Source organism: Gouania willdenowi, chromosome 1 (genome assembly GCF_900634775.1).
Source record: "Gouania willdenowi chromosome 1, fGouWil2.1, whole genome shotgun sequence".
NCBI lineage: Eukaryota > Metazoa > Chordata > Actinopteri > Blenniiformes > Gobiesocidae > Gouania > Gouania willdenowi.
This window is the reverse complement of record NC_041044.1, coordinates 28,332,737-28,476,915: the sequence shown is the minus strand read 5'-3', so window position 1 is coordinate 28,476,915 and position 144,179 is coordinate 28,332,737. Positions and strand designations below refer to the sequence as shown.

General features: G+C 38.6%; 3 protein-coding genes and 1 pseudogene across 5 annotated transcripts in view; 2 read left to right on the top strand and 2 right to left on the bottom strand.

Annotated features, from left to right (window-relative positions):
• The window catches only part of wfs1a (Wolfram syndrome 1a (wolframin)), a 9,078-nt gene extending 323 nt beyond the window's left edge, over nucleotides 1-8,755 (bottom strand). Inside the window, exons 1-13 of one of the 2 annotated variants that reach the window (XM_028460322.1) lie at nucleotides 8,617-8,755; nucleotides 8,321-8,523; nucleotides 8,035-8,236; nucleotides 6,694-6,773; nucleotides 5,358-5,502; nucleotides 3,751-3,924; nucleotides 3,460-3,624; nucleotides 3,231-3,376; nucleotides 2,988-3,125; nucleotides 2,526-2,771; nucleotides 2,149-2,427; nucleotides 957-1,120; nucleotides 1-861 (exon numbers count right to left, since the gene is read on the bottom strand). The exon at nucleotides 1-861 is cut by the window's left edge and continues 323 nt beyond it. In XM_028460322.1, coding sequence (XP_028316123.1) covers nucleotides 1-861; nucleotides 957-1,120; nucleotides 2,149-2,427; nucleotides 2,526-2,771; nucleotides 2,988-3,125; nucleotides 3,231-3,376; nucleotides 3,460-3,624; nucleotides 3,751-3,924; nucleotides 5,358-5,502; nucleotides 6,694-6,773; nucleotides 8,035-8,236; nucleotides 8,321-8,518 — 2,798 coding nt within the window. In that variant the 5' untranslated portion in view covers nucleotides 8,519-8,523; nucleotides 8,617-8,755. The remainder of the gene's footprint in view (nucleotides 862-956; nucleotides 1,121-2,148; nucleotides 2,428-2,525; nucleotides 2,772-2,987; nucleotides 3,126-3,230; nucleotides 3,377-3,459; nucleotides 3,625-3,750; nucleotides 3,925-5,357; nucleotides 5,503-6,693; nucleotides 6,774-8,034; nucleotides 8,237-8,320; nucleotides 8,524-8,616) is intronic. The other variant, XM_028460380.1, reaches the window with a different exon arrangement.
• Nucleotides 8,756-11,143: 2,388 nt separating this feature from the next.
• crmp1 (collapsin response mediator protein 1) lies at nucleotides 11,144-28,909 on the top strand. Its single transcript, XM_028449619.1, has 14 exons — nucleotides 11,144-11,875; nucleotides 13,822-13,910; nucleotides 14,863-15,047; nucleotides 15,157-15,321; nucleotides 17,263-17,324; nucleotides 17,436-17,516; nucleotides 18,808-18,876; nucleotides 18,959-19,079; nucleotides 19,154-19,310; nucleotides 24,386-24,527; nucleotides 24,610-24,780; nucleotides 26,381-26,560; nucleotides 27,606-27,771; nucleotides 27,862-28,909. The coding sequence occupies exons 1-14, from the start codon at nucleotides 11,525-11,527 to the stop codon at nucleotides 27,951-27,953; spliced, it is 2,031 nt and encodes a 676-aa protein (XP_028305420.1). The 5' UTR covers nucleotides 11,144-11,524; the 3' UTR covers nucleotides 27,954-28,909.
• LOC114472390 (uncharacterized) lies at nucleotides 15,871-15,988 on the top strand (annotated as a pseudogene).
• A 23,342-nt stretch (nucleotides 28,910-52,251) lies between the features above and the next one.
• On the bottom strand, nucleotides 52,252-104,545 carry pcdh7a (protocadherin 7a). Of its 2 annotated transcripts, XM_028445658.1 has the most exons (7): nucleotides 104,441-104,545; nucleotides 104,150-104,308; nucleotides 102,236-104,019; nucleotides 99,300-100,476; nucleotides 93,482-94,264; nucleotides 56,761-56,962; nucleotides 52,252-54,935 (listed from the first exon to the last, which is right to left on the bottom strand). In XM_028445658.1, exons 3-7 carry the CDS (start codon nucleotides 103,642-103,644, stop codon nucleotides 54,397-54,399), a joined length of 4,110 nt encoding a protein of 1,369 aa, XP_028301459.1. In that variant the 5' UTR covers nucleotides 103,645-104,019; nucleotides 104,150-104,308; nucleotides 104,441-104,545; the 3' UTR covers nucleotides 52,252-54,396. The 2 variants fall into 2 exon arrangements, with proteins under 2 accessions (XP_028301459.1, XP_028301450.1); XM_028445649.1 differs by having other exon boundaries at nucleotides 104,150-104,483.
• Between the last annotated feature and the right edge of the window lie 39,634 nt (nucleotides 104,546-144,179).

The window sequence follows — 144,179 nt, the reverse complement described above, 5'->3', positions numbered from 1 at the left end:
AATCCAACTGTCACCTCAAATCGATAGCTGTCAAAGCGTTTAACATGGCAGGTATGTTTGGCCAAAGCCTTGATCTGACACATTTCTTCTTCTTCTTCTTGCATTCGAAGCAGCATGTGCAGTGGAACAGAAGTTGATGCAGGACTGGCTGATGTTAGGTTTGCAACTGTGATGTTCTTTGGCTCACATTTAGGATAAGTCTCACCATACAAGCAACGCAACCAATCTCCCATGAAGACTGGTAACATGTTAATGACAGACTGTGCCCCGTTCTCCGTCTCGGCCACACGGACATGCTTGAATCGTCCAGTCCAGGTAACTCTGTGTCCATTCAGGTGGCTACAGAAGATCTGTGTCTGGGCCATGCCTTTAGTTTCCCAGGCAGGGGGTCCACATGCTTGGCTGTACTGTTTCCAAGTCAGGGTGGAGTTGTACACCTTCTGTCCTTCTGCGTGGTACACGTAGATGGAAAACAACAAGATCACCATGGAGATGCAGAGTAATATGAGCTTGACAGGGCCACGTTGTGTCAAAGAGCGAAAGACATCCAGAATGGACATGCTGAAGCGCGTCCAAAGACGCAGGGTTACCGGGATTGCACACACAACCAGGGTAACTATTACCTTTGTCAGTTCCAACTCAAGGAACCACTTGAAAACTTGGATGAATAGCATGATGGCAAGGCCAAAAGCCAAAACAGGCAGCGCAAATAAGAAAAGGAAGTAGGCCACGCAAGTGCGAATGAGACCCACAGCGGAGGAATTCTGCAGCAGGACCACTGAGAACTCACACCACATGAAGCACACCAGGTAAGGTACCAGGAAACAGTAAATCCCTCGAAAACCACGCATCCTTGCCATACTGAAGAAAGAAAGGAAGAGACACAAGAAACTTGAGATTGCTTGAATCACTTCCCATATAAATGAAAAACATGTAAAGTACCATTCCAAACTCACCTGAAAAACAGGTAGAAAAGGTAAACATACAGCAAGCATGGGAGACTAAGCTTCAGCACCACAGACTTGCTGAGTGGCAGGGTGGCAAAGGTGTGTCCCAGAAGCCGAAGCACCGTCCTGTTCTTTGGGAGAAACTGGGTCAGGCAGCACAAAGATGACGCTACCTGTAAATCAAACAAAATAAACTATTAATAACAAGACAACATTTAAATGATTTACTTGATTTACTGATGCAGGCTGATATGGGTAAATCCTCAATTGTAGTACTTCACATGACACTGTGACAGACAGTGTTCAAATACTCACAGAATATATGTTTTTTCAACTGTTTAACTATTTTGTTATTCAATAAAGAAATTATATTGTGGTGTTCCTCAAGGTACTGTTTTTGGCACATTGCTGTTTTCTGTGGTTCTGTTTCTCTATCAAAGAAATAAGAGAAACACAACACTATCTTGAGGTGAAATGTGGCACTGTCACAAAATAATAGTTTCACTTTTCGTGCGTGCCACCGCGATTCAATATGTTTCGATTGGAAGATATTTAGTGCAATTGCATCTTATTACAACCTTTCATTAGGGGTTTGTGTTATGGTTAAGGGTAAGAGGTTTAGAGTAAGGGTTGTGGTTAAGGTGATAACTACAGCATGAACAAAAAAACACAAATAAATATTGTTGCCTGCAGCACATACAATAATTGGAAATCGTGTTGCCACGCACCAAGAATTAGTCAAAGTCCGTTTTGTGTCATTGTTATGCACTTTGTGAGACTAGGCTGAACAACAGTGTTTCTCAGCTTAAGTTTCTAACATGTAATTAAAGGCTAACCTCCACACTATATGCAAATTTTATGACTTGGAAAATAATAAAAGCCTCTTTTTTGGTTAAACCTTGGAACAGTTATTTGAATACAGGGGTTTAAGATGTTGAGGCCCATTCTTTGCATTTGTTTTTGTCTATTTTGGAGTATAATTCTGTCCTCATTTGGCTAAAGTAAAGGTTTGTGTCTTATTTTAATTAATAAGTTATGCCTGTTTCAGCACTTTTATTGGCTTTCAAACTTTATACTAAGTAAGTGATGGATGTTTTATTGGAAAGACCTAACAATACAAAAGACAATACATTTTTAAGCATTTGAAATCTATTTGAAATTAATATTCTTAACATTTTATCACTGCCTGCCCTTTACTGACCTCTATGACCATTGCTCGCCGTGCATATGTTGCTGCTGTTGGGCTAAGACTCTGGTAACTGACAGCAGTGAAAAAGACAGCCACGGTGGAAAGTTCTGAACACGGGATCCAAGTCTTGTCAGCAACAGGAAATGAAAAAATTACAAAGAAAACGGACAGGATAAAATAAAGGTACGGTTCCAGGTTGTTCCAGCCAAAGTTTGTTTCCGCTTGCTCAACGTCGAGGCCAGTTTCAAAACGTGTGAGCAGAGAAGTCAGAGCTCGAAAGTTTTCCCAAGTCTGGAAAAGAAAGATTTTACTTAAGTTTTGTTGTCATCATTAAAATAACAACAACCATAATAATTACATTTTAAATAAAAAGGGGACAAAATACTTGCCTTGCTGCTCTGGAAAACTCGAAGTGTGCAAATGATCATGGAGATAAAGGAGAGGTAAAACACAAGCAGAGGAATAACAAAAGCAAACAAGTCAACAGTTAAGTTGCTGATGATGAAGAAAAAAATGAGAGCGTTGACGTGCTGCGTGGGGATGATCGTGCTCAGCCATTGGACACCAGCCCGCGATGCCCAGTCCACAAGATGCTCCTTCATCTCAACAATTCCATGTAATGGATACTGTAGCATCTATAGTCGGTGGGAAAAAAAACAATTATGGACTTTGGAAAACTTACCTGATAAAAGTCAAACATGATAAAAAAAAAAAAGGGGAAAACCCAAGAGTTATCTTAAATTTGGAAGATCTGTCAATTTGGATTGATGTGGAGAATAAAATAATCCTAAATGATTAATTGTATGAAGACTAAAGAACAGAAAATGCTATGCTTATCATTTATGAACTACCATAAGGCGGGATTTCATGTCCATAGCTCTTTTGATGGCAGTCGTCTGCTTGGTGTCCAACATCATTCCACTTCGGCAAAAACTCCAAGAACTTCTTTGGGACTTCTTACACACTGACGGGACAAGCTCCGCCTTATGCTGTACCACGCAGTCACATATGGGGAAAAAGAAAATTGTCTTTGAAATGGGAATTTATGTGAATTTGAAATATTTTGATTGCTCATTGCCATTGTTTCTTTTTACCTCCTCACTACTGTCATGGGCTGGAGTGTTGGTACTCCTACACTTGGCTGAGTCTTGGTTGGTGATTTGGTTGCCTGATGGAATAATTCCTTGTGCATATTGCTTTGTCATCTCAACAAAGTCATCAAGGTCAACCGAGTGCCTGGCTGAGAAAAGTAAATTTGTCCAATGACAAAGATAGAAGCACACTTTTTTTTATCTATTTTTGTGGCTCTCTGTGGACACCTACATTCATTGTTGACCATGCTCTCCAGCACTTTCTGTGTCTGCCCTGAGGTTGGGCCAGGAATCCTGCTTACAGTGCCACCTCCTGGTAAGGAATGACCACAACACCAGTGAATTACATGCTTCCCCTGAATGCCAACATGTAATGTGAGACTGTAAACTGTGACAGCTGCAAATATTGAAATCACAAAGGGGAGGAGGGTATGTTTCAAACAGAAATGGGAGCTACTGCATGTTAGTGAATTCTGGTCATCTTGCTCCATTATTCTGTGATGTGTGTGTGTGGTCCTTTTACCTGACACTGCATTGACCTGACTAATATTTTCCAGCATCTCAGACACAGCCACCTTCTTCTTCCTGTCCGGGTTGAGCTTCCAGTACATCATCATCGCTGCTTTTCTCACAGCCAGCTCAAACGTACTCTCTGTTGACAACTTTTGAACATCTGTCTTGTTCTCAGGAGTGATTCCTATCAAAGATTACAAAATATGATTTTTTTCTTTTTTTTTGGAAAAGAGATGTGCAAATGAATTTATGTGATATAAATTTTCAGAGGTGTAAAGAGTAAGTAAGTAAGTAATTTATTTATAAAGCGCTTTTTGCAGATAAAATCACAAAGTGCTATACAGAGCTGTGGGGAAATGAATACAAGTGCAACATCATAAAACATGGGTGCATATACATCATAGGAGCAGAATCATAAAAGGATAAAAAAATTTTTTTAAATCCAGTTAACTAAAAGCTAAAGTGTCCACACAGTTGAGCTTACTGAGAGACTGGTGCAGGTTATTCCAGAGTGTGGGGGCCACAGCCTGGAACGCCAGGTCTCCTCGGGTTTTAAATTTAGTACTAGAGTACTGATATATCCTATTCAAGTAAAAGTACTGTTACGTGATTGAAATTGTACTCAAGTACAAGTACAAGCAAGTCATACATAAAATACTCCAATACACGTAAAAAATATAGCTCAATTAAGTAGCACTCAAAGTAAAAGTTACAAGTTACTTTCACCCCCACGTTTATTTTTGGAAATAAATCTTGCCACGGTTCCCTTGCATACAGTAAACATCTCATGTATGAACTTAAAAAGGAAGAGATGAAATCTTGAACAGTTGGAACTTCTTTTTTTTCACAAAGGAATCTGTGTAAAATAAAACGTTTGTCAAAATGTACGATCTTTTTATAAATTAAATAACACAGATGAACTCAATTCAAAATAAAAAAAAATGATCAAGTTTTAAGTATAGCTACATTTATTGACTCTAAGACTGAGAAAATAACCTCCATTCAAAGGTGTTTTGATGCGATGTGTTATGTTTAATCTGATTGGTCGGCTATGATGTGATGCATTTGATGTCTGGTCATTTTATTTTGATAGTCTCACAATGTCTGTTGATAATTTTAAAACAGAAAATAATAATTTACTCAGTTAACGTTTGGGTGTAAAAATGCTCATGGCGGAACATACCAAGGTCACATTGGGTCGCATTGATATAGGTCTATGGGTCATCGTTATTCTTTTGGAGATGGAAATTTCTGAGGTTAGAGCCAAAATCATATTTCCCTGTTTACTGTTGTGACGTGCGGCCTTGTTTTCGTGCACAGTTCCACATTCACTTTGATTGACAGTCTCCACTAGAGGAAGTCGAAGCCTATTGGCTAGGCGATCGCGGTGCGATTTTCTATTTGTAAACTTATATACATTGACGTATATGATTAGCCACCGGCAGTAGACCATAGTAAAAGACTAGTTAGGTATTTTTTCGCATTTCAAAAGAATGATACATAAACATAGATTTCTCAGAAACACCGTAAATCAGCTCATAAAAGTAACTTATTTACAATAAAGTGAGTACTTGTAATCTGTTACTTTCTCCTCTGTCAATGTGAATGACTAATGACCTTTTTTATGGATCCAGCAGTGTTGCAGTGCTCTTGCTGCACCTTTTCTTCCCTGCTTGGCTGCTTTAATAAACCATCCAACAGCCAGGTGATTATTTAACTCTGCATCTTTCTCTTCAGCAAGAAGAAAATAGTGCTGACCCAGCTGAAAGTGGAGAGGCAGAGGTGCATGTAAATTCAGCTCCTTTATTTCATTTTGCCTGCAAGGTAAAACTAAAATATCTAGAAATACAAATCACCATCATATAATATACTCTGAATATAGCAATCAGTTTAAGCTATCTCTGCAGTGCAGCACACATAAATGCAAATAACTTACTGGTGCTGACAGGACTACAAAACCCATATTTCCCAGTCCTCGAGTGTGTTGTCAGGTTATTAGGTCTAAATAAAATGAGCAGCAGAGCCTCCAGGGACATATCAGGTGACTGTTTTCTAATCTTAACTGTCATTTCATAACTTTATTCTCTCTTGTATCATTACTAATGCCTTCAATATGTGGGGTGTGTTTGAAATGTTAATGCATCAGTCCTGTAAATACTGTCAACAATCAAGTTTGATTATGTAGAGCGAACATCACAAGAGCCTTTAAGTATGTGAACTATAAAGGAAATAAGACACCTATTACATGTGAATAAAAACATGTAAAGGGTCGGTGTAGTAAGTTTATTTCCGTTGGGGAAATGCATTTCTTGTGTTTGTGTAAGTCTTCAGCGCAGCATAAAACTCATCTATTGCAAGGTGCAAACTACCAATATTTTAACCTTTATTTTCATTTTTGTGCTACCTTTATTTCTTCAATTTTCTTGTTATATAGTGTTTTTTTAATAGCGTTTTTGACCAATCTGTAGTGTAAAGTGTCATTGTCATCACGTGAGTGTTATTATCATTAATACGGCCTCTGACCACTGTACTGGTCACACTTTACATGATCACTCACACAGACAATCTAAGTTTGTACAAAGAGGATGAGAGTATGTACAAATATTTCACATATATCATGGAAAACACAGAAAAATGTTTTTTTTTTTTTTTAGAAATTTTGAATTTAAATACATCATCATCATTAGCTCTATAAGTGCATATATCTGAGAATTAGGCACAAATATGATGTTTTCATTTATGTACTAACCTTATTATAGATATTGCAATGTAATATACTCTAAAGTACTACTAACAACTCCCAAGTGTGACTAGATGTTGATGCATCAAGCTGAAATCCAAGGCTCATCTTGCAGGAAACCAAAAATAGAAGCACATGCTCCCAACCAGCAAGTGACCCAGCAGAGCTAAAAAACAGAGCCAAGTGCCAGCCTGGTCATCTGCTTTCACTCACCTGGGTCTGAGCTCTGGCATCGCCAGCTTTGGCTTTCTCTTCCAGCTGTGCCACGGATAAATCTTCATCTGGTTCTTCATCTGGCAAGGAAAGATGCATTTATTGTGCATATCGGTTTCAATCAGTGCTAATGCCTTTGGTACACAAGAGGAGCAATGTGATCCAGTGCTGATTCTCATTATATTCACACTGGGTAAAATATTAATCCCACCAGACAAATACTCCATAATCACTCATACATTGTTACACAGATACCTAATGCACCAAATCTGTAAATATGGGACAATGTCTTTTGTAATTCCTTTTTATACCGTGCTAAAATATATATAACAAAATAATATAATACAATAAAAAAGTTTGTTGGAGAAATTTAGAGAATTTTAGTTTACTTTTGAGATATTCACGAGAAGATGTCAAAGGTGAAGTACAGTTAATGTGATAGCATGTAGCCTACATTTCACACATGTGCCCATCGTCCTGGCTTTTCAGATATCCAGTGACAAGACCCCAGAGCTTCAGAAATACTGTCTACAGCATTAAGTTCCTGTGTCACACGGGTATTTGTGTGTTTGCATTTGGTTTCATAGCATTTACCACCTCCCCTATGTCCTTTAAAGAGTAACTAAACCCCAAAACCACTTTTTTCTGCTGTATAAGTATGTATTTAGGTATTAAAGTGCTGCTTATTCATTCTAGTCCCACTCTTCACATTTTAGTAAAAGTATTTTAATTTAATTTAATATTTATGGTTACTCTGTAAACCATGACCAAATCTGTGAACAACCCCGATGTTTGACATCAGTTCATCTAAGGGTTTTAAAACTCAAAAGTAGTCCATGACTTCAAGAAATGTCTCTTTATGTTTCTCAGAATGCTAACAAGCCATGTAATATACTGTATACAACATTAAAAAGCAAAAATGAACACCTAAAACATTGTGGTAAATGTGTGCAATGAAAAAAAAAAAAAATGAATAAATTACATTTAGGGACAAATGTGTGTTTTGTGATAAAAAGTAAAATAGTTTCTGAGACATTTCCTGAACATTAAAACTTGTGATAAAGTTTGCCCTGTTTGTGGACTCAGCTGGTGGACTGAGACTGCATGACTCAAGTGAGACATGTTTAAAGAGATTTACTAAAATTTTCATGCATTTCTATGGCAAAATTAACTGAATATAGATGCAAAGCAATACTCAGCACTTATTATAACTGAAGTTATATCCAATTATTGTCTCTTCTACAGTCTCTGTAACAGATTTTATTTGTTTTCATTAGCTTGTAGCAGTGAACCTGTGCGTCCTGCAGGTCAAAAAACAAAGAAGAAGCAAGGTCTTCGTACCGTCTTCCTCCTCCTTGGAATCCTCCTCCACTGCTCTTCTAAGTCTCTCTTGAATTATCACACGCTTTGCCATTGAGGCAAATGTGCATTTCTTTGGAGAGGAGGTAGATGATGCAGCAGGTGTGGATGCAGTAGCAGATGAAGAAGTGGGAGGACCCATCAAACTGTCACTGGAAAAACTGTTTTTTGAGGCAGATGAGAGCTAGAGAGGAGGTAAAATTGTGGGGTTATGTTTGGAAGAGCTGAGTTTTATGAGATTTGTGGAAGGAGTTTTGGGTTTCAGTACCACAGCAGGAGATGATGAAGGAGAGGAGTTCATCTGGTCTGAGATCTGTGAGGTGGTTGGTTTATTGAGTTTGATGTGCTCGGATGGTGCAGCACAGGGATCTTTTGTAATTGGCGAAGCGTCAATCTCTTTGGAGAAATGACAAGAAGATCCATCATCGTCATTGACAGCAGTTGACATATCCTTATCCTCCTCCATCTTTCCTGAAGTGAAAAGTGGAGGAGAGGTAAGATGAGATAAATTCCCCCTTCCTGTTACACATAAATTCCCATTTAATTCAAACTTAATTTACTCACCCGATGTGCAGATATCCTCTTGATAAAAATCCTGATCAATTTAGAAGCTGTGTGTGTTTTTCATGCTGGAGTTTCGTAAGTGCCTGTCAGCTCTGAGAAATCAGAGCTGACACTTGCTGCTGTCAAACTCTGCATGTCTATAAACAAGACTGGAACTTTATGGCCCACCCCTTAAAACAGAGCTTTCAGGGATTGGAAGCACATGCTGCCCGTCAAACTAAGAACTCTACATGCTTGGATAGAACTACTTCCTTAAATTGGTAGTCTAGCAGTGATACATTTATGGATTTTTAACAGTTTGTTCCTGTAAACTGGTTATAAACCTTTACTCTTGACCGTTGACAGCAGGATTGTTTGTTTGAGTCTTGTAACAGTTACAGAGGAGCTTCACTCTTTAAGGAGATTACTGGATTTCAGGTCAGAAGATGTTCATTGAGTCCGTCTCATTCTCATCTGTTACCAACTGGCAACAATACAGATATTTTGGGTTTAATGATGAACTTCAAACCAGACACTCAAATCTATATGTCACCTGTTTACTTCAGAAACTTTTCCCCTGCTGACAGAAACTGGTCGTTAACAAAAATAATAATGATAATGATAAAATAACAGAAACATATTTTTGGTTGCGGTGGTTTTTCAGGGAAAGATCTCACATGAATCTGAATGCTCATCATCATAATTATTGTCCATGTACTGTTAGTCATACCAATAATAACCAACCTGTATCATTCAGGTTTGATCACGTCGTTGATGTGTTCCAGTTTAAACCAGTCTCGCAAAATTTGTGACAATGACGTGAAATGGACTTTAAATATTTTGTGCGTGGTAACACAATTTTGTTCCGTTTTGATGATTTGGTTTTAATTTTAAACTGGCATGAATTCCTGAGTTAAAAAGGCTATACCCAAAATAAGTATGCCTTTAGTTAAACAAAAAAACAAAAAACAAAAAACGTTTATTTTTCCATTGCATTGTACCATTATTGTGAGCCCATTATCTAGCGCAGGGATGTCAAACAAATTTTAGCTTAGGGGCCAAATAAGGACCAATTTGATTTGCTGGGTCGCAGATTTCAGTTGGAGGAAAAAAGAACAATCTTTTGTGCCCTAGTTGAGTTCACTTAAAAAATTCTTGATTTTGTTAGCAATTCTTTTGAAATTTAGAGGAATTTTGTGGAATTGTGTGAGATATTGCAAGATTTAAGAAAAAATTGAGAGTCTTGTTGCCATTAGTGAGCTTTTATTTACAGTGTTTTTTAAAAGCAACACATGTTCTCAAAATGGCATTCCAAAACATGAACATCTTGGGGCCTATGCTACGAATCTAGATAATTATATCCTGGATTAATCTCTGTTAGCGAACTTCACCTAACCAAACATTTCCTGTCAGAGAGAAGCTGTCCTACAAAGCACGATCACAACACGCTGAGTTAAGTGTGTTGATTTCAGTCTGGTTAACCGGCGCGCTCTAGTGACGGAGGTGGATATTACAGCGTCAGACCAATCACACACAGAGGAACTGTAGAATGTCACAATTGAGGAATAATTCTTTAAAAATATGAAGAACTAAAATCCATAATTCAGACCAAAAACTACACTGTTGCTGCAGTAAAAGCATAAAGTAATTAATGCAGGAATTGATGAGTGTTAATACTTAAATGAGTGAGATTATAAACAAAATAAACAGACACTGATCAGTTTCACTTTCTTTTACTTTGTTTGTGTCTCTGATGCTGCGTTCAGATCAGCCTACATCATAAATTGGAATATTTTGACATTATCTTACAGGACTGTAGCTCTTTGTATTACTCCAGAATACATGAATTAATGAATGAATTAATGAATTTTCTCTAATCCTAGCCAGAACTAAACCTGTTCTTGACCAGGCTAGTCGTTCAGCCTAAGTTACCATGGAGATTTAGCTTCGTAAAATGTTTGCAAGCTTCGTAGGACAGCATGCATCAATTAAATCCCGGAAGTTAGCGCAATAAGAGGCAATCTCACTTTGTAGCGTACCCCATTGGTGTGGGGCAGGCACATGTTTGTAGCAGCACAGCCTCCGTGTTCCAAATCCCCCTCGGTTGGTTTGGCCCAGAAATGTCTCTGGTGACATCACTAACTCTGACAAAGCAGAAAATGATGGTCCTGCACACTAAACAAACACGTGTGAGTATACATGAAGAAACATCAAAAGAATAGTTAATAAACAGATGTTTAATAAATTGTATGCTGCTTTAAATTACTATGCTTTGATGTAAACTATAGCTAAATGCTGACACAAACAAACTCGGGATGGTTAGTGTTTGCAATGTTATAAAAGCAGAAGTAAGTTATTGCTAAAATGATAAATGACAATAATAAGTGACATTGTTGTAATTTACACAACAATTAATGTTTTCTCTGTCATTTTTACTTTCTTCTGCGGGCCGAATTGGATGCTGTAAATGGCCGGATTTGGCTCCCCGGGCCTTGAGTTTGACACACGTGGTCTGTCGTATTGTGAACAATTGCTAAGAAGACTGTGAAATATTGTAGTGAGTCACATGACGTGTCCCCAGATGTAGGTTAAAAGATGGCACATGCTGGTTAATCCTCTGATGGTGTGACCCCCTCACGCACAGCCCCCACAGCATCAGACAAAGAGAGAATCCCACACGGATGGAGTCCACGGCACACTCTGAATGTGAGCAGACCCATGCATTCTTCCTTCCACATTCCACAGCCCCATCTTGTGTGTGTCTGTGACGGTGAGGCTGTCTGAAGCTCTGCGTAGACACTGTGCGCTGGCCTGGAGAGAGACGTATACGCATGTGACCCGGTTACGCGTAAAAAAATCAGGAAAAAAAAAGAGCTAAACTGTCTCCATCCTAGCTTCAGATCGGGATTCTACCGTTACGGTGCACATCATGTCTGACTGCAGGAGAGAATGGAACCGGGAGGACGAGCTGCCGGTCTACCTGGCGGGACCGATCACCACCGGAGCCAAACAGAGGAAATCCTTCGGCATGTTTAGCTCCGTGGAGGGCGCATTTGACAGTAAGACCATTGACTTCGAAAACTACGCAGTGGGAAGGAAAGGGAGCCGCACCCCTAGAAGTGGGAGCAAGGAAAGGATTTTGGATACCGGAGACCCGTTGAGAAAGACACCCGGTGATGGCCGTGATGGGTCCCCGGGTGATTCTCCAGTGAAAGGAGGCGACATGAGAACTGGTGCTGGGGTCCGGTTTGCACCAGGGACGGAGAGCCAGGATGAAGAGGTGAGAAGAAAATATAAATGTATAACCAAATATTATTATAACAGTGCAGCAGGACAACACATAGCGTAGCTATAACAGATGCATAAATAATGAAATGTTCTATTTGTAGAAACACAAAAATGCCTTCAGCGCCTTTTTTTTTTTTTTTTTTAACAGGTTCTATTTATGTTATAACTATAAAGCCCCATTCATGAATCCATTGTTTAGTGTTGGATGTGCCACTCCAATATTAAAATAGGCCCCTAAAAACAAAGGCTCACTCTGGAGGCGCCACTGCTTCAATGGAAGTGGAGATGGTTTGAGTCTGTGGTGCTGAAGAGGACAGCGGCACACAGCACATGGAATGCTATTGTTTAACCCGCTCATGGTGCATTATTTGGATCTAATCTTCGTGCTGTATTCGTGCTGCTGTGTATGTGCCACTGGGCGCGCACGCAGCGGTAAGTCACCTTCCTGTAGCCGTGCGCGTTCCAAACAGCGCCAAGCAGCGTCGTACGTAGCTACCCCCCTCCTCCATCGTCCCCCCCCCCCCCCCCACATGTAGAATAAAACCCACCAGCCTCCTCCACCTGCAGGGCTTGGTCATCAGTGCTGTCCAGTGCTGAAACCTGTGCTCAGATTATAACCTCATATATGAAAGACCCTCACATGTAACATTTGATAGTATAACAGCAGTTTGATCTTTCCACCGGTTTATTGTTGAGTAATAATCTTTCTCACACCGACTGTCAGCGACAGACGGTCACAAAAACTCATGCACAGCAATGTTAGTGTTTTATTTTTTCATTTTCTTTTAGCCAACATTAACCTTTTATCTTTGTTTTGTTAACAACATTTATTCACACACTCACACAGAGATTAGAGCACTGTGCACTGGCCCACATGTTCCATGTATCCTTCGTGGATAAGGTTGCTGTGTGCGCTGATGGCTCAGGACTGTCATGTATCATCACATGGAATAAACTCATATTTACCATGGCGACCAAACATCTAAGTGTTATTGCAAGGCCGGCTAAATCAGCTCTTCTCAACTTTAATAAAAATAAATGAATATTTAAATATATATTTTTGAAAAATGTATATATATATTTTTGAAAAATTTATATATATATTTTTGAAAAATTTATATATATATTCTTGACAATTTCACCATTTTATTATCTGGATGGAAACATTCTTTCGTCGACATATTGTTATAAGACTAGGAAAGCGATCTTATTAAAAATAAATGATCTCCTACAGTAGGTACACGTACGAATCATTAATCTAGAAGGACACAATGAGTTTGTTTAAATACCTGAACTAATGCTAATTGGAATAAACTTGTTAAATATCTGTTATAATTTATCCACCAATAAAATGACACAATTTAAGTTATTTATTTAACATTTATTCAACATAGACACACAGAGACATTGATGCATTTAATCATGCACAGGTCCAAGATGCAACAAGTTCCTATAGCAAAATGATAACTTGCAACACCATGGGAGCTTTTTAAAGGTTGAAGTTTTAAAAAACAAAATAGTAAAAGACAAAGACAGTAATAAGTTAAAACATGTAGGACATATGAAAATACAAATAAAGTAAGAAAATGGTAAAGCAGTAATGTCAGCGCTTGGTTTCTGTTTGTTACTCCTTAAACTATGACTTAATATCGTTATTAAATTCACTAAAATCATGGCTATTCCATGTTTTTACTCCTGCACCAGAAAAGGCTGATTGTCCAAAAAAGGTTTTGCAGATTGGAATGCAACAGTTATTTACTAAAGCATGTGTCAGTCATAACACAAATCTAACAAATAGTAATGTCTTAATCCTCTGTCCGAGATTACACCCACATAGCACCGGCGTGGTAACACTTTTTCCATCAACCTCTCAGTTTCATCCTGAGGTCATGAATTATGTAATTGATTGTGTAATATATCCAAATGCCCCCCCCACAGAGTGAAAAGCTGCTGATCAAAGGAGGTCGAGTGGTCAATGATGATCAGTCACTGTATGCTGATGTCTACATTGAGGACGGGCTCATCAAGTGAGTGTGTCACACATTTAGCAGCAATACATAGGGTGTCCCGATCCGATATTGATATTGGATATTGGTCCGATATCAGCCAGAAAACAAATATTGGATTTTATAGGACTGCATCTAAAACCTCCAATATAAGCGCTCTGATAAGTTGTTGTTTTTTTTTGTCACCGCCCTCAGTGTTCCCACCATATACTGACAGTAAAAATAACTAAAGTGAACTTGAATTGTTGACTATTGTTCTCTGTTTGAGTATCATCACTTGATCAAGCCTTTTCTAACATTCCACCCTACAAAATAATTATTAAAAGTATGTATGATTCGTGCTGATATCACATCGGATTGATATCGGTATCGGCCAATACGCAAAGCTGCAATATCGGTATCGTATCTGAAGTGAAAAAGTTGTAACGGGACATCCCTAGCAATACATAATGCCAAGAATATGTGAGATTTAGCGTTTAGATCTTGGATCATTAAGAGCATTACACAAGCACTCATCAATATCTGAATTAATTAGAGGAAGGTCTTTATTTAGGGGGTTTTCTATTTATTTTTTTATTTATATTATATTCATTTACAGGTTGAAAGAATAAACATTTTACAAAGTGCTCAGGCAAAAAGTAAAGAGACAGCCAAATAACAACATAGATAATAATATCCTCTTGTTTGAATAAGTGGATGAAGTTAATACTGTAAATCTTATCTAGTCCTGCCCCTCCATTGTTGCTTCTATTCATTTAAAAAAAAAAAAACTAAACTTAATCAGTATGAGTATGTGTAGGAAAATCAAAAGTTTTTAAAAAAGAAGTTAAAATAAACCTGGAGGGAAGGCCTTTCATAGAGGCACAGCAACAGTTGGACGCGATACTGAAACAGATGGCTACAGTCATCCAAAGCATCTTCCATCATTTTTCTTTTCCTCTTTACATGTGTCCATCCCTCTGTTACTTGGCAGACAGGTGGGGGAGAACCTGGTTGTTCCTGGGGCTGTTAAAGTCATTGAGGCCAATGGTCGCATGGTCATACCAGGAGGAATAGATGTGAACACCTGTCTGATGAAGCCCTACCTGGGCACACAGCCCATTGATGATTTCCTCCATGGTACCAAAGCTGCACTTGCTGGGGGGACTACTATGATCAGTGAGTGCTGATAACCTTAATAAATAAAATCAGACATAATGCATCATAACCTGATTGCATCTCTGGTCAAAGCAATACTAACCTGATCTCCAATACTTCTACTCTTCAGTTGACCATGTGACCCCCCAGCCCGGTGACAGTCTTCTCGAGGCCTTTGAACACTGGCAGGAGGCTGCAGATAAAAATGCTTGCTGTGATTACTCCCTGCACGTGGACATCCCTCAGTGGGACGAAGCTGTCAAAGACGAGCTGGAGGTTCTGGTTCAAGAAAAAGGTGTGGAACCATTTCTTTTGTCTTTAAGATTTTAGAAAGAAAGTGTCTATTTGTATGGTTCCTGCGGACAACACCCGGTGGTATTGTTACAGTTACCGGAGTACACGTACGTATCGCCTTAGAGTTAGGTTTAGGGTTAATGTTTGGTTATAACCTCATATTGTAACAATTCTTAGGGTTAGGGTTAGGTTTAGTCTTAGTCACGTGACCTAAACTGGCCAAATAGGGGCCCTGCGTACGGATAGAATGTCGGTATATTGATACGGTACGGATAGCCACTGCCTTTTAGAAATGTGGTCATTGCTGCAATTTATGGGCTTTTCAAAAGCAATAGAGACAGAATGATCAGCTTGGCCGAACGCTGAATCCTCTCAGTGTGAGAGAAGAGAGAAAATCGTGTCTCTTTTTCAATGTTGTGGAGCAGTGGTTCTCAATTCTTTTTGGTTCAAGTACCCTCTTTCTTGGTCCAAACTGACACCGTAGCCACACACGTATGAGTGTGTCACACATGTCACTCAGTCACATTAAGGAAGGTTGTGGTCATTATGGTCATGTGGCCATACCAGCCTGTCATTGGCCGATCCCGTTAGATCTCGGAAGCTAAGCAGGTCTGGGCCTGGTTAGTAGTTGGATGGGAGACCATTGAGAATTCCAGGTGTCACAGTGGGGTGGCAGTCACCCAGTGGGATCTGTCATTGCGCCCTTGGGCAAGGCACTTCACCTACATTGCCTAGTATGAATGTAGTGTGTGAGTGAGTGTTGTTGGTGGTCAGAGGGTCCGATGGCGCACCTTGGGAGCCTCGCTTCCGTCAGTCTGCCCCAGGGCAGCTGTGGCTACAATAGTAGTTTACCACCACTAAGTGTGGAGTGAAAGAATAATGCCTTAATTCTGTAAAGCGACTTTGAGTGTCTATGATAAAGCGCTATATAAAACTGATGCATTATTATTATTATTATTATACGGGGTGGATTAAATAATGAATAAAGGATTGTTTTATCCCGTTCTTCTCCGTGTTATTATCACATTATAAAAAAGTTTAAAAATAGCAGGAATTAGTGCTGGTCTCGAACGGTCTTGACGGAAAATCCCGAGTCCGGGCAGCCCGAGTCCAAGACAAGACCGAGTCAAAATGCTTCCAAGTCCGAGACGAGACCAAGACCTTTAAGACCGGTCTTGACCACCACAACACTTGTATTTAGTGCAGTGGTTACCAACCTTTTTTGGATCGTGACCCCATTTTGATATCAAGCATTTCTGGTGACCCCAAAGACATTTTTTTTCTAGAATTAGTTTTTGATCATGTTTGAGCTCAGATATATGTAAATATATATATATATATTTTTATTTTTTATTTTCTTTCTGCATTTTAGTTGAACTAGATTTATATTTCACAAAGGGAAGGTATAGAAATACAGTTATTTAAGATTGTGTGTTGTTTTAATTTAAAAAAGAATAACAATTAAGAAAAAATATCAAAAATCTATTTTAATTTTCAGAAATTTCTGGCCACCCCATTTAAACTCTACATGAGGTCCCGACCCTAAGGTTGAAAAACACTGATTTAGTGGATTCTGAATAGATTTATTTCTATAGTTTTCATCATTTCCAGTCATCTCATGCCTGGGGTCCAAAACTGACCTTTTATTTGTGAATTTTCCTCTCTCTCTCTCTCTCTCTCTCTCTCTCTCGCTCAAGTACCCCCTGTAGTGTCTTTGCGTACCCCCATTTCAGAAACATTGTAATGGAGTATCAAGTAGGAAAACCTGTTCTTTTTGGAAAGACACTATATAAATAACTTTGGTTGCTTGAGGCTCAGAGTTTGGATCATAGATTTATTTTCATGCTTTCATGAGGTCGGTGTTTTTGTGGCATATCAAATTTGTGAGATGCTGCTGATTTCTTACTATTCCTCATTTTTACACCGTTTCCTGTTTCATCAGGTATCAACTCTTTTCAAGTCTACATGGCTTATAAAGATGTGTACCAGATGACAGACACTCAGGTTTGTTTGTTTTTACCAACATTGCACAGAATCATTCATTTTTCTTTTTTTTTTCCCATATCTCTAAATATGTGCATCTTTTTCCCTTCTGTTATTTTATGATCCTATCAGCTTTATGAGGCGTTCTCCTTCCTGAAGCAGCTGGGTGCAGTGGTATTGGTTCATGCTGAAAATGGAGACCTGATCGCACAGGTAAAAGCTCCAATCTTCTGCCTCATAACCTCCACGCAAGAAGTTCTTGTTACATAATGCTGAAGCTCTGAGAAAAAGAGACTGCGACAAAGTACGAGGGGGTTAAATGCTTCTGCTGCTGCTGCTGCTGCAGTGACTGAATATGACAGGCGTTCAGGCCACCATTACTATAGACTGTTATCGTACTAATGATGATGATGTAATGGTGATTACGATGGTAAGGGTGACGGTGCTGATAATGCCCGCACAGGGATGATCTAAGATTAATAGCACAATTACTGCACTGTGTGCAGAGATAAAATTGGATAATTAATAATAATAATGGGATATCTAATACATATAAATGTGGATATAACATATCCTCAAAAGAAAAATGTCATGAAACCACTTAGAAGAATAGATGACAGAAAAACAGAATCAATCACAATGAATTCCTAACAACATGCAATAATAACAATGTTATACAAGTGACACATCATAGGCAGCTGATATCTATTGCAGTGTTTATTTTTAGTTGAAAATTATAATCACACTGAATATTACCAGCAGCTTACAAAATGACAACAAAAACATACAAATTAAGGGAAAAATACTTGCCATTACCAGCAACATACAAAACTACAACAAAGGCACACTCAATGAGAGAAAAATTAGATTAGATTAGACTAAGAACACTTTATTAATCCCTTGGGAAGGCTCCGTCAGGGAAATTATATTTCGAGCAGCATTACAGAAAAGAATAGCAGCACACAGAGTTGAAATTATATGTAAATACAAAAATAGAGAATATACAGTACTAGAAGAAATTAGAATGTACACAAAAATAACAGAGAACCATACAAAATGACATAAGAAACAACCAAACGACACCAAAAACGCACACAAAAATGACAACAAAAACACACAAAATAAGAGAAGAATATACTGAATCATAAAAAGAACAGACAAACAACAACAAAATACACAAAATGACATCAAAAACACTCACAATGACACAAAAACCACACAATATGATGATAGAAATGATCTTGATTAGAACATGAACTGAAAATATAAGGGTCAGTCTTGCTCCCACATCAGGGAGCAAGACTGATCAAAACTGTAGAAATGAATCTATTCAGGAGCCACTAAATACTGTTTAGTTCCACTTATTTACAAAATGAGATTCTTTAAAACGTGCATTTATTCCATCATTATGCTCTAGTTGTTTTTTCACAGAATTTTCAACTGGAGCCAAAAAAGTTTAAGAACCACTGATCTATTGTATGAATACTAGTCTCACTTGTTGTAGGAACAAAGTAAAATCCTGGGAATGGGCATCACCGGCCCTGAAGGCCATCCTCTGAGTCGTCCTGAAGAGGTAATTTTGCAAAAATACAATCATAAAAGTTTTAGATTCATCCAGTTTTCAATATGTTTGAACTCTCCTTGTTTTCGTGCAGTTGGAGGCTGAGGCAGTGTTCAGAGCCATTACTCTGGGGAACCGTGTGAACTGTCCCGTCTACATCACTAAGGTGATGAGTAAGAGTGCTGCTGACACCATCACACAGGCTCGGAGAAAAGGTCCACATTTACACTCATGATTGAACAATATCTCTCCGTTCATCACTTTACGATCTGACTGTCATCACCTCCAGGTGCTGTGGTTTTTGGGGAGCCAATCACAGCTGGCCTGGCCACTGACGGGTCCCACTATTGGAGCAAAAGCTGGGCTAAGGCGGCTGCTTGTGTGACATCACCACCTTTAAGTCCTGACCCGACAACCCCTGAACACCTCCAGACAATGCTGGCTTGGTAAGTTTATCTACAGCACGTGTCAAACTCATGGGCCGGGGGCCAAATCCGGCCCTTTGAAGCATCTAATTCAACCCTCAGGAGAACTTAAAAATGACAGAGAAAACATTAATCATTGTATGAATGAAAATTAACAATATTTGCAGGTGCTCACAGTTTTCTCGGTGCTTATATCGAATGATTGCAGTCATTTTTAATTTTAAACTGTTGAAAAAACTTCTTACCAAATCTTTAAAATTCCCTCAAATTATGAAATAATATTTCCCTTAATTTATTAGAAATTGGTGACAAAATTTATGAAATTTTAAGTGAAGATCGTTTTGGGACTGATATCTATCAATTTCTGCTTGGATATTGTCGGTTTGTTACATATTTTGTATTTTATGTAGAAGTAGAAGTAAACTAGGCATAATAATGTTGAAATTACTAGTTTTCGTGCATAGAATCTGTGGCCCACTTGAAATCAAACTGCTCTGTATTTTTCTCCTGAACAAAAATTAGTTTGACACCCTTGATCTACAGCAAATTACAACAATACATATCAAATTATTACAATAAATGTAATGCAGTCATCCCATGGTAAATTATTTTACACATTTCTACGGGTTCAACGTTATATTTTTGATATTATCCAATACCGATATACACACAGATCCCCTCCCCACCTACCTCATTTTATGTCCAATGTTACAGCATGTATATCTCCATGGAAATACAAGGTTCAGGCTACTTTTGATGTGATGCCCAAAAGGATGTATTCCACAAATAAATATCTTCTGTGCAAAAAAAAAGAAAACTTATTCAAATTCAGTTATTAAAAAGTGCCATATTTGTTTTTGTAATGTAGTCTCACATATTGGTCTTTCAATGTTGGTAGAAAAACCCAATACCATTATCAACAAATATCATATTTTATGGCCGATAGTGGCTGATAATATCGCCAATCTCAAATTTTTACATAAGTAAGCACAAGTGACAATGTAGGGGAAAGAATTTGAGTACAAAGAGACACATGCGTGGAAATTCTCATCCTTGATTAACTGGGGTCAGTTGAAGTCAAGGACAGATCAGAACAGGATAAAAAGAATGCCAAGCTGGTCGGCTTGGTAACCACAGTTCGGATCTGTCTGCTCCAAAGCCAGGATATCTGCAGGAAATAGGAAAGAGAGAAAGGTAGAGGAGTGACAGATAGAAGGAAGCACAGACAGCAAAAGAGACTTCTTAAATTCACAGTTAAATGAAAAAGCTGTAAGTATAGAACGTATAGTAAGCATAGAAAATTCCATTAACATCTTTAAAATATAAATACAACTTCACCTTTGAGCAATTTGTACATAAGATTTCCAATTCTATGCCATTTTTTTTAATCAAAATCATGGTTTAGATTTTACAGTAGACCAACATTAGTAGATACTGGTCCAGTTAAATTGTGCAGAAGAGCAAACCCAATTAACACACGAAGTCGCACATGTACATTGGCTACTGATTCAGAGGTTGGGGGTTGGAATCCATGGCCGTACCTGTCCATGTGATTGATGTGTCCTTGGGTAAAATACTGAATACTAACTGGCTGGCTTCCAATGATAGATTAACCATCAAATAAACTAAAGGCACAGTTTAAAAGACACTTTTAAAGTACATTTACCACAGTCGTCATAGAGTCGTCAAATATTCTGAGTCTGATCAAGGTAACATGTATTCTCATAAGAAGATCACAGAGATTGATCCGTGACACAAAACTTTATTCCTGGCACGGAATTTACACGTTGAAGGCCAGTCGTATTAAAGTTCTTCTAAATTATACCAGAGAATGCTAATTTTGTACATAATATTGTGAAATGTGATCACCTTTGTGACTCTAGAGAAGAGTTCTGCATTTTTATTTACCCATAAATTTCCATTAATAACAAATTTGATGCCCAATGTCAGAGCAGAGTAAAACAGATGGAGAGAAGGTGAGTATTGAACAGGATAAAACTCAAACGTACCTGATTATGAAAAGTGTGAGTTTGTCTCATGTATTAATTTAATCCAGGGAAAAAGAAGCAAAAGGATAAATTGTAATCTATCGATGTGAAAGAAGTGCCTGAAGTAAAAGCCACCATCCCTCTAAACTTAGTCACACTCACATGCACACGAGAACACACAATGCACAGAACTCACAACCACACATTTTTTTTACTGCCCTGGATTCCATAAATAGCACAGGAACTAGAATTCATCATCATCTGTTGCCTTGACTACAAAGTGTCTCTACCTCTTTTCCTCCTCTTCCTCCCAACCAGCTCCAATTCTTTCTGCAACTTTAGCTTCTCAGGGCGGATCACGTTGTCATGCCGGCTCTGTGATACTATTGTTGTATTTGAGTGTTCATTGTGTATTTTTAGGAAATGCCTCAGATATGAGAACAAAGGAAAAATAAGACCCAATATTTTCACTTCATCCTAAAACCTATGATTTAATAAATACTCTATAACTATAATTCACTGTAACAGAGTAACAACTGTATTTATTGGACAAGTAAAATGTTTCTTGCTACTCTGCACTGGCTTCCAGTTAAGTTTTGCATAGAATTTAAAATATTAGTTCTCACGTTCCGAGCATTACATGGTCAGGCCCCTAAATATATCTCGGACTTGTTGTACCCCTACTCATCAGGGCGATGCCTTCGGTCTTCAGGTCAGGGTCTCCTAAAGACCCCAAAAACTAAATTTAAACCCAGAGGAGACCTGGCGTTCCAGGCTGTAGCTCCCAGACTCTGGAATAACCTGCACCAGTCTCTCAGGGAGCTCAACTGTGTGGACACTTTTAAAAAACTGCTGAAGACTTCACTTTACAGAAAAGCTTTTAGTTAACTGGATTTTAATTTTTATTTGTCCTTTAATGTTGCTGTTCTTATGATATTTATGCACTCTTGTTTTATTATTCTATTGTGTTGCACTTGTACTTTTACCACAACTCTGTACAGCACTTTGTGATTTTATCTGCAAAAAGCGCTTTATAAATAAACTACTTACTTACTTACTTACTATTGAAGGCTAGCTGATGCTAGCAATGATACTGCCAAGCACCAGTACCAAGGGTTTGTGAAACATGATCAATAAGTCTTTGTAGGCATTAAATTATCTTCTACAGGTGTTTTAGCCTATAGGTCACATTATAACATAAATTGAGAAATGCTACCATTTACAAACCAATTAACTTCCAGCCAGTATAACTTTTTAGAAGTTGCTGAGAATTTATGCATTTTTTCTGGTCCTTTGACACCCCACGATCCAAAAACCCGTTAATTACCTTTTCCAAGAAGGTAATGTTCTCATTTGCCTTTGTCCGTCTGTCTCTGTCTGTTTGTTAATATCTCAAGAGGTTCTAAATGGATTAAAATTACATTTTGTGAGCTGATAGACAATGCCAAAAGGAAGAATTAGTTTGATTTTGAAGATGATCCAGAAGGTATTTGTTATGCACCCGTCTAGGAGGTAAGTACATAACCATATTATGCCGGAAGGGATTTGTCCCCAGTCCCCAAATAAATGATTTAAACAACAGACATAAGGTATATTTACAATTTATAGTGTTCAACAATATTTTACAAAACAATAAAGAACAAAAAAACAGGATCACAACTAAGGAGACCAGTCTAACGCTCACGTTTCTAGAGATCCAGAAAAATCACTAACAGAAAAAACAAAGGCAGAGAAACTGAATAAAGTCATTACTCTAACCAAAGATCTCAGTCTTTGGAGGCTGGGAACAACGAGGTGTGCTGCTGTCAGAGATTCCCCCCGAAGTCAGCTGCATGCTGCCTTTTATAGGTGGAGGACCAATCAGTGCAGCTTGTCTCCTCCAATCAGACAGCGACACCTGGAACACGAAGATCCACTCACAGCACTCACTCTGGAAAAATAAAAAGAGACAGACAAAGATCCACACGACGACAGAGCACTCACTCTCCTCCAAAACAAAATACAAGATACAAACAGCTCTCATTACGGCCACAGTCGTAACAGTATTGTACATACAGTATGCAAGGGAAGTTTTTGAGCAAGGGTATTTCAAAAAGTTATGAACTGATTTAAATGAGATTTGGTGAGCTGATCTGAGTGGAGGTTTGTGCTATCTGAGAGCTCTTGTTGGTTTCTGTAATTGGTTGATGTGTATAGAAGATGGATGGAGTCACCAGGTGTGAAGGGGACTGACACAGTTGATAAGATAGAAGGCGTTGAATCTTGTATTTTCAAATTTGTTCTCCATGAGCATGTGTGAATTTTTCTTGCTTGCCTGCAAATTTTATCAATTAACATGTATGGTAGTCATTTGGAGTTTTGGCCCTTATGCTGCGTTCACACCGGATGCGTCACAAAATGTTTGTGCATCCAGATTACATACAAAGTCAATGGATACAGATGCAAAATCGTTCCTGTGCGGCGGTGCGGTCCGATCCACGCTTCAAGAGCGTTGGCTGTGCAAGCGCACTCTCGTTTTTTCGTCATTTACATTATACATTTGCTGGAGTTAAAAATATTGAACTGCAGCGACTGTTTGGCATGATGAAAGCCATTCAGAGTCTTTGTTGACGATGATCTTGCAAAACTTGCAGACGAGTCCGGTGCCGCAGAAGACGTATTCACTGTGAACGCAGCATCATACACCTGACAGTAAAAAAAAAAAAAGTTGCTTTTAATATGCAATTTTAATACGCAGGCAGCATAGCTCCGTGATCACACATCCATCCAATCCTGGTGTTTGTGAAAAAAGAAAAAAAAAAAAATTTGAGTAGTTTGACTTGTATTTATTTATATATTTTTGTTCTAAAATTCTCTTCCTGTGTTTTTTTTTATTACTTCTGTGCTTCCTTTTATTTTTTGTATCTTATATTTTGGACAATAAAGCTGGATTGCACCTTGACAACTTTATTTGGCAGGTTTTAACTTGCATGCTCCATGGGGACATCTAGTGGATACACTTTGTTTTTACCAGGCTGGCTTTTTCAAACAGTTTTGAACATAAATTTCAATAGTGAACATTGTTCATTATTGGAAGTAATCTGTTTTTAATTGGTCTTCTTTATGCAGTGGAGATCTGCAGGTCGTGGGCAGTGGACATTGTGCATACAGTACTTCCCAGAAGGCGATTGGTAAAGATGACTTTACCTTGATCCCAGAGGGAACCAATGGAGTTGAGGAGAGAATGGGATTTGTCTGGGATAAAGCAGTGGTGAGCAATGAAAACATTTGTCTTTTGCAGAGGATTTGTAATGTTTGCATTCAACTCTTGGATGTTTGTTTTTGCCTCTCAGGCCATGGGGAAGATGGATGAAAATCAATTTGTAGCTGTCACATCTACCAACGCTGCAAAAATCTTCAATCTTTATCCACGTAAAGGACGGATAGCTGTGGGCTCTGATGCTGACATTGTCATTTGGGACCCTGACAGTGTCAAAACCATCTCTGCCAAAATTCAGCACTCGGTGAGACAAAAAAAAAGAGTTTAAAAATATATATATCAGGGTGGTTGCACAACTACGAAAAAAAGCTTGTTGATGCATGGAGCGATACGGCATGAAGGGAGAACTTAGGTTCAAAGTGAGAAAAAGTGTACAAAAGGAAAGGTCACTGAAGGTGAATCTGATGCCATCCTTTTTACTTCACATTGATTTTTGTTTGAATCTGGCTTTACTGATGTAGTATAATAAAAATGCTCTGATGCCGTAGATTCAAAGAGTGCACACATTATACAAATAACCCCTGTTTCTTAGGTTCATAACTTTAAAAAAAGAGGTATAAAATAGGTCAAATAAAGAGAAAGTTTACCCAGCAAACCACAAAATGCCTTTACTCTCGTGTATCCAGTTTTTTTTTACATGTGAACAAAGAAGTATGACAATCACAATACAAAAAAAAAGTTAACTAAAAAAGATCACTGCACAGTGGATTATTTCACTGCAGTAGTTTTCCTACTGTTAACCCCTAAAGCAGTGAACTTATTTTTACCTTTAAAAAATTAGTTTGTAGTCATGTTTATTAAAGTGTGATACAAATACACAGTAGGAGGGATTAGTGCACAAAGTGACAGGACATTTTTGTACTGCATTTTATTTGAACGAGATTTATAATTAGGAAAGTTTAAGTATAGAATACAGTTCTTTGATATTTGTTGTGTGCGATGTGTTAAATTGAAAAATAATATTAAAATGCAAAAATAAAATTTTAATCAGTAATATTTTTTTTTTTACCAGACTGCCAGACATTTTAATTCCAGGCGACCCCACACGGGGTCCACACCTGAAAAACACTACTACTCTAATGCCAAACAAAACCTCTGTTAATTCTCAAATGGGTTCCCCATGAGTCCTAAAACACACATTTGTAATTGAATGCAAATATATATTCAAAAGAAAAAAATCTGTACAAAAGGCTTTGATGTAAATAGTACAGTATTTTATTTTCTATCATGCTCAATAATTTGAGAATATACTCTATTTCACAAAAGTCTCATAATACAAATCTGTTTCAGAAGTAAAAAGAAGCTTCTTATCATGGCTGCATGATCCTGCAATCAGTAAGAGTCGAGACAAATTGAGTGTCTGACATTATAATTGAATACATTTGCATTAATGCATTTGAAAAGTATGGATTTTAACTGGGCAGAATTATTAAAGAAGTTGAATATTTTCCACAAGCAACGGGATACATTAAAGTACAATTGATAGACTCCATCTAATGTATTCCATCTGTTTTTGCCACCCCCAAGGACCTAATCCAGACTGGTGCCTGCTTTAGGTTATAATCCCTCTTTCCCCCATCCATTCTGCAGTACAATTGTTCTACCCATCCCCCGACTTTCACTTTATCTCTGTCTCTGTGTGCCTCAAGCATTGCATTTATTCATCCCCCATGCTCTCAAATGCAGCATTTCGTGGCATTTATCATGCTTTGTGATGAAGTGCTAACGTAGCAGAGGAGGGCCTAGACAATGAAGGGTATCAGTGCGCTAAAGGGAAGGCAGCGCTGGAAGAAGTTTTCACTGCTTGATTTTTTCTTTGACTTGTATTTTTTGTCACTCCTCAGGCTTCAGATTACAACATTTTTGAGGGTCTGGAGTGTCGAGGCGGCCCCGCCTTGGTATTGAGTCAGGGGCGAATAGTTTATGAAGACGGCCAGCTCCAGGCTCAACCGGGCAATGGGCGATTTATTCCACGCAAGCCTTTCCCGGACTTTGCTTATCAGCGTCTGAAATTCAGAGACCAGGTAATAGCAGCTCTGCTAATTTACAGGATGTTTTACACCAGGGGTCACCAACACGGTGCCAGTGGGCCCCAGGGAGCCCGCATGGACCATGTGAGGTGCCCTCAGGTGCTCTAGCCACCAATGAGCTCTATCTAAAATCTGATTTACCGTTCAGGATTCAAACTCACAAAGATAAACACATATGACAGATGTAATAAGTAGATTTAAATACTGCTAACAGTTTTTGGAGTAAATTAACCATTTTTAAATGTTTATCTTCACTGAAAAATTAGGACAAATATTTTTAATTGTTGCATAGATTTGGTGCATAATCAGTGGTATGTTATATATACAGTAATATGATATATTTTCAAAACTGCAAGGTAGATTTTCGTAAATGATCAGAATCAGAATCAGAATCTGACACAATTGTTACATTTTACATTCATCCATCCATCCATCCACTTTCAGACCCGCTTGTTCCTGTTTTCAGGGTCGCGGGGGTCTCTGGCTCACACTGGGCGTAAGGCGGGGGTACACCCGGGACAGGGCGCCAGTCCATCGCAGGGCTTTTAACATCATTAGTTAAAAGTTGTTTGTTAGTGGCTAGTTAAATAAGAACATCTATGAAATGTAATGAAAATGAAACAAAATTGCATAAATTGGGAGAAATAAAGTGTTTCATGTTGAAACCTTAACATTTCTTACCATAGTTAAGTTACTGCTAGCCTTCCTTATTATCTTACCCTCTAATTAAAGTGAAAACGTGAAATGTTAGTATTTAATAAGTGCTTTTCTAACTGGTAGCCCTTTGGACTATACAGTACCTATGAAGTATCTCAATTTCAGAAAGGTTGGTACCCCCTATTTTACTATGGTATGGCATAGTAAACACACAATCAACTGTGGAGCACATTAAAAAGACTGTAGTTTGATGGTTTGTATGGCAAATAAATGTGCTCCGTTATCAAAATAAAAGTTGAGATTCCTTATTGCGATGTTTTTTGACGTTTTCAATGTTACATATACTGAGCATTTGTATTGCATTTGTGCATTCTCTCTCCAGGTGAAAAGTAACTTAGGTGTTACTCGGGGAGCGTACGATGGCCCTGTCTATGATGGTGTCGCTGCTCCTATATACATTACTCCATCTCCATCTGCCAAAACTTCACCCACCTCCACCCAACCACCGCCAATCCGCAACCTGCACCAGTCCAACTTCAGCCTTTCAGGTAGTACCACACACTGTACACCAGCGCCTACTTGGCATCCATATACAGTAATATCCCATTACTCATTAGTTGAATTTATGTTTACCTTAGGTGCACAAATTGATGACTACATCCCTCGTCGCTCCGGACATCGCATCGTAGCACCCCCTGGTGGTCGGTCCAACATTACAAACCTTGGCTGAATAGTTGAAGCAAGTGTGTGTGTATGTGTGTCTGAGAGTGTGGGCCGACCGTCAGAGATGAAAAGGCAGTTACACACAAAAGTGACACACTCTTTGATGACTCATCTATTATTATTTCTGCACAGCCACTCATAATAAGCACATTAAGACAGAAAAAACAATGCAAATTACAATCACTCACACCCACACACCCACACGCACACACGCACACGCGCACACACACACACACACACACACACACACACGCACACACACACACACACACTTGATTTTTTTTTATATTTGGTTTTATGTCAGGTTCACACTGTTTCAATAATGGTGGATTCTACAGCCAGACTAGTTGAGAGTCATAATTCCAGCAAGTTATTATTATTATTTTTTAATAATATGTATAAATGAAACCTTAACATATTAGTTGAGAGCCACTTCCCTCAAAACTTGACCCATGTGTTCCATCATAGTGACACTTCCTTCTTCCTCTTAATCACTTCACACAACTCATTGTGCTGGTCTGTTCTGACATGGTGCTCTTTTCTCCCAGACTCTTAAATATTATTGCAATAGTTGACTTTGTTATGGCTGCAACAGCAATTTTGCATGGACAAGTTTTAGATGTTGCACTCTTTGTGGTTTGTTGTCACAATGAAGACACAGTTTTGTCTAACAGTAACGCTCATGTGGAGGAATGCACATTCAACACAGTCGTTAAATGTATACGAAAAAAAAAAAATCACTGTGAATGAAGGCCGTTGTTATCATTATTAAACACTTCTGGTGAACTTTAAAGTTGCTTAACTACATAACACATATTTAATAAACTGTTCCTGTATTTCATGCAAAAGTTGTTCTCAAGATTTACTCACAAACAAATGTAAAAGGCAGAAATTGCCGCTCAAAAGTTTGTTTTTGTGTCCACCATCAACAATGGAGTTGTTAAGAAATGGTCATGCGACTTGAACTTGGAAAATTTTTTGCGCGTTGCATTGTGGGATGCAAAGACAGCGTTGAAGCGGTAAAATTCCTTCAATAGCTGTTTTTTTTAACTTAATTCTTACTGTGATTTCTTGTGTTTCTTTGTTAGAAAATAGAGTAATTAGCTTGATGTCATTTTTGTCCTGCTTTGTTTATCGTACTGTCTGTGATAAGTGGTCACTCTGATTTCGGGTGTTTCGGTGCAAGCAACAATATCAAAATCGGCTATTGCTTTGTCAACAACTTTGAATCTGTGAAAACACAAGGAATGTCACTTTAGGAGTGTTTTTGGGGCCACGCTGGCATCAGTAGTGGATGAGAACAACTTTAGCATGACATGCTAGTCCAATTTAAAAAATGTGATCAATGTGGTTAAGCAGATTTAACTAGAGCAATGCTTATTCTCGTCTCACAACAGATACGGTATGCAAATGTGTCAGTACTTTCCTTTGCAGTGTAGAAGTAGATGAGCATATGAAGATAATCAATAAATGCTAAAATACTTTAATGTACGTGAGCCTGAGGCACATATCAGCTTCACGATAAAGACTTCACAGCGTGCTTTATAGCGTCTGCCAATCACTTTAGCCAGTAATAGAGCTTTGTTGAATAGAATAGATAGGCTTAAAACTAACTTCAGCTCACATCAAGAAAGTATGTTTTAATTCTGAGTCATTCATTTGTGTTTTCTTCATTTAAGTACATTCCCTGTTTATTTCCTGTGTGTTTTTTCACAATGTCTCCAAAGAAACACCTATTTAATAATTAATAAAGATGTGATGGTTAAACAAATGCTCTGAGTTAAATGACTTCAAACTACAGTGACTGCTAAAATGCATGTAGTGCTGCAGTGTGTTAATCTGGAGTTTTTAGTTTTTTTTTAACAGAACCTGGGACCTACACAGGCAGAGTTTTTGTTTGTTTGTGAGTGACAACATGCCTGAAGCATTGAAATGTACATTCCATCGCAGCATTTTTAGTGTTTACTAAAACCTAGGGATGTAGAAGAATACTAACCCTGTTTGAGGCCAAGGTCTATGGAAAACTATTTGAACACAAATATGAATATCTACTTGTCTACCTGTACTCAATTATCGTTCACAAGTGTGCAAGTAGGAATGTAACAAAAATGGCAATATAAAAAAAAACAGCAACATAGGATTCAAAGGTGCACAAAATACATTAAAGTAAAAAGTTACAAAAACGCGAAGGGGCTTGATGAAATTTGACCCTCTTGCTTACATTCTACAGTGTTTACAAGATGGAGGACAATGCAGAGATAGTGGATGCACCGAAAAAACAACCCAGGTGATACAGTGAGGAACCAAACGTCGCATGCTTGTCTGGAAACGGGCCAAAGTGCCCACAGAGAGGCCGTATTTCAACACATCTAGGCACTGAAGCATCTTCTAAGCAGAGATTGAGACGGATTATGGTGAAAACAGTAAAAAGTTCACTCGGGTGTGATTTATGTTTCCGTCTCGTTGACGCACAGCGCTCTGTGTCGACACACGAATCCCTACACAGCACTTTAGTGCAACTGTACTTTGACCGCTAAAGAAAAAGACACCAAGGAGAAGGCTGAGAGAGTAGAGGTAACCATAGACATCTGGACCTCACCTGCTACTCAAAGCTAAGCAGTTACAGCCATCACCATTGAGACGATTATTGGGAATTAAAAAGCTACGTGCTCCAAAGATGAAAGATATTTGAATCACACACAGGCCAAAACACTGCTGCAATATTGAAAAAGGCAGCTAATGAATAGAAAGTCCAAAGTATAAAAACCTTAAGACAAAAGCTTTAAAAACTACTTGTATGTTTGAGAAATGAGAAATAACTATTTAAAAAAAAGTTAGATTGGTGAATTCTTTATTTCAAAGCAAAACACTCCAACACACTCTCTTCTCCAACTTCTAGTCACATTTTTTTCCATCAACGAAGATTTGTTACACATTTGTTACTCTTCATTGGGATTTTTTTTTTCTTCATTTTTTATATATCATATCATGAGTATTTTGTATTGTGAGCTCTTCATCGTGTTTCGTATCGTAACGTAAGTTGACTATTGCGTTGCACCCCTATGTGCGAGTGTCACTAGTATGACCTATATGTTAAAAATGGGAAGGGACTTAAAGCAAATTCAGGATTGACATTGGCTTTGCAACCAATAAGGATGCTGGATTTGGATATAATCCCTCCTGCTTAATTTGCTTTTGGTGTACTAGTATTACTAGTGAATCTTTTGGCTTTACTAGTACTGCTGGTTGACTTAAATTAGTCTACAAGTGAGATTTTCAGTGTTCTAGCATGAATAGTAACGATTTTGCTTTAATAATACTCGCACATTAGTGCACCAATAACATTTACAAGTAGAACAACATTTTTGGTTTACTGGTACTATTTGGTAAAGTATACTTGCGCCCAAGTAAACCAAATTTGAATACTTGTACTCTAAATCTGAGCAGTAGTCGTAGACCTTGCTGTTGTTGATATCAGTAATTTTAAATTTATGCTTAAACAGCTTTCCATAAAGGTCACCTTAAATCCAAAAACACCAGCATTAACATTTGCAACATGATGTATTCTATACAAATGACTGAAAAAACCAGTCTTTGTAGAATGTGAGCATGTGTGAGGTTGGAATTTTATGTGTTAGCCTGGTGTGAAAAAGATGACCTTGTAAGCAATGTGGCAGAGAGAGAGGGATGTTACACGTCATTCAGCTGCACAGGTTAAAATACCTGGACAAGGATGTTAGCATTGAACAGATTCTTTCACATTTCAAATAAATTATTCACTGCTTATAAAAAAAAGTGCAAAGTACTGTATTTGAGTATTAATCATTTCTCAGTTTCTCAATTTGACCTTTGTTAGTTCCTTCATTCAGACCAGGGTCTTATTTTCAATCTTTCTTTCAATTCATGCAAAAGTAATTTCACCACCAAAAAAAAAAAAAAAAAAAAAATATCAAGTAACATTCACAGATATTGCTTTATTTATTAAGTTTGCATGGAGGTTTTGAGTGAGAAATTGGAGTGTTTATCACTTCATCTTAAATAGCTATTAAGAAAAACCTTTAATTATTTCAAAAACATTAGGGTTTTGGATGTGTTTTTGTAGTAGGGAAAGAAAAGAGTGGTTTCTGAGAGATAGTAAACAGTAAAGTAAAAGCTTATTTAAAAAAAAAAAAAAAATCTGAAAGTATAATGTGCTATTCATGTCGTGTAATAATTGACTTGGTTTAGGTCAAAAATCACTTCAACAGTTAAGTTTAACGTCTTTTTAAGTATCAATTTTCACTTTACTGCTCTTGACCTTGTCAAGGCAGACATGAAAATGAAATATAGTCAGGTAAGGATGACTAAGTAAGTTGAGTTTTTGTGTAAATTATATCCTCGATTTAACCAGAGCAAAAATATAATTAAGACTAAGATCTCTTATTCAAGAGAGAGCAGAGCTAATGTATTAATAAACACATTTAATAAAATTTTTCTTTTTTCTTCATTAGATTCTTTTTGAAAAAAGAAAAAACAACACACAAAAAACACAAAATGGAGCCAATGGCTAAGCGGTCGCATGACTGTGTCATTTGCAAAAGGTCAGTTATATTTCTCCACATCCCTTTAAGGCTTTAATGCCTCAGAAGTCCCAAAAATGTCAGTGAAGTCAGTATCAGCAGTTTGACTCAACGCTGATAGGGTCGTTGCTTTGTATGACAGTAGAGGCAGTAGAGAGTGCTGTTGAGCCACCTCAGAAAGCACTGATATTCACCTTCTATAAAAGCCTTTCATTCCAATGTTAACAACGTTATTGTTCCAAGCAAACTCATCATAGCATTCGACCGGGACTGTGATTGTTTGCATCTAATATCCACTTTGATTTTGTGTTCCTAAGCTACAATAATGTTTAATAGTTGTTTTCTTTTTATCATTTTCACACTCCTTGAACCTACATGTTGTTGAATGATCACCTATGATGATCTGTTACCATAGATGCTGGTAACATAGTTACTGAGTAACACATTATTCTAATATGACCACTTTTTTCACTAATCAATCAATCAATCAATCAATCTTTATTTATATAGCGCAAATTACAACAAAGGTCATCTCAATAGCACTATCAAAATATAGAATTCATGATAGTAAAAAAAAGCCCAACAAAAGCCCACATGAACAAGCATTGGCAACAGTGGGAAGAAAAAACTTCCTTTTAACAGGCAGAAGTCTCCAGCAGAACCAAGTTCAGAGGTGGCAGCATCTGCTTTGACTGGTTGGGGTTAGTGCACAGAAGAACCAAGAGAACAGGATAGAGAGATAGATAGAACATCAGAGTGTCCTAGACTAGTTGAGCCGTGAACCACAGATCAGGTACTGCCATCTCCAGCTTCATGACACCTGAAACAGAGCAGACAGAGAAGGGTGAGGAGAAGGCACTGACTGCAGAAAAACATGATACAGTATTATCAGGTCAGCCTGCCTTGGCCTTGGGCCTCACTCCCAGTGGCCTAGTCAATACTTATTGTAAAGGCGACAAATCTCATCCTGTTTATTGGTAAACTAACAGTGACTCCAAGGTCTACAAATGCGACTGTTTTCAGACGAGCCCATATCTACTCTAGCAGTTAGGTTATGTTATGATTCAGTCCTGTTGATGCGGACTGTAAATCATAACCAGCTACATCAGAATTCAAATCTTTTCCCGTTTATTAGTAAGCTAACAGCGACTCCAAGGTCTGTAAATGCAACCGTTTACAGACGAGCCCAAGCAATCGCTAGCGGTTAAGTTAATGCTATTATACGGTATCCGCTTCAGCAAATAAGTAGGTTTTGAGTTTAGCCTTAAAGGTGGAGAGAGTAGCATCCTCCTGTACTAAGACTGCGAGCTGATTCCAAAGGTCAGGGGCCTGGCAGCTGAAAGCTCTGCCTTCTGTTCTACTTCTAGACATGTTAGGAACTTCCAGGAGACCAGCAAACTGAGAGCGAAGTGATCTGGCCGGACGATAGGGCACTAATAGGTCTCTAAGATATACAGGAGCTTGATCATGTAGAGCTTGGTATGTTAACAGGAGGATTTGAAACTCTATTCTAGATTTTACAGGAAGCCAATGAAGGGAAGCCAATACTGGAGAAATATGCTCTCTCCTGTTTCTTCCAGTTAGTATTCTGGCTGTAGCATTCTGAATTAACTGGAGACGTTTTAGTAAACAACCTGACAGTAAAGAGTTACAATAATCTAGTTTAGATGTAACAAATGCAGGGATTCATTTTTCAGCATCACCCTGGGCCAAGATATTCCTGATTTTGGAGATAATTTTAGATATATTACGGAGGTGGAAGAAGGCTCTCCTTGAGATTTGCTTAATATGAGAATTGAAGGCTGCACTGAGATCTAAGAGCCCCAGAACTGAGACCAACCCTTGTGTGGCCTTACAAACAGAGTTAGACCTCAACTAAAGAGTCTGAACGCTTGTTACTCCACTCCCATTTTAGATACTATGAACATGGTGACAAGTCTAGTAAGTTACTAGCTCACCAGTGGCATCATCAAGCAGCCTCACGTTTAATACCCTGCATTAAGAATGGTTCTGGAGCATTGCAGAAGGACCTGGCCATTATTAATTCTGTCTTTTCATCTTTTTATGAGTCCTTGTACAGCTCTGAAGTTCCACCAGATCAAGCTGATATTAACATGTTGTTAGATGAACTTCAATTCCCCTCCATAAATCCACAACTGGTTGACCAATTAGACTCTACTACTACTACTCAAGAACTAAATTCAGCTCTACAAAACATGCAAAATAATAAAGCCTAAGGATCCGATGAGTTTCCTGTTTAATTTTTTAAAGCATTTCATGCCAAGCTCATCCCATTACATCACTCTATGTATGTCGAATCTCTGTCACTCGGATCTCTCTCTCCTACACTGAGACAAGTCTCTATTAGTGTTCTTTTAAAGAAGGACAAAGATCCTGATCTTTGTACCTCCTATAAACCAATCTCTTTTGATGAACGTAGACAAATAGATTCTTGCAAAGGCCTTGGCTTGCCGGCTTGAAAAGGTTCTTCCAACAATCATTTCTAAAGAACAAACTGGCTTTGTAAAGAGGCGTCAGCTCTATTATAACGTTCGCACTTAAAATGTTAAATGTAGTCTATTCAAAAGAAACGACTGTTACTCCAGAAGTAGTGATATCAATTGACGCCAAAAAGGCATTTAATCGAGTTGAATGAAGTTATTTACTTGCAGTCTTAGCTAAATTCAGATTTGGTAAAAGTTTCTTATCGTGGATACGCCTTCTTTATACACTCCCTTGTGCCAGTATCACCACCAATAACATTCGGTCTGGCTATTCGTAGGCCGGGCTACCGGACTGAAAATGCCTCTCACTTACATGTTCTTGTTGTTGTGTACACTAGTAAAAAACGCAACTCCTCTATTATTTGTGAAAGGATCGGGCTGAAATTTGGTAGGTATCGGTTTATCTGTTTATTTGGATCTCCATTAGCTTTGACTAGAGCTACTCATAACAATTGACTTATTAGTGCAGTATACAATTACATATAACACAACAAAGCAAACAAACAATAACTAAAAAAATTATAAAACAAAAAATAAATAAATAAATAACATTCATACAGTCGGACGTAGTTGCAATTAACAATCAGATGATTGGTTCTTTAGCAATATTTATATTTACAATATATCAGTATACATTTACAGGTATTTATCAATATACATGTAAATACATTTACAGGTATTTATCAATATACACATACATTTACAGATAAAAAAACTAATCAAACTTACCCTAATTAATTGTATTCAGAAGCTTTCATCTTTAGGCACCTATAACTGTTTTGGTAATAAATGTTGTTTAAGTAGTTTTTTTTAAATCAAAATCTGTTATTTTCTTGAATAATTTGTTTTGGAAGATCATTCCATGTCACTATGGCCCTGTACCTCACAGTACTTTTTATCTTATTAGTCTGCTTTAGGTAGAGTGAATCTAACTTCTGTAGCATGCCTTGTTTTATACGTGTGTTCATCAGAACTAAAAGACAATCGTTTGAATAAAACTCTTGGCTGTTTCAGAAATGTTCCTAATAAAAACAAGTAACGAGGCAGTGAGTCTTTTTTTTTTTTACCTTTAACCATGAAAGACAGTTTTGCATTTGATTTATACTGGTTTGATATGAACAACACAGACATCGTGCTGCCTTATTCTGCGCAATTTGCAGTTTGTGTATGTGTGATGTGGCAGCGCATGACCATACCTCTGGGCAATAGTTCAAATGTATATAAAACCAAACTATTGATGACACTTCCCCTTACATTTAAAGGTAGGAAACCTGAGCATCTCCTGATTATTGCAAGACTTCAACCCATTTTATTTATTACTTTTTTCAATGTGTTTAGCCCAAGTTAATTTACTATCAAAAATTATTCCCAGAAGTTTGGTTTCATGTACTTGCTCTACAGCCACATCATCTATCTGTAATTTCAGTTTGGGTTCCTTCAGTAAAATATTATTTGTTCCAAATACAATGCTATTTGTTTCAGTAATATTAAGAGTTAATTTTTTTATGGTTATCCATTTCACTACTGCTTGAAGCTCTTGATTTAAAATACTACTAAGTTTAGATATTGTGGGTTTTGCTATGTAAATTGTTGAATCATCAGCATACATTGACATTTTAGCATACTTTAAGGTCAATGGTAGGTCATTAGTAAATATTGAAAATAGCAATGGACCAAGACTACTTCCCTGTGGGACTCCAGAGTCCATCGCTTTCATTCAACTTCCATTAAATAAGTCTGTTTGTTTTCTGTTTATTAAATAGCTTTTTAGCATTGGGTTGCAGTCCAACTAAAACCATAACAATCTATTTTATTTGACACCAAGGTGTGATCAGTAATGTCAAATGCTGCACTGAAATCTAATAATACTGCTCCTACAAGTTGTTCGTTGTCAATTTCTTGTAGCCACTCAACGGACATTTGAGTGAGAGCTGTGACAGTGGAGTGCTCTTCCCTGTAGGCATGTTGATAATCAGTGCTCAAATCATTAGTTGAAAAATAGTGCTGTATCTGTTTAAAAACTATTTTCTCCATGATTTTACTCCGAGCAGGTAGCAGGCTAATTGGTCTGCAATTAGGACCACAAAATGATGCAGCAGGATTCTTGGGTAACGGAATAATTTTTGCAGTTTTCCATGCCTGAGGACACATTCCCTTATACTTAAATTAAAAATATGACAAAATAGGGTAGCAATTAAGTTTGCCACCATTCTAAGTAGTTTCATGTCTATATTATTGACTCCAGCCTGCTAATCCTTACATCCCAATAATAGTTTTTCTACCTGACTGACTGTAACTGTAGTAAATCTGAACTCACAATTTTTGCCTGCCATAATTTAATCTTTTATAGGGGAATGTGAATGTGAATTATTGACTTGGCTCATCTCATCCCCAAGTTTATTTACCTTGTTTACAAAATAATTATTAAAGTGATTGGCAATATCTGAAGGCTTAGTTAAAAAACTTCCTCTGATTCTAGAAATGCTGGAGTGACTTTAGATTTTCTGCCCCTATATATTATTTAAACTATTCCATATTTTCTCTTATAAATAAATAAGTAGGTAAATAAGTTTCCATAATGCATTTTCTTTTCTTTATGTTTAACTTGGTTACATAATTCTTTATCTTATGATAAATTTGCCAATCTGATGCTTACGATTAATTTGCCAATCTGATTCATAATTGGAGCTAATGCCATTTATTTTGCATTATCTCTCTGTTCCATGCATTCCTTTAATTCATTATCAATCCCAGGTAATCTAATATTTCAAATTGGACATGAGGTCCCTCCTTATTTTTACTGGTATGTGATCTTTAATGTATATAGTGACCCCACCCCCATATTAATTTCTATCATGTCTGTATATACTTGTATATCCATGTACGCTTACTGCTGAATCATCAAATGTAGAGTCAAGATGAGTTTCTGAAATTACTAGAATATGTATATTGCCCTGTGACAGAATTCTAGTAATATCAATTCATTTATTTATCAAACTACATAAATTAAAATCATTCATCACAGTTATAAACAGAACCATCTGATAAGTACTGCCTTTACAATTGTTCAAATTATCAAATCTCGGTCCAAACAAAACTCGAAACAAAACTTGAAACAGTTTATTTTTAAATTTATGGGAACATAGTCATGCGAGATATTGTTTCAGAGGTAATTCAACATAGATTATGATTATGCTGAGCACAATTCGATTAGGGGCCCAAGGGGCCCCACCCGCTTTTTTCTGCAATTTTCATTAAAGTTGTTTTCTCATTTATTTGTGAGCAATTTTGCATTCGTGTTGTGACCTGTTTGCATTTGTGTTCGTTTCTGTAAATGCATTCACCTGACACTTCCCAGCCACCGTACAAAACACCTAAAGTTAGACAAAAAGTACTACAGAATTGTAAGTTCTACGGTGGCCTCTCACTGCCAAATTTTTAATTTTATTACTGGGCAGTGAACAAAACTAAGATTACATTCTGGTCCAAGCCAACCAGCACAACTTGGTGTCAACTAGAATCACAGTCGGTCCCCCAGTCTCTCTTTCTTCCTTATTAACTGGTCCGATTACTGCTAACCACTCTGGCCTTACCTGTAACCCTGTGGTTACCGCTACCTTAAGATATGGTTTCAATTTAGAAAGCAGTTTAAATTCACTGCTGCCACAGTTATAACCCAACTGTTAAAAAAAAACTTGGTTTAAACCCACATTTACCAATCCCACTTTCTCCTCATGGTGAAATAGGGGACTGAAATGTTTTAAGGATTTCTATAAATAATGGAGCTTTTGCAACTTTCATAGAATTCAATCTTCCACCTTCCCATCTTTTCAGATATTTCCAGATGAGGAACTTCAGTCATATGATGGTCATCTGACCACCAACACAAGAGAAGCTTGGAAGCGTAAACTAGGACTTGTTTTTCATCAAGATTGGTGGTAATCCGTGTTGAAAGTCGTTCACAAAACCTCTATCTGTATCCCTTTGACCTTGATACAGTTTGAAGTTGTATTTAGATGTCATTACTCAAAGACAAGGTTGGCACGAAAAGCAGGGCCACCTCGCCACCCATCGACCGATAAGCAGGCAAACTCAAGCACCCCCAGCCAGGCCCCGCCACCCACACCAAGCATCATTGTGAATTTCTAACAAAAATATTCTTATCTGAGCTGAGCATGACCTCTAAATAACACGTTTTTTAAACATCGAACTCGTCTACAGTGTTGACTCTATACAGTCTACTAGTCTACACAGCCCAGATTGAAGAAATCAAGAAGTTATTTTTCAACAATATTAGCATGGCTATATTTTCTGGCAGCAAATGAAACCTTTGTGCATGGAAGATGTCTCCTGCAGTTAAAAAGACGCGCTCACTTGGGACAGATGTATCAGAGAGTGTTGTAGTACTTGAGACCGGTCTTGGTCTCGAGACCAGATTTTAAAAGTCTTGCTCTTGTCTCGGGCTTGAAAGCATCTTTACTCTGTCTTGTAACATTCGATTTATGGTCAAACAGCTTTCCATATGCACACCTGACTAACAAATGCACTGTGGGTAAAAAGGACTGACCTACATGAAGATCAAATTGAATTTGTAGACCCAACATGCACACCCTGTAGATCGTTTCAAATATACGCCTGTCTTATTGGGCTGTTTTTATGTGATCTATTCTCATTACATTTTGTAGCAGTTTGATTCAATATGAGATTGAAAACTTTGGTTGCAAGGTTTTCATCACACAATCTATAATTATTTATTGCAGCAGCTCTAGTATTTTTTCCAGCTGCGATCTCAGAGGACTGTTTGCTTTTATTGCAGTGCTCGACAATAACGGGTAATTCACTTCACTTAATTTTCTCGTTTCATCTGACAGAGATTGGCACTGCTTGTTTCAAAGTGTGTTTTCAAACAATGGCTCTTTTTGAGTTTGTTTTAAATTGCTGCTTTCCTAATTCACAAACATTAAGGTATTGTTTAACATCTCTTAAAAATTGCATCAACAAGATGGAAAAGGAATTTATTTGACAGTTTATTTTTGCCGCAGCTTTGATGAAGAACAATCAGTGTGTTTGAGTTTAGAGATAAATATTGTGTGTTTGTACACTCATAATGTATCTAATGTAATGCATTGGAGCTATCTTCTGTCAATCATTGAATTGTTGATCATCATTTTTTTTTTTTAATTTTTGGCAGTAAGAAAGATTAAAAATAAATGTTGAAAACTGATTATACTAGAAACAAAGAACAATTTGAATTTCATTTCCTTGTGATCTTTTTTTCAGGTAACTGATTTAAGATATTTTACATTTTAGAATTCACTCTGTGTGAAAAGAACATTCACCACATCCAGTGAGGATAAACTGAATCCAGACAACATCACTTGTGCAGAAACCAACAGAGACCTGCACGCTGTCGTTGCCATCTGCTGCAACCCAGAGATGTAACTCTGAGCGTATGAGCCTGAAATTATGCATGCTTTGTAAATAAAATATTGTGAAAAACATCAGGAAATCACAAAAACTGAGAACAGTGGAAAACAATAGCTTTGTGAATTTAAGGCGCTTGCCTGAACAGGTGCCATAACAATGCAGTCTCTCATTCCTCAAAAGAGTACAGACTGCTTTTTGGAAGCAACAAAGAATTGACTGCATCGAGGCAAATTACCAAGCCAGCTGTGCTGTTTCTCTAGCGCTGATAGTGCCATTGGTCCCCGCTGTGTATATCACAATCTCATCTAACCTCTGTGCAACAAACAAAAGTATATACCGTGGATGCAGGGAGCCACACTGGGAGTAAGATCCAATGAAAAACAGCGACAAGAAAGTAATATAGTTGTGCTGAAAATTGGCGTGAATGTTTAAGGCCCTTTTTTTTTTTTTTTTTTTTTTTACAATGCAGGAAAAAGCGTACAGCAAGAAATGGATCAGAGGTGTCAATTGCTAGTGGTTAGACAACTCCTCAAATGAACAAATCATGCTTTGTTTTAATTCAAACTTCTTTGCTTATAAAATACTTTAGTTTTTAAAGATGCTGTTTGTGACGATCCCTAATTTATTAAACTGTACCTGCATTTCATGCAGAAGTTGTTCTCATCCACCACTGATGACAAAACCATGTCAAAGTGTGTTTGGGGACCAAAACAATGGCGGATGTTGATTTTGTGGCTTTCTACCGAAACACCAGAATACGGCCAAAATATGTCTCACGGAGTGATGTCATCATGGGAAACACCAAAAACTGACCAGAACAAAAATGATGTTAAGCAAATTAACGTCTTCTCATGTCTGACAAAGAAAATCTTGGTAAGAAAGAAGTAAAGACACTTATTAGATATCAAAAATGTTCTTTTACGGGATTCCCAATACTACAATGCGATGTATGAAACTTTTACTAAGTCCAGGGCACACGACCATTTGTTAATAAACCTAAGGTTTCTGATGGACTCAAAGACAATCTTATGAGCTGAAATTTCAACCTTTATCATTTGAATTTACCCCGCTTTGGGGAGCAAAACTCACCACCAAATCTAGGCTGCATGCTAAATAAAACAATTTATTTATTTATTTATTTTTTTGATATATGATGTTGACTGTAAAGATGCTTTAAGAACAACAAACCCAATTTGTTGTAACAAAAAAAAAAAAAAAAGTCTCAATAACCTTAAAGACTTTCAATGACAATTTACATCTAAATCTCTTAATGGAACATCACACAAACTTGAGCTGTGATTGGCAGTGTAGCGCCACATGTTTAGTTTTGCTTGCATGTTGCATGTTTTACCTGAACACTTGTGAGGTCTCCTTGGGCACTATGATATCATTTCCATCTGTTTGTGTGGGTGGGCTCTGTGATAAACTGGTCATTGTTCTGGGGTTAGGGTTCTAGGCTCCAAGCCTGCACAGCACAAGTAAGCATTGCCTGATTGCTAATGTCTCTTGAGCGATCATCTGTAGTTATCCTTTTTAATGAAATCCATTAACATACAGTAGAAAATGATCACTCATTAAAGCTACGCCATTACAGTACATTAATCCTTACCCGCAAATTATCATTACAGCAACACCAGGAAGCTGTCAGTTATCTATCGACACATTCCCAAAGCCCTTCTTGTAGTTAATTGCTCAACAGCTGAGTTGCTGCGTTCAATTGGAAAGGCCACAGGAGAGCACAGCAACTGGGTTATTTGTCTCTGGTCATTGAGAAACCAGGAGCTGTCAAGTAGTAGCCAACCAGAAGATGTGTTTGCACTAATTACACACTGTCACCTGCAGCTTCTTTGAAACGCTCACTGACTTCGTATTTTGTTATCACCTGTCAGAGAAATGACTGACTGCAGCACTAATGAACAGTGTGGGGAAAATGAAAAATTACAAATCCTGCTCAATAATTTGGACAAAACAAAACCAAGAGCCCCGGCATAAAAATGCAATTTAAATTAACAGGGAAATACATGTAATAAAAATAGATAAAAAACAAATAAATCATTTGTGACTATTTGTCACTGTCTGCACACTAAAAGGCTTGTGCCATCAAGGAATAAAAAACAAAAATGTTGAAAATGTAGAAAAATAAGTCTTGGAAATATATACTACCACAAGAAACAATTATATATTTTCTTTAAAATGTGCCAAGAACTGAAAGCTTTTAACTAATAAGCAACTACAGAACATTTGCATATGTGACAAGTAACAAAGTACAGATACTTCGTTACTGTACTCCTTACATTTTAAAAATGAGCTTGTTACTTTAAAGACATTCGAAAGTGATGCCATCACGTAAAAAGATGCAACATTTTGGTAGTTTAAGCTTTTTTCTGTTAGGCAGGTCCCTCATTTTTAAGTTCTGTTTCATTCCCTCCTGACTGCACAGTAGGCAGCAATAATTGTGAATTTGTCCCCTCGCACTTCGCGCAAGTCGAGTAATAATGTCAATAAAGTCACCTGACTTGTAGGCTACGGGTACACCTACACTCGGCCTCTTTAAACTTCGTGCTTAGCAAGTGTGCGTGACAGCTGCAGGTAGTCAGCTCCGGTAAATAACTTTGTTATTTTCAATTGCAGGTCCAATGAGAGGTGAGTACAACTTTATGTTGTTTGTGTTGGCATCCTGCCTTTGACTTTTGTCGGGAGCACAAGTTACTGCCCTCCTAAGGCTCTGGTTGTCATTTTAGCTCTCCTCTAGCGTCCATGTTGTGAGCTGGTTCGCTCGCCAGCTACACATGCTGTCTAGTGCGGAGTGCTAAGTCCTCCACTGGATGTCGGTTGCTTGCTGTGCAAATGTCCACAGCATTAGCCTGTTTTTTTTCTGACATAGCCAGAGTAAAAATAAAGATAAATAAAAATAAAGTTAAAAATAAAAATAAGAGACATGCTGGTTGCAGGCTGAGGGCTGCACAGTCTGTGCCCAGTTTTTCTATATTAAACTGTTTGCTTAGCCTGACTGATTTGTAGACTGCTGCTTGCAAATATAATATTAAATTAAAACATTTTTTTAAAGGCTACTGACGCGTTCACAGTTCTCGCGAGTATTACTGATTGCCTCATCCAATTCTACCTGGTGAGGATATTGGGTTGGACAGGCAAGACTGGTTAGTCATGGCGTGCTCATCCTGCAATGTAATGACCATGATTTATGCCCAACATGTCTGAGGGTCGATCATCTTAAGGAGGTACTAACTGATCCATGCATGAATTGCCATGTTATGCCACTCTCTGTGAGAGAGGACAGGCTGCGTGAAATGGAGAATCTGCTGTATGGGGGAGACCTCCCACCTTATGGAGTACCTGTCAGTAAACAGGTGAAGTGCAAACTTGCATCTCGTGGTGAGCGCGCCAATTTCACGTGCCAATCCATCCAGATGGTACGGATGATCTGGGAACAGTATGGGGAAGCCCGGGTCGATCTGTTTGCCTCGGGTTAGCCTAACCCTAACCCTGCCCAAGGTGCTGCCACCCAGTCATGTTAATCAAGCCATTGAATTGGCAGCGTACTGTTCGCCCCCGTTTGCATCCGGGGTGGAAGAAAGGGGCAATTGCCTGTGTCCAGTTTGTGCATTGCAGCTGTACATTCAGGCAACGCAAGATTTTAGACGCTCAGAGCAGCTGTTTGTCCGTTACAGCGGTAGGAATAAGGGATATGCACTGTCTACACAGCGCTTATCCAATTGGGTTGTGGAAAAAATCAAGAAGACTTATGAAGGAGCCGGTAGACCTGTCCCCTTTGAAGTTACTTTGTCACAGATTTGAGCTGCTGCATCTTGGATGAGTCCATGCATCTTCTTGAGGTTCTATCGCCTTAATGTGGCCTCTGGATCCTCACTGGCGTCAACTATCCTGCCACTGGCTGCTACGGCAGACTAAGAGGTGGGTACTACTGGCAGTCAGGAGGGAATGAAACAAAACGTAAATTACAGACGTAACTATATGGTTCTGTGAATTCCTGGATGACTGCCAGTAACACCGGTTACTCGGAATCCTCCAGGGCGAGAAGACTCTCATAGGCCAAGTGTAGACTATCACTTGATATAAATAACCTCAGAAGAGGCGTACCGTTAGCCTACACGTCCCATGACTTTGTTGACATTATTACTTGACCTGCGTGGAGAGCAAGGGGACATATTCACTATTATTGCTGCCGACTGGCAGTCATCCAGGAATTCACAGAACCATAGTTACCTCTGTAACTTACATTTCTAAAAATGTTAAACTCAAAGCTGCTTTGGGTTTGATTGAGCTTCTACATGTTTTTTCTTAAAACATTTTATTTAAATTGTATTTATTATGAGTGCTAAATTGGTGTTCAAAGATAACAGATATAACTTGTTTACATGTATGCTAGTATTCCACAAGTTCTAATAAAAAAAAAAAGATATGGAAATCGCTGGTTTAAAAACCCTGTCTTATTATTGAAGGGACATTTGTTTTACATTTATTTTAATTATTTATACTTTTACTTGAGCACTGAAGACTAGTACTTTTGCTACGTCTGAATATTTGTGTCTGATAATTAATTCCACCACAATTAGATTAGAATACCTTGAATGCAATGCAATGCTGCGTCAAGAAGAGAAAGTTGTGGGTCCGGGCCTGAGGTGGTTTGCATAATCGCCCTGTGTGTGCATTAAAATGAGAAAATGCATGTGAGCACAGGCCTATAGACTGGCAACATGTCTCAGGTGTATTCTGCCCTCTGCCCCAAGTCACCTGAGATAGACACGTTCATTTCTCATCTGGAACGTAGATGGAGGATATTAAGCAACAATCTTGATCAGTTAATTCTTAAGTCCTGATTTGCAGGACATAAATTGATTTAATTACATGTTGTTTTATAGCAGGGGTGTAAAACTAATTTGAGTTCAGTGGCCAAATATGGAGCAATTTTACCTCAAGTGGGCCACAGATTTTATGTGGGAAAACAAGTAATTTCAACATTATTGTGCCCTAGTTTACACATAAATTACAAAATGTGTAAAAAACCAACAATATCCAAGCCCAACAGGATCTTCACTTTCAATTTCCTAGATTTTGTGACCAATTTGTGTTTAATTAAGGGAATATTATGTCGTAATTTGAGGACAACTGAAGGATTTTGTAAGAATTTTGAGTTTTTTTCAACTGTTTAACATTAAAAATGACATGCAATCACGCAATATAAGTATCAGGGGTGTTGAGTTTAATTTACACAATGATTCATGCTTTCTCTGTGTCATTTTTACTTTCTCCTGCGGCCAAATTGGAAGCTCCTAAGTGCCGGATTCGGCCCCCAGGCTGTGAGGTTGACACGTGTTTTATAGAATAAGCCAGACACTTCTTCTCATTTGAGATACACAAAACATTTTCCTTCAACTCAAATTTCTCAATGATATATTACTATATTATAAACAACAATAATATACTACATTTGAACTGTGTGAATATGTGCTTCAAGGATAAAGCGTACTGATGATGTGCAAACCAAATACTGGACAACAGGCGTATTATTTCCTTTGTGTCTGTCAGAAGATACCATGCAGTGGAAGTATACGCATATTGATGTGTTTTTTTTCTCCCACAGCGGTTCAAGTCAGAGCGCCGATAGTACAACTTTGATGAGTCCAGGGTGATGTGACCCTGAAACAGATGAAAAGGAATAAATGACAGACTGTGGAGGAACTCGAGGAGAATCAAATCTGACATAATTTGTCTGGGACTTCAGACGAAAAGATTATTTACGGTACCGCCGCATGTGAAGCTGTTCCTCAACAGAACACAGCTCTGGAAAAAAGTGATCTCATCCGTTGCGTTTTATGTTCAGCTTCTACAGACACCGCATGTTGACAACGCAGAGGGCTGCAACACTTCTGATGTTTCCAATAAGATTGCCTTTGTGACTCCCTATGATTGGATGGTAAAAAATGAGTGAGATGAAGAATTTTCTACACATTACAGAAATGCGCCTTCTAACTTTGAAGGTCTCCTGGGCACCAAAAGAAGCATTTCAAAGGCAATTTACAACTTTGTGCTGTCACTTAAAGAAAGGTGTCAGCTTGAGCCCCAGAAACCATCTGACAGCTCCAAAGAGCATTTCATATCAAGAACAGTGTGTGAACAACGAGGGGATTCTTTCACTGGGGACTATTCTTGGCAGGGTTGGGGTCAATTACATTTTTCAGTTGCAATTATGTTTGCAATTACCGATTTTCAATTACAACTACATTACGATTACAGTGACCACAATTTTTTCTTAATCACAATTACTTGAATTGCTCTTATGTTATATTTCTGTTATCTCTGATGATAATGGGTCCTAAATTGGCTGTAAAATACACTAAAAACAAATATTTTCTTATCTAATGGTTACCTTGTTAGGCCTCCTAATTAATGAAAATATAGGTTTTTATATTTATGGTAGGGTTCTGAGCCTTTTTTGTGTCAGTATATAGCTTGACTTAAAAAAAAAAATATGTAAATGGTAAAATGTGGGAAAGCTTGATATGAAACATTTATCTACATACTGTATGTGTAGAACTGTACATAGAACTGTAAAATCATCATTCCCTAGTTTTGCGTTACAATAAAATTGACCATTTTTTATAGATTTTTCATGGTAATTGCAATTACAAAGTCATTTATCTGAACTCAATAACAACTTAATTATGATAACGACAGCAACAGATTTTTAAAATTACAAATAAAATTATATTTATGCCATAACTGTTATTCATTATCAATTATGCAATTACAATTATGATAGACCCCAGCCCTGATTCTTGCACACGTCTATATCTCTATTAAATCAATAAATACACACACCCTTCAGCTTGAGCTATTTAGTTTTTTTAGGAGATCAAAATAAATGGACAGCTAGTTTTCCTTCATCAGATTCTTTTTAAGGTGATCATGTGATACTTGATGCTTTTTTTTTTTTTAAGGAAACTATTGAGCAATTCAGTGATATTTTTTTGTAATATTTGTTTTTATGGCTTTAATAAAGGCAGAATCACGAGTAATCGTCCAGTTTAACTAACAGTCGGACTTTTTTTTAAAGGCTATGCAGAGGATAGAAAATTGTATCAGATTTTTTGGGTTGAAAACAGACCTTCATCAGATGTGACACATGCTGGCATTTAAATATAAATGATTACACTAATTGGAGATAATGAGGACAGGATTATTCACCATCTACACTTACAATCTGACATTTTATCCAAACCCTAGATCAAATGTAAGATTGTAATACACCATCAGTTCAGAAAAACACATTTTACCTGAAAATCTGCATCAGCCTAAGCAGCCTATCAAAAATGGCATAATTAACTCCCTGTGATAAGAATATTAATGTGTAATCCTTGGAAATATCTAACTGGGGAATCTGTATTAAAATGCAAGCCAACCTCAAGGCTTGGAAAATTAATTTTGATGCTGTTTGTGAACATTATGGGCTAACATGAAACGTATTTGTTTTGTTAAATTGCTGGTGTTATCATTTATTTCAATCCCAACATTAAATAGGTGATCCTTTCTGCAAACAAACATATCCCGATACTGGCACCCTTATTTTGACTCTCAGAACATTACAACTATTCATAATTCACTGAAGTTTTTATCTGTGTTATCATCTTGTTCTGCACATTTTTATCTCCCCATTGCTCAACATCATGGACTTTTATTTGTGTTTGGCCTAAAACTCCAAATTGTTTTTTATATTTAGATCTATCAGTTATTTGTTTTGTTTTTAAGAATTTGTGCCTCCAAAAACCCTCCTTAGTTTCCATTGTATTATTCATCTGCAATTAGTCACACTTTTGTCTAATTTGGTTTGTTTTTGCCTCATTTTGGACTTAAAAAATGTTTGTAAGCTTTTCCCATCCATTTACTTATAATTCATGATACCCACTTTTGAATAAAGGTTACAAATACAGTGCACGGCCAACAAAGATGGATAAATAACACCGTAAAAAACAAAACAAAGAAAGCATAGAAAGAGAAAACCAAGCAAAACTGCAAAGAAATAGCCTATAGGAGCATGTCGCCTAATATTATTAATGATAATTCATTTTATTTATAAGCACATAAAAAAAAAAATAACCTAAAATAAAATAACAATCAAATACTAAACAATCATAAGTTAAAAGCTATAGTTTAAAAAGGTGAGTTTTGATGACCACCTTTAGCCAAGCACTCTTGCATTTCTTAAAGTTAGGCTACTTTTTAATATTTTAGCTTATATCTCTTTGTGCTCATGTTTGTTTTACCATTAAAAATCCATCATACCCTTTATCTAGTATTTCAGTTTTTAAAATGTCAGTAGAGGCTTCAGGAATAGGCTAATCCTCCTTTGTTCAAGGATAATGGATTGTATTTATGAAACATTTAAAGCTGGATTTGTGCTATGCAGTGTACCAGCAGGTGTGAAATCAACATTATGACTACAATGGAGGATAATACCTAATAGTTCCCTTTTTTAATTTTAATTCTATTTTCACGTAAATTGGTAAATAAGTTTATGAACAACGTATTTGCAAACTGCAGCTGAGCTGACATCTGACCGCATGGTGGCAGTGTTGCACATAGTGGACTATAATCATGTCATTTACAGGAATACGTTGTTGACATTTGAAAGTCCTTCTTATGAGTCTTTGTCACTGTTAAAGCACCATTAAGCATCATCTTATCAGCCTTTGTTGAATCAAAGTTTACATTCTAAAACACTCTCTACTGTCAAGACCGTTTAAAAATATGAAAATATGCAAAAATATTAAGCAGTTTTGCTTATGCCAGTGATTTACCATTCACTCCACTCTGTTAAGTGGTCTAATGAATTCCAAACGCATCGTGTTGTCAATTGGTGAAATGAATGGCTTTTAGAGCTCTTGCTTTATGACTCATATTATAATGTGTGAACAACAGACCAACCCTCTCTCGGCCTGCTGCTTCTCCACATTTTTAATGCACTGATTGGTTTTCATCAGTCATCACTTTCTAACAGGGCTGTCATTAACAATAACCACTGATTGATTTCGTCAACGGTAATCGTAAATGTTAATTACGATTACTTGATTAAGTATAGTCATCAGACAATCATTTAAACTTTCCACACACCACAACCAATGTTGCTTAGAATAAATGCTCAAAGGTTTCTCTCGAGCAATCAATACATTTTACTGATAACCGGAAGTGTTGTTACAAATGGATTACCATCATAAGCATTACTGTAATTAAACAGCATGTAGTTGATCTATTCGTCCTTACACGTTTGGATAAAAGAAGCAGAGTATGAAGAGAAAACACAATGAGAACATGCAAACCCTACACAAATAGTGTTCGTCTTACCTCTGTGATATAATAAAATAACAGGAACAACCTGAATATTTCATGAACCCTCACTCTAACAAATATATATTATAAGATCAATATATATCCCAGGGAAATGTAATATTTTGGATTTGTATGAACTAGAAACAGAAATATAATCAATGCCCCAGTTTCTTTATCACAGATCTAAAAACTTTAAAGATAACAGGATTTAAAAGTGTGTGATTTTGTGCCTCCACACAACTATTAAGATGTTAAAAGTTCCATGTGGTTAATTTTAGATCATCTCAGTTTGCTTTTCTCTCAAGAAACACTTCATAACAGTTTAAAAACTAAAGCTAAAACACCTACTCCTCCTCCCTACATCCAGTCTTCCTCCCTATCCTTCGTGGACTTGACATCCTATTCTGACCATTTTGTTTTGACTTCCAAGCTGATCCTCTCTCACCTCCCTGGCTCATTCACATGCACTATTGTCTCCTTCAGGTCGGATCAATCCAAAACTTGGATTGCCCATGTACCAAATATGCAGCGTATATAACTGGGATCATGATGGTAATCCATAAACAGGACAACTGATCCATTGCATTGTTATATTAGGATTCATTGTATCCAGATACAACAGCTCTGCAGGTGTCAGTATTTTAACAAAGATCTTTCAATGAGTAACTTTTAAATTAAAACAGTAAATGTCTCAACATTTAAGTTATATGTTAAAGTAAACTCAATGTTTGTATGTATGTATGAAGAATATAAAAACTGGGTAAATGAAAAAGCATATGAACAATAGCACTAAAAGAGCACAAACTTCCAACATGTGCCAAATAATTTCTAGGCCAGATATTGGCAGTGATCTGGATAAATGATTCTGATCACTGCTTGTGTGTGTGAGTGTGTCACACACGTCACTCAGTCACATTAAGGAAGGTTGCGGTCATAATATGGGGTGGATTAAAGAATGAATAAGGATTGTTTTATCCCGTTCTTCTTATCACATTATAAAAAAGTTTAAAAATAGCAGGAATTAGTGCTGGTCTCGAACGGTCTTGACGGAAAATCCCGAGTCCGGACAGCCCGAGTCCGAGACAAGGCCGAGTCAAAATGCTTCCAAGTCCGAGACGAGACTGAGACCTTTAAAATTTGGTCTCAAGACCAGTCTCGAGACCAAGTCCGGTCTCAACTACTACAACACTATCGACATCCCCTCCAAAATTTAAAGGAATCTTCCATGGCGTAAGGTCTGTCTTTGGTTAAAATTTTGTCAAAACTCTTTCAGTACTTTTGACAAAATCCTGCTAACACACAAATAAATATATGCCAGTGAAAGGGTAAGAAATAAATAAAAGGGAAACAGCCAAAGAGTAATGTTTAACATTTTTAATGTCAAACCCAAACTTTTACATGATTCATCTTCACACCAAACCCTTTGTTGACAACTCTTCTTCTTCCTCGCCATAGTAAATGCAATCAGGTTAATTACAGGAAGGAAATGTCAAAAACTGGGCCGGTCCCACAAGAAAAAAAACCCAAAAAAAAAAACAAGAAAAGAAAGAAGAGGAAACCAAAAGTCATGTTTTTCTTCTTTTTCTTTAGTGCACATTTTAACCTTAAGCATGCCATTGTCTGTTAAGTTTCCAGTAGTCTGTTCTACAGTGTAGTTTTATCTGTACATGGATTGGGTAACAGCACACGGGGGAAAGGTACATGATGTTTGCTTTTTTTACTCCCCAAATGTCTTCATTAGTGAGTAGCAGATGTCAGACATGATGTTCGTCTCTATCTCCTCTGTGTTTTGTAGTAGACAAGATATTCATGTTTAAACGTGCAATATAAAAAAGGGACACACTCACACAGATTCATGTACACAAGTTCTCCTGAATCCAGATATGGGGGTTTGAAGGTGCTATCGTAGAACTGCCTTAAAACAGCAGTTCCAAGAGCCGGGACAAGGTCGAGAGTCTCTAACCAGAACCCACAAGCTGGATTTCCATGGGTGACCTTTGAGGAACCGTGACACGTTTATCTCTTCGGTTCCTCTGTTCTCTTTTTCTGAAAGTGAATAAACGTTTGCCCTTTTGTCTCTCAGCGTAGGCTTATGTTCCATGCAGGATAATGTGATTGTTTTCACCAGTCACCTTTTCAGGAGTCCTCGTGAACGTCAGGCTTTGAATTTTTGTTACATCCTCAGCACAGTCCATCACTGACAGAGCTCTGTAAACAGGCCATGTCGGGGGAAATTGGGGATAATGAAAGCTCGGGGAGTCAATGCATCAGTCGTGCCTGTTCTTTACAGAGCAGTAAAGTTGAAAGTATGTCCACACTTAGGCCATCACTGATCCTAATCACCATTGTAAAGTACGAGTAGGTGTCAATACACCTGCAGCTTTTTATCTTCTAAATGGTAAGTTACTTTTCAGTGTGTATACTTTAAACACTCTTACTCATGTCAGGGTTTTTTTTTTGACCTCCTCTAAGAAAGATGTCTTTTATGTCTTATCTGATTTACATCCTCCAAAAATATAAAAGACACACACTTGCTGACAATTTCAAGCAGCATTACCAATCTCCTATCCAGCCCATAATGAGATCAGTGGAGATCAAGGCAGGAGAATAAAGGAGAAAGGAAACTCATTAAGACCACAGGGACAACCTAAAACTCTTATCTCCATCACACCGAGCCACACACTTATGATGGGAATTAAGATGTGTTCACCCCAATCCACACCCACTTTTCAGCCCTATGGAGTTGAGTGTGCCGGAAGTTGAGAGGGAGCTAATGGTAAGGACACACGAGAAAGAGTCTGTTATCTGTGCAGTTCAGCACAGCAGCATGGGCGTGTTCAGGTCATCCCTGTGCGGTGAAACAGGTCGCAGTACAGCTTTTTTTTTTTTCTTCCTTACCGCTCCTGATAGTCACCTAGCCAGCTACAGAATCCAAAAGAAAGGCTCAAGGTTTCTCCCAACTCGCTTTTCGTTTACGCTCTTAAGATAGCTCCCTAACAGCCGTCATTATCTCCATTTCCCCAGAAGCACACTCAATTAGCACCGACGTATCCAAATAGGCGTGATATCTAAAAAAAGCATGTGGTTCATACAAAAGAGAGGACAAAAAAGTTTGCATTATCTTCCTTTCATGCAGAGTCTGTTTTAACTTTCTTTTCTCCAGGAAAGGAAAGTTTGGTTTTTCTACGAGTTCTACTTACAAAATTCCGAACGATCGTTGATCTTTGTAAAATTCCTTAATGAAGATTCACATATCAGTCAGCGAGATGAGTAATTGTTTAAATACAGTTTATGATTAAATACTGACCAGAAAGGAGCAGGCAAAAAGCTACAGGTAGATCAATGACACGATATGTTAAATAATTTTAATCAAAAAGACGTAGACGTATAGTTTGAATGAACTGCTCGTTGTGTTGTATATCTTAAAACGTGACAGCTTTTCAAACCTTTGTTTTCCTATAATCAGTATGTGTGTGTGCTCAGTCTTTCAGATTTAGAGTCAATGGTAAGGTAATATATGCTGAATGACGCACGATCACCGTCGCATGTCTGTAGCCTGTCACATTCCGTAAATGCACTGCAGGAGGTTTAAGTTTACATGCTGATTAGTGCTGTGTGTGTGTGTGTGTTGAGAACATTTATCATACATGAACACTGTTAGAGTAACTGGATGTGTGTGATGCAGTGACGCAATGGAGAGCAGCTATTGGGTAAGAGCTGTTCTATCAAATACACACGTACACTATATACATACAGACTGGGTGTAAAGAAAAGGAACAGATGTATCACAACCTAGTCATTTGATTGGTGAAAAAAGTTCTTGTTTTCTTATTGATGGTGTTTGTTGCGGTTTAAAAAAATAATTAAAAAAAACCCCGACCAATCAGGAAATCTTTTGTTATGTGTAACTGTACAGCAACTTGTTTATACTCATCATTCTATTCATTGTTAAAGATCTTAATGTGCATTAGCAGTTAGATTGGTTAATAGCCCCTTCTTGGGTTTATGATACAGCTGATTAGGCATGACAAAGTTTGACTGGTTTGAATTAGATTCAAATAACTCAATCAAAGACCCATTACTTCCCAGTATCTCTTTTAGATTCAATTTCAGTAGGTTTTGCCACAGATGGTTCTCTCATTTCGTTTGAACCTGTCCTGCTGTGGCCTCAGTTTATATCTGTGCTCAGGCAGTTATAGCATCAGGGGTTGCTATCTTCTTCACACAGATCGCTCTGTGGGAAGGGTCGGGCATGCACTGGATTCAGGAAAAAGGAGGGAGGAAAGATTGTCTTCCTTTGTATGACGACAGTAAGATTCTTGACTGCAGGTAAAGTCGAGAAGTTCTGGAGAAAGATATGTTTCAGAGAGTGCCTCGGTCAGAGCTCTGTAAAGCTTTGATGCTTCTTGATTAAGTTTTAGTGCTTATAAATTATGAGTGAAGTCTAAAAGGTTCAATTTGAAAGGGACTTTTGAAAAGCATCTTTTCTGACATTTTCACATCTTTACAGGTTAAGGGCAGCTCCTCACTGAAGTTTTAAGTCTCTATCTTTTGAAAAGGTAAAAAGCGGTGTGAAAAGCTCCAATGGGGGCCATCACAGGTAGACCTCTCGGCGAGATAATGTGAGGCAGGATGTGGTCTTGTAGTCCCCTCCAGTCCGCGTCAGCGGTATGACCTCCGGTGGGTTCTGACCTTCTCCTCCTTCCTCCTCCTGCGGGCGCCTCCCGAAGCCTGCGCTGCTGAATGTGTCATAGGATGCCGATGTCATCTTGCGGTTCAGAAGATTACGGTTGTGATCGCCCATGTTTCTGTTGCGATCTCCGCTGCCAAGGGTGCCAAGGGGATCCCCGTTAACTAAGGGTAATCTCTGACCTTCTCCGCTGACGACCACCCCAGGCTCGGAGCTCCCTGCGCTACCAGCACTTTCGCTGTCACTCTCATGATCGTTGCCACGGAGATTATTGTTGTCATCTCCTGGGGCAAATGTCGAGAGTCGGGGAGGGTCGCTTCCGTGGCGCTGCCGCTGTCGGGGCGATCGACGGACAGGCATCCAGCAAGTGTCAGAGTGTCCAAAGTCGTCACACTCCCTGGTGCACTTTCCTGTCAGAGCTACATCAGGCAACTGTCTGGCATCTAAACGGCAAAGAAAAAACAATATAGTTGTGATTTTGGAGGATGTTTTTGTAATTTATTCAACAACTGAAAAAGGAGCATTACACAAAACAAAAGGGAAAAAAAGAGAAGGCATTTTCCCCTGCAACATTAGCATTCAAAGACTTTGTTATTTTAAAAACAACAAATTACATTAGACTTATTCAGCTTTCAAAAAAGTAATACAAATATATGCAGAAAATAAGGCTTCCTTTAGTATGATAATTAAAAGATAATCAACATCTGATTGTGTTAAACAGAGCTGAAAAAAATGCGTTGTTACTCCTTTGTAAAACATAAATGAAGTGTTGATTCCTTTTAATTTACAGTTTGTATCAATGTTGGAAAGACTATCAAAAACATCACTATATCATGAAGTCTAACAGAGAAGGTCTTTTCCCACCAACTTTCTTGTTGGTTTTATGTGTTGCACCACATTGCCCCTGGACTGCCTTTTGAAATACCCTGCATTACACAATAAGAACTTCATATAAGGAGACCAACAAACAATAAGTACCAGACAGGAGAGTCAAAGACAGAAAAAAAAGAGAAGATAAACAAGCTCTGGAGGGAAAAAAAAGGTATCCAAAAGGGAGAAAAAAAATGCTGTGGAAGCAAAATGACAATGCTGATTCTGCAGGAAGGTCAGAATAACCCTCAGCTTAGCATTACTACATGTGAAGTAAAAGAAAAGCCAGAATAGGCAGCTACTGATGCCAATGATGAAGTAATTATCATCAGTTTGAATTATTTATTACTCTTCATCGTTTCATGCGTCACCAAAAAAGATGAGGTCACTTATTCGCTACATCCCACGAGTGAAGGTTCAGTGGGTTACTGAAGTCTCACGAGATCAAATATAAATGGTGGTCAGGACCTAAAGCTGTAATTTTTTTTTTCTATGTAAAGATGTCAATAATGAATCAATAATACCACCATGGTCATTGTAACCATTAGTAATATAAATAAAGGATGAGTAACTTATGACTTTGCAGCATAATTCCAATGTTGCTTAAGTACATCTGTTGTATTCTGGCATCTAAATTTAGCTAAATAATGTGCTGGCAGGAAACATTTGTGACAAAACTCATAATTATGTAGTAAATCTGTGTGCACTTTCTCTGTCGAGATGTGGCAATAACAGGTAATCTTAACAGTGTGTACGAGAAAGAAAAAAAACTGTTTGACAGACTCTCGAGCAGGCAAAAACTAATGTCGTTGTGACCTTGAAACACTTTGGCACTGTTGTTTAAGCTCTCGCTTGACCACACACACAGAGTAAACAAAAGAAAGAAAAAAGGTTTTTTTTGCTAGTTATATTTGTTGGCCTCTCATTATTCTTGACAAAAAGAAAAAAAAAAGGTTTCAGACAAGGACACGGATAAACCTTAGACCATCATTAACTTCTCCAAAATGCACACACACACACACACGCACACGCACATGCACACACGCACACACAGCTTTACTGTATAAATCGAATTCTCATAATCTTGAGACCTTGACTACAGGTCAAGGGTTCCACTGTATACGAGTATTTGTGTGTGCACTGTGCAATCATGCTTTTGTGCATTTGCGTGTGTGTAAGTGTGTGTGTGTGTGTGTGAGTGACAAAAAAAAGTGCAAGACAAAGACAGTATTTGTGCATGAACAAATTAAAAGCCTTTTATAGTACGCATTATTTAAGCTTTAGCAACAAAACGTGAATAAATCTGGCACTGTTCTGAGCGGAGTGAATCCTACCAGCTCTATAATGTGTTTATTTGTGTATGTTTGTGCAACTATGTGAGTGCATTTGTGTTTGTACCGTTCTCCACATGCTCCTCCTCCCCCACACTTCCCTCTGGCGTGGTGCGCTCGTAGCCTTCTTCAGGCAGTGGCAGGGCTCCCAAACGGGGTCCCGAGGAACTCTTGCTGCTTGGGGTCTCCGAGTCCTCCAGGCCGCTGTCATAGCAACCACCGTCCTGTGGCTGGCTCACCACAGAGAAGGTGACCCGGCGAAGGGTCCCCTGCAGAAAACAACCAAACACAGTATGGGATTAATCATCCAGGATTCCTAATCTGAGTTTCTAAATCTGTGGATTAGGCAGTTGGGAAGGGGGGTGGGGTCTGCAAAGACATATTGAGATTATCTGGTCATGTTTGACTTAATTATAGTCTTAGCTGCTACAATGGAAGGTACCGTAATAGTCATCAACCAACTTAAATTAAATGCCAACTTTCAAAGTTTTCAGTTGGCATTTAATCCCATGTTAGATTATTGCTGCTGGACATGGCCGATGTTTACTCTTACATTGCATCTGGACAGGTGCCTGAAAGTAGCAGCTGGACCACATGCTCAAAAACACACAAAGTTCAAACTTTAACCACTCAGTAACTGCCAGCAATGGGTGTAGCACATTGCATACTTTTACTTTTTACAAAGCGAAAAGTCAAAGTTAATTTCGATTTTTTTTTTCTCCAATATCTTTTGATCCCACAAACAGAGACTACTTGCTTTCAGCCTCATGTGTAGCTACAGGGAGGTAGATAGATTCTACCACACCCTGCAATTTTAGTTCATATAGTAAAGATTTGATCTTTTCAAAAAATCCCAAGAAACACACTCAAAAATGTTTAAGGTCACATGCCGTTTCTATTGAGTTCAGGTAGATAATAAAGTAAGAAAAAAGTCTTGTCCTTTTAACACATTCAAATTGTTTCAGATGTACCACAGGGCTCTGTCCTTTGTCCTCTGCTTTTCACCATCACCTAATGGTTACCTGCAATACTTTTCAGAAACATACTGGTATAATCATTTCCCCAGTGTCACAGTTTACATCTTATTAATCCTAAACTGCTTCCTGGAGAACTTTACAATCCCAGCTGCATCTATCGTTGATTGCCCAATTCTGTGGTTATTGAGCGATTTCAGCTGTTAATAACGTAAATACGCAAACTGAGCATCACACCTGCTGTGGTTTTGATTTGCTAATCACTCCAATCTAGTTAGCAGAGCAGTTTTCACATTGCAGAAGGGAAAAAAAGGACACTAATAAGTTCAAGCTGAGAGAATATGTAAGAGTTAAATGACTCCGTCTGGCCTGGGGGGATCAAACTGCACCAGGAAGCCAGCTTTTATACACCCCACCCTCCTATCTCCACTTACATTTAAATAACTGCTCACAGCAGTGCAACTCTGTCTATCTAGATCCTCTTTGAAACATGCAGTGAATTGAGAGAAAAGTGAAGGAACAGAGGTAAGAAGCCGATTAGGGTGAAAAAACTCCAGCTCAGTGTGTCATCTCAAGATAATCTGGAAGGAAACTGATGGATGGCTAGAATAAAAACCCCAAAAACACACAGTTTTTACCAAAACAAGGAAGGAAAAGAAACATTTGAACAGTTTTCACCTTATAAATTTGCAAGGCAGATGAGTACAGTGAAATTAATGAGGCAAAGGGAAACACATGCTTCCTTTGCTACTTTGGAACATTGCTCAGATGAAAGAGAAAAATACAAACAAGGCTGACAAAGAAAAGTCAAGAGGAAAGGAAACTCAGCTGTGCTCCAAAAGAAAGGCTCGGCTCATTTGGACTCCTTTAGACAAGAAGCTGTGACGGCTGACAGATCTTTAGAATATGATTTCAAAATATCTAATGGATTATGGATGAAATTCAATTAACATTAATATGTGATCCGAGTATGACAGATGCATTGTCTGAAATCAGAGAAATGAAAACAAAAATCTTCAATGACCCAACCAAAAAATCTTTTGCACCATAGAAAAGCTCAATTTATTGACGTGTTTTAATAACCATAAATTATCTACTGTGTTCTGTGTCTGCTATTTGTGCATGTTTGTTGGTCCCAGGTCTTTCTTGTAAAAGAAATATCCATCTTAATGACAAAAAAAAAATCATAATAGTGGAAAGAATATATATATATATATATATATATATATATATATATATATATATATATATATATATATATATATATATATATAGTTATTGTTTTGTGAAATAAACATGAGAAAAAAACATGTAAATAAAAAACGATTGCCAGTAATGCTTTTAGGAATGTGTGGAGGTGTTCATGTTTCTGTTACCTGCCAAAACATTTAATACAAGGTCTCCTTTATTCATTGATCTCTTGTTCTACAAAATATTAGCCATGGTCGTTATTTCTTTGCTATCCCCTAAGTTACTATTTAGCGAGATCTCTTGTCTTTTCCTTTCATCTTTATCTTCAGCCTTAATGGAAGTGATGCTCTGCAGCTTCCAAACATAGCGAGACAAACTATAAATAGTGGGTTCAGATTCGTAAGGAATAGTTGAACAGGAGGTGTTTGAAGACCTCTGTCAGACAATTTTCACCCTCGATTTATAATCTAGAATGTATGTAGGAACGTGACCAGTTCCTCAGGGCAGGTTTTGATTGACACAGTGTGCGTTGCCGCTTTAAGAGGTCTGGTGCCGCTCGCTGCGTGTCTCTGTGATCTCTTACCAAATTCATCTGTTTGGCCATGATTCCATCTAATTTAATTTCCCTCTAACTCTCTCTGGCCTGAGCGGCCCCCTTTCATTCCAACACTGGGATAATTTTATTTACTACTTCTCTCTCTCTCTCTCGCTCTGTCAGTTCAGTGGGACAATCCCGCAGCCTTGCTTTCCATGGCTCCAACTCTCCCTCCCACACCTTCTCATGCATCCTTTCTTCTCTTTTCCAGTCAGCTTTATGACATGGAGATCGATGATGTGTCCTTGACCTCGTTATGAGTCCCTCTTTGCTTCCACAGAGCAGGCTTTATTAACCCATAACTCCTCTAGTATCACTAACCCCCTTTCCAGCAGTTTCCCTTGTACCTCTCAATATTCAGTCTCGTTGACACACTGCTTGTCCTTTCCGCAGATAAAGCTCATGTATTCCCTTCTCGTTGCCATCACCCGATCATGTTTCCCCTCAATCTGTATCATTGCCCTCTCACTTTAGAACTCCTCATTCATGAATCTGCTGCTCTGTAACCACTATAATGTTTATTTCTAAAACGTTGTCACTAATTTGTGTTCATATCCACTTTTAGCCTTAAAACACGTAATAACTTCCCTAAAAATATTCTGAAACTATTTAATGAAAAAGCTGAGACTTATAACTTAAGAGACAAAATGAACTCTTGGTCACTAGACACATAGACGACAACAAAAAAAAAGCTTTTGTGTGTCAGTAAGCAGTACCAGGTTATGGACAAATGTCTGAATTTAAAGCAATTTAAATATAAATACATAAAGTGTATCTTCTCGAAGCTTAATTGTTAAAGGGAAAAAAAGTGTAAATAGGTGTGTATATACTTGTTTATGTGTGGATAGATTAATGTATAGTGGATTACATGAATTGTATAATTATAAAGATATATATATATATATATATATATATAGTGTAAATAGGTGTATATTATAAGAAGATTAAATGCATAGTACTAGATATTACATAGGATCATATACGTTTATACTTCTTCCTACTTCTTTTCGAACATGTGCTTCACGAGCAGGATTTTGTAACCATTTATTCTCTGTTGCTTTGTTTGATTTATTATTCTTTAAATCATTATTATCATTATATTTTTTTCATTGTTGTAGATACACTGCTATTGCGTTCATGCTTGAAATAAAATTAAATCAATCAATCAAAACAATAAATAAGTGGCCATTGGCATTTTAAAAAGCGTTTGCATATTATGTTGTCGTCACGCCAGGACTGCTCTTTGTATTTTTGGTACCAATGTTATTGTATTGTTAAAATAGCATATCATTTCAATTTTTAGTGCTTATATGTGTCATCTAGTTCTTTGGGTGTTTCCTTGCAAGTTGCACCTGCAAGGAAACAAAATATCAGATGCAGACACTGGTCGGTGCAGCATCTTAATTTCATTGTACTTTGTGTAAAATGACAATAAAAGCATGATATTCGAATCTATTCTATTCTATGTGGATGCCGCTATGAGCCATTTTACTACAGATCCACACATGTATTTCAGCTGAACAAGGAAGACGCCTTAAAGCAGGTGAAGTACGCTACGATGGTAACAAGCGATGCCCTTAACCAGTTAAAGTGAATGGAGCACTTCCTTGAGTAATCACTACATCAGATTTAATCAAATATGTCAAACCCTACAACCGTATGTTTAAAGTGCTTTTTTTTTTCTTACGAAGCTTTCAAATCGCCTCTCAGTCCTAATAGTAAAGCTTAAGTTTTACTAGTCTTACAGTTGAGCTGTCTGTTTCCCTTCCTAAATTAACCCATTAACATACTTTACATCTTTCTGCTTTGCTATATTTGACCACATTACCTACTTTCACTTGATGGTTATTCAATACCTGTTTAACACAATAACTGTCACCACTCTGATACAACCGCCACCCATACTACTTAATTTGTCATTTGCACATTTGTTGTGTTTTTTTCAATGTCATTCTTTTTTTTTTTTTTTACTAATTTTAATTTTTTTTATTTTTTCAAATTTATGTCTGTCCCACAGTTATATATTTGCACTATTATGCTATGTTAATATTTATTTTTGTTCTTACTGTCTGCAAATTGTGTTGCTGCAATGTGGGAATCTTCTCTCTGGGGATCAAGAAAGGTGTTTTCTATTCTATTCTTTTCTATTTTATCCTATTCTATTCCAACACTTTCACAACTTCTTTGTGTTAGCATTTTTCTGAGTTTAACAAACTTTTACAACTCAAAAGTATGAAAAATATCTTTACAAAAAATGTGTACATACATTTATAAAGATAGGAATGTACACACACACACATACACACACCAACACACACGTACAGATGGTTGGCTGAGGTCCAAAGTGACCGGTGTATTCATGTACGATGGAATGATAATTAAATTTGACAACCAGCATTAAAACCTTCCCTTGGATATGAGACAGGCTATTATAGTTCACTAAGGACATGGGAGCTTCACTCCTTTACGTCACATGCTGAGTACATACTATGGAGCAATCGGTCCATGTTGTGTGCACGTAAACAGCTGCACTGAATGTGAGCACAGGGGTGCAGCATGGGAGCTAATGTGAAGTTATTCCAGGCAGATCAATGAGTATCAAACAGAGGTATGATGGGTCTGTACCGAGAATAAACTATCTGAATGTCGGAGCTCGGAGGCAAAAAAAACAAAACATAGAGAGCATTTATTTTAGGGTGAGAGTAGCAGTGCACGTGTGCCACATATGCTTACACGTATAAGTGAGACTTCACACTTTGTGTTTTATGCCTGTGTATAAGTGCGAGAATCATACTGTGCAAGATGTGTAATGCCAGCCTGAGTGTGTGTGTATGTTGACAGAGTTAGGAGTGTGTGTGTGTGTGTGTGAGCACAGGTTGACTCTGTCATCAAGGTAATTAGTGTGTAAACCTCCTTGCTGTTGGTTCAAAGAGAATTAACAAGCTCTAGTTAATTAACAGTCTTCCTTTCTTCTTGTAACATGTGTCTGCATATTCAACACGTGTGTGTGTGTGCGTGCGTGTGTGTGTGTGTGCGCACATCTGACTCCTGGTATTTGTGTGAGCACATTTGGATGTGAATGTCTGTTTGTGTTTGTCTATGCCCTGCTTCACATTGGTCTGCATAATGAATTGAAAGGATGTGATTTATGCATAAACCAGAACTACAAATATGGTTGCAGGGCCAAAGCCGCATTTCCCTTTGGCTCTCTGCTCACTCATTCATGTTTGACATCATCTTAGTATGGAGGGGAAGGAGCATTGTATAATGGGGGTTTTCATTATTCAAAGGTGTGTTACTTGTAAATCACACTGTGTAGCTTGTCTTTCAGGCATGTCAATCATGCTGGTTTAAACATTGTGTAATTAGGAACTAACTTTCTGCCAACATGCAAATGTGTTCATTCATTTACCAAACTTGCTGCACGTAAAAAGGAACCAAAAAGTCATGCATAATCCATAGCTGACCAAATACACTGACCTCTACATACACAGTGGGGCCACCGATTGTCCTACTTAAAAAGATGAGAGGTCTGTAATTTTCACCATAGGGACACGTCAACTGTGAGAGACAGAATGTGAAAACAAAAATCCAGGAAATGACTTGATTTTTAAAGAAGTTGTTTGTAAATTATTTCATAAAATCTGAGACCTCTGCTAAAACAAATATATTTTTCTATGGTTTGGCCTGTCAACCACACAAAAATGCAGGATAAGGTCATTAAAAACCGACCAAAGTGAAGATTTGGGAAAACACCGGTTTTGCGCTTGTGTGTGGACACTGAGAACCGGAGTTTTCAAACGTCACAGGGACTGTGCTGGCGGTGGCGGTGCCTGGTTGGGGGTGCTTGGGTAAGCCTGCTTGTTGGTCTGTGGCCTGCGGGGTGGCTCTGCTTGGGCAGTTTTGAATTGAAATACTTTATTAATTCCTGAAGGGAGCGCACCGGAGCAGTGTTGGGGTTTGGTGGCTTGCTCAAGGGCCCTGGCACCTCTCCAGCTACCAAAACAACTTCTGTTTTTTGGTCCGCACCGCGACTTGAGCTGGCGACCATCCGGTTCCAAACCCATGTCTCTACAGACTGAGCTACTGCCGCCAGTTGATGGGGTCCTCTATCGTCAAGGGGGGGGGGGGCACCTCCCTGTAGACGGTGTTGTATCATGCGGGCCTGTGCTGGCTCCCTCCAGTCCCCTGGCACAGCGGGGCACCAGCCACACCCCTCAGCGGTCCAGGGGGTGACCCCCCGCCGCATGCCGGCCCTGAGCGACCTCCTGCCGTCTGCACCATTCACCCTCTCCGGTGGCCCGCTGTATGGACAGCCGGGTTCACACCAGACAGGACCTCAAACACTGTTAGGCAGGTGTGCAAAGCTATACCAGTGCACTTGGGACCCCAATGCATTAAGCTGCTAACAACACAGAGTGACTTCCATTCACTTGTGGATAGCACATTTATGTGTTTTTTTTGTGGATGGAATTTTATTTTAAAACAATGATGTGGGGACGTAACTTTTTTTTTAAACGGAGGGTGGTGGGTACACTTTTATTAAAATACCCAGCTACACGTGGACAAGGCTTGACACCTACAAAAAGTATCTGACACCTATCCTCCACTCGTTACCTGTATAAATGGCACCTGTTGGAACTCCTTATTTGTATAAAAGACACCTGTACCTATACGTTCTTATATCTACCACAAGTTACAGATTACACATTCAGCCCACTGCAACACTTTCCATGACAAACAGTTATATGGGTAATCTGTTTTAAGGTTTAGATCATTTTTTTTTTTTTATAAAAACAGTTTTAATGATTTGGACTTATATAGTGATTGATTTTCCAGGAATGAACTTTAGCCTCTGATGTAAAGGTGTAGTCTGCAACTCTTATAAAAGTGACTTTTTGTCATATTTGCTAAAGTTGTCACTATGTAAGGACAGCTTTACATCAAACTAGTAGTTTGTGTGAAAGAAACAGACTCACTGAGTCCTCCCTGCTGCTTCTGCAGCCTTTGGCAGATTGCCAGAATGCACCGCGACCGAGCAAAAAGAACCAATCAGAGCCAGAATTGTGTTTGATGGACTGTATGACAGCTGCTGCTCACAATCCCCGCCCCTTTCCCGGAGCTAGAGCACCGTCTTTTTTACAGTGGATGGTCTGGAGGAGTAGAAGATGGAATTGGTGACTTTTCTGCTTGAAAGGTAATTACTGCTGCTTGATTTACATTATGTTTGATTTGTAATTGTTACACTAGAACTCTGTGGTGCACGTGTTGTTCGCGTGTGTGCAGCAGCCTCCGTGTGGGCTGCTGCTGAGGTGTGTGCACATTGAGAGAGAGAAGTGCGGCAGTAATATGCTTACTAGGTTTTAAACCCTAAATTGCTCAAGATTAGCACCTTGCATTGCAGTGCTGTCATCATTGGGGTGTGAAAGCTGATATTGTGAAACACTTTGGTGAAATTAGTGGTAATTACAGGTTGGTGGTACATAAATCAACACTATTATCTTTTCCTTACTAGACAACCTTCTTCTAAACTAGTGGTTCTCAAATGTTTTTGGTTTAATAACCCCCTTTCTCTTATTCCTGAATCTAAGTACCCCCTTTGTCCGACTACAATGTTTTGCTTAGAAAACTATTTAAAAACAACTAGAGAGCATATTGATGGCATGAACGAGTGATAACACACATTTTAAAGAATCTCATTTTGTAATTAAGTGGAAAGAAACAGTATTTAATGCAGTGGTTCCCAACCTTTTTTGGATCCTGACCCCATTTTGATATCAAGCATTTCTGGTGACCCCAAAGACATTTTTTTTTTCTAGAATTAGTTTTTGATCATGTTTGAGCTCAGATTTGTATTTTTTTTTATTTTTTACTGCATTTTACTTGAACTAGATTCACAAAGTAAAAGTACAGAATACAGTTCTTGAAAATTGTGTGTTGTTTCATTTTAATTTGAAAAATAATAATAATAATTCAAAAATCAATTTTAATTTTTCAGAAATTTCACGTGACCCCATTTAAATTCCAGGCAACCCCACATGGGGTCTCGACCCCAAGGTTGAAAAACCATGATTTTAGTGGCTCCTGAATAGATGTATTTCAATTGTAATTTCTGGTCATATCACGCCTGGGGTGGGACCAAGACTGACACTTTATTTGTTAATTTTCCTCACTCTCAAAAACCCCCATTGCGTACCCCTAGGGGTACACAAACCTCTGACGCTGTTCTAAACCACTGCCATTGTTAATCAATTCTATCAAAAATCATTCACATTGCACTGACTGTAAAATGAGGAATTCTTTGAGAGTTTTTGTGAAGTGTGCATCTGTTAAAATGACATAACTGAGTGTTGAATTGTCCTGGGCAGCATAACTAATGCTGTGATGAATAATCCTCCCTTGTTGTTTTGCAGAAGGTTTACAAATGTGCATAATATTAAAAACGCAAAGAAATTTTTTATTTTTATTTTTCTAATCCATTTCGCTTCTGTTTGTGTGTTTGCGTGCAGCTGCCGGCAGGCGTCAGACCATTTCACCAACCAAATGTCAATCAAGTAGACACCTGACATGGTGCTTGTAATCGCTCCCTGCAGACACCTGAAATTTTCCTGATGCCTGCCGAAGGTGCTGTTTTTGTCATTTTCTCTGGCAGTTGTTCTTGACTGGTTATTTTAGCCTGGAAACTCTTTTTGTATGCCGAGAGTCAACGTATATAGATTTACTTTGAATACAATCTTTTAAAGCCAGAAATTGGATTGTGTGACCCACATGGGGCACTGGACGACTTAATTAAAAGCCAGATTTATGAAATTCTTTCAGAGGCTTAGCAGCACAATTGGGTAAACTGACCCTATAGATGTGTAGAATAACCCTGGTATTTAAGGCAGACAAAAACATAATATGTCTATTAAGTAAATAATTAGTTTGCAGAAGTAGGGACTCATTTTGTGTTTGCTGAATATTCTGACCAAGCTTTTTTTTTTTTTTTTTTAAAAAAAACACCTCTGAAGAAGCAGGTATCTGATATTCAATGGCAGATGAATCCAACACCACTATTAATATAATCAAATTATCTCCTCACTCCTGGTTTCAAACAATCTGATTAGTATTTCAACCTAAAAACACCAGAGCTGATAAAAAGCCAATCCTATTAATATTACTGCAATAAATGATACTAAACCATGCTTCACATCACACAGTAAAAACCAATTTAATTCTGTTGTCATCCCCCATTCTCTGTCTTCAAAATGTTTGTTGTATCAACGAAATATGGCTTAAATGATTCAAAATTCAATCTATCAATAAGCCATTTGTTTAGCCTGGTAAAAATATGTTTATAATCTCTTAGTTTCATCACATGGCCATGATGTGAAATGAATAAACTAAATAAATCATCTTTTTGTGTGGGAAATTGAGTCAATATATATGACAGAAGTGGCAGAAAAAGCTTTTACCAATTCTTGGTTGACCACCATGACCCCGCTCCATTTTACTGAGCAAAACAAACACTTAAATGAGTAGAAAATCTGTCAAATGTGTTTTAAATAAGCAGTTACTAATATATATATATATATATATATATATATATATATATATATATATATATATTTGTTTTTATAGTCGTAGTAAAAAGAAAATGCTAAATGCTGTATGTGTTAAAACAAGAGCATTCACGGGGCACAAACATCCATCAAGCACCAAATATTGTTTTTGCCAGATATTGTCAGTTATCTGGATCAATTATCCTGATCATGGTACAAAGATCATTCATACTTTTTTTTAATCTCCATTAATAATGATACAGTAGGTCTAAATGTAAGGAATGTGTAATCCAGATTTGATCCGGATGAATTCTAAGAATTTTACAAATAAATTTTTAAAAAAGATTGGTCAATTATGAACCATGACATGAATTTTAGAAATTTCTCCAATGATGAGAGATAGAGATTTTATTTTTATTTTTCAAACTGATCCAGAATCAGTAAATTGATCTGGAAACCCCTCCATAAATGTATGGATTATTCCATGGCATTTGAATTTGAATTTTGAAATCGAATTTCTTTATTAATCCCTGAAGGGGATATTTTTAAGGACATGCTTCTCACACACATGCACAAACAGGACCTGTGGACATGCATTCATGAAGAGATGTCAGAGTGAGGCTGCTTTTACAATGAAGGGAGCGCACCAGAGCAGTGTTGGGGTTTGGTGCCTTGCTCAAGGGCACCTCGACAGTGCTCGAGAAGTGCCCTGGCACCTCTCCAGCGACAAGAACAACTTCCGTATATTGGGACTTGAACTGGCCACCCTCCGGTTCCAACCCATGTCTCTACGGACTGAGCTACTGCCGCATAGGGTCTATGTTAACATAATTTTGTCAAAATACAGATCAACAAACAAATAAATAAACGCCAGTGGAAAATATTACCTTCTTGCGAGAGGTAATAACCAACAAAACAGCATATACTCAAAAGTTAACTTGGTGACTTTCAGAAATAATGAGTAATTAAAGCATCCTTTACGCGAAAAAAGTTATTTATCATTTATTGATAATCACTAATGAATGATTGGGAACAAAAGTATTTAAAAAAAATAATAATTGTATAAATACAAAGCTAATAAGTTCAATTATATTAATATTTCCCATTCCTGGATTGATGATCACAGGTGGCCAATAAAATGATTTACTAAGATGTATGTTTTATTTGTGCTTAAATGCAAATGCATTGTGAGCCAAAGACAAGACATCTTCAGAGGCAACTCATGACCAAGCATGCACACAATGTAATAATATAGAAACATTTTGACTTTAGCACCTTCAGGAGTAGCACTGTTTATTTTAGGTTTTACACGATCAGGATTTTTGGGCCGATACCCGATCAGTGAGTTTAAAAAGAAAAAAGATAACCGATCACCGATTCCATCATATGAATTCAAGTTGTTTTTTTAGGTAACCGCCAAATTCCTTCGGTACTACCTGATACAGATTCCCAAAAAATCAAATGGTACCATTTTCCGGGACCTAAACGCAGCCTTGTGACTGTGAGGTAGGGCTTTTGGTAAATAATCTAATTACGATTTTTTTCCTCAATTTTGCAAATGTGATTTAATATGCCACTCTTTTTTCAAGTGCCTCTTGTCATGTATTTTTCAATGAACACAAGCAATGAATCAATCTGTTTCATAATAAACAATTTCAGATTTATTTAAACTTTAAAAATATATATAAAATACACATTTTAGTGGAAGAGTTGAAGAATTTCCATAACATTTGTTGTCAGTGTGTGTGTGTGTGGGTGCGTGGCCCTTTAACTGCGAATGAATGTGCTGGTCGCTTGACCATGTGCGCAATGAGGGAGCAATGAGCAGATCGATTATCAGCTGTATGCCGTTTTTAGTGATTGGCAAAATAAATGTTGCAGCTGTTGAATTAAACTGGAGTCTCATGTCATACTCAAAGGGCCCATGTTACGCTAAATCAAGTTTTCTGTGCTTTAAACATGATAAAAGTGCTATTTGGTCTTCATACACATGCCCAAAGTGTTTATTTCATTAGTTAGAGGGTGATTTGCTCCTTTCTAACTGCAGGGTGAGCCCAAACACCTCACTCCGATTTGTTGACGCGTTCCCACTTTGATGACAAATTAGATGCAGCACTGAGCCGGAGAAGCTGCGCCTCCAGGAAGCTCTCTGCCATGATTGACATGTAAACAGACACGCCCATGAAGGTGAGCATTTCAGCGTCCTTCGCGCAGTGCTATGTATATATTTTCGTCGGTCTATGTATGTACCGGTGAACGCTCCGCCCCCACGCTCCGTCCCGTGTTTATAAAGCAGCATGAGCTCGACTACGGAGTGGGTGGGGGGAGGGCGGGCCATCCTCTGGCCCTACGTCACCGGGTGGGGAGGAGGAAGTCATTGTCCCATCTATAGACACGCCCACTCATGAATATGCATAAGTAGGCCGCAAATCAACCTGTTTGTGTAGAGTCGCTCAGAAAGTGACTTTTCAGAGGCTAAAACTCTGGAAAACAGGCGAGTTTGGGAAAATAAACCTCAAATACTATGTTTTTGGGCTTCTTAGAACAAATAGAGATGGGTGAAAATAGCATGATATGGGACCTTCAATGACTGCTGTGAAGCAACTACAAGAGAGTTGGAGATGAAGCTGTGGCGGGAGACCACACTGGAACGACGTGAAGCCTCTATTAGCATTAGCAGCAAATACATATTTACTGACTGTGGCATCTACTGTTGCTTATAGTCCATATTCACAGGTGCACAACGGGGCACACACACACACAAGCGCGCTTCTGTGTCCACCACTGTCCTGAAACAGACAGAAGTGTCCGTTATGAAAACGACATTTTGGCCATTTGCTCATAGGTTTTCACCTTTGTGAACAAATGTGAGTGAAATAAAGCTGTGTCATGTAAAGCAAACAACTATTCGGTGTAAATGAGACAATAAAACAATGCAATGGGAGCATCTATAGAAAGTTTCATCACGACAATGACGTCATTGATCATATCGGCAAATTAAAACATTACAGCCGATCACATTATTGCATAAAATGCAAAATATCGGCAGATCCGATATAGCCAATCAGATCGGTGTATAGCCTAGTTTATTCAATTTAAATAATCATTGTTGGCGCCTATTGACATATATATTTATATATACATATATATATGAAACCCTGTCTTAGCTGCATGAAAGAAGGTGGCGAGGTTGTGCTTACATTGTGTTTTGTGAGGTCAAGCAGGCAAGTGAAGACGCGTGAGGACACTGAATGTGAGACAGAGCGAGATGATGAGGAAAAGAGACCATCTGTGACTGAGTGAAAGAATGAATGACAAATATTGGTCGAGTCAGAATCTGTGGAGAGGTAAAAAGTAACGCGGAAGAGAAAGAGCATAACTGCATCATGACAGAGAGTCTGAAGGTAAAATGAAGAGATAATGGATGCTTTAGAGGGGGAGAGTGGACGGCTGTGGTATTTGGAGAATGCAGACAAAAGTCTGAAGCAGGTTGAAACACAGCTCAGGAGGAGATGAAGCAATATGAGCAGAGTTTCTTCAGCTGTCTGACTGGCAGATGTTGATGAGCCAAGACACCTTATATTTCCACAATAACCACATTTAGTCATACTCCTTCCATGTGGGGACTGGGAACTCACGCATTAGAGCAGTGGTTCTCAAAGTTTTATGGTCCAAGTGCCATATTTCTCCTATTTCTGAATCCCATTTGGCTTTGCTATAGAACATAATGATGGAATGAATGAGTGATAACACGTATTTATAAAAATCTTATTTTCTAAATAAGTAGAAAGACAAAGTATTTAGTTCAGTGGTACCAACCTTTTTGTATTGTGACCCCATTTTGATATAAAGAATTTCTGGCAACCCCAAAGACATGTTTGAGCTCAGATATATCCATTTTTTATTTTTTTTACTGCCTTTTCGTTGAACTATATTTACATTTCACAATGTGAAAGTATAGAAATACAGTTGTTTAGTGGTTAATGAATAGATTTATTTCAATAGTTTTTCATCATTTCCAGTCATCTCATGCCAGGGGTGGGACCAAGACTGAGACTTTATTTTTTAATTAATTAATTAATTTATTTTTGTCTTTTTTTTCTCTTAAGTACCCCTTGCAGTGTCATTGCATACACGTACTCCCATTTGAGAAACACTGCATTAGAGGGACTTTTTCATTGAGACACACTCTGCAGGTGTGCTCACAAAATGCACATTTCTATGTATGTTGCAGTGGGACCACCTCTGCAGTAAAAGCTTTCCAACCCACTCTATCCTACGCTGTATTCCTCCATTCCCTCCTTATTCTCATTCTCCTCTGTTCTTTCGTTCCTCTAATTCTGCAGTTCCATCATTTCCTCTCCTCCTCCTCCCCCCCCCTCTCTCTCTCTTTCTTCCCTCTGTCCCAGTCTCTCCCTCTCCACTGCTCTCTCTAGAAGCAGGTGATGTAGAAGGGTGCTCAGCAGTATCTGACTATCAGGCCTGACTCTGTGAGAGGAATGATAATCACTGTGCTGCACTGCAGAGAGAGAGAAAGAAGTGAGGGAGTGTGGGAGGGACGGGGATAGAGAAAAAGGGAGGGAGCGGGGGTATGAGGTGGAGGATAAGGGAGGGGGGGGCAAGTGCGGCAGGAGAAACCAGGGGGCAGAACAAAGTGAAGGGTGATGGGATGAGAAGAGGGACGAGGAGGATGGAGAGAGAAAAAGACAAAGAAGAATGAATGTGGGGAAGTGAATGAGTTAGAAAGGAAAGACAGGATGACTCTGAATGAACTCCTCAGCATCACATGTGTAAGTGTCATACCCCCTCCTTCACCTCATCCCCAGGTTCCCCCCCCCTCCCCATCTCTACTCCCCCCACAGACGCCACCGCTAACCACACCACCCCAACTATTACAATAGCTTGTCGTACAGCAGCCCTGCGGTATGTGAGAAAGCTTTAGCCTTGTGTCTGAGCGCCAGAGAACATTAACTGCAGCAGCGAGGTCATCTGATCGGCACTATGCGGACCCGCTCTCTCCTTTTATACTTGGCTGCATGCTGCTACTGCAGTCTGCTGCAAGCCCCCCCAGTGGACAACAACGGAACTACTACTTCTGTTGTCCGCTGAAGCACTGCTTTTGGAAAGAGTGTGAGCATGAGTTTGCCAGTTAAAACATGCCTGTGAAGACTTTATTAACCATTATGTTTGTGTATTTGGGTTAGTCTTTGTTGATCTACTGCAATTCTATCGACCTCAGCTCCTCATCACCAAGCTACCCCCTCTGCCATGCTTTGTGCTCTCTCTCTTCCCCCCGTCTCCATCTGGGATCTCCACCCTGCAGATACACATTGAAAATCAGTGACTATTCACAGCATCAGGCCTTTGAAATGTTTATCCTTTTGTGCAGCCATGGCTGCATATATGAGGAAAAAAAACAAAGGACAAACAAAAGCTCTGAGTGTGAATTTAAAGTGGAGCTTACCGGACAAATGCCCATGATTCTGATTAGCTCTTTTTGTTGGTGCGTCTTTGTGTGGTGAGCTGGTGATGCTGATCACTTTCCACTAATGATCCATAAAACAGCCTCCCCTTATAAAGTCCATGACAGCAGCGATTGTTAAAAAAGATGCAAACAGGATGGCGAGCACACAACAGGCCTTCTGTGTGCGCGCGTGAGTAATGGAGACCATACATATGCATCGTCGCTATTTAGAAGGCATTTACTCTCAATTCTGTGCGTATGTGTCAGTGTGTACTTGGACCATTTGAATAATAGTATGCGTGTCAGGGAACAGACTTTGCCCTCCCACTGCCTTTGTCTATTACAGTTGACCAGATGAAGAGTGAACAATGTCTTCTCTGTGGGGGCCAGTGCATGAAAAAAAGTGAGGATGAGGCTAAAGACACGTAATATGACACACAAGGCCGGCAAACAAGCGCTCCCTCACTAACACAAGCTCCCTGTTGAGAGTGATTAGGAGCGCTGCTGTGAACAATAGACAGAGTCAATAAAAGACCTCAGAGACATCCGGATACTAGGACAAGGTCTCTATTTCCCCAGTCACCTCAGCACCACCCCCTCCATTTAGTCCAGCTTTTTTTTTTTCCATTTCCAACTAATTTTCTTCCTATTTTTCGTCCTATGCAAAGTGTGTATATCCCTTTCAGGCGCTTCCTCTCCTTTGTGAGAACGTGGCCAGGCTGAGCTGACAAAGGATGACACCGCTGCGCTCCATGAAAAACTGCAATACAGCCTGCTGGTTGAGAATCAGTGTCACTCAATTTACTAGGGTTAAGGACAGCTTTGCAACGTGTGCTGTCATACTCAAACAGTCATGTACATCGCATCAGGCTTTGCCACACATTTGAAAGCATAATGACCGCACTGTATCGCTGGTGCACACACACACACACACACACACACACACACACACACACACACACACACACACACACACACACACACACACACACACACACACACACACACACACACACACACACACACACACACACACACACAAATTCAGTCTCTGCATTATAGGAAAAGTGCTGCATTAACACACCTCGCTACATGTAAATATGACCTGAAAAAAGGTAAGACTGCATAAATATGTATTATCATTGCTGCGTGTGTGGGTGTGTTGGATTACTCATACTGTAAAGTATACTCATATACCGCTTTTATGCCTTAGCCAATGCAGTGAAAAATTTAAGGTGAAAATGATACTCAACTCTCAAATATATGAACAAATTACAAACAAAAACAACTTAGAGTTATCATACTGGAGTCAGTACATAACCAGTTGGCAGTCATGCCAACATTAACCTGTGACTCCCCTGACTGCATGTGCCTCTTGGTAACTTTTTAATGTCTTATTTTATGAAGTTGTATGTTTTAATATCTGATTATTGTCTCTTATCAAAATTAGGGATGTCCCGATAAACTTTTTCATTTTCGATATGATATCGTTATTGCAGCCTTGCGTATCGGCCGATACCGATATTGATCCGATATCAGCATGAATCATACATACTTTTATTATTTATATTTTTTTTCTTTAATAAAGAAAGAATAATTACTTATTTTGTGGTGTGGAATGTTAGAAAAGGCTTGATCAAGTGATGTTACTCAAACAGGGATGTAACGATTCACTCAACTCCCGATATGATTCGATTCATGATACTGGGTTCACGATGCGATTCTCTCATGATTTATTTAAAAAAAAATGGGACTGTAGACAAATGACAGACCTTTTATTTTTCATTGTCAAAAGAATCCCTTGATAAACTATTCAAAACAATGCAATTTAACTAAAAATAAATCTTTAATGAAATAAATGAAGGAATAATACAAATGAAGAAGAAGCCTATTAATTTAAATTCTGGTTCTATAGTAAACAATGCAAAACTACATAATAGTTATTTTTCTTTTTAAAAGTGGAACTAAAAATGTTTTCGTGGCTTAACAATTGGACTTTAAAAAAAAAAAAAAAAACAGTCATTGTACTGTATTTACGTCAGATATTTGTTTGGACCAACAGAGGGCGCTGGTAACCCAGGGGTCGGTTGGCAGGCAGATTTTCTTGCGCTAGCAGACAAATGTGACTTTTACAGATATTCACGTAATATTACAGATATTATTTCAGTGCTAAAGGGGAAAGGAATCATTAATGAACATGTTTAAGAGTAGAAGGCGGCCAGAAAGAAAGTAGTAGCAGATTCTGCCCGCCGCTTACACTTCTGGACAAGAGAAGGATAAATATATAGCACCCTCTGCTGTTTAAAAAAAGTACTGTGATTCAATTTTCAGAGTATTGATGTGAACCGTGATAGCTATGAATCAATTTTTAACTGCCTTACGATTAATCGCTACATCCCTAATGTACACTGTTTCTGTTAAATAAACCAATAAATAAAATATACATAAATAAGACCAGATTGTATAGTAATATAATTGAATCAACCATTTAAGGGTTTAGGGTTGTGTGTGTGTGTGTGTGTGTGTGTGCGTATGCATGTATGCGGGAGCCACACCTTAGCCCCATCACCCCTGTGACAGACACAGTGCCACAGAAATGTCTCGGGGCGCTTCATCCAATGTCTTGACAATAGTCTCAGTGTGTGTGAGTGACAGAGAGTGGCTCAGGGACACAGAGGGGGCGTTATACTGGGTAGACGACACACACATGCACACACACACTCACGCACACACTAAAAAGAGAAGACAGTGCACTCTTTCTCTCCCTCTGTGCTATTCCTCACTCCCTCTCTCCTTGACGCAGAGACTCATCACTCTCACACTCAGTCTTCTTTGACGTAAAGGAAAAACATAGAATAACTGCTCCCTTACCCTCCCTCTCTCTCTCTTTCCTGACTGTTTGTGTGCATGTGTGTGTGTGTTTAGTGCGTGCACAAATCAAAATGTATAATTAATACCGCTTTCATTTTCTTTGAGCTGTGAAGTACGCTTTTGGTATGCAAACACATTTCTCGCACAAGTGTGTGCGTATGTGCACATGAGTGTGTGAGCGTGCGCGCGCGTTGATACCCCAGAGACTGAGTGCAGAGTTGGGCCATTGAGCGGGAGGAGAAGGAAGAAGGAGAGTTAATGAGAAAGCAGAGGAGAGTCCAAGTCGTTGCCATCGATAACCTCACACCACTCTTTAAGCGTATACATCTCTACAGCCCTTTGGAAAATTACTGTTGAGGATTAGTTTCAGAAAACGCTAATTCATCAGAGTTTATGCTGATGAACAACTACTTTAGTCAAAATTGTGAAGCTTAAACATTATTGAAACAATAAAAACTAATAACCATGGAATATAACCTTTAGGCTATCATTAATGGTTCACATTGTGTGTTAGAGAGCACACACTGGTTGTTTTTCTATATCTTATCTTCAAAAATATATATCCTTTGATTCAATCAGTTCATCTCTTTTAATCTTTTGTTGGGAAAAGTTCTTAGAGAATTTCAGACAGGAAACTTTTATCAGGCAGTATATTCTCAGCTGACAGAGGAAGTGGAAATGCTCATTGGAATGACAAAACCGTTTTGTTGTGTTGAACCAAAAGATAAAGCTTTGATTCTGTTTATTAACACAGAAGCACAGAGGGATAAATGAGAAATATTCATATTTCTAAAACTGGCAGATGGAAAACTTACTGGCATAAGTTGATGATTGATTCATTATCCATATTTGTACAGACTGCTGCCCTTGCACAGCGAAGCAAAGCTGCGAAAAAACTAGGATGAATTTTAGGAGCTTGCTCTAAGCTTAAGACAAGAATCACATTATATTTCAAAGTTTAAACAACGAAGCAAGTTCCTCATCTTGGAAATTCAGAAACTAGCAATACAAAAGGTTTACAACAAGCTCAACAAGGCCTGTGACTTGGATAATATTTACACGATTTCTTCATAAATGAGGAGAGGGTTTTTGGAGGCAGAAAACCAAATCTGTGTCAACCCAAAAAACAATGCTGTGTGTAAATTGGTTTTCTCACAGACAAAATCTCAACTTGTATTCTACAAAACCTCCCATAAGGGAGTTGGAGATGAATTATTAAACCATTCATAACGATCATGCCAAGTGAGACTAACAAAGCTTTGTAGGACTCATGTTTCTGCAGCAGGGATGTTATGTGACATCAGTAGAGCTACAGTACAATTATGATTATTTTACTAACTGATTAATCTGTAAATTAATTAATCCTATGAGCACACATTGGTTGCACAAATGGAACGTACATGAATCTCACAAAATAATTAAAATAGGCATTACTTCAATAAACAACATTGCTTAAATAAACCCAACTACAGTGTATTACTAAACATTTAACCCCAAATTGAGGTAAAACAAGCTTTTATCCAAAAGTTATACAAAGTTATATTTTTCTTGAAAAGTAAGACAATAAATTCAACTTGTCGTTTTTTTAGCTGTAGTAATGTAATGCTCGTAGCTATGTCCAACCTCAAAATAATTCAAGAAAATATACAGTGTTCTTCAAATATTAAGCAATATTAAATAATATTGCTATTTATTTGTAATTGGTATTTCATATTTATGCAATTAAGTTTCCACTTTTATCCTCACAACTTTGTTGAAGTTTATTCATAATACATTCGGTTTTGAGAATTTACAAGAGGGTATATGTGATTCTATGCCTCGCAGCATTCATCTACTGGTTGGTTTTTAAAAAAATAAGCAATTAAAGTAACAAACTCACAGTTTTCAACTCATATTTACAGGTTTACGTATAACTGCCTTAATTTAGAATATAAGTGTTTTGGAATGAACAATTATATATGTGACCTGTTGTTACCCTTTGATACGTTTGCTGCTTTAAATTGATCCTCACATTGAGCTGCTACTGCACGTAGGGTGGCAATGAAAAGCTGAACTGCATTTTTTTTGTTCCCTTTGTAATGGCCGCACACTTTCAGTTCCGCAATGGACGATATATCAGACCCAGTGGCACAGACTCACATGATTTGCCACATGATCTTTAGTTGGTTTAATCGATAAATAGTTTTGGCCCTAGACATCAGCATCGTTGACATCCAGTTAGGAATTTAGTCAACAGTTTATATTTTTGTGTGTAATCCCCAGAGAAAATGCTTGGGCGTGGCGAGCATGCTTTACTCGTGCCTTTTTGTGAGTTTAGAAATGAGAATGGGGAGTAGCTCAAAGAGACTAAAGTGAAATTGTTAAATTAACATGTTTTTGACGAAGGGCTCCCAGCAAAGGGCGCTGCTGAATTTAAAAGAGATGCTGTCACCAAAGGTCTGCATTAGAAAACACTCTCACACATCAAACTCTAATCAAAGTCTGCTCCTTTGAAAAAGCTGTGGCAGCTTTCATGTTAACATGACACCACGACCAAAGCTTTTTCTTTTTTTTTTCCACAGCCTTGATAAAGAAAGTGACCAGCCGACATGTGCGCCTGCCTCACGCTATCAGTGATGCTCAGGACGACTCCTCCGTCATGCATAAATTGCTTTGATTCTCACTTAAACTGTGCACACCTGTGTGTTTGTGTACACATACTCACAGATGTGTATCTTTCCAAACCACTTCAGGTTGTCGGCTCAGATGTAAGCAGCCTTTTATCCAGCCAATTAGAGCATACCATTGCATCCCCATGGAAACCTATTTGGAGCCTTAATTGGATAGATTTGCATGACTTTGATTACATTTATGTGTTGTGTTGAATTTTGTGTTTTCATCTGTAGATCATAAGGTTCAATATCATTTCATTGTTTTTTTTTTCCCCCCTTTACTGTATATCTCATGTTACATCGTCAACATATTGCTGTATTTGTGAAACAAGGGAAGAAAGGTTGCTTAATAATGTATGTCTGAGTTGTACCTGTACAGTGTTGTTCCGTTAACAAGCAGCGTTGCGCTAATGCGGTGCATTTGTTGTTTTATTAAAAGAATGCCTGTGATTCAAAAGGCTGCTTGTTTCAAAAAAGTTCCCATTGTGAGTGAATTTCATGGTGGTATTTATTTTTGTGACGTGTCTGGATGTCTCAGATTACATATAGTCTATGTTACACATGTTTACGCTTTCGTTTGAAGACCATAGCGACTTCTTAAGTCAGGTACAGCTGTGAGTTAGTAAGCATTAACGTGGGTGTCTTTCTTCAGTTCTTTTTTCCCCACTATAACACATAAAACACACATGGGGCCGAACACCGATCAAACAGATGCCTGAACGCATGTATTAGCAAAGATGCAGGGTCAATGTTGTCTTTTGGGGCATTGCTGCAGAAGAAACCTGCCCACTCGTGTATATTTAACCTCTTCCGAAGGGCAGGTAGAAAGCCTTTATTTTCATTTTTCTATCTTTCTCCAACATTCGTCGAAATAGCCTAGAGTGTTTGAGATGACTTCAGTCTCACTGTGAAGCTCCCGTTCAGCTTTTTCCCTCCTTCATCGCTTTCTTTTAACCCCGTACATCTCGTCTCCTCCTCAGCACTCCTCCCTTAACAACGTCCAGCCCCAGGCCAGACCAACACACTCATTTTGTGACTTCTTATCTACCCCATCATTACAAACTGAGGCATAGCCTGTTCTCATAGTCACCTCATCTCTTTCCAACCCTCCTCAAACCCCACAGCTCCCACCCTTCCCCCAAAGGAGGGCCGAGACCAGAAATTCCTCTTTCACTTGTTTTGTGCCACTTCCTCTACTCCTTAGTCTTCCTCTATCTTGATCTCAATCTTTTGATTTATCTATCTTCCACCAACAATCTGAAAACAGATGGCTACACTTAGCCTGGAGCAAAAACATTGGCTATGGACTGCAGCACTACGAGGGCCGCTGTTTTGCACTCACGCAAAGATCTAATAAGCAGATATCCGGCAAGAAATGTGCTCTGATTTGCCACAAGCAAAAATGCATAAATTATATTGCACAGCGTAGATATTCACACCTTAGGCTTGTTCCTCGGAAGCATTCTTAATTTCATAATAATTTCATACTTGGCAAAATGAAAAGATTGAAGTCAACCTTAAATATGATGGTAAAACCAAACAAAATAAGGTGAGGAAAATGTGGAAGGGTGTGAGGAGCCATTTATAACATTTTAAGAGACTATTTAGTGATATGAAAAAAAAGTTTGGAATCATTAAAAACACGTTTGAAAAGGATGGATCCAGATGGAGAGTGATGAAAAGAAATGAAACCACTTAGGGAGAACGGAGAGATCAATCAGGAAGAAGACAGACGAGGAGTGTGTGTGTATTGGATTTGTGGATGAGGTGCTGGAAAGGGAAGCGATTTTATCAAATGAGTCACACAGCACTGATTTTTAAAGCAGGCACTGTAGTTGACTGCTCTATGGGACTCCTTTATGTGATAAAATGTGGATCAACATAAACTGGATTTATGTTTTTGAAATGACGAGGTCCTGATCCAAAGTTGGTCGTGGGCAAATCGGTAAAGTATTATCCAATCATCCATCCATTTTCTAACCCGTGTGCTCCTTTTTTCACGGTGGTCCGCCTATCTCCAGCTCTCCATGAGCTTTAGGTGGGGGTACATGGGATTTGTTTGATTTATTGTATCAGTAATCCATAAATACAGCAATATTATATTTGGGTTTTGAGTTTGTACCAATATTTGGTTTTGGGTAGTAAAACTTAAGAATTGCTGCAGTAAAAAAAAATCTCCTAAATTTTTTAATTACTCCTGTTAAATCTGCTAAAATAATTAAGGTTTGTGCGTGAATTGCAATTTTTAACTTGCTTGACAGATTAGGACCCAGATGCAAAGATCAGGAATGGCAGACACACTCAATTTTGAGTAACATAGTCTTTAAATATAATTAGCAGTAAACAAAGAGGTAAAGGACAGGCAGATCGAGGGGACACGACCGACGTAATCACGTGGGGTCCAATTCCCCGTACAGGCTCGGTTCGGGGAATTGGTAGTATATAAAGCAGCTTAAGTCAATATTCCTGGCCCACGTTGTGCCAATAAGAAACACTCAAATGACACACATGCACTCATGAAAAGAAAACAGTAGCATTAAGATGCACATGCTTGTAATTACAGTATTGTGAGCTGCATCTGTGATTCATTGTTCAAATGTGGACGAAAATGGAAATTAAATCGATGGTGGTGTGATGTGTGTAAGCGTGTTAGCAGGCAAAGATGATCAGAGAATCAATGATTTAGGGAAAGACTCTGTGTGATTGATTATATTCCTGGAAAGCAGCTGAAATGCGAAAGCTAGCACAATCCTGCAGAGGAGCAGCGAGCTAAGCAGAGCTGAGCTAACACATCTACTGGAGTATAAGTACTGGGAAATAAAGAGCCATATGTTATCATAGATAACTCCAACTTGAGAACTGTTTACTTGGTCAATTTTCTTTGGTGGTTAGTTTGAAAGTGGGATAAGATATTTCAAAAGATACATTTTAAATTTTAGTAAAAAATATAGAAGTTATTTAGCATTTTCTGCTGAATATCATATTTCCAATATCAAACTACTGTTTGCTTTCCTTTCAGCTAAGTACTTTTTAAAGTTAATATATATACACTATATACCTCACTTTTCCCCACTCCATCAAAAAGATCCCAAAGTGGATCAGGCAGTTTAAGGCTTTCTAAAAGCAGCCAGTTGTTGTATTCACGTTTAGCAGCTGACATCTGCTCTTGCTTTGAAGGAACAATCAGACACTTTAGGTTCTAAGCTGCTCACAAAAGTGCTACAAGTTCATCCTCTTGCTTTCCTGAAAGTGGCAACCCTCGTTTGGATTTTTTTTTAAATTGCTGCACTTGTTACAAGCACTTGAAATTGGCTATATTTCGTATATCTTTTGTGATGCAATAATGAGATAGCTCTTCTACCACTGACAATATATCTTGTGACGTTTTAGTATTGCAATATCTTGTCTGATGATATATTATCTGAACTTACTCTCTACACAGCACTATACATATAATCCCGGAAGGCATGGGCAAGCACGGCCCAGCAATGTAGCCTGGATCACTAACTCATTCCCACTCACAGCCACACACACAACTCCACTCACAAAACATCCACACAACACCAGGTTTCTCGCTAGCGCTGTTGAGTGTGGGGTCCCCGACGTTGTAATTTTTAGCCCTTACAAAATAATGTCGCTCCCTATGGTGTGTTTTCAACAGCGGCGTTGGGTGGGAGGGGGGGTTGTGTTGTTTTTTTTCCTGTTTTAATCAGTACAGACATAATAATTGTTGCACACTTGAACACAAAGGGGACTTCCAAGCATGCATGGGTTGTTTGCCCGTCTCCCCTCCCTGGCACCTTTGGTTACCTCTATCAGCCACTCCTCCCTCAAATCAGGTTAGGTCTCCTCAGCTCTCAAATCTGCTGCAATAACTCCCATTCTCAAAAAACCTGGTTGAGACCCCAGCAACTTCAATATCTTTGGTCCCATTTCCAATCCACCATTCCTTTCAAAAATTCTGGAAAAAACAGTCACATCACAAGTCCACTCCCACCTCTACATAATAACATAATAACAACCTGTATGAGCAGTTGCAGTCCTGTTTCTGCCCCCATCACAGCACTGAAACTGTACGACTCAAAATAACTAATGACCTCCTTATGTCAGCAAACTCTGTACTCCTATCCATCCTCATCCTCCTCGACCTGAGTGCAGCTTTTGACACCATCTCCCATTCCATACTCCTCCATAGACTGGAATCTATTGGTTTATCATGCACACCCCTGGACTGGTTTTCTTCATATCTCTCCGGCCACACCCAGTTCTTTTAGTTATAAACATTCACATCCCAGCCTTCTCCACTCTCCTCCGGCATTCCCCAAGGCTCTGTCCTTGGTCCAATCTTTATCATCTATCTTCTCCCCCTCGGCCATATAATCCAGAAACACAACATTAATTTTCATTGCTATGCGGATGACACCCATCTCGACCTCTCCACCAAACCCACCTCCCTCTGTGATTGTCAACAGGATATAAAATCCTGGTTCTCTTTCAACTTTCTCGGAGGTTCTCCTCATTGGTTCCAAACCCACTTTCACAAAACCAAAAAGCTTCACCATTACCATCGACAACTCCTCCGTCTCCCCCTCCCCTCAGGTTAAGAGTCTGGGTGTCGTCCTCGATGGCACTCTGTCATTCCAAACCCACATCAATAACATCACTCGGTCTGCAGACTTCCATCTTTGAAACACCTTCGTCCCTCCCTCACCCCTTCCAGCACCGCCATCCTGGTGCTTTACTCTCTTTTTAATCTGCATTACCCAGAAACACACAGATCAACCACACTGTATTAAATACAGGCAATTTGCTCGGATGCTCCTGGCTTCACCTGAGGACAACGAGGACCCCTGCAGCCACTGAGCTGCCCCCAATGCTGCCTGTGTGTATCCTCCGCTTCAACCGCTAGCATGTGGTGGCACATGAATTCACTCGTCATGTTTATTACTTGGAACGGATCATTCTACATACGCGTGCGCGGATGTGAATATGGTCGGATTGAAACGTGTTCGGGCTTAAAAAGACATCAGCTTCATTCTGGTCGGATGGGTTTGGGCCATGTTCTCTCGGGCCAGGTAAGGTCTTTTTTTGGCCCGACTAAAGCCCTACTCTGTGCATCTTCCGCTTGGTAACCCATAATCGCCGTCCAATATGAATGGTGTGCTTCATAATCTAAACAAAAACTATGAACTAACTAAACAGTAGAAACATATAAAATTAATGTGTTTGTGTGTGCGTGTGTGTGTATTCATAACAGTCCCAATATAATACCTCATTTCAATTTTCAGTCTTTTGAATAAAATGTTTTCTATACAGTGTCTGAGTATTTATTGGTGAATGACTTATACCAAGCATGACTAACTCTCTTACTATGTACATTCATCATGACCCTTCACCAATTCAACAAATCACTTTTGGCTTTAAAGTAAGGCAGTAACAAAGATTAAAAACAAAAAACAACAACTTTAGCTTTACTTCACTAAATGTGGTTCTTAAGACAGTTATACAAAATGTTCTGCACCTTTGGCCCTCGCTCGCATGCGATCCCCCTACGCTGTGGAAAAACTCCTGGTGAAAACCTTGAACACTATACCTGAAACTGTGCACACTCCTCCAAGCATAGCGCTACAAGCACCTCACACAATTACACTCCCCCACACGCACAAACACGCACCCACGATCAGATGCTCAAGTCCCATCCACAATAGACATCATGTCTCTCAGCCACAATAACCTAACCTAAGTGAGGAGGAAGACAGAGACAAACGGCCTAAGAAATACCGTACATGGATGAAGGCTGGCAATGTGACAGCTTAACTGCGTAGGGTATCTCACCTAAAGACTACGCTCTGAAAACAAAAAAATATATATATGAGAAAAAATTCAAAACAATAACAACTGCATTCACTGAAGTTTAAGACGTCTAATAAATAAGCAGGTTTTTTAATCAAATTTGATTTGATGGCTTATTATCCAACAATAACGATCCATCATCCACACCCCCATTTGTACTCTTTTACACAGTTATTCACATCAGACAGAAACTGCACTTGAAATGATCCCAGTTGACTCAAGACAGAGAGAATCCCTCACAGAAGTACACACATAAAACAAATTAAATCCCCGTCAATTCAGATTCACAGTTGGAGGGCATATTATTCTGTCATATTGTCTTTTCTGTTCCAAGAGGTGAATTCCATCCAATTTTCACGGAAAATCTGAGGCCCTAAATTTTGAGCCTCAAATCAACCTACGCAGTTACTGCATTTATCTGAGAGAAGTAGCTGAAGAAACCTCTTCAGAAAGATAAAATCCTGAGATCAAGCAAACATCCCTTCTGTTGAGAACTACTGTCACCACCCAAAAACCCAGCAAAGTGGTGAAAGTAATCATTCGATTCTACATTTGTTTTTGATAAACCAATGTATTCACGTTGATGTTTCCTTGGTGTAAAAAATGTCTCAAAAGACATTTAAAGACTAATTTAAAGAGTTTAGAACAAAGCTTGCTGCTAATTCCCAAAATTCAACCCATTTATGGAACTACAACCGCATCCAAACTCCACCTTAGTATTTTCTCAACCAAACTATGTAACATCACACGATCTATTGAAATCAGTTATTCACATAATGTAAGCTGATCTGTCACCTAACTCAACAACAACCTAAGCAAACAACTTCACATTCCATCAACTCATTTCATTGATTCAACTAAAGTCGACTCAAATTTGACTTGATTCCCTACAATTTAAGCATTCAATTTGACTGAGTTGGGCTCAGTCAAATTCACTTCAATTCAAAATCCATTCAAGTCAATTTTGTTCAGCCTAACTCGCTACAGCTTAATGCACTGAAGATTCTTTTGTGTAGGTGGATAAAACCAGTCATAAGGCTACTAAGCTGTCTAGAATCCCTGTCTAGTGCGAAAAAGAGCGGCTTTGTTTAGCAATACTGGGTAAAATTGCTCAACCCACAGACAGCCATTAAGGTAATGCTGGAAGGCAGATCAGATGAATGTAGAGCTGTACAAAGCAGAACAGAGTCTTCAAGAAGCAAATAAAAGGAAGCATCTTAGTTAGAGGCTGGCAATGTAGGACTTTTGTGTGTGCTATGTCAGTGAGTAAAGAGTGTTTCTGTAATTCTTTGCAGATGTGTGTGTGTGCGTGTGTGTGTGGAGACAGAGTGCACCTCGGCTTGCGACTGTGATTTGATCCATAGGGAATGACGGCAGAAACTGATGTAAGAGATGGAAAACTTTCCAATATGTTTGGATGTCATAATATTCTTATCTTTCTTCATTTTCTTACTGTGAAAAGTATATATGCATAGGGATTTAGATGGATGTGTGATTATGTACAATTATTTACACACGGCAGCGCGTCAGTCGGCACGTTTCTCTGTGTTACCCTCACAAGTCTAATAGTGTTTGCTTCTTACTTTATGTCCATGCCTCAGCTTGCCCCATGTGTGTGTTTGTGTGTGTTCACCCAAGCATCCGTGGAGGACATTCCTACATTCCTGTCATTTTCCAGGAGTTGAAACAAAAGCTTCGGGGAGTCATTGTAAACACAGCAACATTATCAGCTAAACAGCCTGTCTGTATGATCCGGAGTGGTAAACAGCCAAGACAGACAACAACCAATCACACTCCAGCTCTCTGTGACCTTGATGTGTAAAGGAATAGACAGTTTTTCTCCTATTGCCTCCCACAATCTCCCTCACACTGATTCTCACCTTGCTTCGTTTCTCTGCCTTTGTTCTGCTGTCCTACACTTCAGCAGAAGATGACACACACACACACACACAGTTGATATGACACTTTTCCTTAGAAGATTAACACTTCCTACAGATATCCTTAACTTTTATCATCCTCCATTTCGTTTAATTTTCGCTGTCTCCAATAGTTTAGTCGGATCTATTGGTGGCATTAATTGTCTGACAATCTGTATTCCAGTGATGATATTTAGGCCTGAGTGGGAATGCAGCAGTGGCTGCAGCGTTCTCGTATTCAGGGCTTTACCTGCATCTCTGCATTGCAGTTGAATGAAACTCAGCTTGAAAGCTGAATAATCATCCAATTTATGAGAAAGGGAATGAAGGAAAGTAGGGGAATAAATATAACGGGTGCTTGAGTTGCAAAAATTTAGAGTTTAATGCTACAGAAATGCTGCAGTTTGTCAAGTGGAAGTGTTTTGGTGATACTCAGGCAAAAATTGGTAATAAAGTAAAGAACTTTTAGAAGGTTTTTACTCGTTTACCTCAGGGTAGATCATCTATACTAAAAGTTAGTGATAGACTGATACATCGGCCGGCCGATATTATCGGCCAATTTTTGCGTTTTTTTACGCGTATCAGCATCGGCCGATGCAGGCTGCTGCATTCGCTGATCCGCATTATTTACAGAGAGCAGAAATATGTTTTACTTGTTCTTGTTCTACATCACCTGTTTTTAATATTTGTTAAATATTTTGTACTTGTTGTTCTACCTCACCTTTGTTCATTTCAATCAATGTTCCTTAGACTCATTCCATTTATCATTATTGTGTAATTTTTATGATGTAATGTGAGGGAGCAAAAGTAGTATTGTCAGTATCGGTCATCGGCTAAAACTAATGGAAAAACAATCGTAATCAGCCCTAAAAAAAAATCCATATCGGTCTCTCCCTACTAAAATTTGTGGATTCATAAAAACTAAAACTCATCATAGCAGCCAGCAAATATTCTGTAGCCTACTACAACATGACATTTGTAAAGCGCAAACTAACCCTGGATTTCCAATGGATCCATAATTGCTCCGCTGCAAAACAGCAACGCATTTGATAGGTTTCCATTACACTTCTATTTATGCTGAACCCTGGAGCTGGGCTGCAGCAAGTTAACAAAAATAAATCTGTGTGGGACAGGAAGTAGTGCATAGACACAGAATAAAATATCTGGAAAAAGATCTGGTTCAAACACCAACCTTCCGGGGCCTCCAGCGGGCCCATTTCGGACTTTATCCGAATAATAATACAACTGAGCACATATTCGGACTCAGTTGAATAAAACCTGTCCGCTGATACCACATTTTCGAAAAAATGAACACTTATTTTTCAGCCCGAAAATTGTGCGATACGGCTTTAGCGGGCGCAATTCGGGATCTACCCAAAACCAAGCACATATTCGGACTCGGGCGGACCAGACCTTTCCATTGATACCATGGTTGGCTCGATCCGACCACTGTTAAAATTGTATTTCACCTATAAATATTGCATTTATCCATGGTTGAATCACACTTATGTATCGCGCGATTACACGTGAATTAGCAGGATCTCCTGAGTCCTTGCTGCAACACGTGCAAAAAAACCAGAAGGGATTGCTGGACTGCGGATTGCGCTGAAGTTACGCAGCGGAGCAGTTTCGGTGCAGATACGCATCCAGTGGAAATCCAGGGTAAGGACCGTAGACTGTAAAAAAGATGGACGGGACATCCTCGCGAGGAAGTGAAGCTTTTATTTTTAGAGCTCCCCCTGCTGACTGGCCGCAGAATAGGTCATAAACCCCGCCTCTTCAATGATAATGGATGAGATGTTGGTGAAACTGTAAAGTTTAACTACTCATCACATAATTTTTTTCCAAACTTAAGCTGAGCTGTGATCATTAGTTAATATCACCCTATGTGTTCAAGTGCTCCTTTTTCTGTGAAATTTGTTTTAAATAAGTTATTTGAGGTTGAAAAATGGGATTTGACGTCATATATGACGATGATTGACAACCTCAGATGTTGAGTAGCTCTCTTTGTGAATAGCATAAGCAGTTACGTCATGAAGGAAAGATGCCATTAAACTTTTCTGTTCACTTTTTTTGTCTTTTTAGAGCTACTAGTACTAACCTCTATGATCTGATCATCTGAACAAGACGTTGGTAGAATTTCCAGTGAGAAAGATACTTAAGTTCATGACGTAGCTGAACTGCGTAAGTCATCAGGGCAGTACGCTAAATGGGCGGGGGCGTGTTGCCAGGGCTCCTCCCACTAAACCCTATTGCCCAGACTCTAGCTCGAAATGACGTCAAATTTCCAAGTGTAAACAGACTGGTAAGGACCTGCTTACTATGTATTCTGCTGGCTCCCAGCCTCCCACCAGTTGTTTGTTGTTGTTTTTTCTGTTTTGAATATTAAAATATTGTTTGCTTAATGATAAATTAATAATTATTTATATTATTGGTTGTATGTTGTGTGCTGTTGTTCTACATGTTCGACATCAATCAATCAATATTAATCAATATGATAACATTATAGCAATTTAGTCCATCTCAGTTGCATTCTCAACTTGTGAGTCTTAACCTACTGAAATTTAGCATTTTTTTTTTTTAATTTAAAGTATATTCAATATATGGTTTCATTATTTTAACTTTAGGTTATTCCAGTAACATTTCAATTATAAATACTTCTTTAAATCCACACTCAAGGATAAAGTACTTGATTTTGTGCTACTGCAATAAAAAAGGTTTTCCTCACTCACACACACAATTGTTACTGTCAATGTAATTTATCATTGCTTTTAGGGAAAGCAGTCAATAAACAGGTAGTCAACGGGATGAAGGGCATGGTCTGTTTTAATGGATAATAGATATAACGTAAAACTTCAAATTTATAATGTTTGCCTTTGGTTCATAACTGTTTTCCAAACATAAACACACCCTCAGTATGTATTTACCCACATGATCCTAATTATCCTGTAATCAATGTGTACAGGGTGAGTAATTCACAGCTAAATATAGTATTATTAATATAGGAACTCACAGCTGCCCCTATGATATATTGGACTTTGTATTCCCATCTGATATTATTCTAGTAACACCATCATTTACACTAGGGTACATTTTCTTTCAAAACTTCCCACACTACATTTCATGGTTTACCCATTTCCTCTTCACCTTACACTTTTCCATTTCATTTTGATTTCATCATCTTTCCCGGTTTAGAGGACTTTACTGGCTATTAAACTTCCAGAATTGTACCAAACACGCTAAACAGGGTTAACAGATTGAACTGTTCAGTTTTACACTTTATATGCTTCAGAGGATGGTTATGTCAAAATCATGTTGCAAAGGCTACAATGCTAGTCCTTCAGCCACCCGTTTAATGGAATAAAAGTCCTCGGAAATGCGTGATTTGGTCTCAATTCTTTATTTATGAAACCATTAGATTAAATGCAGAATTGGACATACTTTCTAGATTAAATCACCCATTTTCCACAATAAAATAGTGTGTAAATGCCTGATATTGATCTAAAACATGCATGCGAGGCATTTCTGTCGTGTTTGGACCACTTTTAAATTAAGAGAGAGAGAGAGAGAGAAAGATATATATATAAAAAAAAAAAAGGTAGATAGCTTTTCCTGTTACAAATTGCTTTCTTCGTTTCAGAACTTGAATTGGATTTTTCCCCTGTTTTCTGTGATCACAGAACATTGGAGGGCCTATTATACCGTACCAAATCATTTGTGTCTGGCTCATGCTCCTCATTATGTTCATCCGACTCTCACCTACCGTCTGTCCCCTCCCCTTGCTCTCTGTCACCAGGTCACAAGATCAGTTTTCAATTGGTCTCACCGCTGATACCCACTTTGGTTACCACATCCCTCTCACCTCTTGCTTACCCCCACCTTCTCACCTGTTCACCTATCAGCCGTTCAGCATATGGCTGGCAGCACAGCATGAACTTGCAGTGGCTTTAATAAGTACACCAGTATGCTGGTATCATCATGACAGAGTTCACGATTCGGTTTCAGTGGGTGTGTGTAACTGAGAGTTTGAGGGAGTGGAGGGTTTCTGGATGTAGTTGACAGCACCTTCACCTCTATGACCCAAACACGAGCGCTGTCTGCTGTTGCTGGATGGAGGTGTATGTGTGGACATACTGAGGGATGAGTGTGAGTCCATGACAGACGCTCATCATATTTAATCCTGGAGGGATTTTGTTGAAATGAAAAGCTGCTTTTCAATTTTTTAATCCCGTAGACCTAATCTCCACCCGCGTTCTTCCATACAGTCCAATTAGATGTAGAAGGCTAGCCGGATGAGTCCTATTTGCCACAAACTCATCACTAAATCCTGTCCTTGTTGTGTCAATGCACCCAGGCATGCTCTGTGTATTGAGAACTCGGCGCTGACCTTCGTCAAAACTTGCAGAACTGTGCAATGCGGGAAAAAAAGGTGCACCGTCAACCTACTTCTTTCTACCGCAGTCTTGGCTTTGTTAGCAAAGCATTGATTGGAGTTAGTGTGAGTGTGTGTACGTGTGTGTGTGTGTGTGTGATGATGATCCGAGTTCGATTCAAGCTCCGTGGCACCACACTTTCACCCTCTTTCCGTGCCCCTGCTGGGACCTCAGAGAGAAAGTGCACACTACAGGAAAAGAAGTCACACTGGTGAAAACGCTGAGTCGATTCATTCTGAGGTCAGAGTGGTGCAAAGAAGATGAAAAGGTAGCAGAGGTAAAGGGTGTGTAGATTTATGACTGAGCATACAGCCAAGAAGGATAGAAAGTGACATGATGGAGAAAAAAAATCAAAGAAAAACAAGAATGGTGCAAAGAGTTCCGTGAGGATAAGTGAAACAGGACGAAATGCACATTTCGGCATTAAAACTCTAGAGGGATAAATGTTATGACCTTCATTATGTTTGATGAGGGCAGCAGACTGGAACAAAAACACTTTTATAGTGTGAACAGTGTGTTTGTGCATATCTGGTAGTAAACTGTAGAGCGACGACATGATGACCATATTGACTGCAGCACCATGTGACCGTGCTGATCATTAATGTGTCCGGATGCCAACGGGTATCCTGATGACCCACATCTCTTTCCGCAGTCCACTCTGGCTAGCGCCCAAAGCAAACCTCTCTCTCTTTCTCTCTCTCTTGTTTACCCTTCCTTCCAAGCACATTAGACTTTCTCCATTAGAGCTTGTTATTGAATCCTTATGCTTCCTGCTTTCAACTGAAATGTTTTACTGAAATGTATGCATACCAAGCTCAACTATCTCTGCTACTGATAAAACAACAGTTTCTCCAAACGTTATATGTGCATATTTTTGCGATGGTCGAAGGGGTATCCTCCAACATCTCATTTTTTCTTTAACAAAGATGTCACCCTGATGCCATTCTGATTCAATCTCACACTTTATCTGTTTTTAATAGGACTGACTCATTCATTTTTTAACCATATTTGAATAGGGGTGGGAACCTCTGGGTACCTCACGATACGATATGCGATACAAAGCTCACGGTATGACGATACTGCGATTGTCAATATATTGGTCAGAAATCAATCTACGATAATCTATGACAACAAGAAAAAAAAAGAGATTAAGTGAAAAAATACAATTTTTATTTTATATCTCTGAAAGACAATAATTGAAAAAGTGTCCTATGAACAGTGACACTATTTTAGTGCAACATTTCTGTAAATAAGTGTCAACATACCAATGTAAACAAATAAGTATCTCCAATAGTGCTTTCTGTAAACAAAAAATAGGGTCTTTCTTACCAGTGACACCATTATAGTGCAATACTCCAGTAAACAATATATTGGTTCCTTCAACAAACAGTGACAACATTTCTGTGAACACCTACCCGCACATTTTAGTGCAAAAGCAGACAAGGTTTTGAAAAATATAAATAAATAAAAAAAATATATATATATTTTTAAATCGATACTTAGCGCAAGTATATCAATCGATCGTGCGAAAAATATCGTGATATACTGCGGTATCGAGATATCGTCATACTCCTATATTTGAAGCACCTCGTTGGTCTGATGGAGTTCTGACTTCAGTCATTTTAATGTCTTCACTGACCCAGGAAAGTATTGGAAAATTCACAGGCTCCTCCACCATCTCTTTGACTTAATCTTTCGCCCCTTTCAACCTTCCAGAAAACTCTACTGCTGATCCTCTGCTATTTCAATTCCTACTGCCATCCAAATTGCTGCGTCTGGCACGCAGACAACACCTAATACTGCCTCAGTCTATCTCTTACTTTGCACTCGCACACAGAATGCATACGACTGATTAAAATAAGCAGTACCTGGAGCACCGTGACAAACACCCACAGACAAAAAACCTGCTCATGTCGCCAAAGTGTTTGAGTTAACATGCTCTGACAAGCAGTCGTGCATGAGTACCCAAAGTCTTTGACACGAGCACACACACATACTTCTACATTTAAAAACGACTGGCTCCTCAATATTTGGGGAGGGTGAGCTTGTGGTGGCGGATGAAAAATCCTATGCAGCAAAGGAGGTAATTACCTCATATAATCAATAATTCATTACACTGTCAGTTTAGGTGTCTGCACGCCTCCCTATGTGGGCTGGCATGTTTTGAGTGCACGTAAGCATGAACACCAAACTCTCCCAGTAAGCATTTTTTTTCCTGGGAACTGGCAGATTAAGAGGATTGACTCCGTAATGGATTAACCTCTGGAGTTGGTGTGTGTGTGTGTGTGTGTGTGTGTGTGTGTGTGTGTGTGTGTGTGTGTGTGTGTGTGTGTGTGTGTAGTGAGCAGAATTAGAGAGCCCATGTATGAATTGATTAGCTTAAGAAGCTCCACTCCTTCCTCTTTAATGACCACATCAGCACTTTTTCACCACAGGGAGGATAAATGTGGAGCTGTCTGTCAAGTAAACGAGACACCGTCCCTTTAAGAGGGGTTGGCTGTCAATCAAATATCACTCTTGGGAGTGCTCCCCATGGACTACTGGGACCCTGCTGTGTCAGTGTGTCTACAGTGATAGATGGTTCTTGCATTTGTGTGTTTTTTTGTGTGTGCGTGGGCAGAGTGGGGACTGGCTGGCCCAGTGTAGTAGTTATGTCAGCAGGACGTCAGCTTTTAAATGCAGCTTCCTGTTTGAACACCAAAGCCAGTGGCTCCATTATCTCTGTATAAGATATTATTTATGAAATAAACATACAATATATGCTAAATGAAAGACCGATAACAGGTCTGTAAGAGAAACAGTAGTAGATCATGAGTAATGACCAATAACTGTGTGGGAAGCAACCATTTGTCCACTTTATGTGAAATGACCTCCAAATATTTGCTAGCACTCATACTTTTTTCTTACACATTTGGACTCATGATCCCTGCAGTAAATCTCACTATTTAAAGGGTTGAAGTTAGACAGGGAGCACATGCAAACTCTGACAGGAGGACAATGTCACAAGGCTCAAAGGTGTAGGGTGTTGATATAAACACGTGTGAGGGGTTGTAGACACACACACACACAACACACCCAGCGTTTTGTGAAGATAAAAGAGTATTTAGACATTGGTGACAGGATGTGCCGTACAATTTGTCACTAGATGTGTGAATAAAAGGCAATCAAATAAGGTGACAGCAAAAGGAGGAGATGTCCTGTTCATGGAGTGAACATAGAGACAAGCAGTCAAAATAGTATGACTGAGATGTTTTTACAGCATAGAGGCAATAGTCAAACAACATTAGTAGTGCGCCTACCTGTCTGTTGTACTTGTTTCCAGTCTGGCAGCCATATTCTGAGCACTGGTCGGATCCGAGGGACATGGCATCCCCATTGCCACTACCTCCGCTACTGCTGGTACTTGAGCCGGCACTTCCCACGCAGCCTCCACTACCAACAAAGGTGTTAGAAGGAGGCAGCTCCTGGACAGCCTGGTGTTTTTTACCCTCTGCTGGGGGTGAGTGCGGTTGTAGATTAACGGCAGGAAGGGGTGAGCTGGATTTGTAGTGGCGGGCCAGATCTGGACTTGACTGGTGTCTTCTGCCGCCACCCATTCGAGGACTACTAGGGTCACTGTCCATAGCGCAGTAACGGGCTGCCAGGCGCTCACTAGCACTGCTCAAATCCTCCTCTTCGTCATCATTGGCATGATGTCGCAACCCGTTAACGGTGACTATGCCACTGTAGAGTGATCGATCTGACTTTCCACCTCCTCCAACAGCACTTCCTCCACTGCCGTTGCGTTTGTCACGTCGGGGTTTGCGTCCACGATCTGACCCCCCACCACGACCAACCTGTGGTTGAGCCCCTGAGGGACTGAAGAAGTCCTCCTCTGGTTCCTTCTTTCCCGCCTCATAACCATTCTTACCCTGGGCACCACACTGGCGTGCAGTGACTACCAGTAGGATGACCAGAATGACTGCGGCAGCTCCAGCAAGGACGCCAATGGCTACACTGAGACGTTGCTTCCCAAGTGCACGTTCACTGTCTGGGTCCCCTGCAATGTCAAGTGACAGTGGAGCCATCAGGCTTCGGGCCACCTGGTGTGAAAGACATATTGGTTAGAAGAAGAGTAGACTAAGATAAAGAGACAGACACAAACCATCAATAAGAAAAAAGCCCCTGACAGTGACTGTGAAGGATGACACAGTGAGTGTGAGCCACAGAGAGACATCAAACAGCATCTTCATCTTAATTAAACGCATCACTGTGTTTTAGTGAGGGAGCTTCTCCATTACCCCCAGACACACAGTGTCACTAAATATGTAATTGCTCTTGCTTCCCGGTTGCAGCATTTCAAGTTGAGCCTGTAATTCTCCACTTGTGATCCTGCATCGTCCGCAGTGTTACAGGAAACACTAAGGATTACGCTGTTTAAAGCTGATTAAATGAATGAAAGGAAACTTTAGACATTAATGTTAGCAGTGGTTGGAACAGAAAATGTAGGAGATCAGGGCAAGAAATGGGAAAATAATAGGAATACACATTTCCTAACTGCATCCTCAGAACACAACCACATCTACCGTCTCATCAATGAACAATGACTCTATTGTAAATAATAGTGTAGGCGTGGATTTGCTAAAGGATTTGCAATCAGTGTTTTTGCCCAGAAAATCCAATGGCTAGACAAATATGAAGCAACTGTATGTGCAATTTACAACTGTTTTCCTGTAAAACCTATGAGTTTGTTTAAACCTGAAGAATAGTTATTGGCTTCACGATTTGTGTTAATCTTTTTCAATTCATAACGTGTACTGCTTTTGTTCCTTATTTTGGTGTCACAATTTTCCATTTTCCATTATTAGCACACGTGCACATTTGAGGACACTTGTGCACACACCCCTATAAGCACATGGCTCGTGCTGCTTGTCCCCTAATAAAGGACCATTAAAAGAAAGTAGGTTATGCTGAATCACAATCACAGCAATTACTAGTTATGCAGTCTTGCACAACAGAAGACAATGAGGTTGTAGTGTCCTCATCTGCAGAGCCACGATATTATGGGGCAGCATGATGAATCTGAATATAGCCAATCAATAAAAAGGCAACGATGTTAAAAGGATCATAATGCTGACAAAACACAATGTCACACACTGGTATTTAAACACGTATTCATGTTAGTCTACACCGGGCTACACCTTGCACCAAACCACATGCAACTGATTCTATGGCCTGTGAAGGCTGCAAATCACAGCCATGTGTAATCCCTGCTGCTTTAAAAGAGGGTAATGAGGTTTACAAGAATAAATGGGAGGGAGACAGAGATGTTAAATTTAAACACCAACTTCTGGAAAAGCAAAATAAAATTACAACCAACAGTATTGGTAACGCTGAATTGGTAAAGTGAGAATTCTGCTCTTATAGCTTCACTGTGAAACTGGTTTATTACATTATCTGAGGAATGTTAGGCTTACTCATAGAGCGCCACATTATTCACTCTCTCTTCTTGTTACCCCAGGCAAAGAATAAGACTGTTATATTTCATTGTTTCATCACCATCGATCACTGGGTTAAGTTTTATTGTTTTTCCATTGAGTTGTGTTGGTTTAGTTCCATTATGCTATTTCTACTGCAGAGGGCATCTCTGCTATGCTCTGCTTATGCTGTATTCCCCTTTTCCTGAAGTATTTGCGCCGTAATCTCACTCTGTTGGACATGCCTGCCCAATATGCTCTGTCGTGTATAAAGAAATGCATTATGATGTTACATGTGCACATTAGGAAAAAGCTAACGTTTATGTTCTCAGATTGGTAAAGAAGGCCTTTGTGAAAATGTAAGAGTGTTGTTCGCAACATTTTTATTTGAGGTCAAAACTTGACCCGTAGGGACTTGTTCAACATCCCACAGTGATGGCCTCTGGGTGAGATTCATACCAGTGACCCTCCAATTACAAGCCCACTTCCTTAACCAGGATGAACTGCAGGAGCTGCTCACATTGAGAAGATTCTTCTTCTCACTTATAAAGCCCTAAATGGACAGGCACCAGTCTATCTCAAGGAGCTTGTAGTGCCATACAATCCCCCCAGAACACTACGCTCTCAAAATGCTGGACTACTCGTTGTTCCATTTGTCTCTAAAAGTAGTATAGGAGGAAGAGCTTTCAGTTGTCAGGCCCCACTTCTCTGGAACCATCTACCAACCACGGTTCGGGGAGCAGACACCCTCTCTACCTTTAAGGTTAGGCTCAAAACATTCCTCTTTGGTAAAGCTTTTAGTTAGGAACCAGCTCATAGCTCATAGTTAAGATGCAATAGGCATAGATTGCCGGTGGGGGGGTCTGGCATGCTCGGTTGGAGAGAGGTTGGAGAGGGCGTTAAGAGAGAGGTCATTTAGGTTAGAGAGGGACCGGAGAGGGTCCCATTCCTCTCTCTAACACTCCCTCTATGTCTGCTTCTTCCCTTGTGTGTTTGCTCCTGTACTCCTTCTGGCTTTTGTCTTGCAGGTCCGTGGGATCCTCAGTGTGGAGTTACAGAGTCTCAACAACTCTGTCTCCACCCTTTCCTCTGCACACACCCAACACAGCATAACGTGGATGGCTGTTCATCATAGGAATGGGATCCACACAAGGTTCCTGCTGCTTAACAGAAGGTTTTCCTTGCCGCCATGATGAATTCATGTTGGGTGTGGGATACATATGTATGTGCATATACTGTATCCATAAAATGAAGAGTCCGTCCTTAAGACTGCTCTACTGTAAAGTGTCTTGAGATACCATTGGTTATGATTTGGCGCTATACAAATAAAAGATTGATTGATTGATTGATTGACATTGCCTTAACATGTAGACCTCCACTGACCACACTACTGACCAAATGTTAGAATGCTCCAGAAATGTACTTTAAGCTTCTAAAAAGTTTTAGGTAGAAATGTTCATGTGGACACCACTAAATTGGGAGCTGAAGGAATTTATCATTTCAAACTAAAAGCTGATTCTGTGAAAGTTGCAGATAACCCCTTCAAAATAAAAGCTGATTCTGTGAAGGTTGCAGATAGCCCCTTCAAAATAAAAGCTGATTATATGAAGGTTACAGATGGCCCCGTCAAAAAAAGCTGATAAAGTCATAGGTTGTGTTCAGACGCCAAATAGATAATCCTTTCAGAATAAAAGCTGATTCTGTGAAAGTTTTCTGTCCTACCTGTTTCACCTGCATCTTCAATAAAAAATAAATAGAAAATAAATAAATTGACTGGACTGCATTTTCTTCAGGAAATGCAAATCATCTCATTCTAAAATGTCACAGTATAATTGTTCAAATGTTATGAATTAAATGTAAAAGTACTATAGCCGACAGCACTAATCAGTTTCTACTATTTTGTGCTTCTATTGTGCAAATCATAATAAAAATGTCCAAACGACTACCATGTCAAAATACCACATGTTCGGCTCTATCTTCTTCAAACGTAACATGATACTACATATAATCAGCCAACATTTGGCACATCCATCTCTGTTTGACTAAAAGGCTGGACTCATTCTGTGCTGCAGTAGATGTTTTCAATTCCCGATTGCATCTGGCATCTATCCACTGCTCAGTTCGACATCATTAGGAGATGGAGGTAGTATCTCCTCAGTCATCCAAGTTCCAACAGACAAACTAAACCATATGTATTGCAAATTGTATTGTTTGGTGTATTGGTTCTGTACTGTGGGTCTATTGTTTCTTCCAAAGTTGTTTTCTTCTCACGTCCTTGAGCTGTGTTTCTCGAGGTCACATTCTTGAAGGCCCCAATTTACTTTAAAATGGTCAGATTCTTTCTCTCCTCTGTGGGCTCACATAGTAATCTTTGTTTGGATCCTTTTCTTTTAAACACCTCGTTTTTTAAAGCCAAGTTGTCTCCACGTGAAGTGAGTCAAACCTGTAAGGCTGTGATTATAGAGGATGTTTTTTTTTGTTTTGTTTGTTTTTTTTTAACTTTTGCAAAAACATAACATTTAGCTCTGAGTGCTGCTGAAAATAAGGATGGAGATTAGTCAGAGGTTACAGTAGTTGCTATGCGACTGACTGAAATAAGCCTACTTAAAAAAGTAAAAATAAATGAGTACTCAAAATTATCAAAATTAAACAAACTTTGTAATTATACATTCCTCAGGTACTTCTTCTTTTAGGAGGGGCTGCTGTCTATCACTTCTAGTGCATTTAAAGCCTTGTCCAATAAGCGCAGACTCGTCATCAAAACATCTCCATTGAGGAAACACAAGAATGTGCTCCAAACCACGACTGAAGTCGGGGTTTAAACCACAAATTGTTAATCTTTGAACAAACATTGTAACCACAGGGCCACAGAGTTGATTTAATTATCAGTCAATACAAATGACTTAATTCACACTAGAGATTAAGTTCTTGTAATTATTGCCTGCCAACTTTTATAGCCTAATTGTACATTTCAAAGAATAATGGAAGGTTTTTCCTCATTAATACACGGACTAGTAGAAAGGACATTTCTGCCAGCATGGATGGCAAAGGCTAAATTTAATATGCTGTGAGGGATTTTTTTTCAAAACAAAGTCAGACAGTAGTCGAGACAGTATGGATCTTTCCAAGCAGACCTGATGTTGGTCTGAGGTCCAATATTCTATGATCTTTTAAATAGACCACACAAAGTTTATAGATTGTTATTCTCCTGGTGTTGTTGTTAGCAGTATGCTTTTGAGCATAAAAAACGTGTAATATGCAATAAAATGTGCTTTGAAAATACTTTTTCAGAAAGCTATGTGAAGAAGAGAGTTGATGTAAACCTGAAAATTAGGCCATTTCTATTGGATACCCAAAGGTTCTTGTGAAGTACAACATCTCTGTAAAAGTAAAACCTATTACTTTCTGAATTAACACACACACACGCACACAGGGTTTAAGTACAAAGGTCTCAGGAAGGCTTCCAGCCAGGAATTCGAATTCAGGCCTTCTTGTGGCAAGACAGATGTGCTAATCACTACTCCACTGTTATCTGAACATAATTATTACTTTAATATGATCAGAAAACACTACACACACAGACAGTGGAAATTTTACAAATATTTCATTCTGGGAAGGAGAATTACCCCCCCAAGAAACAAAGACAATTAATCAGGTTTACCTGTGCATCCACCACTGTGGCATTAGCCAAGCTCTCGTTGATGAAGACGTGAACCAGTGCAGTGGCACAGAGAGATGGAATGCCACTGTCATTGACTCGAACCACCAGGCGGTGCAAACCTCTGTGGCGTCGCTCCAGAGGCTCTGCCAGCGTGATCACTCCATTACTGTGGCCGATTTCAAACAGTCTAAAGGGATTCCCCCCAACTAGAGCATAGTGAAGGTCTGCATTCTGGCCCGAGTCTGAGTCTAAGGCTGTTACAGTTCTGACGATGGTGCGGGCACTGCTGGCAGGTGGTAGCAGGGTGTAAGACTCATTGGCGGGAGAGGTGATGGAAGGAGCATTATCATTCTCATCTGTTACAAAGAGTGAGACAGTGGCAGTGGCAGTTTTCCGTGGCTCCCCTCCATCCACAGCACGGACACGGAAAGTGTAGGTGGAAAGCCTCTCACGGTCAAATGACGCAGAGGAGAAGATAGTTCCAGTGTTGTTCTCAATAGAAAAAATCTCTTCTTGTCCTTTCTCATCATCCCCTCCTTCAAGCTTCTCTCCTGTCTTTTTATCCTCAGCTCCATCCATCTCAACAAATAGGCTCAGCTCTGCATTTTCTCCTTCATCTGCATCAGTGACAGTGACCATGCCAACAGGGCTATTGGCAAGCAGGTTCTCCTTGACATAAAAAGTGAAAATTTCCTGAACAAACTTTGGTGCATTGTCATTGCGGTCAGTCACTTGAACAACAACGGTTGCAGAGCCCTGCAGAGTTGGAGTGCCTTTGTCCTTTGCAATGACTCGAAGTTCATATCTCTCTCTCTGTTCTCGATCCAAAACGCCTGTAGCGCGGATATCCCCATTGTCAGCATCTATGTAAAACAGTCCATTTGCAGCCGCATCGAGGGAATATGCAATTTCTGCATTCTTGCCACTGTCTGCGTCTGAGGCTACAACAGTCACAACTCTTTCACCAGGTGAGTTGTTTTCAGCAAAGTGAACCTCCACGACACTCTGGGCAAAGGTCGGGGCATGGTCATTGATATCTACCACTCGCACCATCAGGGAGCTGTTACTCGACAGACTGGGGCTGCCAGAATCGACTGCAACAATTGTTACACTGTATTCTTTTGTAGCTTCATAGTCCAACAATGCAGAGGTATGCAAGAAGTACTTTTTCTTGTTCCTGTGAATAAAATAAGGGAAGATAGATTAAAGTTGCTACCTTTAAGGAAACTAATCTAGACCTCAATCATGACCAGACAATAGACAAAGGACTACCTGCTGACAAATCACATACTGGCTGACTAAGCTTCTTTGTATACCATGATTGTGTTTTCCCCTTCCCAATAGTAAAAAAAAAAAAAAAATGGAATGAGGTCTTTCTAAAAAAAAAAAAAAAAAAAAAAATGTTCATGAAATGTTTTAAAAGAAGCAGGCATGACAGTAATTAATTTTTGCTTGAAAACAACGGGAATTATTTAACAATCTGCTAACACTAAGGAGGGGATTAGTTTGACTGTCAATCAAAAACTAATTAATGAGGTTTTACACGCACAATTTTAATATCTTCCTGTTAGCTTTTCACTGATCTGCATGGAGACAGTAACTTTGGAGTAACGGTGACTTTGACATTTTAATAAAATCATGTAATCAGTTTGCCTAAGACCCATGATTACCTGCTTTAACAAAGTCCTTTAGCCAAGGACAGCTCCCATTGCATTGTAACTACCAACCTCTTTGTACAAGTGTCTGCTGTCATAGCAGCTATATCCTAAGCAGACATTTTCCATTTTATTTTTTTAATAGCTCTCGGAGATGTTTGTACAACTGACTGAAAAATAAATTACTTTTGCAATCAGCACTGCAGGTATTTATTGTAGAGTATAAAATTCATAGCTACAATAAATCTTTATGCTCAGAGTTTACAGATTGTGGCAATGTCTACCTACTTTGTTGCCACTGTGAATGACTCACACTGCACGACTCCTGTTTGCATGATATTTGCGTAACACAAAACTTGAGACACTTCTTACGTCATTCATCTACATCTCCTAATCCGATTATAAAACGATGTTATGGTTGCTGCTTGATAAATAATTTGTTTTTTAAGATGAAGCACATATGGAGAGCAAAGAATGCATATTTCATATATAAATGCTTTTCATATTATGCATACCAAAGGAATGACTAAGGCGTGGAATGGGAATTGCCTTCAAATTAACTTATGTTATGGTTTGTTTCCAATTCCCAAGTAGCTTCCACTTCCTATCTTATCTTATTCAAATCTATTACTGGGTATAACAGTGAATTACAACAACTTCCATGAGAACAATTTATGTTTTGTAGGGTTGTATCAGGTTATACAATTAATCAATGTATTGAAAAAAAAAAAAAGAAAAAGATAATTAAAAATATGCCATTTCAAAGCCTTTTGTTGTTTCTAACTTTGAATGAGGAACATAAATACACTTATCGAAATATTAATTACAAAGGAAAGTTGTGTTTACCCTCAGGTAATGTTGTTTGTATTGATTTTTTTTTTCTGTTGTGACCTTTCAAGCACTTAAAAGTACCTGCTGTCTAATGTTTACTCAATTCAAATACTGAACTATCACATAAAAAGAAAACAAAGTAATTGTTTCTCAGGATAATATCCTATAATACTACCAATCTATCATCCAATCCATGAGCCAATGATTGCAAACCACTTGTTGGTTGTGTGACAGGAACTGTACTTTAACTTGTAAAGGCACTATTTTTCTGAGGGAGATTTTGAATCATATTATTGTTGATTTAATGCATTTGTTGCTGATTTTACTCTTGATTTTAATGTATTTTTTGATCACGCAAAGAACACTGAAATGCCTTGTGTATAAAATGTGCTATACAAATAAATTTGCCTTGTAAATTGATTGTCACTTGTTACCAGTGCCTTGTCTTACCGATCAAAGGCTTCATCAGCAGGTAAAGGTGGAAGTGCTGTTTCACCAGCTGGCTTCAGAGTGAATGGGACGTCTCCTACGACTGTGCAAGTTACAGCCCCATTCTCTCCTTGGTCTCGGTCTGACACCTGAACCAGTGCGACCGGTGTGTCCACCAGAACATTTTCTGGCACCAATGCTGCCCCGTCTCGAACTGGGATTCGTCCAATTTTTCGGATCTCCACAGCTGGAACGTTGTCATTCTCATCCCGCACAGCTAAGACCACAGTGGTTCTGTCAGAGCGTGGAGGCTGACCACGGTCCCTGGCGGTCACTGTGAACCTCAGCTGAGCCACTTCTTCTCTATCTATCCTGTGAAGGACGCTCAACCATCCAGTTGCTTCGTCCAGCCGAAGGAGTCGTCTGACAGATTCCGTGGCAGCTCCGAACACATATTCCACCTGTCCATTGACCCCTATATCACGGTCTGCAGCTCTGACCTGCAGGACAGGTGTGCCTGGGGGGGCGTTCTCAGCCATTTCAGCTTCATAGGTAGACCTCTCAAACTGTGGGCTGTTGTCATTAACATCAGTGATGGAAACACGTAGCAGGGCTTGGGAGGAACGTGGTGGATTCCCTCCATCACGAACCCTGAGAATGAGTTCAAAAGAGTCTTTTAACTCACGGTCCAACGTGCCTTTTACAATGAGCTGTGGCTGCTTCTCACCATCTGGTATATCAGCCACTTGCAGCTCAAACACTGTGCTCCTCGCTCCTCCACTGCTATCTCCACTCCTACCCCTCCGGTCCCCTGGGCCATCTACTCTGGTAATGGGGCTTCCTCCTGCTGTGCGTCTTGTTGAACTCGACCCAGCTCCCCCATCTTGAATGAGCTCATAGCGGTCAATCCCATTCCTCCCAAAGTCCCTGTCTGTTGCAGTGGGGAGCAGGTAAAGGGTTCCTATTGGACGGTTCTCCTCAACTGAGAGCTGGAGAACAGGCGAGGGGAAGGAAGGTGTGTTGTCATTGATGTCTGTTATGACAACCCTGCCTTCAAACAGGTCCACCCAGCTCTGCAGGGGGCCGATCACTGACACCTCAAAGTCCAAGAAGCACTCGTTTTCATCAAAGATCATCTGGCACTGTGGCAGCTTCTCCCTGTCGATGCGCCTGGGTCCAGTTGTCAGCTCACCTGTCACGTTGTCAATCTTGAAGAACTCTGAGCCGCTCTCCAGGGCGAACGTGACATCTCCACTACCTGTGCCCGCCGTCAGGCCCAGGTCCGCGGCCACGTTGCCGATCTTGACGTCAGGGGGCCCCTCCTCCGCCACACGGTACCGGAGAGCTGAGTCGGCACCGGGCAGCTGAGTCAGCATCTGCAGCAGCAGGACCACGAGGCTGAGCGCCTGCACTGCACCAAGCCTCTGCATGTCTTCAGCTCTGTGCGCTCTCAGTGTCCGTGGGTGTGCGTCTTTGTGCGGACTGCTGCTCTGGACGCACTGCAGCTCACTTCCACTTCACTTTAATCCCCCTCCTTGTTCTCTGCAGTGGCTTTTTCAACTTCTATAATAACGACTCACCGTCTCACCGGGCCACAAATATATGAAAAAATCCATCCTGCTGCGAGGAATAATCAAACTAATTCGTCAGCCCTTGTAATGAATCCACTGCAGCCTTCTCTCTGTCCCGCAGTGACCTTATCTCCTCATGAAGCTGTGTGGAAGTTCCTTTCATTCCATTCACATTTGGGACGCGGGGCTTTTCTTTTAGTTGGAAACTGCAATGCAGCAGCAGCAGCAGCAGCGCTACACAAAAGAAAGGATCAGAAAGACAGCGCTCAGCTCTCAACACGCACAAAGATGTGCTCATAGCATCAAAAGAAGGATTAATAAACAGTTGTTTAAAGTGTGTGTGTGGGATGGATGCTCCTCTTACCTTCAGAGCCAGCTGCGCTTCACTCCTCTTTACCACCGCAGCGGAGCAACGTGTCAAGCGGTCGGATTCCTTTACGCAAGTTTATGTGGAGACAGGAGCGCGTTCCAGTGCGAGTTTATCCAACATATTCCTCACAGTGCGCGGAGAATAAGAGGATCCCTGTAATAAATAGAGCAGGGTTTCAGTGGTATCCCGGAGTCGGAGTGCGGGACGGGTGTCTGGGAGATGGACCAGTGCGTGGATGCGTCTTTTTCTCTCCAAGTCCCGCATTCCCCCTCACTTCTCTCTCACCTGCAATGCTCGGGACTGCTGCTGCGTCCGGTCCTCGACGATGCTGCAGTCTCTCTCTCTCTCTCTCTCTCTCTCTCTCTCTCTCTCTCTCCCCCCCCTCTCTCGCTCTCTCTCTCTCTCTCTCTCTCTCTCTCTCTCTACCGCAACATTCCCCCCGGCCCCGCGTAACTCGATCGGTGAGCTGTAACGGGAGAGAGGCAACAGACGAGAGGCAGTACAGGGTCTGTGTGTGTGAGTGGATGTCGGTTACTGGGGGACAGACAACCCCCCCCCCCCCCCCAATCTACCCTCACTGCGCCACCCTGTCACATAGGGGAGATTAAATGACTCGGTGTCCCGGCTGCTGACAGCTCCTTGTGGGAAAAATATCTTTATTCCCATATTCATGCTCAGGACAAAGAGAAAAGAGCAGAAAGGGAAGAGCGTGATCCAGCTTTGACACTAGTCAGCCCATGCAGTCACATTTCTGCTGGTGCAGCTTTTTTTTGTGTGTGGAGGCAACAGTGGAAGGATTCATTCATTCTTTAGTGTAGGAGGAAGCAATAGTGACGGGAATGACCTGCAGTCATTTGTTGTGTTTGAGTGTACGGCGATAAGCCTTAATATTATGACCACCTACCATAAAGGTAAGGTAAGGTAAGGCACATGTATAGCACATAATGCTTTACATGATTAAAAAGTGCAACATGTAGAAAACATTTATCAGTTTGAAAGTAAGAACATGCAAACCACTTATACGCAGTAGAGAAAGAGAGTGCCTATTACTTGGATTTAAAAATGTTCACATTGGATGCTGACTTCAGCGCTGCTTGTTTGCAGCATAACAACTAAAACCAGCATCATCACCATGTTTGCTGTTAACTCAGGGCTCCACTATCTGACATGTGTCCACAGATCTGAGAGACCTGCTTCCACTGTGTTTCCATTACCCTTGGAAATGCGCAACATCTAAATAGTGCAATAAAAACTGGTAATGGAAACACCTGAATTTAGAAAAAACACTCAAATATCACTAAAAGGTTCAAGAGGCGGAATTTCAGACGTTTCGATATTGAAATGTGTCGCAAAAGCGCAATAAAAACACTTCTTCTGCACATCGTACATGGTCACTTAACGCAATTATACTTTGTCAACATTTAGAAGCATATTATTTTGCGAAAATCTATAATAGAAACACAGCTACTGATGTATTCTGGACCAAACTCATTCACAGATTTATACACCTATTCTGAGGCTGACTGGGAGCAGTGGCGGTTCTGACATGAATTACTACTTGGGCGGGCAACCTCAATAATGCTGCCACCTCCCCCACCAACACCACTCACACCCCCAAACCAACATACCACTACTGAGTAGTGTAACATAAGGTTTGTAAACTGTGCATAGCTTAGTAGACTGTTATATAATAAATCATACACATTTGAGGTTTAACATTTCCAGCTATTAACATTCAAGAAAACTATATACAAAAGAAGTAAAACAAAGTATTTTACAAAGTAGTGCAATTTAAAGCTTGTAAACTCTGTATAGCTTAGTGTACTGTCATAAAAGGTTAATAATAAATTATTATGGGAATAAAAACAATTCTTATGAGTAACTAAAAACGTACCCGTCTTCCCTTGGTGCAGGCAAAGTCATGAATCATGTCCTCATATGTAAGGTTTTCACCTATGGTGTGGTTTATGCTTATCACTGCCAAACTGCTTGCCTTTTATTATTAATTAGCCTAAAACATTTTATTTAAATGAATAATAGTTAAATAAATAAAAACAATAATAGTTTGGACACATTTGATGAACATTTATCTGATTATTTGTTAAATATTAATTACATTTATTGCAAATCTGTAAAGGAGAACATGACAATTTGTGGGTTCCACTTCTCATCGTTATTGACTCCGTTTAACCATTTTCTGTCAACATTTTATACACTGTTGTTCGCTAAAGCCATGTTTAAAGCAGATTTTAAGTGCATATCTGCAGCAGATACCACAGTACGCTTTCACAGGTGTGGAGGAACACATACCTCCATGATTAACCAGGAAGGATTAACACAGGTGTTAATTATACTGTACAGGTCTAAAAAAAATAAAGTTATTTTCAAAGCGTGATGTAAGAAATAGAGAATTGAGAGGAAAGCACGAGTGTAAAGAGTCACTAATGGAGCCGACTTTTTCACTTGGAGTAGAGGATCATTGAAAACTAACTCACACGCACTGTGCTGCACTGTGTGCGCCTCGTACAGCGAATAAGCTTAAATCCACTCTTTTCTGAAGCGGCTCTGGCTGCCGACGCTCGAGGCTACAAACAAAACGTGTTCCAGCCTGTCTGTGCGTGCAGAAGACCATTACAATATTCCAGTCTGCTGGAGATAAAAGCATTGACCATATAGGTGTGTCACTTTCCCCTTTCCTTGTCATTAGTGTGATTTATACTGTACATAAAGTCAGAAAACAAGTGCGACTTGTGAAATTTCCCCACAATATTAATAATAATGTATACCAACAGCTGCACCTCTAGGGCCCTATAAAATTTGCGTTAACGGAAACGCGGGTGGAATCACGTTATCAATCAATGGAAACGGTTAAACATGGAAATGGACAGAATCGGCATGAAATGCCGTCACCGTGAGGCAAGGAACATTTTTTTATAGGGAATGTTTCCGGGCTCATTAGGTGCACCGCCCTCCCCCCTCTTGTCCTGGGTGTATTTAACACCGCCTAAACCACCACAAACATCGTCTAAACTGCCAAAAAAAACAAAGCAAATCATCACTGACTCCTAAATACAGAGCCACCAGTGCCCGCTTAACTTTGCGGTGCCTGTGACGTTTCTGGTGTAGCGCAGTGGCGCCTCGTGAAAACGTGTTCAGTTTCACCTGCTGAGAGCGTTTCAACAACATCTCATCAGAGCTACAGAAGATCCGTGGGAAAATTTTGTTTTGTTGTTGTGGACGAGACCATCAATGCCAGTGATTGCAGAGTCTGAAACATCAGGTTAATGATAACTTCTGATACTGTAAAATATTCTGGCCCCTAGTGGTGAAATAACTGATGCTTCCTTGTGTCTATTTATTTTTGTGTAATCATTACAGTCAGGAATGATGTCATCAGGATCATTTAAATTATTTTAAGTGAAATTAAGTTTATGAAACTTAAACAATAAATAGTAAACCATTGATCCCTGAGGGGAAATATGGTACATTAATGCTGTTCTCATACATCTTTATATGACATATAAATCATAAAAAAGGTCAGAATAATCCATGTCAGTAAAACTTATATCTACCTTTTAATTGTATCTCACTTTATTTTTGACGTACATTTTTGTTTATTCATGTTTTTCTTTTTTTTTTTTTTTTTACAAGTAATATTTTGGAGTTAAAAACACGGAATTTGGGAAAAAGTATAAAGGAAATATTGGAAAAAAATTAAAACAGATTTTATTGGGCCCTACACCTCCTCTCACCAGTCAGTCAAGCTCACGACCATCATCGGACTCATATCTGATGGAGAAAAGTCCGCCTACAGGTGGGAGATAGACCGGCTGGTGTCCAGGTGCAGCCAGAACAAGCTGGAGCTCAACGCTTTAATGAGCTCTGTGAAGTACTTCTGCTTCCTGGGGACCGTCATCACCTTGGACCTCAAGTGGGAGCTGAACATCAGCTCCCTCATCAAAAAAGCTCAGCAGAGGATGTGCTTCTTGCGGCAGCTGAAGAAGTTCAATCTTCCAACAAAGATGATGGTGAACTTCTACAGCTCCATCATCCAGTCCATCCTCTGCTCCTCCATCACCATCTGGTACGCTGCAGCTACGGCCAAGGACAAGGCCAGACTGCAGCGTATCATCTACTCTGCAGAGAAGGTCATCGGCTGCAATCTGCCCTCCCTCCAGGAACTATACGCCTCCAGGATTCTGAGGCGTGCAGGAAAGATTGTGGCCGACCCCTCCCACCCCGGACACAAACTGTTTCAGTCTCTCCCCTCTGGAAGGAGGTTTAGGTCCATCAGGACCAGAACCTCCAGACACATTATATTTCCCTCTGCCACCAGCCTCATAAACACAATATTACCTGCAGCACTGTATACGGTATATGTATATATATTTATCCTTTATCCTCTATCTATCCTTTATTTATTATTATTATTATTATTATTATTATTATTATTATTATTATTATTATTATTATTATTGTTGTTGCTGGTTTACCAAGTCAAATTCCTTGTGCTGTTTTAAAACTGTACTCAGCAAATAAAACTTTTCTGATTCTGATTCTGAAAAATATATCTATATATTTTGTGTGTGGCATTAACCTCATCAGCCATTTGAACTTTAGTATCGGTTTGGGCAAAACGCAACTTCTCTTCCCCTCAGCATGGCTGATGACCTTGTCACCAATTTGTTTTTTTCTTTCTTGAATAATTTAGGACACATATGGCCTAATAACCACTCCCTAATAGGAGAACATGTATAAACTGCCATTTGACAACATCATTAACACGATCTCACGATAAACATGACCCAGACATGTAAAACAACGTTTCCGATTACGTGCATGCCAACAGGATTTTCACATTCTTTTCATGCCGTGGGACACGACTTTTGAAGTTGTGTTTTGCAAGTTATTTAATTCAATTACATTAGAACATTTTATTCAGGATTTGAGTTAAGGTTAAGGTGATAAATCCCATTGACATACTTTGGTTTGCAATGTGTTTCTAGCAGCTCCACACAAATTGTGTCACGCAGCACAAAAACGTTTCATGTCAAGCAGCGTGAAAAAAAAAGTCAGTTCCCTGCAGCCTGAAAAATATGAGAATATCGTGTTCTCCCGAAAATGACTCAAAAAGGGGCTGAAAAAATGTGAATGTGAAAAAAACACACACACACACACACACACAGAAAAAACATAAATATAACATGAATGCTGATAGTTGTCCACTGATTTATATATTTTCAACATCAGTTCAACAATTTTGAATGTTTTTAATTAGCCCAGGTTGGCAGCTTACTGTCACATACATTATGTATTTAAAGACTTTTTTTTAAATAAACCCATAGCCTAGGTCAGTAGTTCAAAACCTTTCTTGTCTTATGTACCCCTTGAGCCTTTTTGTCATACCATGAGTACCTCCTCACTCATACGTGTTCTCCAAAAGTAGAACATACCACAACTGAATATTTAACGCAAGTCATTTTATTTAATCTTAATTAAATATTCAGGCATTTTATTCTTATTTAACTAAAATGAAGCTTAAAATGATGTTGCCTTCAAGGCAATAAAAATGACAAATATAAGAAATTATATTATAGTAAACGTTTGTAATATTAATACTGAATTATCAATACTAATATATGATGATGATATTGTCATTAAAGAAAAATAATAAAGTTGAAATTAGAAAAAAAAAAAAATAAAAATAATAAGTAATATAAATAAATAAATACAAGACAAATAATTAACCTGCCTGAGTGTTATGACATTTTCCACAAAAGGAGCTTCTTTGAATATGTCCCCGTTAAACAGGCATTTACATTTTAAAAACAAGCCATAGCGCACACGCACCATTTCATTGACGGACTTGTGAAATGACTGAGAATATGTTTTTTTTATCTTGGAAATAAATTCTTAATTTTTCCACGTACCCCCTGCAATGTGCTCACGTACCCCTAGGGGTACGCGTACCCATGGTTGGGAAACACTGGCCTAGGTCATAAACATGTTTCCATAACGTTTTTCAGTGTTGTTGACAGATAATAATACAGTATCAATACTTATCAAAGATTCTTCTGCTAGTGTAGCCAACAGCTTTAGACTAAGTGGCAGCAAATGTGTTACGAGTGGTTATTCAAGTGCAGCCTTCCATTTATTTTTCATAACCAACATTTTTGGATTGGTGTGTCAATTAAAAGTAAAAATAAGTCAATAAAACTTTTTGGGGTTAAAAATCCAACAGTGATTGAGCTACTGTTTTGCTCATATATTAGTAAATCTGATTCTGAAAAAGTAGGTTTTGTGTAATGACAATAAAATACACACACACATATATATGTTATTATATATATATATATATTTAAAAGTGTGTTAACAGGTCAATCTGACTGTAATATAACAGAATCTCTGGTAAAACCATAAGAATAAAAATCATAAAATACGTATCAATCATGTTTCATGTTTCTGAAATCATTTGGCTCAGCGTGAACCGATGATGCGACTGAACCAGAGAAATGGCATTCAACTCACCTGCCAGCTGGCAGATTAGAACGTAGGTCAGAATAAGAAGGAACAAACCCAGCCATGTAATTTCAGAGTCTGCATGCTTCTGTAGTTCAGTTTCTCATTTTAGAAATGTAGAAATCTCATTTTGTTGATGATTCAAAGATAATTCAACACCAAACAATAAGCACAAACCACTTGGTGCAATACTACCTCTACAGGGAGGCAGAGGTATAGAAATCCATCTTTTTTTAGTTTTACTAACCAGTCAAATCCGCTATAGAGCAAGAAACTGTTTTTTTTAAACTTCATTTATTAAAAGTGTAGATTTATAGCCAGTGTCTACAAAAGCGATAATCGCTGGAAAAGCAGCGAACCAGGCTTGACTAATGGAGCTGAAAAAAACAAAACAAAAAAAAAAAAACAACATTGAGTACGTTGGGTTAATTGGAGTTGTTACATTAACCATAGTCATGAATTGTTAAGATTTTTCAGCTGTCATGTCCTTATCATTAACTTATAGCTCAACGTCATCTGCTCCCAATGACCTGGAATAAGTTCTATTGCCACGCAACACTGAGCAGGATAAGTGAATGGGCTAATCACAAAGAGATTGATGGATGAATAGAGGTAGAATACTATATCTCACACTTACATTTGTGGTTTAAATGCAAAAAAAAAAAGAGAGTATCTTTGTTAACCACCTACATCTTCTTTGTGCACACACACGCACACGCGCACACACAGTTGGCTGTCTTGCTCTCTGAACAGCGCATTGCAGCATCGTTCTGCTGTGGTTGAACACTACCAGGGTTTCCCACACGCCGACACCCCCATGAGCCGCCTCTGCATCCCTCATTTTCAGGCTGATCAGGCTGCTTGTAGGACCAAACAACAAAGCAGGCTGTCTGGTATGAAAACAGGAAGCGACTTCACACAACATTTTTTTTTATGGTGTGGCTTAAAGGGTATAACTGTAGGGAATTTCAACTGCAAGCTGTATCAAACAGTTGTATCTAATACTAGGGGTTTTGTTGAGAAACTTTCTTTAAAAGTCCTTGTACAGCAGCCAGGAGAAGAAAAATCGTCGCCATTTCGCTCACCTCAGGGACTTGTACAGTGACACCATCATGTTGCCTTAGCTGTGCCGATGGGTTCTTCTCCAGTTGATGTTCCTTCTATGAATCTCTTCAATGTCCTCCTGGACTCGTTCACCGGTAAGGCCACGCTCTCTCATGCTCACTCGTGTCGAGAGCGATCTCTGTCGTGTCTCATGTAAACAACAGCAGCTGATTGCCCACTGTGGTTGCGCTGATGTGCAACAAGAGCTCACAATAACAGCTTCAAATACATTTCATTATTGTATCGTTAGTTGCAATAAACAAAATATTAAAGAAAACGTGGAAAAAGGTATTATAAAAATGTAAATAAAGAAATCTGATAGGAACCAATGTAAACACTGTAACACTGCATGAGTCAATGACTTAACGTCACATCCAGGTTCAGGTTACTTTATTTGTAACAAGAATGTAATGAGCAAACCCCACCTTTATTAAAATACATTTGGTTCCACAAATAGATGATCAAAAGATAAAAAGAGAAAGATAAAAATACAGAAAAATTAAGTAAGAACAAATAAATAACTTAGGTGCAAAAACGTGCTATATGTTGAGTGCTATAACAGCAGGAGGAAAAAAGAAGTTTTGAAGTCTTTGAGTCCTACATTTTGGGACAATGAACCTACAGTATGTCCAGAGGAAAGAACCATAAAGTGATAGTGCCGGGGGTGTCACTTTAAGCACAAACTTGGCTTATTTTTGTATTGCATTTTATATTATAAAATCATGGTATATAAACATGTTTTTATTTTTAATTTTTTTAAATAAATGTGAAGATATTTAGAGGATAAAAGATCCTAAGCTTTAAATTTAAACTGGTAAACTGGCATAGAGCCATCAAATATCATCTTACAGGCAGTGAGAGAGTTGTTGTGGTTTGGTTTCAGTAATTACCTGCTGAAATATGTTTTTATTTTTTATTTTTTCTTGCCCTTTTTGATATATTTGTTTTGCGTTTCTTGGTGGAGAAAATTCTTCCAGACATTGATTGACATGTTTTATATTGCTGTGTGGGTGTCATAAATTCAAAGGGCAACTCTTCTCTGCAAAATCTGACACCAGAGCAACTTCTGCAATGATCTGTGATATGAATATCTAAGTACAATATATTTTAATTTAATAAAAAAAAAAATGTTTTCCTTATTTAAGTTATAGCTAGGGTAGATTGGAAGGATCCCAACATCAAATCAGTTTGAAATCTCAGGTTTATGTGTGCTTTTTATTCCTGCAAAAAAACATTTTAGCTTCTGCTTTGATGTGTAAAAATTACAAAGGTTTATTAAACGTAAATTGAAAAAAACAGCAAAACCAAAATCTTGGTATGTGTTTAAAGATCTACAAACCGTGCAGGATCAGCTTGATACTTCAGTCATTATGATTTAGAACATTTACGTCACATTTGACCTAATAATAAAATCATCTCATAAAAATGTGTTGGCCCAAGTATTCTGGTAAATTCCAGCAATTAGGATGCAATTTAGCATGAATCCTCTCTCATCAGCAAATGAAATGTCGCTTTAATTTGCATATTGAATTAAAATTGAACTGTGGTGCATCCGTTCTTGTGAGTGTGAATGCTCACTGAGCTTATGTGTGGTCTAGTTAAAGACAGCATGGTCTTTAGCAAAATGTGGAGCTCACTGACCACCTAAAAAAGGCTTAAGGCCTAATATATACCTCTTGTCCCAGTGCACGGACACACCAAAGCGTCACAAACCAGGAAAAGGGAAGATGATTGTTTTTACTCACGCATTTGATTTGGCAGCAACAAGAGGAACATCAGGGATCACAGTTTCTTGGTATCCTGCACATAAACTGAACAGGCTGTCTTTAATTGTGAAAGTCTGCAGTTAGATTATCAATTTCATCATTATTTAACCGGGTACTGTTTTTTGAAATTTACTCAATACAGAAAATCTCTATGTATTGATGAAATGTAAATAAATCCCACCTTTTCCAAACAAAGTAACACAACATTCTTCACAACAAAGTGTCTATTTTTTGCGACAATCAGATGTTTATACTTAGGCGGAGTTTGAGATTCTTGCCGGGGGGGCCAAAAGAAAAAATGGAATTAAATATATAGACCTTCTTAAGATTCACGCCAACCACAATGTGTGTAACATACACAATAATGCAAAAATGATTAGTCCTGCCCCCCACAAGTTCTGCGTGTTGGTTTATTATAGCTCTGTTTCAAGAAATCCACTGTCTTCAATAAAATGTCACTAACCTAATTGGAAGGAGTGGCTTGTTGTCAAGCTTTCTTACACATTCATTTGATTTAGAAGAGTTAGCAGGTATCTAATGTATAGGTCTTTGATTTTAAAGGCTGTTTGGGAATACAACACTCTTTTTTTTTAATGCACTTGTGATTGTTCGATTGGTTATGCTTTGAACCCCAGCGGCGTTTAAACCCCCTGTCGGCCCTTCGTGGCTCTAAGCCAGTCACTATGACGGCTGGGGTCAGTATAAGCTTCTGAGGAATCTAGTGTTGACTCATCTGAATCATATTACAGACCACCCACTTGACACTCTTCAGCCCACCTCCTACGCTGACCAGGAGCCTAAACACCAGGAATACTTTGATTGATTTTGCCTAGTGGTGAATTTCTGGCTCAGCAGCTATTGACGTTACGGAAACTGCCTCACCCTCAGTTCTATGAAATTGCACCTGCTTCTATTTTTCACATGATTTCTGATCAATTGGTGAGATCCACAGAAGCAAGAGTGCATCCTCACTGCTTTTCTTAGTTTAGTAAATTAATAAATTACTTCATTAATGATTTGGCTTGGCACATGAAGCACTGAGGCAGGAGGTCTGTAGTGATGCCTTCTGTCATATCTGAAAAGTTAACACAAATGTAATGAAATCTCAAGTCATAATTGACTCCACTGATTATAAATGGGTTGTCAATCTACATTTAAAAATGTGTGATGGCTATGGCTTCAAGACAGCTCTTGTTTTGACGCCACTTAGGAACATTTGCTTCCAAGAAAAAGCTTTGTCACCTTTGTAAGCACACATCTGCTCCCTCTGTTCACTCTATTCTTCATTGGGAGGCTTTCTCCCTAATGTTCTCTCTACATACAATATGACATTACACTGTCACAGTAGATTTCTGCTCTGCACTACGTGTAGCGTTGACCAAAAATGAACAAATGCAGGCGTTATTAAGAAAATAAAATGATATTTGAAACATCATCTCAACTTTGGGATTGTTTATTGAGATATCCGTGAAAATAATAACTGTTGAATAAGATCACAGGGTTGGATGGAGCTCAATTAGATTTAACTCAGCACTGGTTCAATGTGGTTCAGTGGGAATTTTCATGCAATGTTTTTTCAAAGATAAAAGTAGCTGTTGAAGCAGAATATCAGCAGTGGGATAAAGGCGTTCGTGGGCGGTTGGCAGAAAGACTACGGCCGAATTGGTCAACCAAGTATGATTAATCATTTGAACCATGCGTATGGTTAATTCTCTCCTTCATGCTAGCTATTTCAGCTTGAGTATCCTTTAGATGAGACAATCACATCAATAGAACAGACACAGGGCATATATTTGTTTGAGCATCTGGCTTCAATCTTGTACATTATTAAGAACTCTTTCATAATCATGTGCTTCAGAGGTTGTGCTTGACAGGGCCTGACAGCCAAGACAGCAGCCGGTGTTGTGGGAGGAAGCCTATTTTGGCAAGAAGTAGTCATTGAGATTGAATGAGTATAAGGAATGATTCAGTCCTGCATGGCCTTTCCTCCTTACTGTAAAAACCAAACCAAAAACCTCTAAAGCTACTTCATAGAAGCTTCCCACATACACAGTAGACACCCACAGCATATATACCATGGTATGTTCTAAATGCAATGCCAATTAGTACCTTTTGTTAAATAGAAAAAGCAAGGCGATCAACAATTGGCTGTCTTTTTAAAGCTGCAGTGAGACAGAGCTTTAAGGAGGTTGACTCATTTCTACTCTCGCTGCATCAGTCATAAAGCTATTTAGATACTGAATATGTCCATGGGAAAAAAGTAAACAAAATATGACCACATATGCTATCACAGACAAACTGTGGTGACAAATAGAAACAGTAAACAACTTAAATTATGCAAATATAGTATGACAGAAATGAATGATTTCCATCATAACTACAAAACAATTTGGAAACGGAATGAAATGTATTTTTCATAAAACACATGCATTGCTCTGTCTATTTATATTTACAGTATACAGTATGCATGCTGTGTCTGTTTATGTCATTAAATGGTTCTTGGTAAACCATTTCAAATTCAAATCATACAATCATTTTACAACGGCAAGTTGTTTTACAATAATAGGAATAAAAAGTTGTTATTACCTATTGAATGTGCCACTTGGGACCTCTCTGCATAGAGTTTACATGTTCTCTTAGTGCAGTGGTTCTCAAACTTTTTTGGTTCACGTACCCCCTTTCTCTTTTTTCTGATTCCAAGTACCCCCCTTTGTCCGGCTACAACATTTTGCTCAGAATTCCATGAAAAACAACTATAAAGCGTAATGATGGAATGAATGAATGATAATACACTTTTTAAAGAATCTCATTTTTATAAATACGTGGATTGAAAGAGTATTTAGCGCCTCTTGAATTGGTTTGTTTCAGTAGTTTTCATCATTTCCAGTCATCTCCTGCCTGGTGTGGGACCATAACTGACCTAAGTATTTTCAGTTAATGTTCTAATCAAGATCATTTCCGTAATAGTTGTTATGATTATCATTTTTAACCAAAACATTATAAAACCCCATATCTTTAATGCTTTTATACGTTAATTTTTCCACTCTCTCTTTCTCTCAAGTACGCCCTGCAGTGCCATCATGTACCCCTAGGGCAGCCCTTGTGTGTGCGCATGTGACCCTGGGGAACATGCTTTGTTTTTGCTGTACTAGAGTAAAGTAATGGGAAGAGCGGTAAGGTTTGTCTGTCTGTCAGTCAGTCAGTCATTGTGTTAGCAATATAACTTGAAAAGTTATGAATGGATTTGGATGAAATTTTCAGGAAAATTGATAAATGAGACAAGGAACAGATGATTGTGGTGATGTTCTGGCCAACAAAAGAAAATACATATATATCCCATTCATTTTCCCATCCACACTGTGGATGTCATAGGTTCTCTCAGAGTCAACAACTCAATGTTGACAGGTAATCATGGTAATCCTGTTACCATGTTACCATGACTGGAGTGTGCTATGAGCTTGAGCTGCTTGGCGGAGGTCTGCGCTCTCCGAGTGCTTTTGTAGTTATTATTATTATTATTATTATCATTATTATTATTATTATTGCCATAGTGTTTCTGGTTTGTTTTTTCTTCTTTTTCGCACCATCCACCAAGATAAATTCCTTGTGCTGTTTTTAAACTGTACTTGGCGAATAAAACTGATTTGGATTCTGAAAATGTTTATAGTTTAAATAAGGATTTAATTTCAGGCAAATTGATGCACTTTAAATCTTTTCTGTTAAAGACTAAAAATCAATGTTAATAATTATTCTTTTATGTTTGTTGATCTATATTTTTTTTTGTTTTTTGTATTCTTTAACATTAAAAAGGATAAAATGTTACGCAGAGGTGTACTTCTAACAATTTTATTGACAAATTATACTACTGCGGCGGAGAGTTGGGGGAAACAAAATATTTTTGTTTATCTGGGGGGGCGGAGCAGAAAACTATCGAGAAGCACTGGCCTCGAGGTAAACGTACCCCCATTTGAAAAACACTGTTGTAGTGTAATCATCTTTTCACCCACAGTGAAAACTCAGATTGATGATAATTAAAGCTGATGGACACAAACATTTTTTATCAGATAAATCAGTGTGAATCTCATTGATCAATAAATCAAAGATTATTTGCTTGGAAAAAAAGGCTTAAAAGGTTGAGATTCAACTTTTTTCTTTTCTTCTTGGATTAAATGATGTTCAACTCATTGATCTATGAGGCAGGACGCTATGATTTTATCTACACAAAATGATCAGTTATTTTCCTCACGATGAAGTGTTCCTACAGATCTTCGTACAGACTCATTTTTTTTCATTTAGGCTATCTTGCTACCTTAATGACAAATAGCAGGTTCCTAAAAGTGTGATGAGTGAGTTTGTGAGGTCGTTTTTCTCTGGTTTCATTTTTACAGAGGCTACAAGTGTCATGGCCTGTAGAGTATGATGATGTAGCGTGCTTATACTATAGGGCACTGAAGCGGTGATAGGAATGCTGGTTAAAAGGGCAGCTGGGAGAGGGGACAATTGAACAATGGAATGATATAGATGAATCAAATCTAAGCTATCACCTCTGCTGACATTAAGTGCCCTGTCAGTGGATTGCCATGTTTTGTGGTAGCCAGGCTTTTGTCAGCCAAAATGGACCACGACAAATTGAACTGCTGGCGGATGAGTAACACAATTTCTGCTGATCACTTGGAGTGTTCATTGTGCGTGAGCCATGTAAGACATAATCAGGATCCTGACAGATAGTATTTAGCTGACTTAAATGGCAGCCATAGGCACTGAGAAAAAAGTCCTATTTTACTGGTTTTGGTGAGTACATGCATTTAAATAATTGTTCGTTTGTCAGTATTTTTCAGTTAGTTGCATATATCCTCTTCAGGTAGTTTGGAATTATTATATTTTTTTACATTGGAGTTACTTTACTGCACTTCTTTATGACATACAGGCTCCATATTACAAGCGTTTGACTATATGACAGGGGAAATTACACTGGGTAAATGAAAGACTGCTTGGGCACACTGGTGAGTGACTCTTTTGACACCCGAGTTGATGCAAAATTTGCTAAGCTGCTTAGTGTTATTTCTCCCTCATTCTTCCACTCTCTGTCTGATGAGAAATGATCAGCACACAGAACACAGAGGTACATTCTCCATTTCCCCATTTGTGATTGTCACATTGCTTAAATTCCAAGGATCAGCGGTGGCAGATAAACCTAAATTGTGTTTGATGACCTGTCAAAAAAACTTGCCTGCTTTGTGGGGTTTTTTTGGAGCTTCTGCAGGCTTTATTCAGCCTTTTACACATTCATGAGGAAAAAAGCAACAGCACTGTATATCACTGCTGAAGCAAACACTGTGCTCACTTTTGATGACGGACAATGTAAATGTTAAAGGGTAATGCCAAGATAATCTTGTGTATAGGCAGATCTAACCTCTTATTTTTCTTGGGTATTTTGGATTTGACCACAGACTATTATCATCAGCTGGTTTGAGGTTAACCTGGTAAGAGCCAGATTGATGTGTAGCCCTCCCTTCTCCACATCGATCTGGGAGACACATGAACAGAATGCTTGAAGCTGATTGGGCGAAGCGCCTGTCCATCATGATTTGTTTTAGCCAATCACACGGTAACAAATAATGATGTTGTCATCAGCATGCGCCGCAGAGATGCTGCTACAACAACAACAAGGCTCCACTGGTGAAAACTTTCTTTTGGGATGGTAATGCTGCGGTCATTATGTCGTTGAGTGACTTTTGTTGTTTTTGCAACACGAGTGTGTGAGTTAAGGGCACGTTACCATCCTCCTGCGTCAATATCTTTCTATTTTGATTCAGAGCTATGCTAATAGCAGTAGCCCAACTAGTTCCTCTCCCCTAAACTGCCCTAAACCACATGATTGGTTCTAACTGGTTTGGTTCCATTTCAAAAGGCAAAGGCGGGAACAGTACAAGATGGATTTTGGTGTTTGTGAACACCAGGAGAATCCATTTTGCAGGCAAGGTTAGTTTGAGGTACCAGTATTTTAGTTTGTTTTTAAAAGCTTATTAATAAAAAAATATTCTTCTGCTGTAGATTTACAGAAATTTGTGTATTTACCATTTTATGTAATCTTTTGTAACTGTTTCCATTACCCTTGGAAAAACGCAAAATCTAGAAAAAACACTCAAATATCTCAGTAATTTCAGATGTTTCGATATTGAAATGTGTCGCAAAAGCGCTATGGAAACACTTTTTCTGTAAATACATGTCACAGAATGTGACGTACATGGTCACATGACATGAGGTACCTGGTCACATGACCACTTCTCACCGAGAAAACACGGTGCGGTACGTGTAAACAGTAGAAGAGACCGAGACATTTCTTACTTAAAAATCATTACTGCCACATTAGACGTGAAAGGAATACGAGGAGGTTCTGAACGTTCGTCTTCCAGCGGCGAAGTTTTGCGGGATGAGATTTCATGGGAGTTACGAGGGTTTTTAGAATCATCTAAAATTAGCTTTTGTTTTGCCAAAATCTGTAATGGAAACCCAGCTATTGACATCCTTTATTTTTAAGTGTATAAATCTTGCCTTGCACATCTCACAATATAATGTCTATATTCTGTTTTAGGCTGTTCTTTAAAACATGTGGGTCAGTACCTTATATAACAATGATAGGCAGTTGAATGTACAACTTTCATACACCCTCTAACATTTCTGTTTAATTCTTATTAAAGACCATCTAAAGTTAACAGTAGCCTGAGCAAAGACGCCAGAAATGCAATAAAAAAAATAAAAATAAAATAATTAAATAAAACTTTTTTATATTTAATCAGGTAATTTATAGGGAGGAGAAATATACAATTAATAGTCCATCGCAAAACAAATTGTCCACAATCCCTTCTATGGGTGTATCGTCATCTATGCTTTGATCGCTCGATGAAAATTACTTAAACTAAATAAAACAAATAAAATAAAACATTTTGTTTCATTGCATCACTTATTATTTGCCTGATGACACGTTTTCCTGCTGTCCTGACAGAAAACAGGACGTACAGCACCGTGAGTTTTCAGAAGATATTTTAGATAATTGAAAGGTTTTATGTTGTAGCCACACATTGGTATTGAGAGAGGTGAACTCTATAGCCTTGGGCTTCAAACAATGTTTTGAATTTATTATGATTTTTTTGAATGCCAAATTGTCAAAACAAATTTAGCTCACAAATTTATGTTAAGAGATAAATCATTTACCATACAATATTGTCGAAACTATGAAGACATCTTTAGGGAAACCAATAAACGCTAAATAAAATGTTTATTCAATTTCAATAACAATTAGAATAATAACAACAGAATAGCAATAGAAATTTTAACAAGTAGTTGTAATATATCCCTGTAATATGTTGTAATATTACAGGGATATTTCAAAGAGAACTCATATAGATAAATGTGCTAAAACAAGAAATCTCTATTCCTGCTACTTTTATTTACTTTTATTATAATTTCAGCAGTTATATGCCTCAGAATGATTCTGGTGGTTTTATTTATGCTCTGAGAAGCGAACAAATATGCATTACAAACTTGTGTTATACAGTTTGATGTATTTATTGGATGCCATCAAAAACTTTGATTCACCAAAGTTGACTTTGCAGGCTCGACTGATGACTGAGCAGCTGACTAAAAAGATACAGTAACTTTACATCAAACATGTTTATATTACAGCAAGTTATATTTCAGGTTACTTTACACCCACAAATCCACAAACCTGATGATTGAACTTAAATTGTATTAATGAATGTCCATTCTGTATAGATGTAAACATTTCCTATTCCTATTCAAGCATACTTTGGGTTAAAACAGGGTAGGCTTATGTCATAGAAATGCAATCATATACACACAATATGTATGTGTCAATTCATTTTAAAATTATTATTATGTTTTTTTTACATTTGATCAATTTCAAACTGCAATGATTGTTATAAAGTGTTTAGGAAACATAGAAACAAACTTACTTTTGACTTTACCTCACTTATACTATAGACTAGTGTGTCTCAAATGGGGGTCGAGAGAGAGAGAGAGAGAGATTGAAACACCCGTAACACTCGAGGCATGAGATGAGATGACCAGAAATGATAAAAAAAAAAATGAAAAAATAAATCTATTCAGGAGCCTTTAAATCAGAGTTTTTCACCCTTGGGGTCAGCACCCCATGTGGAGTCACCTGGAGTTTAAATGGGGTCACCTGAAATTTCTGAAAAATGAAAAACTTTTTAAATTTAAATTTTTTTAAAAAAAAATATTCTTATTATTAAAACACACAATCTTAAACAACTATGTTTCACCTTGTGAAATAGAAATCTAGTTCAACTAAAATGCAGTAAAAAAAAACTCACCAGAAATTCTTGATACCACCACTTCAAAATGTGTGTTATCGCTGGTTCATTCCATCAATATGCTCTATAGTTGTTTTTTTATTAGTTTTCTAAGCAAAATGTTGTAGTCGGACAAAAGAGGTACTTAGATTCAGAAATAAGAGAAAGGAGGTACTTGAGCCAAACACACACACACGCACACGCACGCACGCGCACACACACACACACACACACACACACACACACACACACACACACACACACACACACACACACACACACACACACACACACACACACACACACACACACACACACACACACACACACACACACACACACGCACACACACACGCACACACTTTGCCAGTAGCAGTTTGATGCAGACTGTGACAGCTTTAGTGCTAAAGTCTCCATCACTGTGTTTAAATAACTCTCACAGCAGTGCATCTGGATCGTCATTGGGTTTAGAAATGCTGACATGCTTAAAAAGCCGCTGAGTCATTCCTAATGAAGATCAGGAAGCTTTACCCCTTTTTTTTCCCTTCCATCGTCAGAATAACAAGCATGTTGGCAGAGAGAGCAATGGCTTACCCCACTGGAAAATTCAGGGCTACCGCAGTCCTGTCAAAAAGCTAGATTGTTCCTAAATGAAAGGCAGGACTAGAACAAATTTATGTCCATCACATTTCACCTTGATTTTTCACATCAGGTTTCACACCGCCTCCCCAGGGGATGTCAGTGTCTGATTTACAATCTTCGAAATATGACAAAAATGTTGTTGAGTGGAAAAATTCAGGATGGATGCACAGTGGCCGCAGAAGTAAATCAGTAGAGAAATGGCACAAAAAGACCTTTTGAAGAATCAGCATGTATTAAATCGTATTTTTTGAGGATGTCTTCTGCTTCATTGGGTACGGTTTATTGTGGCTAAAATCCTTGGAGAAAGGTGTACACCTAAGAAAGCCTGACACACTGACATCCGCTTCACTGCGATTGCCGCCATGAAACCATGTTGCGGTTAATCCCTTAACTTCTGCTGTCAACACACAGCACAAAAAAGGGATAACAGTGATGATTAAGAAATCAAACATGAAGCATTTTTAAGATTTTGGGGAAGTACATTTTGTAGTTGTGGTTCATACACTTCCAATTATAGGGGTTTACATGACAGAAATAATGCTTGTTTGTTAGGGGTTACCCCAACCTACAAGCAAAACAGGGTGCAACTTCAATAGATCACCGATGTACGATAGTACAGCTTATAGATACTATACTTATTCGATGTAAAAACAAGGAAATGCTGACTATGAAGAGGACAGATTGTAATGCTAAGGTGAAATTGAAGAAAAAAATAAAATAAATGAAATGCACCTTTAAGTGAAGAGTTGGATGCCCCTGATCACTTTCCTGTCCAGAAAAGCACAGCAAAGGAGGACAATCAATAAGGAATAGAGAATATTCACCATATTAGAAGTACCTTCTTTAAAGTACAGATATTCTATCATCTGTTTTTGATTTTCTGATGAGGATATACAGTAAACTAAGATATAGAAATAACCAAATGTAAGAATTTTACTCCACCAATATGTAGTCACTGGATCAGGGAATTTGGGTCATCTTAAACTAAAGAAGATAATTTACACCACCAGGGGATCACTGGCAGTCTGGTATTCTTTCCTGGACTTTGTTGGGAATGTGAATACTCTTGACAAGGTTGTGGAACTAGCTATTGTACAATACTAATTTATCAGTGGTAAATCTCTCTCTCTCTCTTTTTAGATTATCTGGCACTGTATCATGTATGTATGCATGTATGTATGTATGTATGCATGTATGCTTGTGGTTGTGAGTATTGGTATGGTGTGTTGTGGGGGTTTCTTTGTTGTGTTTTTTGTTGTTTGATTATGTATTGTAATGTTGAAGAGTAGAAAAAAATGGTTGTAGCTTTGTTATCTTTTACATTGGATTACCGTGGCAACTTGGCACCTCAGGCTGTTTTCAGATCAGGGTAGTCTGGAGTTTGCTTTAAATGTGTGAAGAGATGATGATCATTCTATCAACTAGATTTAACTTGGTTTTCATTTAGACTGATTCTTTCAAAGCATGCCAAACTGACACAAAAAACTCAGTCATTTTTAAGAGCCACTCCGTTTTTGTGTGCTGTAATTCAAATCATACAGTTTTGTTAAAGCTATCAACAGCCAGTCATAAACACTCACCTTTTTCCAGACAATGGTTGTCTGTTTGATACCTTTGTGCTCTACAGCCTCCAGTCACCGACTCACCTGCTAAACATGTTTACAACTCCCAAAGTGGGTGAGTTTCCTCAAGCTTACTCATGCCTGCCCCTCCCCACTTCTCTGTGTCTACATCGATTTAAAAACTTATGTTTTGTTTTTTTTTCGTTAATTGAGCTGCAGCTCAGCTGTCTGTTCATAAACTCTACGTCACCGGTATAGTTTGTTTGCAACCTCTGCTTATTTGATTTGCTTAACCTCTTCTACCCCAAGCATATTTTCTCCAAAAAGCACATACCTGTAACAAATAACATTTTTCAAAGCTTCTACATGACTTACATGGCAATTTCTTTTCAGATTGAGGTAGGACCCGTAGTGGTTACAGATAATGGGAAATTTTAGTATATAATAAATCATGATTTAAATATCGTAATCTGTAGTCCGCCTCAAAAAAAAAAAAATAGAGATTTACATCAAATACAAAGTCAATTCTCAGTAGGGAAGGCTACAAAAGCAGACATAAACTGCAACAAATGTGTAACTGTAATATGTCACTCAAATAGATTCCAATCATTATTATGCTGCGTTCACACCGGATGCGTCACGAAATGTTTGTGCGACCAGATTACATACAAAGTAAATGGATAGATGAGGCCCAGAGGCATTTCATACACAAGGCAAATCAATGTGCTTTACATTATCAAAACGTGCAACAGAAAACATTCAACAGTTTAAAATCAATAAGAACAAAATCAGAGGAGAAATCTTTCCTGTGTGGCGGTGCGGTCCAATCCGCGCGTCAAGAGCGTTGGCTGTGCGAGCGCGCTCCCGATTTTTTGTCATCTTTGCACATTCGCAAGAGTTGAAAATATTGAACTCCTGCGACTGTTTTTCATGACGAAAGCCAATCAGAGTCTTTGTTGACGATGACGTCAGGCCATCAACACAAACACCGGTCTGTTCACCCTGTATGACATGGCCTTCATAACAGGGACCGGACTAGGAAGGATTCAGCGAAATCAGCGAGGAGGTGATAGTAGCAGGTAAAAGTCGGCACTGAGCTAGGATAGCATTAGTCGCCAATCCCACCAGCTTTTTTCACTGGTGGTTTATGTTTATGAGAGGAGAAAAAGGAGCGCAGATCCTCGCTTCGGCAGACAGTGAAACTCACCGAGTTGGATGTGTTGTTTGCTTCAAATGCGCATATGAATCGAATGGGGAAATTTTTTGATCCTGCGAAACCTACGGAAAGTTTCTTGCGGCGGACGCGTCCGGTGCCACAGAAAACACATTTGGTGTGAATGCATTAGTCTTATGTTTGACCACTAGATGTTGCAATTTGGTTTAAACATGTCCATTTTTATCCAGGTTTCTGCTGTGCCATGCGTAATGCTATTTTCCGTTCCACTCTAATGTTGTGAAGCATGGGTCCAATTCAGTAATGCTTTGATCATTCAGAATGCTTGACATAGTGTTGTAAAGCTCGGAACCTGTAGAAATTGGTGATATCAAACGCTACGGGACCGAGCTTTAGTCCTGGCCAATCAGAGCTGGACAAAGGAGGTACCTGCCATTTCATGTGCTAAACGCTTCATTGGACGGATTTTTCGACTGAGAAATGCCTAGATGTCCATAATGGCAGTATCTTTCTAACGACACACTTTGGATTTATCAAAATATGGCGTTTTAAGCAGATTGGAGCAACGTTTGATAATAAACAACAAAGGTAAGACATAATTTGTCATCATTGCTGACTTCAGCTGCTGTGTATTTTCTGATTTTGTGGCTTTATTTTGGAAAGTAACATACCCAACCTGTATATCAGTTGATTCACATCGGCCTGTAGTTTCACATAGTATCTTATTATAGAGCTCTGTGTTTATTTTTTTGACTCGCAGCAGTGAGAAAACCTGAGTTTGCCGAGTTGTTGACTCTCCCTCTTTGAACATAATGGCCTGGTCTGTGTGCTGTGGTCTTCTGTTCTGAATTGGGTTAATTACAATTTTAGCTGAGTTTCTTAGGATTACGGCGAGGAATAGAATGTGTGATTTAATTCATTCTTTACAACTTTTAGACCCGTGAGAGTCGCGGAGGCTGGAGCTGCCCCTGTGGGGCTGAAGAGGTTTGAATCGTTCAGATCTAGCCATACGAAGCAGACTTTCAGGGGAAACGAACCCTTGCATGGTTAAAGTAAACAAAACAGGGCTGGTGTGAATGCAACCTAATTCAATAACATGGTTTTCAAATCCATTTAAACCTATTCAGTGTGTTAAGACATTGACATCAATAACATACCAGGCCAAAGATACTTTCCTTTTCGATCTGCTGAAGAAGCCTTGTCCACTTTCTGGACACTGCAAAAAGGTCATGTTCCACTACTGGGTGAATAGCTGGCTCCTCATCAGCTTATTTCTGCCTTTAGGTCCAACAAATGATAAGAAATGCAAAGTTTTTCTAAGCATGTTGGTGCAAATGCTTGCTGAGAGGAGATCATGTCTGATAAAGTGTAGAACATTATGGTCAGGTGGTTAAAGGATGCGATAAAGTACTATAATGAATGTGCTGTAATCTTGGCAGCATTGATCTCATTATTTGTTTATTTTCCTCACACCTGCCTAGACAGACCATTCCACAACGTTTCCCTTCTTCATTAGTAAGGATCTACTGCTGTGTACTAATGCATGTACTCGGCAGATGTTCATGTCCTGGATGTTTGTGTCTCGCTCAATGTCTGCGTGTGTGTGTGTGTGTGTGTATATGTGTGAACATGCTGGCATATTTTTTCCTTCTGATTAAACCCCTGCAGTTTAAGTGATACCTCATGTATCTGTTTCCAAACTCCTCCTGCTTTTGACCTTTCTGTCAAAGTCCTACACACACGCACACAAACGCACACACCCACCCAAGTCCATGATGGATGGTGTTATTTCCTGAGGCTTTTAAGGTGCAGAAAGGTGCTTAACAAAACAAACACATGACTTTGTGCTTCATCATCACAAATGAACATTTAGACCCTTGCAGAAAACCACACGCACGCACGAACGCACACACACGCACTTAGACATAACTGCATCACTTGTCTTAGCACTCAGTCTCTCACCTCTGAAGATCAGTTTATTTTTGATTTAGTGAATCCAACAGACAGCCAGTACTTGAAGAGCTGAGTAAGGCGTAGCATTTCTAACTCACACACATTAGGTGTACGTCTATATATTTTTTACATCTGCTGTTGCAGTTTCAGTTACAATGAGGTTACATTACAGTAATCCTACAGAGGTGCTTCAACTCTTTTCAGTGAGGCAGGTCTGGTAGTGTTAAAATAACCGGTGTAGATTTTGTTGACAAAAAAGTTTCATCATGGAAACTGTATCAAAATATATTTGTATTTTCATCAACTAATAAAAAACTAAACTTGAATCAGAACTCGTGATCTTGTGCATTTATCACATCAAATCAATACTACCATCTCATGTTAAATTGATAAATTACATTTGAATTTTTTTTTTTTTTTTATTAAATGCATAAAGTCTTATGTTGTATAGTTTAGTCAACTATATCTGTAACTGATTTAGTTGACTATAATCTTAATGTAATTTAGTTGACTAAAACAAGGCTATAACTGAAATAGCCCCAATGACTAAAATTGGACTAAAATTAAGTGGCATTTCAAATTTGCTTTAAAAATAAACACTGGTGACACCCCACAACCTAAACATATTATTAATACAGTGCAAGCTAGGTTTGTCAGAGACTATTTGTGCTTTCAACAATTCCTTACAGTTTTCACAATCATTTTTGACTCCACAACATTGTCAGAAAGTGCAAAACAATTTTAAAGAGTAACTAAAATCGAAAACTTTATTTCTGCTAAAACCAAATGCATTTGTGTGTGAAGTAGTGTCGTCGATCGATTCTTGTCCAACTCTTGACATTTTAGTCAAAGTATTTCAATATGGCATATTTTGTTCTTAAAATTTAAGAGTGACTGCCTTCTATGGGTTAAAACCCGACTATTTTTATCAAATTTCGCTATTGGCTGGTGGTTTCCAACATTTTAGTGGCTTATTTCTCACAAACCACCACTGTTGGCTCCGCCCCTCCAATAAAAACTAGCACCTGTCGACTCTGCAATCTGTGCTGAGTAGGTTGGATAGAGGGAATTGCAAATAAAGAGCTATAAAGCAGTGATTCTCAACTGGTGGGTCGGGACCCAAAAGTGGGTCGCGGACCTGTACTGGGTGGGTCGCGGACAGCTGGTCAAAAATAAATTAATAATTAATATCGCTCATGTTGGACTTGTCTTTTATTTTGAAAGAAACTTTTCTTTTGACAGTCATGCTCTGAAATGCATGTTACACAGGAAAATATAGAGGTTTATGTTTTTAAAAAGATTATATACTGTATGTGTGTTTTCAACAGCGATTTTAGAAAAAATAATTTGGATGGTTGAATACTAAAAAAAAAACTGGGTCACGATTTAATTTAAGAACCCCTGGTATAGAGTATTGAGTAGATACTGGTAATCAGCACACATCGCATAAAATGTTCTTTGGAGATTTTATAGTACAGACTGGGCGTGTCTTAACAGTTTCAGGAGCTCCGCCCGTAATCAAGGCATTCTTCTGAATTTCTAGCCTGGAAGCACGTAAGCCAAAACCTCTGGGTTTAGTTACAAAGCCTTGTTTAGCACTAGCTTATAATAAACAAAATCTGAAAAAAACATCACTTGACTATAATGTACACATTTATACACATTCAAAAAATCTTGCATCTAAATTTTAAGTGTGGGCTAAGTATATTTTAGTGTGAATGTCTAATTATGACTGTAGGTCATGACAATTTACATAAAATTATTTAAACTAAGGTAAGCCAAGAAAAAAACAAGACAGGATGAGAACTTTATTGACTGCCACAACAAAGGTGACAGAAATTGTTTCTTATTTTGGGGTCATACAAAGCCCGACGCGTTACGAACTCCAGGAATTTAAATCTGTGACAGAGCGCCTCACATTTCAGAACCATTTACAACATACAGTATATGAAAAATGGCACAGGTCAGTGGCAAATTGTCACATTCTGTGATACTCAGTCACGGACGTGGTTACGCACTACAACATATCGTCACAATATGGTAGAATACACCCACACAAAATCTTCAGTAAATACCACATAAAGCTGTGTACTTAATTTTTTTCTCTCCAAAGATTAGTGTACGAGAAACAATTAAAAAACAATCATTTTTTGCTGCAGTTTTCCCTCTTCCTTTTATTTTCATGTGAGCAGTTCAGCTCTAACAGTGCATAAACTGACAGTGATTGATGTTTGATGCGGCATTCACTGATAATCATAAAAGACAGGTGTGTTTACAAAGACATTGGACACTGGGTTTTAATGGTTGAACCAACAATAGTCAATGCAACCCCCCATCCCTCTTTTTGATGGGGCGGAAGGGCTGAAGATGACCTTGCTTTGCTAGAATAAACCCAACAAAGTACTTCCTTTGCTCTGATCATGCACCTGTGATGTTTTAAAAAGCACATCCTTTTGCTGATAGCCCACATGTCACATCAGTACCAGCAAAAAAAAAACCTATTACTTTCATCCATCTTCTTTTACTACTCCCCCCTCCCCCCCCCCCTTTTTTTCTGTCCTCCCGTCTTTCTTCTTCTGTCTCCCCCGTCTCCCTTTTTGCCGATTGCAGTGCGTCATTAATATTTCATGTGTAATGTGAATAGTGTGAGCATGTGTATCTGCCCCTGCAAGACAGTGTTTTTTTGCGTGTGCACGTATGTCTGCGTCTGCATTTGTGCGTGCGTGCACTGCTGTGTTTGTGCCGCAGTATCAAATTCTGCTCTCGCAGCTGTCGGCAAGTATCAGCCTGGTTCTGATCTGTCTGTCTACCTCTCAACCTTCAACCTCTCCTTCTGTTTCACTCTCTCTCTTCCTTTCTTCTTAGTGTTTCATCTGCATCCCTCGGCTGCTCCTGTTTTTGTGTCTCTTAAGCTTCCTTCATTTTTTTTTCTTCTATCTGCTGCATTCTGCTACCTCTCCCTTAATGCTCCCCTCTATCCCACCATCGCATTTTACAAACTCAATTTCCTCTTGTTTTACACTCAATCTCAGGCTGTAATGTTTTGACTTGTCAGCTGTTCCTAGAACCCGGCTTTTATTCAGAATTGCTTGAAAATGATAAAATAAAATGTAGTTTAAGGAAAAACATGATGTGCTGTTTGTGGCTTGATTACGACTATTACCATTAGGGAATTACTGATCTTACTATTATTTAATTCTTACACTATCACAATCAAGCTAGCATAAGCACCAGCCTAGTAAAAATGAAATCGGAGACCAATACATGAAGGAAGTAAATGTGACATTAAAAAGCATTTCAAAAGCAACTGCTGGTTACTTGCAAGTGCAAGTGGTATTTTCTTGATTTTTTTGGACAGATTTTCATCTGTTGCAGATTCACAATGAGTTTTGAAAAATTGCTGTGGGAATATTACACTAATAATTTGATTGGAAGATAAAAAAAAGTTCACAAGAACACTGAAGCTATGCAGTGAAGAGTCCACTGACGCTTCCTGCAGGGATGCTGAGAGAGCCAGCATGAGGTGAGACATTGAGTTGCTTATGCTGTCATTATTATGACATGACACCTGTCATTAGCATGAATAAGGTGTCATGCAAGCTGTCGTTAAGTGTTGTTCGTTACCCTAACCCTAACCAAGTTACCCTAACCCATTGGTCTGCAACCTTTACTCTCAAAAGAGCCATTTTGCCTCATCTCACCTGAATTAAAGTCCTCCTGGAGCCGAAAAAAAAAATACCTTCTCAATGAAGACAATACAGTGAATTAAATTCTATACAGTTAAAATTATATAGAATAATGTTTGATTTAATTTGATTAATATTGATCATGTAAATGGCAACTTAAAAACAGTTTAAAATAAAATAAATTGACATCAAGAAATAAAACAGTATCTTGCATCTTCAAATTCTTACGCATCTCAATTTACATGAACACAATGTTATATAAAGAAGATTTTTTTTAGTTAATGTATTCGAAAGGCTACAAAAAGTAACTTGAATTTGATAACACATGATCATGTGGTCAACACATGCTAATAGATAATTTCTTGCCACACATAAAGCATGCATATTAACCGGCACATTGGCTGTTAAATTAATGTCCCCACACAATTAAAACCTCAATTTTTGTTGGTTTGGTTATCTTACCAAGGATTTAAAACTTAAGGTTAGCCACAGGTGCAGTAAAGTAGATGTTGCAGGAGGTGAAGTAGGAAGGTGGCTGAGTCATTGCACAATGTGATTTATTTTTAGGTTAACAATTTGTTATATCTCTATAACTCTTTATTTCAATAGTTTTTTTTTAAAGCTATAGGGAGCCATTGCAGAAGAGTCAAAGAGCCACATTAGGCTCCAGAGTCGCATGTTGCAGACCCCTGCCCTAACCCCAACCCCCAAACCCTAATAACAACCCTAAACCCTAACCTAACCCCAGTAGATGCACCACCTAACCCAAAAAATGCAATTATAGCTCCAAAGGTGTAGTTAGTAAACAACACTTCATTACATCTTTTTCATGCTAATCACAGATAATGACATATCATGACATTACCATTATATCAGCCTTATGTATAAAACTTCAAGTTATGTGATACGTATTTTTTTTATTCAACTTTAGATATCTGCATTATGCTTCCAACCACCCAAAAAAGTTTAATTTACACATTTAACAACTAACAAGAGTAAATATGAACAAAAAAAGACTAACAACTTTGGTAGCAGAGTTGCACTTCACCAAGGACAATGGCTTCTGCTAATGCTGATGCCATTTTAACCATAACAGAATAGTAAAGCTTGCTTGTATCATCCTTTAGTGTAGTGTGATTTTAAATTCTATATGTTTATTACTTCTCGTACTCAATATTATCAATATATAGAGTGCCACGAATTTGCAAAACAGACGGCAGTATAGACATGGTGAAAAACAGATATGATGAAGCAAGGTGATTCAAAGAGATATTGAGGCTGTGAGTTTATGCCAGTCTTCTATTCCCTGGAGTGGGCCTACTGAGGAGCTGTCAAGTCTCACATTGAGTATGAGTACATTATGTAGGATCAGGTGTTATCTCCTCAGCAAATAAAAGTGGATATGATTTTTAAAAATTGACTATATAGCTGTGTAAAAAGTGTTCAAGGAAAATGCCAATAAAGGTATAAAAAATGTCCAAAGGTTGGAAAAGACGTGTATTGAATTGTAAAAAAAAAAAAAAAAGACAGGAAAAAAACAACATCCTTAAATGTCTCTTTAGGCAGCTCTTTAAGTGGGTTTGTGTGTGTAAGAGAAAGAATGCGTTCCCTGAGAGCCACTCAGTGATTATAGCACACTGTTTTTACACCTTAATGAAGCAAATTACAACTCACACACCGACTTTCCATTTTTTTTTTTTTTTTTTGTCTTCTTTTACTCTTATCGTGGACTTACTTTGCATGCAGCTCTGTCATTGTGAGTCTGTCTGAGCCCATGTACAGTAGAAATATCTGTGTGTCCGTCTGTGTGCATTAACTCAGTTTCAACGGTGAGCCCAGGCGAGTGATTGGCTGTGGATGAGAGCTACGTTTGGCACAGCAACATTTCCGCAGAAGGCCGTAAAACAGTGGGCCTGGAGCGCAGGCAGCATCTGCCCCTCCATGTCTGCCAACGAGTACACACGCGCGCACACACACTTTTTGCATCAACACCCCCAAATTGACATACATATATTGCACACACACAAACTGACAATCTCACTATCTCTCATTTAACCACAGCTGTTCGTCCCTTGTGCCAGTTTATCTGACCTCGCTGACCCTTCCACAGCTTTGTCACTCAAATTAAGCTAACCCTTTACTTTTCAGTTGGCTCTTTATGTCATAGCCTATTTACTGAAGTAAAACCAGTTGTTAAAGTAACTGATTACAAATATTCACGTTACTGTAATTGAATTGCTTTTATATGTTTACATGTTTATATATATTTTTAGGGTATATTTCTGAATCAGTTTTTTAAGTACATTTTAAAAGAACGTACTGAGTAAATTATTATTTTTTGTTCTGAACTCAACGAACATTGTGAAACTACAAAATAATGAAATGACCAGACAACAATCAAATGCATCACATCATAGCTGACCAACAGTGACGAACCGTGAGCACTAGGGTAGGGTAGGCAGGGCATCCCAAATTGAGACCACCAATGTCAACACCAATGACAATTCCATATGTTTCTGCTGGCAAGTGTTAATTCAATTCAATTCAACTTTATTTGTATAGCGCAATTTACAACAAAGTCATCTCAATGCGCTTATCATAATATAAAATTCATAATAAGAAAGAAAAAACCCAACAAGATCCACATGAACAAGCATTTAGCCATCTAACAAAATCAATGTCGTAAAACACCATTAAAGAAACATAAACAATTATTTAATATTGCCTCCATACTCTCTCAACAAGATATATCTCATGACACAGCAGCGCATCCGTTGTTTGTGTTGAAAACACAAAAACACGGAGAAAATGTCAACAACAACAACTCGGAACAGCCTCAGTGAGGAGCATCCACAATGCCAATCCTTCCTTTTGTACCATTCACTGTAGAAAATACAAACAATTCTGACCTTACCTTTGCTGAAGCTCTGGTAGCTCAGGTGTTGGTCTCCCATCTTTTAATAGCTGTTCTTTTTCCTCAAAATAAAGTTTCTCTATCATCTCTAGCGCTGTCATCCTGCCTGTAGTGTTATCTCAAGAACGTAGCAGCGGTCACTTAATATCAATTCACTAATGCACTGTGAACTTACGTATAGCATTTAGCATAGCACGATTACGTCCAAAGGCAGCGTAGAGAGCTGCCTTTTTACGTAAATGGTTGTCATCTTGGGGAACTGACTGTGTATGGGCAAACACAAAATCGCGCAATGGGAACAGAGGCAGAGCAGCAATATGCTTTTGAGAAGGGGTGTGGCCTCCTCCTGCCTTACAGCGGTTAGGAAATAGTGATGTTTAGTGATTTGGACTATGAAAAGCACAAAATGCTTACACATTCAAACTTATACTGTAGGTACTGTAGGCTATCAGAAATTGAAAAATAAATAATTTATAGTTATATTATAATTAAAACAAATAATCAAAATATCAATTCACCCTTGGGTAGGCACTGCCTACCTTGCCTACCCTGACTGCACGTCACTGCCGACCAATCAGATTAAACGTAGTGCACGGCGCCAAAACAGCATTGAATGCAAGTTATTTTCTTAGTTTTAGAGTTCATAAATGTATCTATACTTAGAGCCTGAGACTTACTTAATTTTGCATTGAATCCATAGGTGTTTTTTTTAATTTATTTTTTGTTTTATACACATGCCTTTCTGTGCAAGATTTGGTCTCTTCTTTTTGAAGTTTATACATGAGATGTTTACTGTATGCAGGGGAACTGTGGCAAAATGTATTACCCAAAAAAGCATGGGGGGTGAAAGTAACTAGTAACTTTTACTTTCAGTTCCATTTAAATAAGCTACTTTTTACCTGGACTTGAGTATTTTATGTACAACTTACTTGTACTTGAGTACAATTTTCATCAAGTAACAGTAATTCTACTTGAGTAGGATATATCAGTACTCTTTACACCTCTGAGTAAAACCTTTACTTAGACTTACTTCTCCAAAGCAGTGCCAACATGTATCCTTCAGTGTCTCTGCACTCTTACCATGGCCTTTACCATCTTCCCCATATTTGGTAAATGGTAATATTTTTTTTTTCTAAATGGTACATGCATACACAACTCTCACGTCTACAACAACAGACAGACAGTGTTGTCAGGCTATTTATTTTTCTGTATTCTGTAGTGGTAACTAATGAAAGGTCAGGCTTTGAGTTATGACAGAATCTCCAGGACTAACCAGTTGTTGGTAGCAGGGTGTTGACTGCATGTGTGTGGCCATATACTAAAGGTAGTGTGTCTTTATTACAGAAAACCAAAAACAAATGTTTATTTTTGTTTGGTTAAATCTGTTGAGTACAAAATGTTGAAAAGAAGATAAAATGGATAAACGATACATGGATAAACTGTGAATAATCATGCACGTATACAGTATAAAGGCTTATCTCAGGAAATGGAGAGAGCAACTTAACCAAGACTTATTGTGTTTTTCTGGCCATCTTGAAAGGTAAGCATAACATAAATAGCTTATATTTTGCTTTGTGTCCATAAAACTGTTCCTCTTCTTGTGTCTCTCTCTTTGAACTATGTGTTTACAACACCCACAGATACAAAGATACAGCTCAGTGCAAACTATAACATACATGCATATAGTAACTTTTCCCTATTATTCAACCAAACAGACTTTCTAAAAAGACAATTTTTCTACCCATCTTCCTTACCAGTGTAAAGCATTTCATACCAGAGGTCACTGCCATTAAAACATTTTTCCAAGAGAAGCAATGACTATTAGGTAATAAATTCCCCAACATGAAGGTGTTATCAGTTGTATTCTTTCACTGCATTTGCTGTCTTGTTAAGCAATCTTAAAGTTAGATTTATTGATATTATCCTGGACAAGTTGCACCATTTTACTTCTTAAAAGAGGAGAAAAATGCAATGATGGCATAGCCCAATGCTAACAGAGTTGCGTTGGATGAAACGCTATTATTCATAGAAAACCCACAATCACAGAGTAGACTATGCAAACTCCATGAAATCACTCAGAGGATCCAAATTAAATTAGATGCAGCGCAGTCTGCTAAAAAAAGTATTTCCATTACTTTGCCAAACAGACTGAGCGCAGGACATGTTATGTACACAGTTGATCTGAAACACATATACCATTCAAGGAGTTAGCTAGTTGCAAAAATAGTTGCACCATCTGTTAAACAAGCTTGGTTGGATTGGGTCAAACGATACAAGTCATTGTTGTATCGATTTGCAAAAAAATCGAGCCCCCGGCCACAGAAGACAGTTTATTGTAATGTCAGTCAGCCTAATTAAATGGTTTTTAAATGAAATATGTCACATATACATTTTTCAAATTCATGCTCACCATGTCTAGAATAAATCGAGAAAATAAAAGCCACGGTAACAACTTTGCTTATGAAAAAAAAATCCCTTTTAAATTCCTATTACAAACTCTACATGTTGTGAACAGGAAAATGAAAAAAAGATCCTTGAATTTTCTTTTTTCTGTGAGAACACGGTGTGACTTGATTCCAAATGTTTCTATATTTTAGCAGATAACATGAGAAAACACTTAGCATAAATGAGCTCTCACATTCACTCACAAATACATCTACAGCACAAAAAACACATGCACCAACACCCAACACAAGCAGTGATAAATGATATATCATATTTCAATGCCATCTTGTGGATCAAAACTATATTTAATTCTTCTACCTATATCTCCACTGTTACACAAACATAGCTCACCATTAAATACAGTACTTAAAATTACCTGTAATTATTATATGATTATTACCCAATCTTCATTGAGGATGACAGAACCAAGCCAACTTTTCTGATCATTTTTTGCAAAATTACTTTGGATATTTTTATAAAGGGAATTATATATATATATCCCGATATCAATATTATATATTGATAAAGGGAATGAGAAAATAAAATGTTTTTAAAACAAAACAAAACAAACATTTCATAGACAAATGTACATCTCACATAATATTCTTTAAAAAAATGACTTGTGCCCAGAGGCGCACACAGTATGGGTAGTCACCCATCATGCAGATTTACAGGGGTTATATAGATCCATTTCGTGTGACGTATGCATACTAATTTCGGTGCATGCGCGCACAGGCACGGTGCAAATCAACCATGCTGAGGCATGGTTGATTTGCACCATGTTCACGGGAGCGGACGGAGAGCTATCTCAATCTGGAATCTGGATCCAGTAAAGCTGAAAATGGACTGATATGCAGACGTGGAACAGTGAGGAGACTTAATGTAGAGATGGAAACACATCCGTTGAAACGGATCAGAATATGCGGAAATACACGGAAACCTTTGTTAACTCATTCAGTGCCAGCCAATTTCAGAATTTCTACCCCCTTGTAGTGCCAGCCGTTTATTTGAGCATTTTGACTGATTTTTAAAGACCCACAGAATAATTTGTATAATGACAATCTGAAATCTGATTCTGAAAGATTAAAGTCTCTACTTTCATCAGAAAAAAAAAAAAAAATGTTTCTAGCTTGTTTCGTTCTTCTGTAATCTATAGTTGAATATAGGCAAGTTTCACACAAGTCGCCAGTTTGTGACAAAAAGCTGAGAAAAACGGCTTTTTCTGAAAAAAACCTATTAGTGACTTTAAAGCAATTTTTTTTGCTTTAGTGACACCTCAACATTGGTTTCCTTCTATAAAACTACAAAAACAACGCTCAGGCCAGGCTTTTGATGGCACAATTATTATTATTTTGCTATCTATGTCAGAGTTGGATGGATTTCTGACTGTATTTTGACCTTCCTCCAAGTCCATCCCCCGTCAATCACACAGACGTAACTTCCTCTTCCTCCCGACACGCAGATATGACCCGTTTAGCCCGGTGAGTTGATGGCTTTATCTCGCGATCTCAGCATAATCAATAATCCACTCAGGTCTACACCTGTTAGTTTGTGGTGCTGTGAGCGGTTTTCTAGTAATATCTGTGAAAAAATGTAAATGATGTAAAATTACCTCAGTGGCACTGAGCGTATGGATTTGAATTGACCTAATATTACGTCAATGGCACTGCATGAGTTAACAGGAGTAGAGCAGCCCACCTACCCCGTTGGTAACAAGCAGTTATAAACATCTAGAGACTTAATGCTTTTAGGTTTTCTTTCGTTTATACACAGGGTTTTTCTATCTGATATGTATAAATGTCTGGCCATTGAACATCTGGCCCAGAGTGCACATCGGATGACCACTCGTTTTCAGGAATGCTGCATGGGTCCCTCAATCGTTCACTTGTACTTAAAGAGAGTTTCCTTAAATAAGCGGCAGCGTCCTCAGGTGACAAGCTTTCTACATATTACGAACTATTTTCGAGCCTTAACAGCGATTCATTCATTGCCATTTTTCAGTTTTTCAAGCTTCACATATGTAAACAACATGGTTTCTGCACAGCGTATGCGCGCGCACGTCGGTCACGTGTCCCGCTCATTGTCCAAGGTAAAAGTCATTAAAAAACACTTGAGGAAGGACAGGAGAGACTGAGTGGACTTGCCATGTTGTCCATAGAGAATGAGAGAGCAAAGAAAATGGACATACAGAGTATTGTGGACGAGTGTGCGGAGAGCAAGGCTCGTCGTATGCCCTTCAAATAGTGGTGAGTAGGCCTATAGTACTTCATATTGAAATAGTGTTTGTGAACATGTGGGCCGCTGTGCCAGTTTTACTAAACTTTATCGCTACTGATACAGGCTCCGAGTTGAAATGGTTAAAGTGGGTGTCAAAATAAAGCAGTCTCTATCCATGGTGCTGAGATGCTTTGAATTTAGTTAGTGTTTTTGTTGTTCTCTTGTTTTGTTATACTTGATGTCCATTTGATGGGCTTCAAAACGACATAGGCGCTCTCCGTGGTACCAAAGCTCGTAAGTCCCGCTGTTGCGGGCATGTGTATGTTGTAAAATGATCATGAGCTTTATTGTTTGGGTTTAAAGGGCCTGGTCATTTGCCCCGCTCCCGGCCCGGCTCTGATTTGTTCCGCTACTGTAAATAATAGTTTAACAACGTTAGTGAGATATGGTTGTAAAAATCAATTTACAGAATAAACAAGGCGGTAAAAAATGAATGATGGAGAAATGGGTTTTCAGAAGTAATTTTTTACAAGAGCATGGATTCTCTGAGCTTGGCGTTTTCAAGACCAGCCAACTCCAAAGACCTTAATGGCTTACTGTCTTTAAAAGATTGCACTTCTTGTAGTGTTGACCTTTGACAGCATGTGCAGACAAAAAACAAAAAACAAAAAAAACAAAGACTCTAATGGCTTAGGTACTGCTTTAACACTCAATTCAGGAACAGGCTGAGGCCCCCCAGCAAACTGACACATTAAGTGCTCAACATGTCTGTAGCTAAGGGTCAGGTGGAAAAGTGCTCGAGTTGATAAGCAGCATATTGAAATCAGTCCTGCTAGAAGGGGGAAGCCATGACGTTGTCATTTTATACGTGAGCAGCAGGTTGAAGTACTTTTAGGGGAGATCAGGATTCTGGTGTGTGGGTCATAAAGAAGGGTGCAAGGACTACTACTTCTAAATCATCCTTCTGAAATATAGAATTCACATTTCCAAGTTGTTGATTTGATTACCAGGTTCCTTCGGGGCATTGGTCAACACTTTTCCAGAAAATGTCTAAACTGAGTATTTTTGGACTATTGATTAGAACCAGTGTTTGTTGAGTTTATGTTTAAAGTAGCAATGTTACACTGTCCAACAAACTTATACTCTAAAACTCCCACTTTAAGAAAAAAAAAAAAAAAATGCAAAAATTGTAGAGAACAATGTCCTACATTCATGTTTCAACATCTCATTGCAGAGGCAAAGACAGAAGCTGAAACTGAAACAGATGCATCCTGCACATTTGATACACTAGTACAGTGCCCGTCAGAAGTATGTAATCATGTAGTAGGAGTTTAAGTAGAGTTGTCAATTATGGCCAAATGAATATGCGTTTGAAGGTTGGATGTACAAAGAGGTGTACATACTCTGTACTCTGTAGTGTTATAAAGGGGTAAATTTGCGGGTGCAAAGTAAAATAGCGTGTGCTATTTCCCTGGTTTAATTCTGTGGGACATGTGCATGATGAAAAAAAAATTCATTTGGTGTATTTTTCTGTAATGTATGTTTTTTGGAGTCATTATGTGTATTTTTGTATGTTTTTTAGTGTAGTTTTGTGCATTTCTGTTGTCATTTGTGTATTTTTGTATAAATATTTAGTTTTGTGTATTTTGAGTCATTTTCATTTTGTTGTTTGGTGCATTTTTCGGTATTATATGTTTTTTGGAGCCTTTTTCTAATTTTTTGTGCATTTCTGTTGTTTTGTGTACATTTTCTATAAATATTGTTTAGTTTTTTGTTTTGTTTTACTCATTTAGTATATTTTTATTATAAATACCTTATGTGTGGTGAGGGCGTGTTTTGAGACACACAGACCTTTCTTGCATTATAATATACATATGAATTCTACTTATTCCAGATGTGACTTGAAGTTACATCTACAATATTCCAGTGATGAATTGGTGAATATCAAAGTGAATTTTAGCAAAGAGGAAATCTTTTTTTTCTTGTCCCTTATACTTGGTCACTTTAGCAAACTTGATGAAACAAATAGTACAATAATACAGAAACTGCCATGATCTTACCAAGTTTCCATTTCCTGCAAACAAAGCTGGCTTTACCATTTGAGAAGAATTAGAAGAGAAAGTTCCCAGTCACACACAGTGCAGTGGTCACACGATGATAAGTTAATAATCCTCTTTCCTCTACATCTGGCTCTTTGCCGGTGCTTAGCTTGCGTGTTTTTAAATGAGTGTCAGAGTTGCTGACTTTGCAAAGCTGTACAATGACCAACATCTGAATATAGCCAACACATGAATGCTAACAGTCTGCAGTATATGTCTCTATACACTAATATTAGATTAAAATAGTCATGCAACTATTTAGAACATGGAGGATGCCCTTTATTTTTTTAGATTTCTTGTTTATGGTCTGTTGCTAAGCTTGGATCTCACGGAGAGAAACAGACAGGACGAAGCCTAAATTTTTAATGATAAAATAAGACGTTGAAGGGACTCAAGGTGAAATAGGAGGGAAAGGATGGAAGAAATAAAAAAGTTGGAGCATGGAACAGACACGGATGCAAATAAAATGAAGTAAAATTAACTTAAAATAAATCATGTTTGCTGATCTCTCACCATTTTGGATTCATTAATTTATTATCTGATGTCGCTGCTTTATTCAGAGAAGGATTGTAGGGTTTACTGGTTCCCTATTCATATCAGGATAGAAGTGTAGAAATAAAAGTGTAGAAGTAAAAATGTGCAGCATTTGCATTTTTTTTTCTTCTTTGGGTAATTGACTCTAATTGTAAACCTAAGTATTCCCACCCACATTTGAATTTATTCCCAAGGGGCGCTCCTAAGCCTCTAACCCAGCGGTCTGCAACATTTACTCTCAAAGGAGCCATTTTGGCTCATCTCACCTGGAATTAAAGTCCTTCTGGAGCCAAAAAAAATACTTTCTCAATGAAGACATACAGGGGAGGATTCACAAAAGGTTTAGTGGTATTAAAACTTGTGCAAACATCGCACCACGCGCTAATAAGGAGTACAAAGGGCAGGGAATCAGGAGTGCGCGTCAGCTGAGCTTCCCAAAACGCCCTCCATTCATTCATTTAGCGTGTTTCCCTCTAATGAATATGCATAGTAGGCAGATCTCCCAGGGGGAGTAAAAATATGGGAGGGGGAAATGCCAATAAAGATATGCAGGGAGAGCAATGCGATTCATGAAATCTGGAACTGTTTGAGGTGATATTTTTGGTACGGAAAAAGAGTACACCTGAGAAGGAGGTGCACACACACGTGCAGAGATCATCGCTGCAGTAAATGTGTACAGAAAACACAGCGGAGATTAACAAAAGGCTCCAGGTGTGTGTGTGTGTGTGAGAGAAAAAGAGGTTCGCTGTGCGCAGAGGTGGACATATGGATATGACCATGAGTCAATATCACTTTGGACGCACTGCTCTAGTCTGTGTCTTTTTCTAAATGTTTTGACCGTCCAAGTCTCGTGTCATATTGATGTCAGGCCAGAATCACCAGATCAGATGCGTAATTTACATATGATCACTGATGGCACAACAGTGACATATGCGTGACACAGCGCTGCTCAGACCTGCGCTGGATGATGGTCATTAGTTCATCTTCAAAGAATGCAGACTGATTTTCAGACTGTGTTGCTGTATGAACTCAGATCAATGGCAGATCAATAGGACGGTTTCTGTCCAAATCTGCCTTTTTTTCATGGACTGATCAGAGCAAAGTTACAGGACCGGACAAACCACCTACGTTAAATGAGGGGGAAAAAATATTATTAATACTTTTTATTTATTTATTTATTTTTTTAGTTTTCTCAAATTTAACTTCCTCAAATGTCAGTGAGCTTGTGCGCACTGACATCTCCACATTAAATGAGCAACGAGCTGCTGCATTCTTAGTGAATTCCGCAGAGCAGGTGAGGAAACTGCGTCACTAAAGGATTTAGGGAAGCAACTGAATTACCACCCTTTATTTCAGATGAATCTGGCCCACACTATATAAAGTTCTATACACAGTTAAAGCAATTTTGTGTAATATGTCAACAATATTTTTTAAAGTTAAAGTTTATTGTTAAAGCTGATATCTGGAGTTTCTGAGAAATCTGTTTATGTACGATTCTTTTGAAATGCAAAAAAACATCTAACTAGTCTTTTACTATGGTCTACTACCGGTGGTCATTCATATACATCAATGTATATAAGTCCCACCTTCCTCCTTTAGACCCCTATACAAATGGAAATGATTGCCGAGTGCGCCCAGCCAATAGGTTTCGACTTCGTGTTTTTAAAAATGACAATAAAAGTGAATGCAGAACTGTGCAACAAAACAAGGCCGCACGTCACAACAGCAAACAGGTAAATATGTTTTGGGCTCTTACCTGACCCATAGACCTATATCAAGGTGACCTTGTTATGTTACGCGATGCGCGTGCAGAAAAGTAGCTTCTGGTAGATTGCAGAGGCAAAGGAGGAAGTGGAGCTATTGAGGGTTGGACATCAAGACGTCCTCTCAGAAACTCCGGATATCAGCTTTAACTTGTAGGGCTACAAAAAATGAAATTGATAACACATGATCATATCTATCAACACATGCTATTTGTTAATTTCTTGCCAAATATCAAGCACGCAACATAAACTGGCACATTGGCAGTTAAATGAATCTTCCCCCACACAATTCAAATCTCTATTTTCTTCCAGAATAGTGTTTTTGTTGGTTTAGTTATATTACCAGGGATTTAAAACTTAAGGTTAGCTGCAGGTGCAAGAAAAATTGATAGGTGAAGTATGAATGTGGCAGAGTTATTACACAATGTGATTTACTTTTAGGTTGAAAATTCGTTACCATGTTTTTTTTTTTTTTTTGCTTTTTTTGCCCGTCAAGCTATAGGAAGCCAATGCAAAAGAGTCAAGGAGCCACATGAGGCTCAAGAGGCGCAGGTTGCAGACCATTGGTCTAACCTTTTACCATCTTTACCATTTCCCCAGTCCTAATCCTAACCAAGCACTTATCATGAGCTGTGTTTGTATGAGTCACAGTACAGTGGTCAAGGCCTCCATCTTTCACACATGCAGCAAGTTTTGGTTTCGGTTGCACATAATACAACCCGTGTCTTACAAGGTAACTCCTGCAGTCTTATTTTTGTTCTAAGTAGCACGGAAAGAAGTTGTTCGAAACAGCACGGAAACAATGACGAACTTGAGTTGGAATGCACAAAACAATAGATCAATTAATGTGACAGTTTCAAGATCCCTCGTGAGATTAGCTATTATGCATTATCTTCACTAACTATTGACACTTACACACTGAACCTAACCTCTGGCCATTGAGGTTACTGGTAACCCTGCACCAGTTTTGAGGGTTGCAGAAGTAAATCTAACTTTGTATTTTGAACCAAGATGTACGGTGGCTGGGATGTGTCAGGTGAATGCATTTACAGAAATGAACACAAATGCAAAAAGGTCACAACACGAATGCAAAATGGCCACAACGGAAGTGTTTCCGACGGACCGGTATTATGATATGATAGCCTGATATGAAAAATATAAGAGTATCCTAATCAACTTTCACTTACTGTCTTCTTGTTCTTCTCTGTTCTGGCGGGTTAAAAACATCCGTCAGAAACGTGTCCGTCTGTAATACCGGTCCGTCGGAAACACTTCCGTTGCGGAAACTCAGTGGCTGGGAAGTGTCAGGT

What these genes read in the sequence shown, in the direction of transcription:
- pcdh7a (XM_028445658.1), bottom strand. Translation starts at nt 103,644, where the DNA reads ATGCAGAGGCTTGGTGCAGTGCAGGCGCTCAGCCTCGTGGTCCTGCTG. An exon ending in GCTGATGAAGCCTTTGATCG is followed by an intron (nt 100,477 to 102,235) that starts GTAAGACAAGGC and finishes TTTTATTCACAG; the next exon opens with GAACAAGAAAAAGTACTTCT. An exon ending in GAAACAAGTACAACAGACAG is followed by an intron (nt 56,963 to 93,481) that starts GTAGGCGCACTA and finishes TGTTTTCTGCAG; the next exon opens with GGGACCCTTCGCCGGGTCAC.
- crmp1 (XM_028449619.1), top strand. Translation starts at nt 11,525, where the DNA reads ATGTCTGACTGCAGGAGAGAATGGAACCGGGAGGACGAGCTGCCGGTC. An exon ending in GGTTCTGGTTCAAGAAAAAG is followed by an intron (nt 15,322 to 17,262) that starts GTGTGGAACCAT and finishes CTGTTTCATCAG; the next exon opens with GTATCAACTCTTTTCAAGTC. An exon ending in CACACAGGCTCGGAGAAAAG is followed by an intron (nt 19,080 to 19,153) that starts GTCCACATTTAC and finishes CATCACCTCCAG; the next exon opens with GTGCTGTGGTTTTTGGGGAG.